Source organism: Haemaphysalis longicornis, unplaced genomic scaffold (assembly GCF_048455015.1).
Source record: "Haemaphysalis longicornis isolate Haplotype H1 unplaced genomic scaffold, Haemaphysalis longicornis Haplotype H1 scaffold_2, whole genome shotgun sequence".
Lineage (NCBI taxonomy): Eukaryota > Metazoa > Arthropoda > Arachnida > Ixodida > Ixodidae > Haemaphysalis > Haemaphysalis longicornis.
In genome coordinates this window covers 242,220,706-242,364,884 of record NW_027526295.1, presented here as the reverse complement: position 1 = coordinate 242,364,884, position 144,179 = coordinate 242,220,706, and the positions used below count along the sequence as shown (strand labels likewise).

Below are 144,179 nucleotides of genomic sequence, written 5' to 3'. Positions count from 1 at the left end.
CCTCTACTGCGCGCGCTAAGGCAGAGGCGAAGCGTCAGCGTCGATGGGCCGATTCCGAGTGTCGAGAACGAGATGCCCCCGCCAGTCGTCAGCGGCGAGCGGCGGACCCCGCGTTACGAGAACGAGATGCCGCGGTCGGCCTTGTTGACGTAGTCCACGACGTACGCCGCGCACGCGTAGTGGTCGAGGATGATCTGCAGGTCCGTGTTGGAGTCGAGAACCCTTCCGATCCACGCGTTGAACGCGTTCACGCGCTTTTCGGCGGGGGTCCTCGCGTGAAGCACGCACGGACGCGACGCGCCAGCCCGCAGAATCTCCGAGTACTCCTCCTCGGACCGCACGTCGAAGGCGCGCAGGAACTCGTCCAAGCTCGCAAACTCCCCGTGCTCCAACGCCTCGTGCATTTCGTCGTACTTGGCCTTCAAGGGCCGTCGACGCACCCGTACGACAACAACTACAACTACCACCGCCAACTACCACAACCTACGCCACGTGACCACCCCAATGCTCTCCATTTACTCGTGTCCCTCGCGCGGGGGCATGCGGCGGAGGTTTTTTTTTCGACTGTAACCCCCCTTTGGAAATCTGTGTGGGGTGACGAGGGCCTTTCAGGCGCTTCCGGCAGCTTTTTTTTCTGCGTAGCCTATACTGTAAAATTTGTGCAAAAAAAGTTTTGTTTGATTGCTCAGATTTTGCTCCTTAGCTACTTCCGGCAACTTTTTTTTCTGCGTGGCCTATACTGTAAAATGTGTGCAAAATATTTTTGTTTGATTGTTCAGATTTTGCTCCTTAGCTTATTTAATATACCCGTAAACCGTAAAGATGACGTAGATAGAGAAAAGCAAGAAATTCATTTGCCGTAGAAGAAAAGTTTCAATTGAATATAAATACACACGAGGTACCCAAAGTCCCGTTACTGCCACAGACCCTCGATTCCAGAATGGCTTCCGCAATGGACTGTCAACGGTTACCTAACTTTTAGAATTAGCTCACGACATATCTCAATGCATCGATAATCAAAAACAAGTAGATCTTACGTTTCTAGACTCCTTGAAGGCTTTCGACAAGGTGTCGCATAGTAAATTAATTAGTAAACGAGTTTTATCTCGGATCTAGTCCTATTATCAACTGGATACAAAATTACCTGAGTAACCGCTCACAATTCGTTCAAGTCAACAATGACATATCCCCGCCTACTCAAGTCCCGGCTGGTGTCCCGCAGGCTGCGTTCTGGCTCCAGTCTTGTTTTTAATATTCATTAATGACCTTCCTATAAACATTAAAACCAACATCAGGTTATTTGCAGCCGACTGCAATTTTTATAGGGAGATCAGCTGAAGATCACAAAGTGTTAAATGTAGCCTTGAGCGTAGTTTCTGAATGGTGTAGGGGTGGCAGATGGGGCTAAACGTGAAAAAAAGTGGGGCATTAACTGTTAGTAAAAAGGAACAGTAGTCTACTTTTACACACACTATAAACAATACCTCCTATGCAGAGTTAAAGAGCACAAATACCCTGGCTTAATGTTTACTCACGACTTTAGGTCATCCGCCTACCGGTGGCTCATCTCCCTCAAAAGGCGCCTCGGTTCCACCCCATCCCATATTAAATTGTTAGCATGTAAAACACTCGTCCGATCAGTCCTTGAATACGCGAACGCCATCTAGTTTCCGTATACCAACCGCCTTCATACTAAAATACAACGTATGCAAAGAAAAGCAATCAGATACATTTTTAATAAATATAAGCGAACCGACTTTCCCTCGGAACTACAAAGGAATGCCGGCATACCCAGTCTTCAAAATTCAGCGCTAGCCGCTCGACTGAAACGTATGTACCAGTTGATCCAGAACTAGCTAAATATCGACACTTCTAAATATTTCCCCCTTTCAAAAACCAGAGAAACACAACACAAGCACTCATTAACTCTACTTGAAACCCCATTTCGCACCGGCTGCTTCAAATACTCATTTTTCCCTCATACTTTGAGGGAGTAGAACAGCCTTGATCCATCGATCACTAGCAGTTCATCATTACATACATTTTTAGAATTAGCAGAAACACACTTAAACTAAACTTAAACAAGTTGGATTCGTCTGTTTTTAACTGCTTCCTGAGTTTACCATAGCGAGGTTTTTGCACTTTTTACATGTTTGACACGTTTTTACGTAGTTTTTCTGAAAACTTTGTTGTTGATCTCAGGTACCTTATGAGGCATGTGTTCACGTTCGCCTGCTCTTCGCATTCTGCATGAACTGGTTCAAACAACGCAAGTGTGTTCTGTAAAAATGTTCAATTCAGTTTCTTTTGTTTGGCAAACAGGTGTATGTATTTGACTGATTTGTCCTTTTGCGATAATCCTAATTAGATCGGCAGCATGTACAAAAAATAAATGTAGAAATACAACGCATAAACACAGAGAAAACAGCAATTTGTTTTGCGCAGTGGTAATAAGGTAAACAGTGACTAGATAAAAATTATACAATAGGTGCAAAGCTTGCATTCAGATACAACACACCCGCCGCGGTGGCTCAGTGGCTAAGGCGTTGCGCTGCTGAGCACGAGGTCGCGGGTTCGATTCCCGGCCGCGGCGGCCGCTTTTCTGATGGAGGCGAAAAGCAAAAACGCCCGTGTGTACGAGATTTCGGCGCACGATAAAGATCCCCAGGTGGTCAAAATTAATCCGGAGCCCTCCACTACGGCGCGCCTCATCGCCTGCGTTGCGTCGGCGCGTTAAACCCCAAAATCAATCAATCAATCAGATACAACACGCACGCGCACACACACACACAGTCACACGCATGCGCACGCAAGCATGCACACACGCGCAGCCGCACACGCACATACTAAGCACTAACAAGTTTCCGAATACACCACAAAATGCGCAATAGCGACAGCACTTGTAAAAAAATACAAGTAATCATAGTGAAGGAATATGACAAAAAAGACTTGCAATAAGACATCTCGAGAGACACTTTTAGGCAGTGCTCAATGCCACTGTAAAGTACAATTCTAGTTCTGTAAAAGAAAATCTCTGATCGCTTTAATAAATTTAAATAATGACAATCCAGATTTTAGGTGCAGAGGCACCTAAAGATGGTGTTTCCATGTCACCGCGCAGATTTCTGTGAAGTGAACGGTGAAACCCCCGGGTGCCCTCTTGTATAGAGCTGTTCTGCGTAGTTTCCGGAGTATTGAGAACTACGCAAACAACGAGTAAACATCTACACTCAAAGGATGGGACTGACCAGCACGCAAGCGTATGATGCGTGGCGCTCAAGGCGGAGGCAGATTACGGGTGTAAATACGTGCGTTTCCTTTGCTTCCTCTAGCGTCTTAAAACAGAGCCTCGTGCCTATAGACGTTAATTTGTCTGCTTCACACAGCCAGTAACGTAAGAAGCGCTATCCAACAACATCGTAGGGCTCTTTCCTCCCTCAGTCCGACAGCAACACCGCTTTCTACCTTTTATCCTTAGTATCATAAGGAACAACAGTTGCTGCAATGAAAGTGTTACGATGGCCCGATTGGTACAAGTAACCCATTCCACTTCCTCCAACGGAACCTCCGTCGGAGTCGTATAGTCTTCCGCGTTAATTATACTTTCAACATAAAACTATATGACCGTGCCATCTGTTAACGTCCCGTGTTTGCGAACCGATCTTCGATTCTGCTAGGGCCCATTACTGAGCACGGAAGACGCAGCAGCAGCAGCAGCAGGAAGCAGCCCCGCAATCTCTCAGTGCCCCGGGAGCGCATCTCCGGACGCGGCAGCGACAGGCCATCAGCGCTGCCCCATGGGACGATCGACTCGGCGAGCATGGCGGCTATACGGAAGCAGCGGCGACGCGATAAGGGCGCTGCAGCGCCACGCCGAAGGACAGCGTGGGAATTCCCATTGACCACCTCACGAGGCTTGGCGTCCCATCTTCCTTCTTCTTCTACCGCTGACACAACCTGAACACGGAAGTGCGCTAGAAGGCTGGTTTGTTACTGCTGTGCTCGATGACCGTAGCACACAGTTTTTTCTTTCTTCTTTTTTTCCTTTCATTTTTCTCTTTCATTCTTTCTTTCTTTCTTTCTTTCTTCCTTTCTTCTTCCCGTCTTCCTTTCTCTCTTTCTTTTGTATAGACTTGCAAATACTCACATGACTTGCCAATGTAAGGGAAGAAATTGGTGTCCTGAGTACGAGCGATACTTACGAAATAGACCTACGCCTGACGACATACGCCAGCAGTTATTGGGGTCAGTATTGCACCGGATGTTTTGGTAAGTTTAGATTTCCAGACGGCAAATGTATACGAACCATGATATTCGAATCTCAACAAGCTGAGCTCGTTAAATCATGCCATTTTCGTTATTACAGACACGCAACAGTTGCTCGTTTGCAAGCGCTTCCTCAGGATTAATCGGAATAATAGGAAAGCCTTAACGTTATAGCTGCCTACGTTGTGTAGAGAAGACTAAATTTCGAGATAATTGTGCTCTCAAATGCTCGCTAAAATCTGCTTTGAGCGAAATACATGCTGCTTCCCGTGTTTCCAGCGTTACTAGTATGGTTGCTATTAGCTCATAAGTGAAAGCTCAAAATTCGAACTTCCATAATTCAAATTTATGGACAATTCGAACTGCACAAGTTGGTCCGGCCAAGTCTCCATAGAAGTTAATGTATAAAGACGCCCGTTAATTCCAACCGGATTGGGTTCCTCCTTGGATAATTCGAACTACGCGCCAAAGCGCCGTCGCCTTGGGTCCTGCCACACGGACAGGGAAACACATCCTGCGTTTATACACCAGGCTGCAAATTAGGGAATGCAAATTAGGGTAAGGCTAATTAAAATACCACATGACTGGCATTTTGGAAGACGTATTATTTGCGAACTACGTCGATGAGGACGCAGTGGTGTGTGTGGTGCGCTGACAGGTCAGCTCAGAAGCCCAGAACCTGTCGCTGCCAATGACGACAATGACGACGAGGACGAAGCGTAGGGTGGCTCTCTGCTCAGTCATGGCCGGATAGAATGCCACGCGTCTTTTCAGTTTTCAAGAAGGCGATGGTTAAGCTTTCCGGTACATTCAATTGTTAGAGCAAAAAGTGCTGACTGTCGCCTTTGGGATCAAAAGGCAGGCCGCAATCACGGGTTTTTGCAAGCATCAAAATGTTGACACGCCCTACTGCTTCCCAATTGCACTGTACTATTGTTATTGTTGCCTTTCATTGGTTCGAACTTCGATTAATTTGATCTAAGGTGGCGTCCACTTGCGGGTCGAATTAACGAGCTTTTACTCTAATCACTATCGACATCTAGCCGCTCTCCTTCGACTCTTTAGAATACTCACCTATTATCTAAGTGGTACTGGGCACCGCGTGCCCAAATGGCATCACGTCGGCATCTCAGCCTCCGCACTCAATGCAGTTGAAATTGTCTTTTACGTGCCAAGCTGTACAGTGCGCGTCAGGCTTGTCTAAGGCAAGCGAGAGCGCTGCTTCTGAGCGTGCTGGCGACACCTGCTGATAGCGGCTGGGTTAGAGATAGCTTGCCATTGCGCGTGCGCGGATTTTGGAGAGGGTCAGGCCGGTCGTCGTTTAGCATGTGCCACTCTAATATGCAGGCGCCACCACCCTCGAGGGGCGCTTATCCTCCACAGTGCCAGCCGTGATCGCTGACAGGCCAGATTATCCCCGCGGGCGGTTGCGCAATCATATAAAACGACCTGCGCTAACCTTCTGAACCTCAAGTTTTGTAAACGAAAAGCACGCAACAAATGCGCTGAAGCGTTTTCCGTCTAAGCTTTCGTGCGATTACGTAACGGCTGCGATGATAATCCACCACGTCAAATTACGCGCTTACCCCCGTGTCACCGCCTACGGCTGGCACTGCATAACAAAAGCTCCCCTTGCGGGGTGTGGCGTCCGTAGGTTTGAGTGGCCTATGCTAAAAAACGACTGGCCCGAGCCTGTTGGAGAACCACGCAAGCGCAATGGCAGGCTATCTCTAACCCAGCTGCTATCAGCAGATGTCGCCAGCCTGCTTCGAAGCCGCGCGCTCGCTTGCCCTAGACAAGCCTGACGCGCACTGTACGGTCAGGATGTAAACCGGATCCCAGTGGATAGTTTCGGGGCTAATTTAGTCTTTTTCGGGGTGTCGACGAAAATTTTGGCGCCTTCCATCATAAAAGCATACTCCATCAAAACCACGCTCCTGAACAAAAGCGTAGCAGTTAACTACGACCTGCTACCAAAACCTAAAACGTAAAAAAATCAAGGTGTCTTAATAAGTAATCACAACCTCACTAACAAACCAGACTTTATATCTGTTCGTGATTCAGAATACACTGGCATAAGCTGATCGACAGACTCTATTCGTCAAACAGCGAAAACCCGAAAAACCCCGTGCGCAGGTCAAGTTGGGAAGTTAACGTAAGCGCATATGTATAGCCTGCAACAATCCGCCTGTCCAAGGCAAGATTATTTTAACCTTCCATTTTCCTCCGCTGCCGCATACACTCATCCGTCTTTAATTGCGGAGCGCTACACAATCCTGAAAACGGTGTGCGTAAAGGTTTTTTTTTTTTTACTACGGCACATAAAGCGAGCTTCATGCACAAGGTAAAAAAGGGCCACCCACGGGCAGATGGATTCGTTGTCAGGGAGGGGCCATACAAAAGCACACCGTCGTTATCATATATCGTAAGGCTATAAGCTGTGCATCCAGTGCTACGCAACTCACATTAGAGCAGCACGCTATGGGAGGTCCGCAATTGCACTTCAGGGGTGGGGGGAGGGAGGGGGGAGGCAGCATCTATGCAAGCCCTTTCTTCCGAAGAACATATGTGCGGAAGAACGCGCCCACGAGACTTTCAGGTTGCACGCGAGGAACAGATTCTCTAGTACTCCGCGAAAGAAGCGACCCACGGCATCTACATGACGTCGGAATTCGTTTCAGCGTCCTTGGAGTGTCACGGGGCACGCAATTTTCCACTTTGTTCTTATCCTGAAACTTCAATGCTGTCCCCTTCGCCGCGTTACCTTATCAATAAGTTTTCATCCACCTAGTTGGCACTGCGTAACAATACTATGCTGCGTGTGCAGCGTATGTTACGATGGAATATTTTCTTCTTATTGGTATCTCTTGCGGTTCATTTACTTTTAAGGCGCAGCTCTTGTAGCTATACTATCAGTTCACACCTCTATAGGTGCTGTCCAGACGTCCCTCTAGGGAAGTCGTTTAATGGTACGCTAGCAATAACAACTTGTGACGTGCCTGTCAGCTTATCTTCCCTGCTTTTGAGACCAAATTTCGTCCATGCTTTTTGGGGCATGCTGCAGTAATTTCTATAATATAAAACATGTGAGCGAAAGAGATAAGAGAAAAAGTATAAGATCGATGTGCCCATTTTTCTCTCGTCACCGCAGTAACCTAAAACCGGAGAGACATTATTTACTCACCTGATGTATGGACCTCTTCAAGAGACACTCTTTAAATGGGGAAAGTTGCACCGATGAAACTGTCAGTGAAATAGGGCTACAGAAATTAGGGCACCAATGGCTTAATTGCGTACAGAGGCCGTTCCTTTTAAGAAACATTGATTGATTACTTACTATTTGGAGTGCGAGAGAAAGGTTGTCCTTAATTACCTAACCGACGTTCCCTGTCAGTATCTTTTCCTCCGGTTACTAATTGCTTCAGTGAAAAACGAACCTCGCTGATGAAGCTTCCATCTCTCCCCGAGCACCGTAATTCTAATCTTCAGGAACATTTTCTCACAATATATGCGGAGTGTGCAGTGATAGACAACGTGCTCAGTTGGTGAAAGGTTGATATGGGTTGTTTAACTAATTACACCTCGATAATTATTGCCGTCATACAGTTCCTAAGAGTGCTCGAACAATGGCCCCAATGATCATCAGCGATACTGGCCAGAAGATTATTAGAAGGACCATGGAGACCATTTTTCTCGGCTGGAAATTGTTTCCAATAAAGGAAAATTCAATTTAGAGGGACACACTAGCTCGAACCGTGTTATGACGTGCCAAAATAGACTTCTCGTGTAGCCGGCAGAGCAAGAAAAAGGACAGATAATTCGTTGTTTCACTATCCGCGAATAAATTCAGCGCTCCTTGCAGGCTACGGCAGTCGACCTGACTGCACCACGTAAAGCGAGTCACCTGTGTGATGGCGTGGCCGTAAGGTGTACAGGCTCCAGACGACGTACCCCGAGGTTAGGTTTATATATTAAGTGGCAGACTTTGGATACTCGAATTCAACTGCGTTGTCAATGTGTTGTCAACTGGGCAGACAAAATAAAAACGAACACTTGATGGAATTTTCGTAGTAATGCGTGGGACACCACTTCGTCCTCAGGGTGCATTGACAAGTACCACTAGCTTTGAGGTGCTAATGTGTCCAGTTCGCAAAATTCATTACGCTGCGAATTTGAAAAGTAAAAGTTGTAGAATAGTGTGTGCCGCGTGACGTCTGAACGTGATATCAGGGGAGTAGAACCACGATTCTATCTATAGGGACCCTGATTCTATGAGGAAGCTGTGGCGTGTTTTAGTATGCTTTCTGACGTAATTCACGCCGTAAGATGAGCAAATTAAAGAGAAGAAACTGACGCAAACATGTTATAGCATGAAATAAGCCGTCAGAAGCAATCCGTACCAAAAGACAAAGAAACGAAAGAGAGAAAAAAGGCGCAAGTAGAATGTATCAGTAAAGAAGTTAATACGTATCGCCAGGCTTTCGCCCTAAAGCACGTAAGCAGACTTGACTGCCCCGAGAAAATTTTGTATCGTAAATCGGAGGGTTTCGTTAACGTAATACGATCAGCAACTGTCTTGAATGTGGCACGCTTCCATCACCCACTTTCATTTTTTACCAGTCGACCATAGTCACGTGATTGCATTGTCTGCCACCGAGGGCAGAAACTGCTTCTCAGGAGGAAACATTTCGAAGCAAAAAGCTGATATGAACCCTTGGAATAAAAAAAAACAAATTAAGGCTGTTGTGAAACACAGATTAAAAAAGTAAAAGCGCAGTAAAATAAATTAGTTGGATTTATTTGCCCCCAGTAACCACTGGTACACTGGTGCAACAGCGGAGCGAAAGAACGCACTGAAAGATGCGCCACGCCCTCGTCTCGCATCCTTGGAGCGTGCTTTCCTGGACCGGTTACGCCCCTTCACTACTAATCAGCAAATAGCATGAACCCCATTTTTAAAGCGTTTTAACTCCTCCTCAAAATGCTATCATGAATATTATTATTACCACAGTTCTGCCCTGCCCAAGTTTCCGTCAAACTCGGGCCTTCTGGAATAGCACCACATCTTTTATGAGCTGATTTTCACCGGATGTCACCTCCATCACTACTGTGGCTGACACAAAAACAGATCTTACGCGCAGTACCGTTACTGAAGCGGAAATTTTAGGTGCGAAGCGCCTTAAGACCTCGCAATGGCCGTCCGCCGTACGGCGGTGTCTCCCCAAGTTCCCCGTTGACCGTGCGCAGTGACTACAGCGAGCTAAACGAAAGGGCGCTACGCGCCACGGCCTCCGCGATCGGCTGCCGGCGGCGATCGGCTGCCGGCAGCCGATCGCGGAGGCCGTGTACGCGCCAACACGAGTACAGCGAGCTACACGAGAGGGCGCTACGCGCAAACGCGAGATCACATTCAAAACACACAAGCCGTCGTTTCACTTCGTTTCATTTCGGGCCAATAAATCACACCATCTCCACGCCGTGAACGATGCCGAGGGTGTGAAGCAGTGGAACGCGACTTGTCTTGCGTGTGGCGTTTGCCCTTTACAGTGCACTTACTGCACCCTAAATCATTTAATAAACTTTGAGCGCATCATCACGCACGAGCGATAACACTCATCCACGCAATACACACAACTTGCGTCCCAGTGCTTCGCACCCTCGGCATCATTCACGGCGTGGAGATGGTGTGATTCTTTGTTGTGGCCAACTCGCCTACTAACACCCGGTTTGTAAATAGTAAACACAACCCGTTGGCACCTTTTGAAGGCTCCAAACAGCAGGAAACATCGAACACGAATCGATTTTCTGGCTTTGAGAAGTTCTATGAAGCTTAGCCGTGCGATTAAGGAACGCCAGGTAGCTTCGCTGTTAAAATTAGCGTTCGACACCTTAGGCCAGTGAAGCTGGCCTAATGTTTAGGGGCGAAGCCTCTTAGGGGCTGGAGCTGTTGCGACTCCTGTCGTCGTCGTGATCATTGCCTCATGTAGTCACGGTAATAAAACACCGGGAAACTCGTTTACGCCTTTCGCTAGAACGTAACGCGTACTAAATACACACCGGGACACTCGTTTACGCCTCGCGCTAGAGAGCTTCGTGCTTCAAAGACAAGAGACTTTTACAGCAAAGCTGCATACCTCTACCTCCCAACGTTTCAGTTCCATTGGCGCCAAGAATACACAAATAGACTGCATGCTTCGCGCCTCCCCAGGTTTCCCGTCAGTGGAGATGGACCGGGATTTTTACACTCATTCGGGACTGAGAGCTGAATCTGAAATCGACTTCAAAAAGCGAAGCTATAGCAATGAAAAACGAGGATCCTGCTGGAAATCACCGAAATAGGCTTCGCATAAAAAATTACTTCATCTACATCCAGAACACAGAGCAAGCATTTACTAATAAGTGAACTAATCTGTCACACTACGTCGGGGAGGTTTACCAACCACGAGCCTTTTAAATAGGCCTGTCGTGCTACGAAAGCAGTAGAAAATAGTGACGGATAGAACACCTATACCAGTATGGATCCCACTACCGTGCTCGACGTTGAGTGGCCAGCTCAGGGTTTAAGCACTGCCGGAGTTCGAAGTTCACAAAACAACGTGGCTGGAGGGAGACACGCCTGGCTCTGCAACGTCGGCGTCTAGTCCTAACGTTGAGACAAGAACCTAATATGGGGCTTACGAAACTGAAAGCGGTAATCTCACGTAGGCTAGTTGCCCGCAGCATAAGGACAGCAGGGACAACATCTTCCAACACAGGTAAAAAGAATAGCAATTTGTGTAATGAAATGCAATGGGACGACCCGTAGTGGGGTGGTCGTCGCGAGCTGCTGTGGCAAATAACAATAGTGTAGAAGTAAAATAGAAATGCAGAAGGAAAGCAGCGGCGCACACAGCAAGAAAAAATGCGGCACCATGTAACAAAGATCCCCACTACGCGCCTTCAACAATAGAATACGTAAAACTTGGTAGTAGGAGTTAGTGAGGGCGAGAGAGCTACAAAAGCAGCATGAGCGTCGCAATAAGACCTCGAGACTGTTTCGAAAGTGCGAGTTTTGCAACGCAGGTTCGTCCGTTGTGGGCCACAGGACAAAACGCTGGGCGCGAGTGAGAAGAGGTAAGTGCAAGAGCTCTATCAACCGCAACGAAAGAGAACCAAAAAGGAGAATACAAAAAACAAGCGAGAGATCTGGAGGGGGGAGGTGGGGGCCGTGCGCGGTGTTCACTATATATTGCTTTCACCATCCTGTTAGGAAGCAGTTTCTTTCCAGAAGCGGATATTGCACCTAAATGTGCGCTATGAGAAAAATGAACAATTCCGCAGGCGCTAACGTCAGAAAGGCACCATTTCAGCGGTTCAACGAGACAGGAGACGTGGTGACGAAACGGCGGCGCTGCAACTCCGACAAGCAGCAGCAGCAGTCGCCATGCCTGGCAGAACAAAAAGTGTGTGATGAGGGAGAATGCGCCAAGGACCCGAAACCCTTTGCGCATGGCCACTGTTCTTAAGATGGCCCGCAGGTAGCGTTGAATTGACGGGCACGTTTGCTGCACTGAACGGCGATTTATGCTCTTTTTAGTGGGGAAGGGGGGGAGGTAGGGCAGGAGGAAGAAGCCATTGACTCCCGGCATTGCTTTATCTTTATGGTTTCCTTCTTCGCGCCTGTAAGCCTACATGTTCGCTCTTAGCGTAAACCTGATTTGCTACTTCAGTAAATAACATGGCCAATTTACTTCCGTGGGCCTCAATAGATGTTTATGAAACACCTTTCTAAGTCGAAGGCCACAACGCATTTATGGGTCCTCATTTCGTTTCCTAAAGCCAAATCTCGGTGAAGGTGCAGGGGTCCTCGTTAAAGATACGCGTAATTTTCTCTTCTTTGCTTGCAGCTGCCAGCCATTTTAACGCGTACCGTTCAGGGCCCTGTCTCGCAGGAATTTGGTGCAAAACAAACGCCGGGTGCAGCTGAAAAGCGCCACAAGTTGCAGCAGCGGGTGGCTTGTATTTGTGCGCTGAATACTCCTGCGTTGAACCGTTTCTCCGTTTTCTTGCCAAATTGCCGCTGGAGACTTTATTCACTGTAATCTGTTTTTGGTGCCCCTGAAGTGCTCCATCTCGCTGTTGTGTCTCCGCCGTCGCGTAAACAGCTGTGAACGTTGGTTCGGTAAATAGAAAAAATGGAGTGCACAGTTTTCGTCCCGGCACCTATTCCTTTGGCTTATCCGTTAACATGCTGGCAAGCCCCGCGGTTTGCGTTTGACTCAACGAATACCCCGGACTGTCGTCTTGCAAATGCATGATAGATATTTCTTATCACTGTCCGTATATGTCTCTCTCTCTCTCTCTCTCTCTCTCTCTCTCTCTCTCTCTCTCTCTCTCTCTCTCTCTCTCTCTCTCTCTCTCTCTCTTTTGAATTCGAAAATTTGGTCTACAGCATAGAATGGTTCAGGCGGGTATGGTTAGATGTTGATTTGATGTGATTGATTATGAAGTTTATCGCGGCGACGCTGATTTGGCGATCAGGCGCGCCGTATTGGAGGGATCCGGATTAATTTTGACCACCTGGAGAACTTTGACGTGCGCCGAAATATCGAACACACAGGCGTTATTTTTTTTCTAATTGCGATAGTATGCGCTTTGGCATAAGTTCCTACAGGTACAAGTTCGCACCCCTTTCCCGGAGGAAGTCCAGAAGTTTTCGCTTTACGCCTCCATCAGAAGAGCGGCCGCTGCTGTCGAGATTCGAACCCGCGACTTCGGGCTCAGCAGCACAATGCCTTAGCCACTGAGCCACCGCGGCGGGTATATGGTTAGATGTACCGGGACAAGTCACTCTCCGCAATGAAGTTTAGGAGGCTGCGGTTATGTGGACCCTAGAGCCAGCGTTGGTAGCCCGGAGGTCGGCCTGGGTACATTCCCACAATATTTAACTGAAGATGTCGGGAGCGCAAGTCCACATAAGATGGTGGGTATCTGCGGTCGATGCCGATATGAAGCCATACGGGCACGTATTGCCAAATGATGCATACCGATCCGGTGGCCAGCTGTCGGTGACGGCTGGTGTGCTGCACCGACACGAATCCTCTGTAGCGTGTTTCTCGCATGTTTGCGCGGTCGAGCTTCCATCGGCACCTTTACGCCTCGTGGTGATGGCATCACCACTGTGTCTTAATGTTTGAACCTTTTCAATGAAGCTGTGACATTCGGCTGATGACCATCTCGGTGTTTATAAGAGCGCAATTATCGCACACGTGAGTTACACAGTTTCCGAAAAGAATTGTAGGCATGCTGTTGGGTGCACGGTTGGGAGATGCGCGTAAACCAACAACCGACAGCAACGTGAGGTTTTATCTTTTTTTTCGTGTTTCTTGTTCATTCCTTTCTATTCTGTCGCTGGTGACGTAAGTAGAATTACATTCCTGAGTTAACTTTCGCGCGCAAGCGAGCCTACGCAAACATGGAAACCATGCGCGGACAGCCGACATTGCACCATTTTTATATAAATTGAACATCAATATTTACAGCCTGAATATGATTTCATGCCTCTCAAGACCACGTCAGCTCATGCGAGGATGCAGCTTCGTTCATTTTTACTGTTTTCCTCATCGCACAACCTTATTATTTTTAAAAAGTCAGTAATCTCCCACTCTGTGAAGAAGCGTGATCAGCGAAGCTGGGCGCAGTCCAAGAAAGGCACGAAACAAAACATGTTTGGTTGTAATTTGGCGTTGAGCTTACTTCCTAGCTGATTAGGGGAATGAAACTTGGAAGGAAGTGGGAGTTAAGGGGGTGTACTCATTTTTAGAAGTACATGGCTGTGTTTACATACTGTGGTAGTGCTGACACCTCAAACACATAGTTACACTCGGGCCAGGTGTTGTATGCTTCTTGTACACACGGCGTGAGGGGGCAGTCAGGGAGGAGGCACTGCACGGATGTTGTTATACGCACCCTTTACTTTCTTCGCTGTTCCTGCTCGTGACTTTAGAGTTCTTCGCCGCGAATCGGCACAAAAGCATAGTGGATGAAAAACAACTTACTTCAATAAAATTTTCTTCCAGTTCCCTCAAAACTTAGCATGCCACCGCTACTGGTCTGGGGCGTCTCATCCTTTCTCTTCCGTTTTTTTTTTCTTTTTTTTTGTTTGCCTTGATAGTTTTCCACTGCACTGCCCGACCCAGCCATAGAGCGCTTTCGTTGAATGCTCCCGTTAGCGATTTTGCAACTCCGCCCCTCCCGGATTTTCCTCTGTGTGTCGTTCGTTTCCTACCCTCCCTTTTCTTCCAAACTCGTCCCAGCCACTGAGCTTACATTATTTGCTGCCAGCTTTGTCCAAATGTGGGAAAACAAAACTATAGCCGCTATTTCACGCGCGGATGCCCGATAATCGTAACACGGCGAGCTGCCGTCGTTCGTAATGGTCTGCACAGAAGCGGAAACTTCGAACCAACTCGCACGTGCGCCGTGCACCATCAATTTACTTGTCAGTCCGTGACATGCATTCGGTGCATCGTGCGCGAGCCGACGTGCTGGCGTTATGGTTCGCTTAAAGGTCGCGAACAATGAAACTGCAGTACTACCAGCGCGATCTGGAGAGAGGCGGGCAAATTCTTCGCAATGCAGCGCACTATTCCCTGGCTGGTCCTGCCATCTGCTGACATTCGGCGTAATTCTGTTTTATTTTCCTTAGAGCGCGCGAAGACAAAATTGGCTAAACTGTTCAGGAACGTTTTAGTGATTGTTGATTGATTGTAGGGTTTTAACGCGCCGACGCAACGCAGGCGATGAGGCACGCCGTAGTGGAGGGCTCCGGATTAATTTTGACCACCTGGGGATCTTTAACGTGCGCCGAAATCTCGTACACACGAGCGTTTTTGCTTTTCGCCTCCATCAGAAAAGCGGCCGCCGCGGCCGGGAATCGAACCCGCGACCTCGTGCTCAGCAGCGCAACGCCTTAGCCACTGAGCCACCGCGGCGGGTGGAACGTTTTAGTGAAGACGCATTAAAAGTCACCTCGGTTACAAATTTTCATATTGCAAAATTTGACAGCAACTGTTCTGTGATTACGCTACATAGTGATGCGAAGAATATGCAGGGAAAGACATACCTACAGTTACAGGCCACTCGTACGTCATCTATTAGCCGTCGTAGACAAATCTCCGCTCATGCAGCGCTGTGTTTTCATTTTTGTGTGTGGTGAACACAATTCCCTCAGTCCTTAAAAAACTCGTACACCGTGCCTACCGTGCTTTGCGTTCTAACCATATTTTGTTGTTCGCCAGTTTTGACATTTCGTTGCAGACACCTCACACTTGATCGTTTTGTTCCGCCTACTCGGCTCTGCACTCGCTGCCCACTCCATTTTGCAGCGCATACACATGGGGACAAAACACGTGAGTAAACCGGACGACCAGTGCGTCGGACGGAGAGAGGGCATGAATGCGCGCCCATGAGAGAGAGAGAGAGAGAGAGAGAGAGAGAGAGAGAGAGAGAGAGAGAGAGAGAGAGAGAGAGAGAGAGAGAGAGAGAGAGAGAGAGAGAGAGAGAGAGAGAGAGAGAGAGAGAGACATCTTTTACCATCTTCTTCTGTCTTAAGGGGGAGGTGGTCAGGTGTCTGACTGAGGGTTGGTAACTTGGTACCCGCCGGTGCTTTTTGTGCGCTTGCGGAGAGCGAGTTTGAGCTGTTTCTGAGGGTCCTCTGGGGAGTCGAGCCACTCCGCCTAAGTTCCAGGAGAAAGGCAAAGGGAGTCTGTGTATATATTCCTTGTCTGTATAATCTCTACGCAGTCCCATGTGTAGTACTGGTTGTTAGGGTACCCGTGACAGCATCGAGGGCAGCTAGGGTGACAAGGTTTATTTTCTATGTAGTGGATAACATGCGGGGTGCGTAGGACACCTGCTTGAGCTCGGCGGATGCAACTTGTCTTCGATGGCGGCCAAGAGATGAGGGGGGAGGGGGGGGGAGGCGGGTGACGCAGTGTGTGTCTTGAGCTGTGCGCAGCTCAACCAACTTTTGGTGCCTGGCTTTTCTTTCTTCGAGGCATGAAAGCGCACAATAGCAGTCGGGACCCGGTACCCGCCACCGCTAGCGTAGCGTACGCTACTCGCTGTGCTAAAACTCTCCAGTGACGAAGCGTCTGCGCGCCGCCCAGGAAGCCGGTCCCCTAGCGCAATGACGTCGCACTCAAAGCCCAGCTTTGCCGTGTCCTAGCGTTACTGCAGCATTATTGGTTGCAGTTCATGCGGTATATGTACTATACAAGTTTCAGTGAGAGTTTGTTAGAGCCATTTTCAACCATAGTCACCGGTTTTCGAATCGCAAAAATTAGACAGGGCGCTACTGCCCCTTCAAAAACTTTGGAAGTGCTGCCACTGCTATTTTGCTGATATTGTTGGGGTAGTTAATTTAAAAAATGTAGTCATGGAACTCAAAGCGCAACAAGGTGCACAAAATGCAACAAGAAAAAATCTCGCTATTTCCCCAACCGTTTTCTTTAAATTAAGCTAATAGTAATTTTGCGTGAGCAGATTATGCAGTTTCCATACAGCGGAAAAATTCGGGGAATGACGATTTATAAATAGCTTACCGGTAATCTTGGTTCCATGCTGATCCATCCTTCGAGCCAGTCGGCGGCACACAACTGGCGCAGAAAATCATTCTATAAACATCACCATTAGTCAACGCACAAGTCCCAGAGCGTGTCCTCGAAGTTGCTCCTCACCTGCAGTCTCCTTTATCACCACTGTGACTGACACAAAAACGGACCTTACGCGCACTGCAGCCCCCGATGCGGAAAATGTTTGTTTTGGCCAACTTACCAACACCATCTCGGTTGGAAATGGTACACCTAACCTGCTTTCACCTTTTGAAAGAAACAAACAGCAAGAAAGTACTTTCCATCGCAGTTTAGAGACATTGTTGAAAATTAAGCGCGAACTATAAAACACGGACAAGAAAGGAGGACAGCACTGGCGCTTCTGTTGAGAGGCCAACAATTACCGACTGAAACTGCGCAGCGGCACGGACGGATACCAGTCGTCCTTTGGGCCACAGAAAACGGCGGGAACCACTTCTCTGTCACTGCTACACATATCCGCACAACTCGCACACCCACCGAGGCAGGTATGCCCAACAATGTATAGGTGGTATTCATTAAAAAGTTTAGCTGTCAATTTCTTCGCTTGACAACACTGGAAACGGCCACGGACATGGCCGCTGCGCCACGGACATGGCGCGACTTGTGCCACTGCGCCCGCACGCCGAAGGGGTAAAAAACACTGGCGTGCGTCGTCTGCTCCGTTTCAACCCGATTCTCAACGGTGGTTTCAACAGAGGTGTTATTAATCACACTTACATTGGACTCGAGGCATCACTTTGCGTTCGGTGGGGTAGAGGTTGGAACGTCCGACACAAATCATGCGCTCAGCACGAACAACTACCGCCATCCCGCGGAGCCCGACATAAACAGTGACGGCGCATTCACATGGTTGCCTGCATGCGTGCCTCGCCAGTGAATACAAGCTATACACGACATTTCAGGCAAGAAACTACGTAAAACTGCCCGAAATCCAAGCACAGGAACGAGGGTATACTCCGTGCGTCCCAGAGGCGCTGCAACTGAAGCATCGCCTGCGATCAAAAGGAACTGGCTGTCTATAGACACACATGACAAGGCGACTTTGCACGGCGGGCGGCGCACTAGCACTGGCCACAGAGTGGCACCGGTGTCGGACAGAAAACGCCACTTCACCACGACTTGATATCGCCGGCGTTGCCGCTGGCAGCTCACGCGCGCTTGATTTCACGCATTGGAAGCCAAGCCATTACAATGACAGACCATGTCAACCAACTTCTAGTCGCGACGAAGAACAAATGGACGGCTCTTGGCCCGAGTTTGGGAAAACCCCAATTACAGTGATGGAGGACGACAGAACCAAACAAAAAAAAACGGCATCGCTGCATGCCGATGAAAGCCGTCGGGAACGATGGCTACCGAAAGGGAAGCAGCGCTAAACAGCTTCTGTGGCTCACAAATAAATAATTGAACCGTGTTAATTAGTTTTAGTGGTTAACCCGGATCAGTGAAGGAAAGTTGGACATCCACCTGAATGCAGCTATACGGCTACAAAGGAAAGCTATACAGCTTCCTCAGAAACTTCGCAGTTGAAGAAAAATTTGTCCTGGTCGTGGATGTCAAACTTTCCTTCACAGATACTTACTCCACCATTCGTCCTGGTAGATGTCAAACTTTACTTCGCAGAAACTTACTCCACCTTGAGGATTTCCCCTAAATCTGGTCGATTAATCCGGATCAGTAGCTCAGTGGCTGAGGCGTTGTGCTACTCATCTCAAGGATGCCGATTTGAACCCTGTCCCTGCGGCCGTTTTCTAATGGAGGCAAAAAACGAGAACGCCCATGTCTCGAGATTCGGCGAAATTTCGCTTTGCCGCAAAGCGTATTGTGCTGAACAATCCTACTGGCGCGCCAGTGATTGACTGAAAAAAAAAAGTAAACTGCTGAATTTGAAATCAATTACAGGGTTGTCTATTACCAATTTGGTTACACATCGTCATAAATGAACTCAATTCTGTATCAAGGATGGTTCGTCGAAACGGTTTTATTGATTCATGTTTTTTCAAGAGCTCTTTAAATTATTTTTCCTAAAGAGCGTGCCTGTGTTCCTATTATGGTAATTTACGCAAATTACTGTCGCGAATATTTTCAAACGATTCCTTGAGCAAATATTAATTAAGGATCGTTCATCGACATTCTATATTTCACTTACTTTTCTCTCAGACTTGCACTAAATATCCTTGTAAATATTCAAATGAGTAGCAGCGTTCTTTTTTCCAAAAGTATAGGATGTCAGCTTCAGTGACATCTATGAGCCATGATCAGTGTCAGCCTGTACTACTCACGAGCTGACGGTACCACGCACAAGCGCCACTCACTACTCACGAATGGTTAGTGGTGAGGGGCGCTCACACTCTGGTGTGGTGAGTGGGGCTCGCCGTGAGTGGCGCTGACACTCACTCGCACTCGCACTCGCCAGCGCGAAACGATGGTGAGGGGGTGGTAGTGACTGCACTCGGGAGTGAGCCTGCTGACCTATGCTTCCAGCCGATTAGTATGATGTCAACCTCGGTCACCCCGTCGCTCGGCATTATTCGGAGTCGCTAAAGCAACGGCCTAACTACCACACGCCTTTCACCCCTCATCCAACCTCACACGCCTGATGCCACGCTTAAACACAATAACGCCTGTAATACCAAGAGGCGTCGCAGCGAGTATCCGTACCTCATAAGCATTCGCGCATTACGGCGGACAGGATTTGTGAAATCCTGAGAGTCGAAAGCAGATTGACGGAGCTAGCTCGAACTTTTTAGTGCTGAAAATGGCTTTCAAACTAATGTTAATGTATGGGAGCTTGGTATGTTCATATGTTTTTCAAAAGTCCCAAACTTCAACCTTACTGCTACCGCATGCTGTCACCACTGTTTTGGTTTGAATTTTGACACGTGCTTCGCTTTTGTGTGTTCAATAAAATAATTCATGACATAAAATATCCATGACAAGAAGTGCTCGACCAGCTCTGGCTTCTTACTATCCGCCATGTCAAGAAGAGGCTGCAGTAAGCATGTTAATATTAGCTCAGGCAACTACGCCGCCAAGCCAGACGTTCACGTAGAACCCATCCCTTTACTGATTGGACGGCAGTTTTTGCCTTCTGGTGGATGATTATTACGATAACAACGTTACTGTTGATTATCATGATGGTTAGGATGATGAGGGTTGTGGTGCTGGTCGTGGTTCCCTCAATGACCTTGGCACGCACACACAAGGGAGAGTCACTAACACCCCACAAACGCATAGCCCATAATTTGGGCAGCGACTTTTGTACGTCGCGGAAAATTGATGCAATACGTTAAACAGCAGTGCCAGCTTTAATCAACAATTTCTAAACAAGCCAAGCTTTAATCAACCAAGTTTTACACCAGTTGTTCCACAAAAGAGACTTTACCGGGTTGTTCGCAAACAAAACACTCTGAAAATTCATGCCCTTCCCGAAAATCAGCCAAGCAGCTGAATGTTACACCCGAACGCAAGTACTAAGTAGCATTCAAGCAGAAAAACACAACTCAGTGTCAAATACTGAAACTTGAAACTTGATGCCTACTGCGTGTGGGCTGCTCAGTTCTTCTAACGGGAGTTTCGATCACCTGTCACCAGAGGCGATATGGCCCGCTGAGCAGCAAATCGATGCTGAATCCAGCAACAGTAAAACAAGCATTTGTAGAAATTTACTACCGAGCGGTAATTTGTCAGGCAGTGTGTAAGCGTCATTTCCAGGGACTTATCTATGTGCAACGTATTTTTAGGTAAACGTTTTAAAATTAAAACCAAGGTTCTTATAGTAAATGACCTTTTTAAAATAAGTTCTGTTATCATAACCCGATAGGACCTATTATTAAATCCCTAGAGGGCCCATTATTAAATTTTGTGTCATGCGTCGTGTTACTCGTTACGGACGGGTCGGCGGACAGATTATCGGAAAAAGCGCCGAATGAAGCTCATGCGCTAAAATTTATATAGAAATTCCGCAGTTGTCAAAAACGAGCCGAATTCTCATATTACGTGTAGCTTCCGATAAATGCAGTATACAAAGACAGCAACGAACACGACCGTTCGAACAACGAACACAGTGCGTTCCGCGCAGCAGTTAGGCTACAGATGTTTACAACGAAGATTTTTTATGATCGTTAACTCGGCGTTTCGCGTTCGCAATCTGCTTTCAACAAAAGCATCGTTGTCACTGTCGTCACCGTCTTGACCGACGCAAGGCGTGGATGGAAAAATAAGTTCATTAAGAGCCATCGTAATTGGTGACGCCTATTAATGCTATGCATTCTTTGCCGAGTACCCCTACAGCCAGGATCGTGTAACTCCCTGCATTTCCGCAAAAATGCCGATTTCGTGGAAGCAACACCTTTAATCGTTGCAATAGCCTAAATGGAGATAATTGGTCGGACAAAATTTTAAAGAACCAAGAAAAAAGAAATGATTAAATTTATTTTCACAAAAAATTATCTGACAAAACAAAAAATATGCAACTTATACATCTCCCCCGTATACCGAAGGCTAAGCAAAAAAGTCCGCAAAAGGACGTTTGAAATTCGAATAAAAAATACGAACAAATACGAATAATACAAAGAATACAAATAAAAAGGCGTCTTTGAAAAAAAAAAAAAGCATACTTCGAGAATTAAAAGCACTTCATCGCGATAATGGCATAAATTCACACCATTGGTGAAACGAAACAAAAGAAAACTTAGAAATGAAATAATCCAACCTCTTTTGCTACGCGTAGTCATATTTTGGGGTAAGAAATTCACACACCAAAGAAGCCGCATAAGAATGCTACGCATTAGTTGACCATTCTCTGAATGTTCGCAGATTTTTTTCCGCCCGCGCGGCCCAATAGACAGCACAATGTCTGCTAATACAAATGATGATGTACCTGCCCGTCTGTGCAATGTAGTCGATATGGCTCTTACTATCACGTGAGCCCATGTAGTTTTGAAGATTAGGGGGCCATTTCAAGTTCATTGCCATGGCACTGCAAGGGGTCCGTAATGGTTCAGGGGGCTGATTTAAATCTTCAAATATAAATGTGGCGTCACACTTGCAAGTTTCATTATCCATGCTTTTATACGCCGTGCCACTTCAAGTTCTGGTGACATCATCGCCCGTGACGCGGATGAAATGCAGTGCAGTGATGCAGCAGTGGATGCGGAACTGTTGTACAGTGCGGCCGAGGAGAGGCTGGAATGTGCACAGAACGCAACTGAACGCCAAGCGTTTGCAGCGCACCAGTCAAAGACAACACAGAGCTTGTTTTGGCCCCTAGAGTTTGGCGCGAAAATGCCCACCTTTTTATCCCCTAAACACGTTCCGGCCTAGTTTGTTTCTGAACTCTTTTTATGACCTCTCTTTCATAAGGGTGGCCAAACAACGAACTAATGTTATAGTCCCACGTGCCCGTGGACTAAGCAAATGAGCGCCATAATGATGTTCCCCATTGCATGAAGGCGTCCGACCTGGCCAGACGGATCGTAACTAGCGGATATCGTCTCTCCGTGAGGTCAGTGACGAACAGCGCAGTCAGGGTTAGTGAACGCGGCTCGATAGTGAATCCAAAGGGCCGGAGCCAGGGCCACTTCCTAAACTCTGCAATCCCATGCTCCTGCGGTGTCCCCCCTGCTATTGACACCATGGAGTTTCTTACACGAAACTCTTATGATTGATACAGACCGCAGTTCCCTGGCATCATTGACCCTCGGCAGCTCATGTCCGCCACCTCACGGCTGCGTCCGCTACTGAGACAGCGCATGGTTCGCGACTAGAACGCAGATGGTGCTGACATCGCCATTGTTCTTGTTCTTTTATTTAAAATACGCGAAGCAGCGCCGCTTCTTAGTCGGGCATGGTATCGATTGCCACTCAGTTGGAGTCACAGTCACTAGGTGCCCTCGGCATCTGAGCCTTGGCAGTAGGGCCAAGCGCCGCGCCTTTTTTCAAAGGAAGACGGACCTTGACATGAAAAAAGGAAACCTTTTATTGCGGGTGACAATATAGGCGTTACGACGGAAAAGAACCACCCTCTCTTCAGCCAAGCATACATACGTCCAGTCGCGCTCAGTATGACGCACAGCTCGTCTACCTTTCGTAGCTTTCGTAGAAAACATCTTCATCCAGTCACAAGAGAGGAATCATATGTATTCTCAGAGGAAACTCACACTAACGCGTAAGACTTCAAGGTAACGAAGCTGTACGGAACCTTCACGACCACAACGAAGGTGGTTTCCAGCCGATTGCAGCCGATTTCAGCCAATTTGCTTGTTCTTCGCTGCCGCAACTATCTTTACTCCCTGCCTGCTACTCCACCGTAGTTGTACGCAGCATGGGCTGTGTGCACCCCTGCACCTGGAACACGCAATAAGTCGTCTATGCCCGTATCGGCCTTGACATATTTTGCCCTGGAGCATATCCACACCCGTTATCCAGACCACATTCAAGTGCACACGGATGGATCTGTGACTTCGCCCTCTTCGGCAATCGGCGAACGGATTCCGTCAGCTCGATGGTTCATTAAAGAGAAACTTAGCCACAAACCATCTTCCACTATCACTGAGCTAGCAGCTGTCAGAGCAGCACTCCTTTACATAAGCGGAAATCCTGTTTAATGCTGAGTAATTCTTTCCTATTCTCGTGCAAGTTCTAAATAAGCCTGATTGCTGCAAGCAACTTGTCTGGGATTTGAAGGAGATATACACAAGTGTGGTGCGCTAATGACATGAAATTTGCCTTCAGTGGCTACCAGGCCATTCTGGTATAACGAACATCATCATCTCCAATGCGGCCGCCATACAAGCCGACGACCTAAACCACACCATTGGAATCCCGTTTTCCAACGAGGATAGCAAAGTAGCTGCATTTGACCTATAGGATGGAAACTCCAGCTGCCGGCTTGGGTGGGTCCTCTGAGAAGGTATGCGCATGTCCATGTGATAGACCCCAAGGGCGATTTCCGGCATCTTCGGGGTCTGCCCAGGCGCACTAAAGCATGCTACACCAGCTGCGACTTAAAATTGTCTACACCCGAAGCTTCTCGTTCAAGCTGGGCTGGGAAGGGCCGCCATTGTGTCCAGTGTGCTCTACTACTGGAAACATTAGGAACATTTTGTACCTCGGCCCGCGAGATGCTATTCAACGGGCAACAGCATCGAAGGCACTTATGCGACTACCCCGTGGGGTGCTCCAAAACTTTCACACTTCCTTGGACCCTGGCGAAATCATGGTAAGGCAGCGCTGGGGACAAAATCTCTGTTTACTTTCCTTACGGAAACAGGGCTGGAAGAGGTCCTGCGGACCCTCTGAACATATAGAGTTCATATATGTGTACACCTCCCTCCTTTTTTTTTCTTTTCATTCTCTCTTTCTCTTTCCCCTTTTATCTCATTGTATTCGCCCCTATCCGGAGTAGCAAGCCCTACGGTTAGTGGGGCTGACCTCTTCAGCTTTTATTTAAGGTTGACCCTCTGCCTCTCTCTGAATTACAATTTACCATGAATTGAAATGTATGTTTTCACATAAAACTAGGGTTCAAAATGTTAGATGGCTGCATTGCTTTTGCATTTTCTTTATGAATATTCAAAATATATTAAGATTAATGCAACACACTGGTGTTTGTATATGCGTCACCTAGTTCCGCTCGCGCAACGGGCCCACATGTCTGGAGCTCAGGATGACTTTTAAAGGTACCCTAACCTTCTAATATACAAATTATATACGAAATTTGGCAAGCTTTTTTCATAAATGTTTGGCGCCGATTTTTCCGGCGTAGATTTTTCGAAGCTGATTTCTACTACTGTGTACTATATAGTGGCAAAAAATATATCAGCAAATGCAGTGGCTACTAAATGCGCGTGGTGTATATGGACATACGGATCATCCTACTGAGAGGATTCGAGAAAAGGTTCAATACATGTCAATTACTTAACGCAGTTGATACCTGACACGACTTTTAAATAATACAAAAGTGTCTGCATTGTTTTAGCAGCGTTTGTTAATTAAAAAACACTTGGTACTTCAAAGGCAAAATGTAATTGCTCGGAGAAGCGAATCAAGCTGGCGGCACGAGCCAGCGGCGTCCTGAAATAAGGACCCCACCGCCAGCGACAGGGCTCCACAAGCCCGCTGTGAGAAACCGACGACGATATCTGTAATAAAGTTTATTCAGTTCAACTCTGAAAGTCGCTGCTCGCCGACTGCTCCGGAGGGGGTTTCCAAATGCATCGCGCAGGGGCCAATTAAACTAGTGATGTGGTGATCATGTTGTGCTCATGACGTTCCATTGGCGATGCTTTAAATACTTCGACAACTGCCAGGCTTCGCTGGTGAAACTATCTAAAAACGGGGGGCAGAGAAGAGCAAGGTTTAAAAAAGCCGTATATTGGCGTGTAGACGCAGGGAGGCACGTTCACACATCTTCCCAGTAATGGAAATACAACGCTTGATGGCCTTGAAGCTATAAAAAAGGTAATGCCGAATAACGTTACGAAAAAAAATTATAACTCTAGTATATAAGGGTGGTTATAAGGAGGGGGATAGAGAGACAGAGGGAGAGAGGAGAGGAGAGAGAGAGAGCTCTTTATTAGATGAGAGCAGATACGTTTCCCGGTATGTTCTCGCATACGTGCGACTCTGCGGGCACGGTGAGACGGAAACAAAGGCCCTAGAGGAAGTAGAGTGGAGGAAAGAGAAAAAACAAGCAGGGGTAAGAAAAGCTAACATGATGGAGTTGTAACACGCGTCACCACTGCTTGACGCTAGACTTCAGCAAGCGTGCAAAATTTCCTTACGTTGACTAAGTTGGAAGTCGCAGTTGGAATACGACTTTCTTTTCGCAGTTGTTACAGGACTGAGGCGTACGAGCACGGCCCCCGTCTCGTCGACGGAGCGTGACTTGCCAGCAGCTTCCAGGAGAGTTGCCTTCGTTCCGAAGACTAAGACCCAGAGGCGAAACTTGAATTGTTTAATCCATAGTCATTGGAGAAAAGTGACGGTACAGTAGCACACTGGCGTGCGAAAACACGAAAACTTAATTTGTGAGAATAACGCGCTCCGGACGAACTCGAGCGACGCAGGGCTGGTTCGTCAAGAAGCATTTTCTCCAACGCTAAAAACACGCCTCGACGAGTTTTAAAGCTGAGTCAAACACACACAAGCAAAACACTCTCATTTTTTTAGAGAATGATTCATACACGTTGCGCCACCGTATTGGTCCGGCGTGCATGCCCAGGAGGGTCCTTGGGCCGCGCCGCAATCTCGATGCCGCCTGCGTAACCGGGCGTGTACGCATATGCTGGGTTCTTTTGTTATGCGGGCTTCACACCAGGACAGAGAGCCCCCGCGAGAAAGTCCACCTTTAAGTCACGCAAGCTTTGCGGGTGCGTGTGTGTGTACGTGTGCGTGCGCGCGCACGCACACGTACACACACACACACACACGCACACACACGCACACACGCACACACGCACATGCAAAATCACACACACACACGCATACACACGCGCGCGCCCGCACACACGCACACAAATGCGCACACGCATATGAGAACACACAACCGTACACACACACACGTCCACGCACGCGCACAAACCCACACCTGCGCGCGAACACACACGCGCACACGCACACACTTACACACACTTGCACACACACGCGCACATACGCGCACGCACACACGCAAGCGCACACGCACACACACGCGCATACACACGCGCGTGCCAGCACGGGCACACACACGCTTGCGCACACACATACAAGAACACAAAAGCACACGCGCGTACGCACACACACGCATACATACACACAAACCTGCGCGCACACGCACACGCACACACGCACACGCACACTCACACTCACACGCACACACGCGCATACACGCACACACACGAGCACACGCACATGCACACGCACACACACACACGCGCGCGCGCACACAATCAATTCGTAACACAGTGAAGACTGACATTCTGTAAACTTCTTCATACAGAGCACTCGTTCTCGGTAGCCTCACTAGAAATGCGTTGCAGGTAGGTATAACATTGACTTACGGTGCGCACCTATAACAATAGAACCTAATCATTCACACACTGCAAGGATAGGTGTAACTGAGACGGGTCAGCCTTTCTGCCGCACGAAGGAATTTTTACGGGCATGTCCGAACGAGCAGGCCCGCATGCCAGCATGCTTGCACCGACGTTCTATACGCGAAATATAGTTGTGGTAGTAGTAGTAGTAGTATGTGTTGTTGGATGAGGTGGACTTAGCCTTGCATAACTGCCGGCAATTGCTCAGCCTAATCGTCCCCAATATTAAATCGACAAAGGCAATGTCATCACACCTCGCTTAATCCTGTGGGCTGCAAAAATCCCAGCAGGAGACGAGACACCTCTTTACGCACAATCCAGTGGTCCCTAGGAAAAATAATGTCCTCTAATGTACTGGTGCACTCCTAGCTTATGGAGATCACGGTAAAACTTCGTCAGCGCAAGGTTGCTTTGGAGCAGTTCATAATGTATTGATCAATGTCACCAGTCACACTGCACAAGGGGCACAAAGGGGATAAAACAATGTTCATTTTGTGTAGCCAAGCTGGTGTGCGGGCTGAGCCTGTTCTTCCTCGGTGGAGCAGACATGCTTCGGCTCTCTTCAGGCCTTTCGTCACGACTGGTTAATGGACTGGTCGCCACAGCTGCCTAAAGTGCTCGCGAACGGTCTGTTTCTGTATTCTTTAGAAATCGTATCGCGCTTGCACCATTCTTGTAGACGATAAGGCGTCCTTGGCTAGGCTGTCAGCATGTCCGTTTCCCGCTACACCGACGTGCGACGGGATCCATTGGAATTGCACGGTGAAGCCTTCATGCTTGAGCCGCTTTAGTAGAAGTAGGGATCGCTGACGGGTTTCTTCCACAGGTATACCCCGCTGTAACAGGTGAAGATCTGACTTTGCATCGCCGGATATTGCGGCTTTTTGTGCTTCAAACGATGACAGTTTGTGCAACGCAGCTTCTGTGGCAACGCCCTCACTCCCTGTAGATGAAACCAGAGGCTTCACCCTGGCAGCCCACGAAATATTAAAACCGGGTATAAAAAGACCCGTCGCGCACGCCCCTCTTTTTGTGTCAACCGATCCATCAGTGTATGTCCCCGTATTCCAGTTCCAAATGCTCCAGCACTAGTGATCGGGCTTCCGTAACAGGTATACAACGCTTCGAGCGCATATGAGGGATGGTCAGTGCACATCCCACACTCTCGTGTGACCAAGGCGGGTCCGAAATAGCTTTTTTACCTGTCCATTTGGGAGACAACACTCCAAGAGTATGTAGGGTTGCATGGGCTCGAGACTCTACCCTTGATCGCAGATGCCGCAGTAGTGCTGATCCAGCACTGGCTTCTCTTAGGCGCAGCACTTGCATAGGCAAACGCTGAGACTCCTGAAAACGGAGAGGTGTTGATTGTGCCTCATGGAGGATCTTGCTATTTCCAGCTGTGGGCGGAACGCTGAGAGAAGGCCTAGGCCCTTTCATGTGCAAAACTCAGTGGGTGGAGCAGCTGACCAGCTCCGAGCTCTCGGACCAGCGCCGACTGGTGGGCCTCTCAATGGGTGGAGGCCCTACGAACATCCTCCTGCTCACCAGTATAATAAATGTTTGTCTCTCTCTCTCTCTCGTATTGTGCCTGTGAAGGCGATATGAGAGGCAGCTGATATAGCATGCGGTTCAAGATCAAGGTTTCGTGCAACTTGGTCATAGAAGCTTGGTGATTTCCCCATGTCCCAGAGGAAATTCTCCGCAGTAGAATAAGTCTGGGCGCCACAGAGGTACCCATGGAATCGACAGCCTTTCTCCAATACAACCTGTGGTCGAAAACGATTCCTAGAAATCGCACATGAGCAGCTTGGCGGATGGCGATGCCATTCAGGTCTATCTTGAAACGTGCCGACCTCCGCCGCACATCAGAAAATGGAACAATTAAAGTACACTTCTCCGCTGATAGCGTCAACCCTACTGTTGAAAGGTACGCTTGAACAGACGAAACAAAATTTTGTGCTGTTACACGCAACCACTTTGTCTGGTATCCGGTGAGGCAGATGCAGATGTCGTCCGCGAATATTGACATGCGAGCTTTTGACGGACGATTCTTCAGCATAGAAGGTAAGGCAGCCATGGCCACGTTGAGGAGAATGGGCTACAGAACCCTGCCCCGGGGGTACGCCTCGTACTACAGTTCTTTTTGAAATAAAAACATTCTCTATCCGCACAAGCATAAAGCGGTGGGTCAAGAAAACTCGTATGAAGCGGAGTAGGTGTCCACTTTCCTCCACTTCTTGCAGATTACTCCAAATGACACTTTGCAAGACACAGTCGCATGCCTTAGCCACATCAAGAAACAGAGCAACAGTGGACAGGCCATATTCTCTATTATGTTCTGAGGTTATCTCGGTATGAAGAAACTACTGTATTAGGCGTTCAGTGGATCTCTCGAGGACCAGTAGCTCCATCGAGGACTTCTATTATTTCACGCCGCTAGACCACTTAATGCGATGCGTCCGAGCCTGCATATGGGAACACAACGACAAAAGGGCCTTCATTGAAAGGCGCCGAATTACTGCGCAAGGGTTCCTGGAAGTTCTTGAATGCCATCTGAAGGCGACGGTTATCCACTGTAGTACCAGAACGTTTGTTAAACATCGGCTCAACAAATAAATGCTCCACAAACGTTGTCCAACACTTGTTCAGCATCGGCTCCAGGGTTGCTCCGGTGCTCAGCACCACCCTTAGAAAAGGCGGACACAGGTATACAACCTTCCCTGAATGGAGTCAAAAAAGTCTTCAGGTACATTGCCAATTATCTGATGCTGACGAAAGGAAGAGTGTTCAACAAGGCCCTAGAAGAAGTCATGCTAAGGTTCAATGAGCAGGGCATGGTGTAAGGTTCACCTTTGAGTCCCCTGAAACAACCATATTCAATTTTAACAACCGAGCTGTTTAAGCTCTTGGTTACTCCGCCAATGAACAGCAACAAAATCTCGGGCCATCTCCCCTAACGTGAAACCTGGAGAGGGGCGAAGCATGCTGTGTAAGTTCATTCTTGGCTCTTTGGCGTTTTTTCCAACGGAAATGAAACCGTTGGGGGTAGAGGAATACAGCTTTGCTGGAAAAGTCTCGCGTCTTTGAAGCACGAAGTGTTTTAGCGTGAGGGGTAAACTAATGTCCCTGTGTTCTTTTAGTACGCGTTACGAAGCGTTCCAGCGAGAGGCCTAAACGAGTGTCCCGGTGTTTTTTTAGTGCGCGTTACGTTCAAACACGAGGCGGAAACGAGTTTCCCAGTGTTTTAGTACCGTGACTACATGAGACGAAGGTTACGATGATGACATAAGATGCTGACAGCCCGAGCCCCGAAGGGGCTTCGCTCCTAAAATACCAAGAAAATGCCGAGCTCCCGGACACGTGCGTCTCGTGAAGTTCCTTGTAACATGGACGCACCCACGTGGGGGATCTGTCAGGAATAGTGAGTAAGAAGGTCTAATGCGCCCGCTACACAAAACTGTGAATTAGAAACTTAAACATTTGAATGAAGAAACAGCATATAGCCACAAGCGAGAAGTGGTGACGCCGTCAATGAACGGAAACGCGGGCGCCAACTATCGCCTGCTCCGGACATCACATTCCACACTAATAATGGCGAGTCTGCGCTAGTTGGTACCGCCGTCAAATAGATCTCCCTTCAAAACGCGAGCGGCACGGCTGGCTTAGCTGTGTGAACTTCCTCGTCGTTCTGGTTCTTCTACGTACAAACTAGCTGATCTCGCTGTCAAAGCTCCCGTTCAATCCACCATACCTAATCTGACTCTTTTTGCATCTTCAAGATTAAGAAGACATTGGCATCTAAACACTACTCGTTCAGGTGCACTCTTATCAAGGGAAGAGTACAAACATTTACAGTTCAGTTGCAATGCTCACCTTTGTGGTTCGCGGCAGTGCGAAGTGAACTTAGCCGAGCTGCTATGTGTGTGGTACCAGGTCCCGGAAACAATCGAACATATCTATTTTTCATGTCGCCACTTCTCGGCAGCCAGACAACTGCTTTTGAAGGAGTCAATTGAGCGGGGGGGGGGGGGGGGGGTTGACCCTATCAGTTTTACTTATATTATATAATGGGGCAACACGATTGCGGCATGCAAAAAGGGATCTATATAGTTGTATTTAAGCTTGCATTTCTGCTTCAGGCCGCTTGAATTGCTGAAGTATACGTAACTAATAATAATTCGGGTTTTAATCACAGCGAACTTTCATTTCACGGCCTTCTTTTTCAGGAATAAGTTAGTATTTTAAAGCTCTATCGAATTACAATACGTGATGTAGCCCTGGCGAATCACCCCTTGTGGGTACGTTCCAAACATTATGGGCCTCATAGTTATTATTAATATCATCACATCATCATTATCATCAGCAGCAGAAGCAGCTCCCCTTTTAAAGAAGCTCCTTCAACAAGAAAACACCTCTTTATTGGGTCATTTGGCGGTGGCAGAACTTCCTCCGACGCTTTCCTTCGCATATGGGGGATGGATCAACCAAAGAAGATACGGACACTCGATGAAGAGGCGACTTATCAGGAAGCGCGCCGCGCTGCGTGGCGGCGATGTAATCGGCGACGACGAGCCCAGGGCCCCAAACCGTGCGTGCAAGTCCCGACTGGTTTAAAAATAGCTACCTGCTGATCGCAGCCGGCGACAACGGGAAGCAGCGTCCCAAAAAAATGCCGTGTAGGGACGGCGCGTGCCGTCAGGTGGGGCTGAGTTTAATCCCCAAACTCGCTAGCTTGGCTTCGCTCGCGGTGGGGCCTGCGATTGCTCGCATAAGGGGTAGCGGTCGTACCAATCAATGCCGAATGTACAGATAGCTACCTATAATACCATGGCCAGCAACGAGAATCCACGTTTAAGTCTAGAACAGTTTCCTAGCTACGCAAACGCCAACGTACACAAATAAATCACACTGCTGCCATATCTTCCTGCTCGATTAGCAATACTTACTTTCGAGCATTTTCGTCCATTTAAGCTTGTGGAAACATTGTGAACTTTTGTTTTATCTTGATAAGCTTTCTTTAGAAATGAAGCTCTTATATGCTCGTGCGAAAGTTCACAGGGAAGGCGCGAATTTGTATAAACACCCCAACAGGGCCATTCCGTACGTGTAAGCGCCGTCATTCTTGCAGGAAGCAATGTTTTTCCAGCGAAGGAAGCAGTAATCGATGGCAACCTTTCCAGTGGCTGCAGCGTTTTGACCATAACAGGTGCAGCACGTTTTCAGGAGCTCCGTCTGACTGTCTTACAAGCCCAATAAATGGCAAAGTTGGGTATGGCAGCTATCCTCTGGCAATGGTTGTGGTGAGAACCACGTACCGAAGCGATCGGAACCCGGCGGAAACAAATTGTCTTTACCGTGCGCCTGCAGGGCTTGCTCAGCTGAACGCAACAAATACCATCTCGTACGATAGGTTCACTGAAAATACGATGCAAAAATATTGCAGGATCTGTCAGCATATTCTTTTGCAAAGCGTTTATTTTGGCTTGGCTTGTCGCCGAGCGTCCTGGCTAAGTCGAATATAACCTACAATCTCGACAACAGGCTCACTGCAGCGAATTTTTTCACGAATCACTATTCATGGTGCTGCAACACTGTTTCCACATAAACTGAAAGCCAATGAAGACTGCAGGGGAAATTTCAGGGGTGTGCTCCTTCTTTCTTCTTCTTCTATTATTTTTTTTTGTACTCGAGCTGTTCGTCGTAAGCGCGTGGAATTGACCGCGCACCGAGTGTCTCTTCCTGTCTTTCCTTTTTCTTTTGACGTACTATATGAAACTGTGCGCGCAAAGTGCTTCTTCGTGATCATTTTTTCTGTTGCACTTCCCCGAGTGTGAAGGCACCATGAAGTGCACTACCCCAAGGTGTGCACGTCCCCTTCAGCGGCGAGGGAGCACCGGGCGAGGACGTATACGAAGACTGATGAGGGCACTGTACAAATAAAGTAGGTATATACTTTACATTGCGTTTGATTTTTCTTCTGCCGCATAGTGCCATATATATATATATATATATATATATATATATATATATATATATATATATATATATATATATATATATATATATATATATATATATATATATATATATATATATATATATATATATATATATATATATATATATATATATATATCGATACATTGTGGGCATTGGGGGTGTACTGTTGTGATATTTATGCGTGGAAGCGACATGACCATTGTTATATCCAGTGTGGAACACGGCGGGTCAATCCCTCTGTTCCTCCTACCCATCCAAACCCATCGCCACTGTCATCTGTGTATAACCATCATCATCCCCGGACAGTTCCGTCTTTCGGTGGCGTGCGCTCGGGAGCCTAATTAAAAGTGGTCCTTCAGCATCTCGGAGCTATGTCTCACAATATATATATATATATATATATATATATATATATATATATATAAGACAGAAATAAGAATTGGCAGTCAAGAAAACCTCGGAAAGCAAAGGGGAGGATGTAGTTGGTCAAGATAAAGAATTTGGAAAATAAGAAAGTGGAGAAAAAATGCCCGCCAGGTGGGATCCGAACCCATGACCTCCAGAATACCGGTCTGGTGCGATAACCACTACGCTACCGGCGGGGCTACTTTAGCCTCCACTTTCTGGGGTATTTATTTTCAGGTGTTTTTGTTTCTTGGGCTTGGGGGTGGTAGCCAGCGCCACTTGGACTACTCGGGGTGAAGGGGACCTTCTTTTTAACCCCCGGGCCGTGACTCGAGTGTCTACGACATGTCGAGAGTGGTCGACCAGCGTTGAACCCTCTTAAGCTCCCTATGGCACCAAGACTGCCAGAACAGAGGAGGCCCTCGCTATGCATGTAGCGAATCAGAATAGGAAATGAGGGGCTCGTTGAAAATAAGATATGTATATATATATATATATATATATATATATATATATATATATATATATATATATATATATATATATATATATATATATATATATATATATATTGAAATGGGGTTTATTGGCAAGGGTTGCTGTGTAGGCGAAAGACAAGGAGAGCACAGTCCGAGCACAGTCGACGCTTGGAGGAAGCAGAGCGAGAGAGAACCCCGTCGCTCCAGGCGATGGCGGTGCGGCTTCCATATTCGGCTTCTGCTACCGACGACGATAAAGTGGCGCACATCTCCCGCAGGGGATTGGTGACGGTCTTGATTCTTCCGGTGAACGTTGCCAATCTTCTGCATTACAATCACCGCCGGGCGAAAAGGGGTAGCCATCCTGGCGACTCAAGGCGCTGGCGAAACAAGTGGATCGTAATAGGGTTTTAGACGTTCAACATGCACTGTTTCCCGACCACGGCGTCGGAGATCCTGGGAAGGTGTTAAGGGCTCGACAACATAATTGACTGGGGAAGTCTGTTCAATGACGCGGTAAGGGCCTTGATAGTTTGAGAGGAATTTCGAGGAGAGACCAGGAGTCCGAGTGGGTACCCAGAGCCATACACGAGAATCAGGAACGAAGCTCGGCACGGGCTTGCCATCAGTGTGAGATTTTTGGCGGCCCTGTTCTTCCGTGGTAAAAGAACGAGCAAGTTGCCGGCATTCTTCTGCACGCTTGGCGGCCTCCGAGACCGGAGCACACTCAGATGGATCGGGACGATACGGCAGAATGGTGTCCAACATACACGATGGCTCACGCCCGTATAAAAGGAAAAATGGAGAGAACCCAGTCGTGGCTTGAGTGGCGGTGTTATAGGCGTACGTCACGTATGGAAGCACCAGGTCCCAATTTCTATGATCGGACGCCACGTACTCAGACAACATATCTCCAAGGGTGCGGTTAAAGCGCTCTGTTAGACCGTTTGTCTGCGGGTGGTAAGCTGTGGTCATGCGATGGATGACATGGCATTCTTTAAGAAGCGCCGAAATGACGTCAGACAGGAAGACACGTCCCCGGTCACTGAGCAGTTCTTTAGGGGCACCGTGACGAAGTATAAATCGATGCAAGAGAAACGAGGCAACGTCACGTGCCGTGGCAGTTGGCAGAGCAGCGGTCTCTGCATACCGTGTTAAGTGGTCAATGGCCACTATAGCCCAGCGGTTTCCGGCGGCTGTGCAAGGTAATGGGCCATACAAGTCAATGCCAACACGGTCAAAAGGCTTGGCCGGGCAAGGTAGCGGTTGCAAAGGACCGCTCAGATGGGGCACCGGCGCCTTTCGTCGTTGGCAGTCTTGGCAGGACCGAACGTATTTGAGCACAAAGCTGTACATCCCACGCCAAAAGTAACGAATGCGCAAACGTTGATAGGTTTTGAGCAGGCCGGCATGACCGCACGTGGGATCGGAATGAAAAGAGGCGCACACATCGGATCGCAAATGTTGAGGGATGACAAGTAACCATTTGCGGCCGTCGGCGTAGTAGTTGCGGCGATAAAGCAGCCCATCGCGTACCGCAAAGTGTGATGCTTGCCTACGCAGAGCCCGAGTCGTAGCGGCCCTGGAAGGATCGGATAGGCAGCTGATGAGGGAAGCGATCCAGGGATCCTTCCGTTGCTCGGCTGCCATATCAGTCACCGAAAGGGCCAGCAGGTCACCAGACGGCTTCGCAAGGTCAGAAGAAACTGGTGAACGTGACAGAGCGTCGGCATCAGAATGCTTCTGACCGGACCTGTATATGACGCGGATGTCGTATTCTTGTAGGCGAAGCGCCCATCGCCCAAGACGACCTGCCGGATCCTTTAACGACGCCAACCAGCAAAGCGCGTGGTGGTCAGTGACCACATCAAATGGGCGGCCGTACAGATATGGTCGAAACTTAGCAAGCGCCCAGATGATGGCCAAGCACTCCTTTTCGGTTACCGAATAATTCGCTTCAGCTTTCGTCAACGTGCGGCTCGCATAGGCAACGACATATTCGTCAACACCAGGTCTTCGTTGGCAAAGCACGGCCCCAAGGTCAACTCCACTGGCGTCAGTGTGAACTTCAGTAGGCGCTGTAGGATCGAAGTGGCGGAGTACAGGTGGAGAGGTCAATAGACAACGCAGAGTCTCAAACGCGTGGTCGCAAGCTGGGGACCAGTCAGATAAGTCGCTGGCACCACCAAGGAGTTTCGTCAATGGCGCAATGATGGAGGCAAAGTTGCGGATGAAACGTCGGAAGTATGAGCAAAGGCCTATGAAGCTCCGAAGAGATTTTATATTAGTGGGCTTCGGGAACTCGGCCACTGCACGGAGCTTCGCTGGGTCGGGTAGAACGCCGTCCTTGGTGACGACGTGGCCCAAGATGGTTAGCTTCCTCGCGGCGAAGTGGCACTTTTTTAGGTTCAGTTGGAGTCCAGCTCGAGAAAGACAGGTTAAAACCTGTTCTAGGCGCTGAAGGTGCGTCGGAAAATCGGCAGAAAAAATGACAATGTCGTCTAAGTAGCACAAGCAAATTTTCCACTTGAGTCCCCTCAGAATATTGTCCATCATGCGTTCGAATGTTGCCGGGGCGTTACACAGCCCGAACGGCATAACATTGAATTCATATAATCCATCAGGGGTGACAAATGCCGTCTTCGAGCGATCTGCGTCGGCCATAGGTACCTGCCAATATCCGGATCGCAAGTCAAGAGACGAGAAAAACTCTGCCCCCTGCAAGCTGTCCAGAGCGTCATCAATGCGTGGAAGCGGATAGACGTCTTTGCGCGTGATATTGTTGAGGCGACGGTAGTCCACGCAGAAGCGAATGGATCCATTTTTTTTTTACGAGCACGACAGGAGATGCCCACGGGCTGCTTGAGGGTCGAACAACTCCACGCTGAAGCATGTCGTCCACATGCTGCTCGATGGTGCGGCGCTCAGCTGGGGAAACGCGATAAGGCCGCTGCCGGAGGGGGGCATGGGTACCAATGTCGATGGAGTGCTCGACTGTAGATGTGCGGCCAAGTTCGCTTTGGGCCAAGTCGAATGACGATTGAAATCGTTGAAGCAGCGCCAAAAGTTGGACTTGCTGGATAGGGTCTAGACCGTCGTCAACAGAGGCAAGAAAAACATCGGTCGAAGGCTCCGCCCCAGGAGGACATGGGTCAAGTCCGGCAACCTGAACCTGAGAAGTGCGGTCCGGAATGGTTATCACACGACCAGGATCTATGTATTCCAAGCTGCCAAGTGTTTCACCCTCCAGAAGGGCGCACGGCGCCGAAGACACGTTAGTGACAAACATGTTGCCCGTTCCGGCGCTGAGAGTAAGGAGGGCAGACGGCAGGGGAAAACATTTGCGGCGGAGAAAAACGTCAGAGGGCGTAAACAGCGCCGTGGCGTCAGTCGTGGATGCGCAGCGCACGGGCACACAAACAGAAGAATAGGGCGGGACGTCTGTGTCGGCTGCCATGACAAGTTTGGTTGCGGCGGCACTTTTGCTGTCATCAAATAGTGCGTCACAGAGAGCAAACTCAACTTCTGCGCGCGCACAGTCGATCACTGCGTTATGACGCGAAAGGAAGTCCCACCCTAATATGACGTCGTGGGAACACGCCGGTAGCACAATGAGTTCAATGAAGTACAGCACGTCCTGAATAACGACTCTAGCCGTGCAAACGGCCATTGGTTCAATGTTGTGCGCGCTTGCGGTTCGGAGCGACAGTCCTTGAAGAGGCGTCGTGACTTTGTGCAATAAACGGCATACATCGGCTTTGATGACGGAAACAGCAGCTCCCGTGTCTACGAGGGCGACAGTGCGAAAACCTTCTATGGTAACGTCGATAACATTAGTAGGGGACGAAGGAGGGTGAGGCCTTGTACTTTTCGACGTCAGCGCAGTTCTTGCCTCGGGAACTGCGGCGACTAGTTTTCCGTGTCTTCGTTACCAGGACGACGTCGCATCGGAGAAAGCGAGCGACGGCGCGGGGAAGATGGACGACGGTCAGTAAATGTGGTGCGATCCGAAGAGCGAGGTTCAGTCGGGGAGCGAAGTGGCACCTGGGCTTGAGCCGACGGCGGAAAACCGGCATTTGTAGCGTCCCTAAATGACGGCGGACGGCGGCGGCAGTAGCGTGCGACGTGCCCAGGTACTCCACAAGCAAAGCAAATAGGACGATTATCCGGAGTACGCCACGGACCACCGGCCTGGGAATTAAACCGTGGAGGCGGAGGCACAGTTGGGACAGCTCGAGGTTGCACCGGAAACGTCGGCTGGTACGTCAGGGTTGCCTGCGGCAATGGTCTTGCGGTGATGTTGGCGTATGTGACTGGCGCGGCAATCGGCACGTATTGCGGACCAGGCGGAAGTGCTTCGGCAACTTGATCTCGGATCACATGCTCGAGAGAAGGTCCTAGCGTCGACACAGGCTTTGCCGCGGCAGGTAGAAGAGACAACTGACGGGCCACCTCCTCCCGCACGAAGTCTTTGATTTGCGAAAGCAACGAAGGGTCTGCGTGCATCGTTGACAAACTTGACACACAGTCATTCTGTACAAGAGATCGTCGAGTGAGGGCCCGTTGCCTCCGTAACTCATCGAAGCTTCGGCACATGTTAATGACTTCGGTCACGGTGCGTAAGTCCCTCGACAAAAGCATTTGGAAGGCGTCGTCATCTATTCCTTTCAAGATGTGCTTGATCTTTTCAGCTTCTTGCATAGAGGGGTCGACGCGCCGACACAAGTCGAGGACGTCTTCAATGTAACTCGTGAAGTTTTCACCGACCTGCTGGGCTCGTAAGCGCAAGCGCTGCTCTGCTTGAAGCTTGCGCACAGCTGGACGGCCGAAAACCGCAAGGAATTCGTCCTTAAACTCAGCCCATGTCTTAAGGCGGCTCTTGTTATTCTTGAACCACACCTCAGCGACGCCGGTCAGGGGGAAGCTCACGTAAGTGAGTTTGAAAACATCGTCCCACCGGTTGTACGCGCTCACCCGCTCAAAGGTTTCGAGCCAATCTTCCGCGTCGTTTTCGTCAGTACCGTTGAAGTCTGGCGGGTCTCGCTCACGCACAGCAACAGAGCACATCACAGGCCGAGGCGAGGGCGTAGCGGTTTGGTTGGCTTCGCTGGTCATCCTTTCGGGCAGCTTTCGGCTCCGGAGTTCCAGGACTGGATCGTGACCCCGGCACCTCCACCACTTGAAATGGGGTTTATTGGCAAGGGTTGCTGTGTAGGCGAAAGACAAGGAGAGCACAGGACGAGCACAGTCCGAGCACAGTCGACGCTTGGAGGAAGCAGAGCGAGAGAGAACCCCGTCGCTCCAGGCGATGGCGGTGCGGCTTCCATATTCGGCTTCTGCTACCGACGACGATAAAGTGGCGCACATCTCCCGCAGGGGATTGGTGACGGTCTTGATTCTTCCGGTGAACGTTGCCAATCTTCTGCATTAAAATAATTAAATTAATATATATATATATATATATATATATATATATATATATAGCAATGGTCTGTTGCTGCTGGAAGCGCGAGCGTAGTGCAAGCTGACCACACGAAATGTCATTCTCGGCAGCTTGCAGGGGATATAAAATGACTTTGCCCTTCCCTACCTGCGACTTTATTGGAGCAATCAGGCTGCAGGAGTGCTCCACTGTGCAACAGCGAAAGCCCACACCCTATGTGTGCAAACGTTTGCATTTCATGATTTGTTTAAAAGGTCCGACACCTGCAAATTGTTAATATTTGACAAGTGTGATAGATAGATATCAGGGTGTGGAACCGGAACTGAACCAAAATAAGAAATAACGGTTACCTGTTCATGCCGAAAGTTCCTCTGTTGTTAATATTGCACAGTCAATGCAATTCAGGCCTTTTTTTTCTTTCACGTACCATCAACTTCGTACCCGCTCGCGCACTATCCCCTCCAGACAATTGAACACTATGACGCTTTATGTAAAAACAGGGGAAATTAATTAGCACCAATGTAGCAATGGTCTGTTGCTGCTGGAAGCGCGAGCGTAGTGCAAGCTGACCACACGAAATGTCATTCTCGGCAGCTTGCAGGGGATATAAAATGACTTTGCCCTTCCCTACCTGCGACTTTATTGGAGCAATCAGGCTGCAGGAGTGCTCCACTGTGCAACAGCGAAAGCCCACACCCTATGTGTGCAAACGTTTGCATTTCATGATTTGTTTAAAAGGTCCGACACCTGCAAATTGTTAATATTTGACAAGTGTGACCGCAGGAGCTGCTCAGTGGCTGAGCCCTTTGCTGCTGACCACAAGTGGCCTCGATCTCCCTTTCCCACGACCGTTTTTCTGAAGTAGATGGAAATTGAGAACGTACGTGTACCGAGATTTTGATCCACGTTGTGGGGATCCTGGCGTCCGAGCCATTGCGGGAGCACTCGTTTAGTGCCGTCAGCGTGGCGCTTCCCCCCCCCCCTTCCCCCCCTTTCTTCCCGAAGGGCCAGCTGGCCCCGGCGCCACTGCGTTGGGCGGAGCCAAAGCTTCAAATTCTTGACGAGGTGAAGGCGCCGGTGGCCGTTGCGCGATAAAACACTGTCAGCTCCACGGCCGCCCCGCCCTGCACTGACACAAAATTTTGAAGGCGAGATAACTTCGGAGATAGATTGGTGGGAACACATATACATCATCTGCAAAATATCAGCGGCGAATACAGCCTAGAACATATTTAAAATCAATTTTGAAGTGTGCGAAACGCAACCGAGCAGCCAGCAGAGGACCACGCGCAATTGTAAATAAACAACATCCAAACACGTCACGAGTTTGTGTTTGCCGCTTCCGCACTACCGGCGTTTTTTGCCGGCTCGCTCGGCTCGCCGCTCCAATCGGAGGGCCGGAGGGCGGAGCTTCTGCTCTCGAGAACGAACGACCCGATCGTTGGCGGCGGAGGCGCCGTGATTTCGTCAGCTAATCGGGCAGCTGGCCGCGACCAAAGTTCTACAGCGATTCCAGGCACTCTGTTTCTATTACTGTTTATTACCATTGGATGCGAAAACGCGCCGGAGGCACGAAAAGCTCACTGAGCTAGCCGCACGGTCGCTGTGCAGGCGGCGGCCACGGCCGCGAAGTGGCCCAGGTAGCTCGAGTGATAGCTTGTTACCGCTGCACGAAATTGTCCCCAAGTCCCGACCATGGTGGCTTACATGAGAAAGGAGTTAATGATGCGACGGCGGGTTGCATTAAAAATTGTCATCTGCACCGCTTACGATAGCGGCACTCGAATATCCGCCGCAGTGCTGAGCCGAACACATCTGTAGGCGGACCTGTAGGCAGACCGGCCGGCTGCTCCCAGCGCGCGTCTTGCCACCCACCGTCTCGAGCGTCGCGCGTCGTTCTTTAGCCGCGGTAGCATTTGCACTCGCAGCGCCTGCGTCACATCCACGGTCGCTTTTTAATTAAGCGCCTCACGAGATCAGTACGTGGGGGCATTCGCAGAAACTGCCGTCGATGCGGATTCGACAGTGCTACGGCGGCTCTGCTCTGTGATATCCCTCCGACGGTCACGTGGTCAGCTTTGTTCACACAAAATCCACAAAATCCATCGTTTCGCGGCACTCGCTGAAACCGAAACTGCGACTGGCCGCATTGAAAATGCCTCTAATTAAACAACCGTCGCACGCTGAAGCAAATGAGGTTTCTACAGGTTATAAGTAGGTCACTAGCTACTTATCGCAACAAAAAAAACAAGATGCAAAATTTTTGTGTCAGTGCCCCTTTAACCTCATTTCATTGGGTTGTTTGAACGGCTCCCGAAGTCCCCTTCGCCGGGACGCGGGACGCGCGCCCTGCGCGGGGGTCCGTTCGGGGAGACGCTGAGCAGGACAGCCTAAGGTGCGTAACGATTTCCCTCACTGCCCGGTTGCAGCTCTTTTGCGCTGTCTCTAAGCCCACAAGCCCTTTTGGCTGCCGGCCCGTGCCTTGGGTTGATCCTTAGTCCCTTCGCTCACATATTAGCCGTACCTGACACTCGACGATCACGCCGTGCGGTACGTGCCTGGGAACGGACGGACAGCGTCTTTTCTCTTGCGGGCCCATCGGCCAGCATTCCAAATTTTGCCCTTACTGCTGAGCCCACTGGTTCAGCGCGCCGATGACGCGCACACTTGCCCGTGGCGCCAGATCACCCATCGCTCCTTTCCAACCACGGGGATTTTGAAGTGTAACCGAAGGGGTTGGAGCAAATAAACTCCTTCTTTTGACGTACACTGGGCATATTCCTTTGTCGCCCCTACTCCATCTGCCCAACAGAGGCGGTGTCGAGCTGGCGACGGCGTTTCAGTATCGTGAGCGTGCTCAAATAGCTTGAACCCGCGGTGGTTCCTCGCAGTGTGCATGAGTGCATGCCTAGTGCAATGCTAGGGCTCTGCATATTGTGAGGTGAAGAGACCACAACGTTTAACACCACCAGCTTTTTAAAATACGTCTACCGGCCTGCAACATAAGCTGCGCCTCGGAGCAGAGATATAGCACGGGGCATCAAATGCGCCAGTTTTTTTTTTTATGTGTTTACACGGAAAACAACAAAAAAGAAAAGGCGAATCACGTTTTTTTTTATATATATTACGCGAAAAGTAAGTAAAACCTAATAAGTAAAAAAAGCGCCGCAACGTGGATATTGTTCTATACTTTTCTTTGCCCTGCCTTTCACAATTAAACGTGTCATCAATGCGAAGAAGGTGACTACTGTGGTCAGTTGTTGAGAACAGTACAGTGAACAAGTTCCGTTTTTCACAGGTACAAATAACAACAGATATGTCAAGGAAAACTGTTAAGGTGCAGCCCTCGACCTTGTCTTGGAAGCAGAAACAGTAATAAAGTAGATGACACATGCAGAAAGTCAGGCCGGTACCTCACACTGTCCTATTCACCCAGCGATCATCTTTGCTTGTTCTGCAGTTTTATCTCTTTCAGATCTGCTTTTTTTCGAAGGTGCACTTGTACTGACCGCCCAACTCGCTACTTTACTTCTACTGCTACTCGTTCCGGAGGGGAGTACTGCTGTGGACGAATTAAAGAGCGTCTACCCAAAAAAGTCCCATCTCATACTGCGCGCGTCAAATTTTCCTTTCATTTTGTAACAGCATAATCTGTTATAAGATTCCGCAATGTAGCATACAAAACGATGGCCGGGGGTCAGGCGGTACGATGACATACTGATTGTAATGCACACATCCGGTATATCTATTGCAAAAGGAATTGCAGTGGTCCGAGCAATAATGCAGTAACTGAGCGTTAACTAAAGCTTACATTTAACAAAAGTGGGGCTAACATATTCGATAAGGTGACAGCTAACAAATTATTCAGGGCGACCAAATAATCTAATTCATCAGTAGTATTTATTTGCCTGTTGTAGGATTTTTCTGTTTTGTTACAAATATAAAAAAAAAATGTGCTCCATTGGTATTAATCGCTGTTATTTGAACGCGCCAGTACGCAGGCCTAAATGTAAGGTTTCAAGATTAGCGTGATGGGCGATTCCATAGCGACGATTGCGATTTCAACAAAAAAGGAAAGGGCAGAAAATATATCCCACCGTCATATCTCTTGGCGGTGCTTTATGAATAGTCGCTAGGACAACGTAAAGTCTGGGCGAGAAAGTAGGTGGTAAATTTAAGGTGATTGATTTGACTGCCGTTTTGAACTACTAAATGTTCTAATTTCAATGATAATTCCATTCATCGAACCGGTTGGCGAAACGGTTCAAGCTCCCGAACCGGAACTGAACTGGAACGAAATGATTTCGCCTGAACCAGAACCATAACCAACCCGGTATTTTTTTCGGTTCGACACACTCATATATATATATATATATATATATATATATATATATATATATATATATATATATATATATATATATATATATATATATATATATATATATATATATATATATATATATATATATATATATATATATATATATATATATATATATATATATACAAATAGTGAGTGTAAATAGTTCTCAGGGACTTATATGACGCTCGTCAAGTTTAGGTTAGTGAGAAGAACACGGCTCTGCTGTGACATCAGGCTTGCATGTGAAAGCGGGCTGAGCTTTTCTTTTTTCTTTTTTTTTGCTTCTGGAGATTTAATTTCACCAGGGACATGTTTGCTGGAAGTACAATCAAGAGACCAGAAAACAGCTCTTCAACTACCAGTCTGCACACTCGAAAACTCTGAAGAATGACATCACCCCGCAGTTCGTGCGTTAGGGCGGCGCTGACGAAACCTTACGTGCGTGCTATACGAAAGAGTGCTTCCGGGCAGAAGAAAGAAAGACGGGGTGAAAGACGAAGCACGCAGAGATGACCGTCATAAACTATATTAATGGCCTTTCTCACCGGCTAAAGAAGGCAGGAAGCGGCACAAAAACATGGTGATTTTCTCGGCGAAAAACAGGCTCAGCGCAGTCTGTTCAGCCGTCCAAAAGCGGCTACAAGGGCAAGGCGACCGCGCACGGTCAACGTGCTTGTTCAAACACGTGGAGGGGTTCGGGAGTTGCGAACACGGGGTCGTGTACGAGAGTCCTCTGACATGTGGACAAACGTACATTGGACACACCGGGCAGTGTTGACGAAAGGCTGAGCGAACACCAATATAATCGTAAAGGAGTCGCTCTCAGCTCTTATTTGGGGGCGCACTGCGAACACTGCGGGGGCTGCGATGCAGCTCCTTTTCGATCAAGCAACCGTGTTGTTTAGACACAAAGATACGTTGCCTGGGGCTACTCTGGAACCATTCCGTATGAATAAAAACCACGACACGTGTCCACGAGGTCCGTCATTCGCCCTCCACGAGAGCAATGAATGAATGAATAAATGAATGAATGAAATAATTTATTGTATTGAAGCATGAAAGGAAAGGCCCCCAGCAGGCGTAATTTGCAGCACCTAGGAGTGCACACCGGAACGCCTGTTGGTGGGGGTGGTGGAAGAGGGGGATGACAGGCAGAGAAAGAGGAAATATAAAGGAGAGAGAGAGAGAGATGGAAAAAATAGCATAAACAAGGAAAAAGATGTCAAAACACACACATGCATAGTTTTAAAAAAAGGAGAGCAAAAATAACTCTTCTTGATTTTGGATAAGCGGAAAAGGAGATCCTCACATGTCGAAGAATAGCGTTGTCGTTTGCCTAACAAGTTTTTTTTTCTTTTGCTTTTTATTTTTAATTATTTATATTCCTAGTGTACGATGCGCTTGTTAGGCGAATGCGCGAAGAGTTGTCCTTGCTTATAAACAACTTGCTCCTTCACTAAGAAGTTCTGTGTCCTGTGTTGCAAGTGCTTTTTCCCTACGGTTCGTTGTGCCGCGCTGTAGCAGAGTAAACCAGTTAAAACTACGACAAGGTACCAGCACAAAAAGGACGACGAAGGACGAGACGGCTTCTTTTTGCGCTAACACCATGTCAAACTTAAGCAAACACCAACTAGCCCAACAGTGCCGAACAGCCCAGTTTACAGTATACCCACTCGAAGGAGCACCTGGCGTTGTTAGATCGTGCATTATTGCTTTCCAACTCGCAACTCCCGAATTGTGCTTTTGTGTCGTGAAAGAAACGTCGCCTCGGCCTACCTCGGTTCCTCTGGACACGGGATTTGTACTTAGCGACACATATTTCGGAGCTCATGGTCAAGTTTGTACTGCCACGGCCACTCGATGAAAAATAAAACTTTCCTTCGCATGGCCAAGGCCCTTTCCGACGATTCCAAGCCCGCATTTTCGGGCACTCGCTTTTTATGTTCGTGTTTCACTTTGGCCGAAGGAGATTTTACGCCAAGGGCCAATCGTGCAGAAATGCCTCTGTCATAGCTTGAATAAAGTGACTTCACTGTCAATAATTGAGCAAAAGGCAATGTTTTTCACTCAATTTTTGCTTCCTACTGCCGCAAAACACACCTCCCTTACCCCCCCCCCCTCCCCCACTCGTGGCCTATAGCAGGTTTGGGCAACCTTTTGCAGGCGCGGCCAAGGTCAACTTGATCCCTCAATAGCAGTACAATATGTAAGCCAATATAATAACTGAGCAGGCGATCCCGCTATGTTCCTCATACTTTTATACGAAATAAAATTTTGATGAACCAAAAAAACAAGAAGGAATAGCGCAAGTACGAGACATCCAACCTCTGCGCAACAAAACTGACCAATCGTGAAGGCTGTACATACTGACATGTGGCGCGGCTGACCGCTAGTAAATTGCCTCTGTTAATATCCGTGCAATGTTTACATAAGGCCGTTGGTGTTTTTGTACGTATAGTAGTTTTGTTCTCACCAAGCACGCGGCGACTCAATCTAAATCGACAATACACGTAACCCATTTTCTCTGCCAAGCTTTATGTGCGTTGTATTGCCGCCTGTTTGCAGCGTAAATAGACAGACGGGTTATGTCATCAACTAGAACATATACGGATGCCAGCTCTCGCTTCTGTACCATCGCATCACTTTCTGTCGCTTCTTTTCGGCCCGTTTCCGCGCTTTTACGGCTAAAGGAAAGGGCCCGAAGGCAGCAATTTTCGACGGTCCATCCGTTCCAGATAGCAATTGTGTGACGAAATGTGCTCTGTCGCTCCTTTTCGCCAACTAAACTCCCAAGGAGTCTAGAGACAAACGCCAGTAAAAAGGAGTCGTCACGGCGAACGTGCGGTGGGGACGGAAGCGGAAAATCCCCGCCACCCTGTGTCATCAGCCCTCGCCCGATCGAATTTGTGGAAACCGCATTGTCTCGACTGCTTCGCTCGAACGTCGAGATAAGAGACGGCGGCCTTCTGTCGTCGTTCCATTGATTGTCTCTGGTAGCAGAGCGGACAGAGTCCAGAAATGTAGCCACCTTCGTTCTCTCTCTCTCTTGAAATAAAATCTGAAAACGCCAACGAACGCGCGGTACAGCGGCACTGAAGACTGCCTCCGCGGCATAGAATAAAGCAGCACCTAAAAGCTAAGTTAGGTGCCGTGAGGGCAAGATTGCAGAGCTCTGGCGCGGGCGAAGTTCGTCCCTGCTGACTCTTATAGTAGCTTAAAAGGTTCTAGAACCGGGCCAGTTGATATACATTCGTAATGACAGAACAGCGCTAGCTTGACGGGACAAAGAGAAGAACACAACACGAGCGCTTGTGTCCTCGTGTTGTGTTCTTTTCTTCGTCCCTTTCGAGACCGCGCTCTTCTTTCATCATATAGTAGCAACCCCCTGCACTCCGTCGAACACTCCCTAGGTGAGTGTCTGTAAATTTGGATGATTTCTCACACTTCAATAATAACGGCATCGCACATTGTCACAGCGCGTCATACGACACGATCAGAAGAACCTTAACCTTTCGCGAACGCGCCAGTGTTGCATAAGCTGAATTTAATAAGCCAGAGCAAACCAAAAAGGAGATCAGCCAGCCCGCCCTCGCAGCAGGTGCAGTAGTAACGTGGTGTCGAGTAAAGAAACCACGGCAGCAGTAACAACGCACATGAACTTTTGGAAGAATTCTGCTTGCATATCTGCTCACGGGATCTTCTAGACCCCTGTGCAGCATGTGCGGAGAGGCCCTATCCGTAGTCCACATACTCATTCAATGCAAGGCACGTGACACAACACGACACAAACACTTTCCCGAACTCTACAGACACCACATTCCACTAAACCTATCGTTGTTTTTGGGCGATGATGCCATGGTCCCTGTCAAATGCGTTTTAAAGTATTTGTCAGATGTCAAGTTTTAAACCTCATTTCCTATCATCTGTAATCAAAAGTCCTACCATCATCACCATCATCATCAATTCTGCTTGCACTATACCGCCGCTTCCAGATAGATGATCGTGACGACGAGGCCTCACACCCCCACCTCTATGCTTTCGCACGACGAGGACCAGCCTGGAGGCACGACGCGGGTACGAGAAAAACGGAGAATGTTTAAGCTACTCTATGAAGGGGCTATTTCAGATGGCGGTATCATCGACTGCGCCGTTAAGTCAGTCTGGTTGTTACACTTGTCTGACAGAGGAAGTCATTCGCGTTTCGAAGGGTCGCGCAAGTCGGCTCCCTGGCAGAGCGATGCGAGCTTTTCGGGATATCACCGGATCGGCGAGCCAACCATTTACGAACGCGCTCTGGTTACAGCCTCTAAACTGGAATAGGCACTACAAGCGTCGTGACAGCCTTCATCCTCCTGGTTTTTGTTAGTATCAAAGACTTTTGCCACCTTGCTCTGGGGGTCAATTGTAAAAAAATCTTACATTTTTCTTGTTAGTTGTAAACAGTGTAAAAATATTTCCTATTTTATAATAATAGTTGTACACTTGGTCGCTTAGACTTCATTATTATCTTTGTTTTAATTGCTAAATAATGTAGTCTAAGTACACATTAGAAGTATTTGAGTTCCACTCCAGTTATTTTGCCCAGGCGCATTATGGAGACTGTTTTGTTCCACAGTTCGGGGCTGCTACCGGAAAGAGCTGGTAATGAGCGGACAATATTTTTTTCTCAAGCGGCCGGGAAACCATCTGTGAAAGATGCAACCACCTCAAGGGATACAATCTGTTTCAATGTTACCTCGCTGCACAATTTGGAGCTACCCGCCGCGGTGGCTCCAAACCAAATTTTTACGGCTGAATTTAGCGAAAAGTGAGGACACGTAAAAATCTAAGGCATTTGCTTTATTTTTCAGATTAATCACTCTCAATTCTAGGCTAAACTCATCACTAGGCAGTTGGCCCTACTAAATTTAGCGAATAGTGAGCACACGTAAAAATCTAAGCCATTTTCTTTACTTTTGAGTATAAGTACGCTCAAGTCTACGCTAAACTGTTCACTAGGCATACGACCCTGTACTACGACGGAGAGCTCCATTACGAACTCTATATGCTCCGTTACGTCTCTGTCGCGGTTTTTTGACGTGACGGTGCCGTGACAGAGAAGGTGACGGCTGTGTGAATGAGGGCTAACAGTTCCCTAAGGTTCGCGATGGTTCAACACACTTCCTAAAGAATTTGCGATGAAAGGTGGTATAGCAACGCAACGGACAGCTTTTAACGCAGTAGGTCCCAGGAAATCAGGCCGCACAACAGTTGCCACCGTGCTTGGATTACCAAAACAGGCTTCTGCGGTTCTATACATTGTGTTCTAAAATGTTTAGGCAGGTTAAAAGGAAGATATCGAGGGTTTCAAAGGCTTCAGTGATGTAGCCAGGTGGACTTCGTTTATGTTGACATTAGCGGGAAGTGAATCCTGGTTGCTTTGCACATTCCGTTCACTCTGCATCCGGAAGACAGAATTTACCGTGATAGGTTGATGCCACATTTGCGGCCCACATGGTTCTCTGAAAATATCTTCCGAAATAATGTCATTATCGAAGATTGTAGGGTCTATTGCATAGAGTTAATACTACTGACTCTAGAGCAAAAGCTGCCCGGCCAGCCCGTGCATTGAAACCGTGCTACACCCGGGCGCTGACATGATGCCACCCTCACAGCGTTGCCCGCTGCCTTTTTGCCTACTAGAGTTGGCGGCAGTAGTCGGTATTCACCTAGTAACCAACGCATTCCATCATGGCAGCCACCCCTGCTGTGAGTACGCCGTGAAAACTTTGATGTGCAGCAACGTTGTGTGAAGTTTTTCCTGTGGTAGGTAGCGAACTTTTGTGCCATGCTGCCGCGTTAGATGCAGTTTTGCATTCTCCGCAACTGAAAAGGGTAGCGCGTAGATTAGCGGGTACTTCGTACGCTCGGAGAGGTAGCTTTTGCGGGTGCGTCAGGGGAGTTCGGTCGTCGCTTCGGAGTTGAGCGGACGTGTTTTTTCGTGCTCCTGTGCTTCGGAGGGGCTTCATTTCGGCGGCCCGTTGCAAGCGCGGGCCGTTGGACGTCGCCCAGCTTTCGCTCTGCTGGTGTGGGTGGTCGAGTGCCAGATACCCCCCCCCCCCCCCCCCCCAGTACCCGTCTCCAAAGCGGTCGGGACCGCCGCAGACTTCGCTCTTCGTCGCACCATGCTCGCCTCCGCGCTTCACTGTTCCCTTCGAAGTTTCTCGTCTCCCGGGACGCAGCATTACGCCAGCCAACAGTGTTCGTGGTGTGTTGTGTGCGACGGAATCGACCACAGCGGAACTACTCTTCTCTACTCTTTCCTCACCTTTCTAATCTTTACTTTTCTTTCTCCTATCCTATGTCCCCAACTATTCCCGCTTCCGGACTGTGTTAAATGCAGCTGAGCTCCCATGAGAGCTTAATAATATCCCCAGTCCATTTATTTTCCTGCTTCCCTTAAAAAGAAATCACTTCCCCCTGATTGCTTTTTTCCCCTGATTTTTTTCCTGGTGGCTTCCCGTGTATTCGCATATGCGCTGTTTCTGTATATATCATTTTGTGTGTGCTAAAGGAGTTCAGTTGATATGCAGCGCTAGTCCTGTGTAGTCTTTTCTTTGTTGTCCCGTCTGTACAGCGCTATTTTAACATGTTTCACACGCCTCCCCCCCCCCCCCTTGTATGCGTCAGCTGATTGTTTTCGCAATCTATTGAGGTGCTCTTTACAACTACTTGCTGTTCTAGCGAATGGAAGTTTAAACTGGACAACGCTTCCAAGAAATGCATCTAAATGGAAATCGTATTTGTGACTGCACTTTATGCTAAACAAACATGCTTTCTGTGCCTGTTCCTGTGCCTGTCTACGAGGCTCCTGCAGCACGTGTGTCAACTTTTTTCTCCAGTTGAAATGCTTTTAGATAGTGGCCCTTGCATTAGCTTAGATTCAATAACCGTGAAATACCCAAGCCTAATATTACTAAGTTATGTGCATCAAGAAACTCTCTCAAGAGATTTTCCGTTTTTCTAGGTACGCTTAGAAGATTTGTCATTGATTGTATGCTTGGGGACGTCACACAAGGTACATGATTAATGTTGTCAGGTTACATTAGGTCGCAATAATTCTATTTAATAGCAGCTTAAACAAAATCTCGGCAAAAGTAAACCAGAGACTAGAAGATATCATGTTGAACGCGCATTTCCATTCTGGGTTTATGGAACTATAGCTTTCAGTACTTCCAACTACAAAGAAAGTAGTGCAAGTGTTCATTAGTCGCCCGCCGCGGTGGCTCAGTGGCTAAGGCGTTGTGCTGCTGAGCACGAGGTCGCGGGTTCGATTCCCGGCCGCGGCGGCCGCTTTTCTGATGGAGGCGAAAAGCAAAAACGCCCGTGTGTACGAGATTTCGGCGCACATTAAAGATCCCCAGGTGGTCAAAATTAATCCGCAGCCCTCCACTACGGCGTGCCTCATCGCCTGCGTTGCGTCGGCGCGTTAAAACCCTACAATCAATCAGTGTTCATTAATCGCTGCAGGGCTGTTTACCTTTTAAAATTTCATGCCCCCTCTCCCAGAATAAAGAGAGATGAAAATTGTATAAGGAACTAACTATTTCCAGCAAAGCTATGGCAGGTTTAAAGCCAATAAACAGACAGGGTTAAGAGCCAAAAAACCTTTTTGAATAAAAAACAATTTCATGATAAAAAACCTAAGCACTGGAGAAGAGAAGAACGAAATAAACAAATACAAGCAGAGGCAGCATAAAAGAGCAAAAAATGAACAAAGAAAATGCAATTCTACGAGGCAGTTAGTCCCGAAAGCTTCCACGAAGCAGCAGACACTTCAGGAGAAATTTTTTAAAATTAGAAATTATGTACCCTATTTACATTATGTACACAGAAGATCAGACATATTTCAGTGGTTTTAGACAAGATGGAGCTGAAGTAGCCAAATCAATTCTTGCCTTGAAGTAGCAGATTGCAGTGATTAAGAGAGAAAAACAGTCACAGGTGCTGTAGGGGTGTTACCAGCATGCAGCATCCTTCGTTTGCCCATTTTGTCATTTTGCCTGCTTCTTTTATGCCTACCTTTTTTTCGCCCATATGGTGCTGTCTTTGTACTGGCCATTTCCACACCATGTTTTTTTTTCTCCCGAATTTTTTATCCTTTATTTTATGCCAGTCCTTTCCTTTCCTTTCAAGTTTCCTGTTCCCATTTCCACATGTAGCACAGCCAGCTGGACAGTTCTTCTTCTTCTTTCCTTGGTTAACCTCCCTAGCTTTCTTCTACAGTTTATTCCTTTCTTTGAAGTCGCACATTAGGTCATCTTAGCCTTGCTCTTACCATCACAAACTTCCCTAGAGGTCTGGTGGTATTACTGGTGGTGAAATAAAATTTGTTGGATAAGAATTGCTTGTACATATGACCCTCTTGCTTTTTCTGTGTTTATTTTTGCTTCTGATACACGGACTGATGGCATTGCGAGGGCTCATTATTTGTGATGAAAATAACAATGCTGATGACCACAATCTGACCACAACTTTCATAATCAGCTACAGCATTACTGGAACCCAGCTTCGGTAATGCAACTTCGTCATCATCCTTGTTGCTGTGAGCACGCTGGAATGGAAGCGTGGAAATTCTACAAGGTCTGGTGTGGCACCTTTGTGGCCACCGGTTTGATGTTGGCATAAATGAGAAGGCTGTGCTACACATATCGAATTCCTTCGTTCTATCGCGTATCGCATTCCTTTCTTTTATCTAGTGTATACAGCTGAAGAACGTCTCCAGATGGCCCTGGGTGAACCGATACGTGCAGATTGCAAATAATAAAATTGAGAGTTCAATTTATTGTCGGCTTTCTTAATGACTGCCATATGCAATGCACATTAAGTGTCTGAATACTCTATATTAGCGATTGATAGTCTCATGCCAGGCAGTCTGATTCACCTGCTATAGTTATGTTTGGCAGCTGTTTCAAAATTAACCACTATGATTGAACTAATGAGCGGCAATAACAATTTATAGGTGCACTCAAATTAATTTACTTTTCAAGGGAGACGTATATCCTTCGTCGACTTCGCCTTGCACAAAATACATGACGGTCCCATCGCGACCCAAGAAAGCGCATATGTGTGTTACCTCAACATGCTTCCTAGGCGGTTTCTGTTGACAGACAGATTTCCGGCCGAACCCGCAGGCATTTCAGGCAAAACCGCCTGCAGGCGGGGTGGTCCTGATAATTGGGCGTGAACAGAAGTGGCCGTTTCCGTTCATTGGCGAAGGCACCCAGGGAAGGACAGAATAATTTTTCTTAACGCCCCACCACACGGGTGCCCATCTCACATGAACGAAGTTTACTCCTCCCCCACCTCCTCTGTGCAGGTATATACATGGACCATATGAGAGCAGAGGTGCAAGTATACGTAATTAAACAACGTCGCTGATCCGCCGAATTTAAGAAATGTGGCATGCAAAGCATCAAATATATTCTCGAAAATTTCAGATTGCGTGTTTCAGCGATCGATGGTGGTGGTGGTGGTAAACTTTATTCACAAAGGTAGAAGAGGAGGGGGTGGAGTCAAGGGTGGAATCCTATTTCCAGGACTCCAGTGGCGAAAGCCCCTAGCTTGGCTCTTTCGAGCAGTTCTCGCTGACTGGAGAGGTCCGAGCTAGACAGTGCCGCTTCCCAGGACTCTATTGATGTCTTGTAGTTGTTCTGTTGCCATATGGTCGGGCAGTTCCATATAGTGTGGAAGAGGTCTGCCTTCTGATGGCATTTCTGGCATTCTTCGTTATACTTATCCGGAAACATGAGTGCTAATCTAGACTTATGTGGGAAGGTATTTGTCTGAATTTTCCTAAGATTTCTGGCCTCCTCTGCGTCTAGTAGAAGATGGGGTGTCGGCATTATTTTTCTGGTTAGTCGGCATAACCGGAGTCGGTCGGCAGCCGCACTGTATGGAGGAAGGGCGTATGAATGCTCAGACTCCCCGCGGTCCATGATTTGCCTCGCGAGGGAGTCCGCTTTTTCATTTCCTTCCAGTCCCTGATGGGCCGGGGTCCATATTATTTTGTGTTTGCCTTTCGGTGTCAGGGGCATTATATTCTTTGCTGTTTTAGGAATTATTCCGCAAATTAGGTTTCTAATTGCTCTCGTGGAGTCAGTAATTATGATGAAGGAGCATGCACCAATCGCACACACCCATACAGGAGATTTCTGCACATACATTCGGGATTACCTTTCGGCTTCGCCTTGTCCTCCTCTAGAAAACCACCTTATCGTGCAAATAAAGTTACCATTATTATTATTAGTTGGCGGTTGTTTTATCTCTGACTCAAGTAAAACACCGTTCAGTGAAAGTATAACAGCACCCGTAAACAAGAGCCTAGTTACACGCTAGGCATGGTAAAATGGTTCGTACAGTTGTTTGTTTTTAATTTACGAATCATATACGATTAAAAGGAGCCGATCTGCCCAGACATGTTTCGCGTAACATGATATGACCGGCTGACGGCGAGTTCAAATCGGCAGCAGCCACTACGGACATGTAGAGAAGGTGTCCTTGAAGATAGGCGGCGGCGGCTTTATTCCGTATCGTCGGCAGTCTTCGCAAGCTTGTCTTCGCAAGCAACGAAGTGACACAGCAGACACTAAGGCGTGTTAGAGTGAACCTTTGTAAATTAGCCCCACACGACTGACGCTCCTCACAATATACCGAAACTGAATTTGGCGCCTCATCCCGACGTCTTCTTTTTTCTTATAATTTCATTATTTTTGTTCGTCAAGCATGAATACTTCAATAAAACTAATAAAAAGCATACAAACTTGTAAAGAAACTCAGTTATTGCCTTAAAAGTTGCCTAATTTTAGCTTAGGGCCCTAAATTTGTGCCTCATTTTCAAGAAAAATTGTTAGCCATATCTTCAACTACTGATCTGGCAACTACAGCGTGGCATCATGGCGGCATTCGTGTTTAGACACATTTTTGAGCCAGCTTTACCCGCCTGGTCTATTGCACAATGGTTTAAGGGAACTCGGCGACCATTACCCAACGCTGCTTGTTGTTCAGGAATCGAAAAAGGCGACGGCGATAATTACGAAGATTTATATCTGCCTTCTGGGCAAATCTTCTACGTCGACGAAGATGGCGGATGTCACAATGACGATGGTCATTTTGGCATTATCGTGAAATTTCTTGAGACAAGCACAGTCTAACACTATATGCACCCCGGCTAGACGATATCTTTTCTGTAAAGGAAGGACAGGAGAACCCCCATCCTGCAAACACCGTGGTGCATATCCCAATCAGCAGCATGTCCTATGGGAATGTCCTTGCACTATCCCCAGAATTCCTGACTTACGCACACCGGCGCAGCTGCCCCATTGACCCAACGTGGCTGACTCTCGCCTCAAAAAACGCACTTGAGCTTAGTTCGGCATTCACTGTAGACTAGCTGTAATTGGGTTGTCCGAACCGCCTTCGGTTCTAAATACAGTCTCTCTCTCTCTCTCTCTCTCTCTCTCTCTCTCTCTCTCTCTCTCTCTCTCTCTCTCTCTCTCTCTCTCTCTCTCTCTCTCTCTCTCTCTCTCTCTCTCTCTCTCTCTCTCTCTCTCTCTCTCTCTCTCTCTCTCTCTCTCTCTCTCTCTCTCTCTCTCTCTCTCTCTCTCTCTCTCTCTCTTTCGAAAGGAAAATTGTCAACTTACCAGTTTTTGCCACGATACAGTCACCCCACAAGGCCACAACAAGGGCGTGCAAGACAGGAGTCGACACACAGTTCAACAGGAACCCTGATATTTCTTTATTAGACATATCGTGAGATAGACGTATGTATATGTATATATATTATGTATATAATATAGATATAGGCATATTGTATAAGCTTTTTCCTCCGTGAGGAAATGAAGCGGGCAGGGGTTGAATCCAGTTCCTCGTTGAACTGGCCTCCGGAGTAATTTACTCCACGCGCAGCACCCATCGTAGACAGCGTCGGGTTTAACTTCCCAAGTTTCTCTCTCTCTCTCTTCCCTCCCTTTCACACATTCCTGCTTGAAGGGACCCTGCAACACTTTCGATAAACGCTTTCGCTTTTTCCTCAGCGTCTGGAACCACTGCGAAAGCTGCAGTTGTCACCAGCACGGAGCGGCACTGCGTGATTTGCTCGTCGCATTAGATACGCCTTCTGTTCCTGCTTTGTTTTTGAGGCTTTATTTTTTAAGTAGCTATCTAAAAACGTTCATTGCTGCATCTGAAGGAAAACTGTCCAACAGGCGCTACATGGCCTCAGTGACGTAATTCGGCCCGTCGAAGACGGTCAAGACCGGTAAAGAGAAAAATCTTTTGAGCGAGTTTCCAAGTTATCTGATGGGCATAGAGCAGTAATTTTGGCTGAGATACATTGCGACCCCCTAATCTAAGTACAGGGTGTGTTGGGTGACTACGTTCTGCAAGCATTTAAGATTTCAAAAAAAAGTTGAAAGAAGTGTTGCGGGGTCCCTTTAACCGGAAATGACGACACGGCGTGTGTTCCACCTAAACAGCGACGCACAGACGAGTGCCCCGTCGGCCAGTCACACCTGTTCCAAACGGAATCGAGATTAGCAGGAACGTTCCGACCACGCGCTCCTTACAAGCAAAACAGTAAGCCCGAAAAGTTCAAGTACTCATCTATATATCGTACGGGGACATCCGCTTTATCACAGGCACGATTTCGCCAAGCACCAAATACCCGTTTGCGTGGAGCCCCGTACAGCCGTCAGGGCAACGGACGCGCAATTTAAGGTACCCGGAACCTTGGCGTCGGAATGTACCAAGGTAAACTCCCCGTTAGAGCTAATATAGCATTGCGGTCAATACGAATCTCACAGCATAGGCGCAAATTTTCTGCTTAATCTACGTTCATTTTCACCTCAAAGTTGTTTCTCCTTCTCTACCACGTAAACAAAGGTCGTTCGAAGGACTCTGCTCGTTAAAGATTGTGGGTGGCCGGTAATATCAGGAAATTGAGGTCGACGCTGCGTCACCGATCCGTCCGATTGAACTTCCTCTCAAATTTTACCTCCCGAAGACGAGCAGAGACGTCGAACAGAGGCATCATGATGAATGCCGAAGAAACGATTATTGCGTCTCGCATTACGTGGAACTTCTAATTATTGGTTGTGGCGATGCTAAGCTGTACCTAGATACGCTGTGCCTATTCAGTGAAATTATATAAATGGTGAACGCCGTTTATCATGCCTCAAATGGTGTTTAATGTCGACTATAGTTTTGTTTTGCCTCACACGAGACTTAATATTTAATTATATTGCTATTCGGGTCGCTTCGGTTATATTTTTTGCAGTAAATGTCGTCTGTTTTCGTGCTGTGATTACCTTGACGGAATGCTTTAGCAGTGCTCTATAAATAGTGCGAACTGAATTGCCGCTGGTTAGCCACACGTATACAAGTCAACACTTCTGTGTTATACGTTGAACGCGCTCGCATGTGCGAAAAAAGAAGCAAAGAAGAGCGGAGTGGATTTACCCTGACGTGTTAGCTCACAAAAGCGGCCTTTGGCGATGACACTGGCAGCATAAAACCGTCTTATACATGAAGAAAAACGTACCTTTCCCTTCCGCCTCTTTTTTGAGCAGAAGAGAAACAACAATTTATTTTAAATGTCTCATAATTTTCAAATTCTTAACTCACTTTCGGAGATACCAAGTGTTTTTCCAATGGGTTCATTCTCGATCAAGGGTTAACACCGGACGCCGATGAATTAGGAACATGCTTTTATTTTACTGAATGGTTGAAAATGTACCCGCACAACTGCAATACCAAGAGCAGCATTCTCTCCCCGTACTAACCCCCATTTGAAGTTCATACCACAGGTCTTTATCTCCAAGCCTCTTTCACCGCGCCGTTACGCTAGCTGTCCGTTCACACAGTAAGCTCTCCTTCTGAACTATTTCCTACATCGGAGGTAAGTTTTGCCTGGCGCATCAGGAAACAAAATTCCTCAGTCATTAAACGAGGCTGCCGCTGACAGTGTTCAACAAACCCAGGACCACCCCTGTCTTGTCGTCGGTGCCCAAGCATCACCTCCTTGCGGTAGCCCCGGCTGCTGTACAAACTCCTAACTTGTTTCGTTAGAAAAACGAGTGAGTATCGACACACCTTATCGGTTCCTACCGGCGATGATTCCCTGCTACGAGCCCTACCGCGTACATACGCTCTAAGCGCTCTACCTCTTACACAAGGCTCCTTCCTCCGTCGTACAGTGTCTACTACGAGTCTTTGTAGAGTAACGGGAGTGCGCTATGCGTGTATAATATTTGTCGTGAATACGTGTAAATATATGCGTGATGTGACTAAGTAAGCGTGGCTTCTGGACATTGGTAGCCGCATTCAAAACGTGGTCAGAATCTTCCCGACGTTAACCGCGTACGCGCGTCGTACGCATCAGGCTCGGCGGTCGGTATAGGTACACCTTACTGAGGAATTCGTGCGAGATAAGCGAGAAAGTGCGGTGTCAAGCTGCCTGCGCGCGGTTGACCGAGAGTATAAAACAAGTGCCGCTTGTACAACTGCAAAGCGTTTACTGTAAGGACGTGCGTAGAAGCCTGGCGGAACTCGAAATAGTGTACGGTGGTTACAGGCATGCATTAGGAGAGAATGCGCTCATTACCCTGCTACTTCTACGCGCGTCTTATGTTCCCTGCGGATATCGAAGTCTCGTACGTAGCTGACCGAGTACTGTTAGCGTAGAAAAAGATGGACGTCGTATATATGTTACAGCGGATGTTCAGAAGCAGCTTTGCAACCCTGAGAAAAAGGAACTGAATTACTACAGCTCTTGGTGACGTTTCATACCTCTCCCCTACTTGGGCGGGTTGAGCCATAGGTTGGCTTTCATCATATAACAGCGTTAGATCATACGTTTATTCCTAATGACGCTATATGCGGAGACGATACAGCGGTAGCGATTCTTTTCCCTCGCGATGAATTTTCCTTCCAAGTCTTCGGCCTGACAAAGAACGTCTCCGTTCAAGTCCTCCGCGTTTTGCCCAGCTGCCGCAATTAAAATAACAAAATGCACTATTTCATTCGGTGAAAGTGAACGTAAGATGGCAAAAAAAATGAACTCTACATTAACCACATGAACAGGAGCGGCCGAAGAGCGGTTACCTATTATCTGTGGCTATTATGAAGTTTGCTAGAGCAAATTTCTTTTCGTTCATCTCTCATTCCGAAAACTGAAGTTCCTGCGGCAGGTTTAATAAAATTCGCGCTGTTTTTGCAGCTTCCCGCGCATTTGGAGCCACAGGGAAGAAGCGCACGCCACGTGGAAACCAGTTGCCGCCTCTTTGCAACGCATTTAGGCGAAGCCTGAATCGCCGAAAATCGGCGCGTTTTAGGGTGCTTCCAAGGCGCGAAACGACTGTGTAATTTGGCTGGCTGCGTCTTCGGTCTAAGTGCGTTAATTTGTACAATGGGCTACGCGGAGCCTCTGAGAGCTGTCGCCGTTTTCCGAGAACGAATGGGAGGCAATTTTCACAAATGTTCCGGGCCGTTTCGATCCGGTACAAAAAAAGAAAAAAGAGCAATTGGACACGTGTGACGAGGTGTTGGCAGCGAATAGCTTTCCGATTATTCGAAGCACCGTCATCCGTAAAATAGCTTTTTGTAGTAACTCACGCGGAAAATTATTTTCGCGGGTAAAAACGCGCTGCTAGGTGCGGAGGAGCTATTTACGCGGTAAAAATAATAATAACGGCCCCTAATTGGCTGGCGAGGTAGCCTGGCGACAAGCTTCCACTGCTCTGATTGGTCCGTTGAGGGCTTGGTAATGTTCTCCCCAATACAGAGCGGGTCTCGAGAATACAAACTGCCCTGCAAATTTGGCCCACGTTTTTTATACGCATCCTTGAAGGAAACCGCAAGAAATTTTGCACTGCGGCTCATTCCGGTAGCAAGCTAAGAAACATTTCACCTCGTAACAGTAACAGATACCATCACGTCCGCTGTAACAAGCCTCACAGCCGCCCTGCTTCGGTTAGCGCGCTGAAGTGGCCGCCTTCGTTAAAGGGACCAATAACAAGACACACCACGCAAATCTCTGTAACGTAACAGGAGGTCTTCAGCGCTAAACATGTTTTTTTTTTTTTTTTAGGTATTGCATCGCATGAAGCACGCCTGAAAGACTCTGTAAGGTACTTGGTTTTGGTACAGGATGTGTAGACTATTGGCCCGTGATACTAGGCGGATATATTAAGCTGCTCAGCGTTCTTGTTCATATAACTCCGTTTGTGATTCTGCGCCATTCTGCGCATGCGCGCTTACGTTCTCGCGAGGCTCATCAAGCTTACCGCAACTTGAAGGGTACGCCGGTATCCTCGTTAGGATTCGGTGTAACGTTTGCCTCCATGATGAGTACGCTATACAACTACGGCTATCGAATGACGCAAGTCAGCCGTGCGATTGCGTGCGTAATACTGTCGGGCGCACTACGTAAAAAAACGTCAACTATCTGCGCTGGAATCGCAGCTCAGGAGTGAACAGCCCTGTCTTTTGCGGCCATGATGTAAATATTTTTCTCTTCAGCCAGAGGTCACGTGGTCATGTGATTGAGGGAAGACATGGGTTTCCGTTCCACGTCACTGACGCTATAGGGTGGCGCGCTTCGCGAATTTAATATCAGTAACCGCTTACACACGCGCGCGGATCGAAGAGGCGAGGGGGGGGGGGGGTGATGTATAGACTATCGCCCCCCCCCCCCCCCTTCTATTCCCGTATATAAGCACCTTCCGAACTAGCAGTGTTAAGCATGTAGTGCATTTCACCGTTTCTCCCCGCTCAATTCCTTCCGATTCCCCCAATTCACTCTGGATTTGCAACACATTACACATTAATTATTACTTCGGGTTCTTTGCTGCCATAACATATCATAAACGCGTACCAAATAATGGTAAACTTATCGCGAGTATTTGCCTGGCGCCCTTTACAACGCTCGAAAAGAAAGCGGAGTGAGGTTTACAAACTTAAAATTGACACCAGAAAAAGAAATCAAGCATGACTTCCATTGCACTAATCGCATTAAACTTCTTTGCTTTTTGAATAAAACCACTCCACCGATAACTAGGTAGAGTAATAAAAAACAAATTATTTCATATAACCACGTCGGCGGCCGCATTTCTGATGGAGGCGAAAAGCAAAAACACCCGTGTGTACGAGATTTCGGCGCACGTAAAAGATCCCCAGGTGGTCGAAATTAATCCGCAACCCTCCACTACGGCACGCCTAATCACCTGCGTTGCGTCGGTGCGTTGAACCCCACATTCAATCAATCAATCAATCAATCAATCAATCAATCAATCAATCAATCAATCAATCGTATACCCACGTCGTGCAATTTGGCACACACGCGTGCTTAATCATCATGTATCCAAACATCGTCGCCTAACTACCATTTCGTATCCAGAATTTTACAAACCTCGGCAGGGGCGACGGCAATGCGCAAAGGCGCCATGAATTTTCCAACTTTTTGCGCAACTTCGGGTACAATGTTGGGGAACGCGACTAGTGCGCAGCGTTTTCAGGCGTTCTTGTTTTGCATTGTATCATCTGACACGACCCGAGTTGACCTTGGGCGAGGTTGTAGTGAAGTCGAGCAATGCATTCCACACGTTATATACGTTAGCATATATTCAACGCGGACAAAAATTTCTCACAAAAGAAAAAGGGATCGCCTTTCGTTTCCCTTCTTTGAAAGGTCAAAATGTTTTTCTAGGTGTTTCCGCTGAGCTTACCTTCGAAATTTTCGCGATTCCTTCCTCGGAACCGTTAAAACTAGCAAGGAATACATAAATGCAGCTTTGAGAAAAAAAAAAAAGTTTCATTGTTCGCGATATTTTTTCAGGGTGCACCCGTTAATAAAACTGGGCGCCTTTCCGATGTGTAATAATTTATGCGAAATAAATTAATAGATAGCTTACTACTGACTACGAAATAGTGTGCAAGGTTAATAAATTACGATATAAATTATTAAGTACGCATTTTTTTCTTTCCTCTCGGGACGAAGCCATGTACGTAAGCATGCATTAACTTTTACGAGACTTGATTTACACCGCCACAGCATAACACAATGAGATCCCGTCAGTTGGAGCTTCAAATAGTCAAATATCCTGTTCCAAAAACGTGAGTATTTGGACCAAATCGGAACTGTCTAAATCTGCATGACATTTGCGGGCTCAAATCATAGACCAGAAAATTCAAAATTCACGAGGTAGAATTAAATTAGTTCAAAGTGTAGCGAAATGGAGAGTGGAGCCAGTTGGCGAGCATCCATGGATGAAACTCAAGTTTGAAATTGGCGCTAAAGTTTCACTCATGGCCGTTCACCAACTAGCTCGCCTCACCAATTTGCACTAAGCGTTGGTGTCGCTTCCCTTTTTTGTCACTGCATCAATTCGCGCTTAGTTTCACTCGTATATAAGACAGTTCGAATGACTGCAATGCCACTATTCGGACGAGAACCTCGTATAAAGCGGACGTGAGATCAGTGCACGCACCACGTGAAGGTAGCTTTGGCCGGGGAAAATGGGGGGCACCTCCCAACGACACGCATCACAAAGCGGAGGAGGCATCGTCTGGGCCGCGTGTACACCTCGTTAGGCGTGCAGGGCGCTCGGTGAAAGCCACGTGGACGTCGCTCAAAAAGGCTCGCTAATGCGCGGTAGTCTTCGCGTGAAAAGCCGTCCGTCCCTCTGCGGAGTGGTCGACGGCCGCTGTCGCTCCCGTGGGTGACGGCACCGTGGTTGGAAGGGCAGACGCCGTCTTCTCAGTTACGCCAACTCTTGCTAGCTGAAAGAAAGAAGGGGGAAAATGAAGAGCAGTTAGGAGCGACAGAAAAAAAGCAGCGTGAAAGCGGGTGGGGGGAGGGGGTTTGGGAGGAGCGGTAAAAAAAAGGGCAGATTGGTTTACCGATATCGAATGCGCGCAATGAAATATTCCAGACAGGTCGGGTTTCAATATTACGTTTTTTTAACCAGCATTCCGTTTTAGTAAAATTTATGATTTGTGATTGTGATTGCTTGATAACAGCGTCAAGTCCTTGCTACCACAATACTCTGCCCCAAAATGTTCTCATGTGTTCTCATGAAATTGACATAAGCATCACAAAAACAACTAGAAAAACAAACATTGCTAGTATGACAACCGATGTGCTACAAACTACATCTCTTTGAGGGTCCAATGATGGATGGCGTCGTAATTTGTTTTGGTACGTGCTTTGCCAACTTGAAGACCAATACGATAGGTGACAGCCGCTAGAAGTGCTTTTTTCAACATCTCCAAATATAACCGGTCGGTTCTAAACAATCACTGTTTACGACTCGGCAATGTGGACACGATCTTTAAGCTCTGCGAACGAAAGATTACCCAGGAAGCCTTGGCGAGTCTTTTTCAGAAGGCTGCTTCCTTGAACCACTTCCGCACTATGCCAGACAAAGCAATCGTTTGTGCTGAGCTCCCTTGTACCATAAGAAATCATTGTGCTAAAAAATGGATATTTCATGCGCCGCACGAAATAAGTGACGTCGACAGCTAAACTCCTAGCCACGACCGAAAGGAGTCACCGCAGAAAGTATATATTTTCCCAACTTCCTTCCGGTGACACGCGCGCTCTTTTGTTATCCGGATCTGGCTTTGCAAGCACAGACTTCCCCAATAAGTGCTTGCCCGAACAATTTAGTTCGTAAACCTGACTTCTCACCTTCAATTCGCGAAGCCTTCGTCATGCTCGCGCAGTGAGGGCGACATGGTGTCGTAAACTAAAAGATGGAGCAGACTGCATTTTTTTCTGGCAGGGAAACTGTAAAACGATTACTTTTGTGTGAAGGCGCTACTAGCTTAGCAAGCTGGATTCCTCCTTCGTCTGTGTGAAGCTTTTTCTGGGCCAGTTTAGATAAAGAAACTCTGCTGAGGTCGGCGTCGCAACCGAGTCCTCCATTGCGAAGCCGATGGCTTACTGACTATGCTTAGCCTGCTGGCTGCTGCTTATGAGCAAAGCGTTGGACGTGATGTCTCAGCGCGTGTTGCTACAGTAGCTGCTGCCTCGCCTTCTGCGCAATGATGCCGGCTAGCGTACTTGTTAAGTAAATACCGAAAGTGAATCGGGACCGTCGGCGAAAAGCTCTCACGAAGAGATTCGTCTCGCCATAGCCATGGCCTATGACTACACACAATACACACATTCATCGGGAAGATTTACCCGCAATGCATACCCGATATCTGTAAAAAAATTACGGGGGATGCGCAGAACTTTTTAGGAACGTGAAGGAGAAGGTCTAGTTGGACATTTTGTTGATGTGCTACTGAACTTTCTGTTGAACTTTGCGGTTCGGCTGACACCACATGACCAGCCCTCTGTACAACATCCTCCGAGGGTCCGTACGATTCAGGCTGCACCTCTTGAACCAGTTCAAAGCGCTGAAATCCGGTTCGCCATCCCGCATAATCGGCGCAACGCAGAGGTGCACCTTTTTCGTCTGATTTTGCGTCTCCGTGGCAGGGAGTGCAGGCAAAGCCGTGAACTCCTTCTGCACCCGTCGGCACCACCGGTGAATCGAACGGCGCAGTGCAGGTGCCGCGAGCTGCACCACTGAAACTAACGGCGAAGTGCTGCACCGCCTGAACTGCTTCCCGTGGTGCAGGTGAAACGAGGGGACCCCGAAGCTGGCTCCGCTCACTCACCATCGCCAGGAGCCACCCGTTCGCCCCCTCGGTACCTTTACCTCTCAAGCCGGCTCGTATTGCAAGTGCGGCAGCGGCTTGCCTTCCTTTACACTGGTGCTTTCCTTTTCCGGTGCGCGCTGCGTCGCCCTTCCTCAGAGCCCTTTTTCCGATTTCCCTCGCGCACCGCTACTTCCGTTCCCCGGCGCAGCGGCCCCTTTGCTCGCGCTCGCTCCGATCATAACTCCAGCATTTCTTGTACCTCGCGTTTTTCTGTACCTCACAGCACGCGTGCTTGAAACATACATCTAAGGTTTTTCACCTTAAAACATACGTGCTTATACCCACATATGTGCCCAAGGCACGTGCTCACGCTCAAATGGCATTCCAAATGCAAAGGATATCATTATACCAACCGCTCAAGCAACGGCCTGGCAATGTCTAACTTGGTGCGAGAAAACGGCCAGTATGGTCCAACAAAATGAATTTTCACGCGATAACCAGTGATCGGCGAGGGCAAACCGTCTGTTATTAATTTCATCTTAGATTCACTATGCGTCCGTCGTCAGCAGAATTTACTTTGCGGCTAAGTAAAAGTTATTTCAGAAGCTCTGTAACTCACGCTCAATGCACATCAGTTAGGAAAAAGTCTAATAGCTTTGACGGATAAGACTGCCCCATAAATTCATGCACTTTACCAACGGTGGCGCTGTAAATATTTGAGAATTGCCGTCCGCTGTTAATGCTTGGGCGTGTGAAAGTATGCTTCCGATTCTGGCGTTTCACAACATGCATTGAGAAAAAAACGAAGTGCATTTTTCGCCAAGATTTCAAGCATTTTAATTATCACATCACGCTATACTACCAGCTGAGGATGCTGTCAGGGCCAGCCCTACAACACTTCCGCTGTTAAAATCAACTCACCACACTCATGATTACCGAAACTGAAACGCACGAGAATTATCGTCATTTTGCCGCAAAATAAGTTCAGCTTTGCGAATCGGGAACGCTTCACCTACTCAGAACAAGTGCTTGGAGATTCGCTATCACTTTTATTTATTTATTTATTTATTTATTTATTTATTTATTTATTTATTTATTTATTTATTTATTTATTTATTTATTTATTTATTTATTTATTTATTTATTTATTTATTTATTTATTTATTTATTTATTTATTTCCCGCAATTTCGGCTATACTGGAAAATAGCTGATACACTGAAGCTGTATAAGTAATGGATAGCCTATCAACATCAATACATTTAAAAAAAATCACGGTGGTATCATTTTTCTATCGTGCTAGTCCGGTGGCGCTGTATTATTTTTTCTCGTGCATCGACAACTCCCTCAGGCTTCCACGTTATTCAATAAATTTCAAAAACATTAATAACGATAGGGGAAAGTAGCCTGCAGCAATCGAGAATCTTCTCAGAAACCTTTAACAAGAACACTAAACTCGCCCGAATACAGCGGGGCAACGCTAAGCAGTCTGTCGAACGAAATATTGCAAGAAGCTGCACTTTGATGACGATCGAAGGGAAATTTTGTGAGAGGACCATCACGGCCGGCGTTTCTCAGAATACAGTTTAGGAATAAAAAGGAATAAGATACCAACCCAGGAAAGCGCGTTCATGTGCATAGATAGGGTTGCGAACATCACTCTGGATTAAATTGCCTCAGCCGCACACTGGCAGAAAATTAAGCAGCGTCTTTTTTTTTTTTTTTTCTTGCTTCCGCCTACCATTTCACCAAGCTCCACTGATGCGCGAGTCGAACTGGGTTCTTCCTTTGACTATTTACTTTACACAACTTTTACATTCTTTCTTCTTGCGAGAAGAGAGATAATGACCGTAAAATCGGCTCTATGAGCCAAGAAGGCCTGGGCGAAATCGGCTTAGCGCGAAAGTGTTCAGTTAAGCTAGCCTCTGCGACGAAGACTGTCAAGGGAGAAAAAAGCTCGCTGTCCTTTTTTTCTGCTTCCTCGTCTTCGTAGGCGTGTGGGTGTGCGGGGCTTCACCGTTTTGTAAGCCCGAGCGTAAACTGTGCTTTCTCTCCTTGGTTTTTACGAGCGCCGGTCTATGTTCCATCTCCGCAAGCATGTTTAATGTCCACAGCTATGTTTTAGGCTTGTTTTAAGCATGGCTGAAATATCATGGCAAGTATCAGCTGATGAGCCCTAATCTCTCGACGATCTAACAATTATCTTGCGGCAAGAGAGTTACCAACTACGCAAAGAACGCCCTGCTCCGCAACGACCCTCGCTTTTACGGCTGAGCCGCTGTTCTTGATCAAAGGAATACATACAAGGAGAGTGGGAAAATTGTGGCCACCGGTTTACTGGAGCGCCCGAGAAAGCTCCGAATTTACCACCCCAGCGCGCTTGGTGCTTTCGTAACCCGGCAAGAAAAACTCAGAGGAGCGTGTGCTTGAACGTAAATCGAAGCACGAGTGGGTTTGCTATAAAGAAAATTAAGTAAGTGTGCATAAACACTCTGCAGTCAAAGCTGTTTTCCCGACGTCCGGCGCAAGTTGGTGGGGCGGGCAGAAGAAGTGGCCTGTGCCAATGGACTCACGGAATGCGACTACCCTATAGATAGATGGCCATAAATATGTTCTGTTCTCTCCTCCTCCTCCTCCTCCTCCTCCTCCTCCTCCTCGTACTCCTTCTGTATGTGTGTGCAAAAACTCTACGCTGAGGGTCACGAACCATGTCTTACAAAACTTTGTAGCTCTGTAATTGCTCTCTCACCGCGCAACATTTTAACTACCTTCGTTTCTTGTCAACAAGTGTATTTGATGTCGCCACCACGCACCGTCTCCAAGCGGATGGCATTGTTGATGAGATAAACGCATTTAGTCTAATTGCCAGCGTCTAATCACCAGGCCGAAGCAGTGATGTCACAAGACCACTCTGTCTGATTACAAGCCCGTTGAAGGTTGTTTGCAAGCAACACCGTCATTTTTTTTTTTTTTGCTTCTTCGGTGAGTGTTATGACCGTACGCGCACTCGCCCGGCCGCCGAGTTTCCGTCCGCGCTTAAAAATTTACCGCTATGCTTGCCTTCGTGTAGTGCCCTGGCCGTTCTTGTACCTGTTTGTTTATTCTGTGCTAAGGTTCATTAATAAATTCCGCCCGCGTTATCTGAGCGCCCTGCGCTCAACGCACATAACTTCCTATCGACGAACTAGCGTTTCCCCGTTTGTTCCCTCCGAAATGGCGTCGCTGTGGCCAGGCGTCCATAGTTCCTTACCAGAGCGTCGAAGCGAAAGTTTCTCCCTGCAGCGATGGCGTCTCTCAGCGGTATTAATGCGAAAGTATTACATGGCTCACCGAGCATCTGAAACTGTAAAACGGCCCCTATCTGGATCCCGTGCCTCTGAACCTTTCTATGGCGCGAGGCGTTCCATTGCACGGGCTTCTATTCCGGCAATAGCGAACGGTGGCCGTCAATGCCATTACACCGTATATTAAATAAAATAAATAATATATTAAACAAGGGAGTGGAAAAACACGGCCAAGCCAGCGAACAGGCAGGCAGCGAAATCCATCTTCGTCGTCAACTCTCCCACCAACTTACGGCGGCGGGAACGAGCAGCGCGCAACGCGTAGGAGACGGATGTAAGCCAGTCTAAAGCGTGAGGCGGAGGCGGATAGCGAAGCAAGTCGTCTCAAGCGGCCTTTGGAGAACGCGGGGCGGTAGCAAAGCGTCTGAGGAATTTAATTAGGCATTAAGGCTTTCGCACTCAGAACCCGTAAGGAGCGCTTAGGTGTCTTCGGACTTTTGCTACGTCCATAAGCAAGCAATAATGGCCGCAATAAAAACCGCGACTCTCTGTGATCAGTAAGAGGCTGCTCGCTGTTTCCCGAGGAGAGCTCTGCCGTCACCTGGAGGAACTTAATGTGATGAATTAATTGGCGAAGCATGCGGGTCAATAACCTACATCACTAAAGTAACCTCGCGTCACAAAATCCGGCGGCGTCCCAAAAGGCGGAAGCTGCGTAAATCGGTGCTTGCCTGTCGACAGCGGAGGGTATACCTGGTGGCCGCTAGCTGATGTGCGAGCGGCACAGGCAGCACAGGTGGTGGCCCAGCTGCCCGTAGAGGCCTCCCTTCCGACGCCACTTGAACATGCCTTCGTCGATCAGGTTCTTGCCTGCACGCACGCCATTCGGGTGAGTACGCAGATGGACCTCCCTAAGAACGACACCTGAAGCCCGAGGGCCTATGCTTCGAATTTCCCACCGCATGCAGAGCCAGCACACTGGTATTCCAACGTGCACGAAAGTGTTCAGATGTGCCTTTCAGTATCACAAATCTGAATCAAGATGGGATAATTATCTAACTGAAGGCTTGACCTAAATCATCTCGAGGTAATAGGCATACATAGCACATTCGCAACCAACGCTCTTGCACTTGAGTACAGCCTAGTTCTCGTTGCATCGTCGAGATACACGTGCGCGCCATTAAAATAAGAAAAAATAGTGCATTAGGTGCATTGGATAGAACAGGAAAGGGGGGTTGATCCCGCCCGTTGCCTTTCTTAGCCTCCGTCGCCACGTTTTAACCATTTCCTTGAGCCATGCATCAGAGACGCAATGCATGCAGCGTTCGTCACTCGGGTGCAACAGATAGGAGTAAGAGAGCATGCGCAAGATTCACCGAAAAGGGTTGTGTACTGACAGTTGCTTTCGTGAGGCATGAACTCCTGCATCTCGGAGAGCACCGTACGAACATTCTCGGCGTCCCTGCGTGAAAGATTATCGATTAAGCGCGCTCATTTGTGATGTTTGCTAACGGAGGAAACGTTCCTATACAATAACTACCACAGAGCTCGACTCTAGTGGATACCCTGACACCTTCACAAAGCATTAAGAAGAGGGAATCGTTGCTGCCATAATACAAGGAACGGTAAAAAATAACTGAGCAATACGTGCTAGTAAGACGGCGTTTAATTGTTTGTATTGTCATTATGTACCGTCTTCCCCCTCCCCCCTCCCCCCCCCCCCCAGTGTAGACACTACGACGAATGAGGCTTCTTTTTAAATAAATCAATTTCAGCTTAAATGATTTCTTTTGGTTTCTTTTTAGCTTTAAATCTGCATTTTCTCCTCCTACACGCTTAAAGCTTTTTTCATTTTTTTTATCTTTCCAATATTTTCGTTCGCCTTTTTTTACCCCTCTGTGGTAAAATAAGTACGAGCTTGCTCTCAGTACGTAGTCAATTCTGGCAATTCATTTCCTTCCTGTACCGACACAGGCTAAAAGATCCATCTTGGTAGGGCAAAAGGTTCTTCCCCTCTGCGCGCACAGAGTTTTTAGAGGGGTGTAAACGTAGTGCTTTTTTTTTTGCTGCGCCGTGACCTGCTAACGCAAAGCTACGGTCAGCCTGATCAATAGGTGGTCGGGGCTCTTACCTATCAATAGAGCGCAGTTCTTCGAGGTGATAGTCTTTGGGCGGGGGCCTCCAGAGGACCAGTCTGTCGAGGACCGCCACTCCACCGGGCCCAACAGGCTCTGCGACATCACACCAGACAGCGGCATTAGGCAAGCTTGCTCCGGCCGCATCTTGCGTCGGCTTCCAGTCTTTGCACCAGCCGAGAGCTGTTAACTAAAGCAGTGAGCCGCAAAAAACGGTCATTGTGCCAAGATGCCCCTGGTCCCCGATAAATTATATGAAATGTAGCGTATACGATATGATGCAACCGGGGTCTTCCCCAGCGATTATTTCTGCACCCCGCCACAAGAACTGTGATGTAACGCTGACGCTCATATGCGCGCACGACGAAATATTCATTCCGTGCAAATATATAAAAGGCGGCCCAAGTTGCCCAGCTACGCCATGAATGCGGGTGGTATAATGGAGACGGATGGAAGGTGCCACATGCATCATGAAATCTCTGTTGCTTGTCCTCTCCTTCGTTGTTGCCATTCTCCTTTAAATATTTCCCGCCCTCTCCAAGCGTGAATAATTTTTTTGAAGTGCTCAGGTCCCAGAACGACACTTTAAGGGGGACAAAAAATAAAAATGGGAGCGGCACTGAGTTGAACGCCGCCTGCTCGACAGACATGCCTTTTCATTCTGAGGCCGTGATTTCACCATGTAGTTTTCTTTAGCCGGGGAGGTAATAAACCACGTAGGTGAACGTCTGCCGACTGGGCACATTGTATTTCACTAGAACCGCAAGCACTGCGGAAAACGAAATCTCAAAACGGTGTGCCTGGATTAGTTACTGTTCTAGTCTACACTATGGAATGCCCTCCGCGGGCTCTGGGAAAGCGGGCCCAGACTCCTGTTACACCAGTTCGACTGCCATGGACCATGTTTAGACGACTGAGGGGCCCGGCTTTTGTGGCGGGCACCAAGCGTCGTCAATGATGTTGTCGTCTCTGTATTTTTCCTCCATCGGCAATATACACTACACGTCAGGACCTGATCCGGTGACATCATGCTCACGCACCCGAACGGTTCGGCTAAGAGTAACCACGGGGTTTAAGCTTTATATTTCTCCTATTCCTAAGAAGAATAAATGGATAGAGCATCATCCTCTTAACTTCTTCGCTACACATTCGCTTCTTTTTTCTGATTGAGGAGCATAGCGTCAGTAGAGGAATAAAAATCTTTGCATCTCTGACACGACCGTAGTGTTGTCCTCTCTTTCTGTCCCCCTTACCCTGCTTAGGGCAGCCTACAGGTTGCGCCTGTGGCTTCTGCTCTACCTGAATTCCTTCCTGTAACCGACATGCGCTTCGGAACGCTGGGCTTTTGCCTAGTACCTACATCACTTTTGCCAACCCAGCAACCTAGCATTTGTGATGACATTGCCTTGCTTGTCTCTAAGTGCACACGTCTGATTTTTCCACATGTCTAAACGCCTCTTCACCGATTTCAGGCTGCCTCCGTTCTTTACAGCCTGCTCAATCCTCTCCATATTATACTTCCGTATGTCAGCTGCCTTACTCTTATTAACTTCGAAAGCTCCGCTAGTTCTATTCTGTCAGCTGGGGTGGAGATTGTCATGCTTTGCCGTTTCCTAATTAAATATTTTGTCTCCTTGGAAAGTTTATCAGTATCCTGTCTAGCGATCTTACATCTGACTTCTATTGCACACTCCGTGATAATGCGTGTTAAGATTGTCGCTGACTTCCTGTGACGTAAGCTCTGCTTCCTCGGTTAAAGCTGAACATCGCTTCTGCAGCGCGATCCTGAATTCATCAACTGTTAGCTCATTGATCGGCTTCTTTCGTACTAGCCTGTTACGGTTCCTCCTCAAATCTAGCCTAATTTGAGATGTTGCTATCCTGTAATCACTACACCTCACCTTTCCGAGCCCTTCCACATCTTGCACGACGCCAGGGTCATCGCTTAGTAAGAAGTCCATTTCATTTTTATGCTCCCATTCGGGCTCCTCCACGTCCACTTCCGGCTCTCCCGTGTGCGGAAGAAGGTATTCATGATGCGCAGATTATTCCGTTCTGCGAACTCTACTAATAAGCGCCCTCCGTTATTCCTACAACTGAGACCATAGTTCCCAACTGCCCTGCCTCCAACCTGCTTCTTGCCTACTTTGGCATTGAAGCCTCCCATAACTACGGTATACTGTGTCTACTTTAGCCATCGCCGATTTCACATCTTCATAGGAGCGTTCAACTAGCTGGTCGACAAGGCTGGATGTAGGCGCGTAGCCCTGTACCACCTTGAAGTTTTACCTCTTATTAAGCCTAATTACAAGACCGGATACCATTTAGTTAATGCTATAGTATTCGTTATGTTGCCAGCTGTGCTTTTATTGACTAGAAATCCCGCTCCCAGTTCTCTTCTGTCCACTAGATAGTGGTAACGTAAGACGTGTCTATTTTTCAGCACTGTAACGGCTTCACCTGTCCTCCTAACCTCACTAAGCCCTATTACATCCCAATTAATGCCCTTTAATTCGTTTAGCAACACCTCTAGACTCGCCTCGCTATATAAAGTTCTCTGTTTAAATGTTTCCAGGGTCAGATTCCAATGGCGGCCTGTCCGGGTCCAGGGATTCTTAGCACCCTCTGCTGCGTCACAGGTCTGACCGCCGCCCTGGTTGGTTGCTTCGCAATCGCTGGGGACTGAGGTCCGAGCGCCAACATCCACCAGCACAACTTACGCGGGCAATCATCAAATAACGCACGCCATCAAATAATGCGCACGAATTATCTAACTAAAAAACAACCATGATAAGGAAGGAGATCGAACTGAGGACAAGCAAATAGCTTGACCGCGACCCAGGCCGCTGAAACGCGGAACAACGTGTTCTGGGTGCATTAAATATTCATAGTAACAGCGCTAACGACACGAGACAAAAAGAAGACGGCACAAACACGGCGCTGCCGTGTTTGTGTCCTCTTTTCTTTGTCTTGTGTCGTTAGCGCTGTTACTATGAACATGTACCAACTCGCCCAATCTTCCGTTTTAGCTTTAAATATTCTCTAAAAAGTGCCAAAAGGGGAAAGCGTGCGTATTGGCGGCGAGCACAGGCCGCAGCTGCGCTCAGGGCCCGTTCAATTCCCATTTACCTAATGTGTCCAATAGCTCGTGCATTAGAAATAAAACACCAAGAAAAGCGCGTGCATAACAAATAAATCTCAGAGAGATGGGCAGCTCCAATTGGCAGCGATACGTTCCATAGCGCGTGAATCAGAAATAAAACACAAAACGTTGCCAACGACGGAACATCTACAAAGAGAGCATTTGACACTGCCTTCTAGCTTATTCGCCAGACGTGCTCGAAATCTGGCGAGTTGTTACATGATTCTTGATAAATTTTGGCTTGAACGTAAAACCAAAGATACCCAAGAAGATTACGCCGGTGATATATAGGACAGCGCTTTGTCCTGTGTATTCTTGTCAACCATCCTTCGTTCTTTTACGCTCAAGCTGAAACTTACCACAGATTGACTAGACAGCTGAAGCTGGCCTAATGCGCGTAGTTTGAACCCGAAGTATCAAAGCTCGTCGCATGATAGGAGTAAATGTTGGTTGTAAGGAGTCTTTATCGAGCGAAGTTCAATCCCTCACCTGCCTTCACGTTCTCATCTCATAAGAACATGCTTAAGGATCATCGGCAACTACTTAAATTTTCAATACCAAAAAACACAAATAAACTAAATTTCAAATACCCTCTTTGAATTATTCCCCCTGAAAGAAAACCGGCAACACATTTCAAGAGCACATCGTGTCTTGTTGTTGGAAGTAAATATCCCCTAGCGGAAGTGAAACCCCTGAAGCGTCAGTACTTGCTACATGACACTCTTGTTTATGCCCTGCGGGTGTTTGCCCAATTAGCATCCAGTGCAAGTGTCACTGCACGACTTTCGTATCTCTTGAAAGAAATTCAAAAGACCGCTGTCGAACCCCTCGGTGAAGTAAAAACTTGCCACAAAATCTTTTCGCGGCCCGGAAAAACAACTCAGCGCGAAGCGAAAACCTCTCTAGCGTGAGAGTCAAGGCGCTTACATTAAAGGAGCCTCTCGTTAAAGGAGCCTGAAAGAAATGAAACTAATATAAGGCAGAAAAAATGTCTGCTGGATGGACATACACGAGGGAGCGGGTGCACTCTTGAGCTTTAAAACTGAAAGACAAGCCTCCCCCTTGAACGCAATTTATTTTGTTCCTCTTCGTCTGTTATGCTTCAAGGCAAGTGTTTTTGAGCCCTCTTGGAAGAAAACCCTGAGGCTCTCGATGATGTTCCTTCTCCATTCTGTTACCATCTACGTGTTCGATTTTTCTCCGAAAGACATAAACATCGACTCCATCGTAAGTGAATTTACTAAGATTAGCTTCACCATATAAACAGATATCATTCCTTTTCTTGCCCTTAGGAAGGACGGGACGAAAAAAATCCCGGGCCATCTGCACTAACGTGAAACCTGAGGAGGGGCGAAGCGTGCAGTATATAACTATTTTCGGCCCCATGGCGTTTTTGCCCACGGAGATTAAACCGTGGGGGTAGAAGCATACAGCTTTGCTGTAAGTCGCGTGTCTTTGAAGCGCGAAGCGCGAAGCGTTCTAGCGCGAGGCGTTGGAAAACGAGGGTCCAGGTGTGTTCTTTTAGTACGCGTTTTATGCAGAAATGCATTATAGTCGGGGGTTGTCGTGCGTCCCTTGGCCGGCGTCCGCAGCGCGTCTGATGATGATTGCGGCATGATGCCCCTAGGGATTGGTCAACCAAACAATCCATCACGAGATAGCTTCGCGTTTAACCACCATCGTCATCTTCCCGTAGGGGAACCGCTGAAGAAGAAGGAGGAGAAGAAGACAAAGCTGCGAAGAGGAGGGCTGCGTGAGTTTTGGCTACCGTTATCCTCCTCGGCCGGCGCATCTTCCCGATCTGAACCCGGTCGAAGAGCGGCTCATCGCGTTTCGACTCCCCTTCATGAGCATCAGGCGGCTGACTCGAGGCAACGGGCAGTTTAGAATCAAGGGACAGGCGGTGAACGTGCCCATCGACGTATCGAAGGTTGTGCGGTGCCTTCCTCGCATGGTACCCGAGGACGTTGCGTTCGACGTTCGCATTTCTGCATCCTCACAATCCCCCTCGGAGAGGTGCGGGGGAATTTTTTCCCACTGAGATGAAACGTTCTAGCGCGAGGCGTTGGAAAACGAGTGTCCCGGTGTGTTCTTTTAATACGACTTTTCCCCATTGAGATGAAACGTTCTCGTGCGAGGAGTTAGAAAACCAATGTCCCGGTGTGTTTTTTAGTACGCGTTTTTCCCACTGAGATGAAACGTTCTAGCGCGAGGCGTTGGAAAACGAGTGTCCAGGTGTGTTCTTTTAATACGCCTTTTCCCCACTGAGATGAAACTTGAAACTTTCTAGTGCGAGGAGTTAGAAAACCAATGTCCCGGTGTGTTTTTTAGTACGCGTTTTTCCCACTGAGATGAAACGTTCTAGCGCGAGGCGTTGGAAAATGAGTGTCCCGGTGTGTTCTTTTAGTACGCGTTTTTCCCACTGAGATGAAACGTTCTAGCGCGAGGCGTTGGAAAACGAGTGTCCCGGTGTGTTCTTTTAATACGCCTTTTCCCCACTGAGATGAAAAGTTCTAGTGCGAGGAGTTAGAAAACCAATGTCCCGGTGTGTTTTTTAGTACGAGTTTTTCCCACTGAGATGAAACGTTCTAGGGCGAGGCGTTGGAAAATGAGTGTCCTGGTGTGTTCTTTTAATACGCCTTTTCCCCACTGAGATGAAACGTTCTAGTGCGAGGAGTTAGAAAACCAATGTCCCGGTGTGTTTTTTAGTACGCGTTTTTCCCACTGAGATGAAACGTTCTAGCGCGAGGAGTTAGAAAACCAATGTCCCGGTGTGTTTTTTAGTACGCGTTTTTCCCACTGAGATGAAACGTTCTAGCGCGAGGAGTTAAAAAACCAATGTCCCGGTGTGTTTTTAGTACGCGTTTTTCCCACTGAGATGAAACGTTCTAGCGCGAGGCGTTGGAAAATGAGTGTCCCGGTGTGTTCTTTTAGTACGCGTTTTTCCCACTGAGATGAAACGTTCTAGCGCGAGGCGTTGGAAAACGAGTGTCCCAGTGTGTTCTTTTAATACGCCTTTTCCCCACTGAGATGAAACGTTCTAGTGCGAGGAGTTAGAAAACCAATGCCCTGGTGTGTTTTTTAGTACGCGTTTTTCCCACTGAGATGAAACGTTCTAGGGCGAGGCGCTGTAAAATGAGTGTCCCGGTGTGTTCTTTTAAACGCCTTTTCCCCACTGAGATGAAACGTTCTAGTGCGAGGAGTTAGAAAACCAATGTCCCGGTGTGTTTTTAGTACGCGTTTTTCCCACTGAGATGAAACGTTCTAGCGCGAGGAGTTAGAAAACCAATGTCCCGGTGTGTTTTTTAGTACGCGTTTTTCCCACTGAGATGAAACGTTCTAGCGCAAAGAGTTAAAAAACCAATGTCCCGGTGTGTTTTTAGTACGCGTTTTTCCCACTGAGATGAAACGTTCTAGCGCGAGGAGTTAGAAAACCAATGTCCCGGTGTGTTTTTTAGTACGCGTTTTTCCCACTGAGATGAAACGTTCTAGCGCGAGGCGTTGGAAAACGAGTGTCCCGGTGTGTTCTTTTAATACGCCTTTTCCCCACTGAGATGAAACGTTCTAGTGCGAGGAGTTACAAAACCAATGTCCCGGTGTGTTTTTTAGTACGCGTTTTTCCCACTGAGATGAAACGTTCTAGCGCGAGGAGTTAGAAAACCAATGACCCGGTGTGTTTTTAGTACGCGTTTTTCCCACTGAGATGAAACGTTCTAGTGCGAGGAGTTACAAAACCAATGTCCCGGTGTGTTTTTTAGTACGCGTTTTTCCCACTGAGATGAAACGTTCTAGCCCGAGGCGTTGGAAAACGAGTGTCCCGGTGTGTTCTTTTAATACGCCTTTTCCCCACTGAGATGAAACGTTCTAGTGCGAGGAGTTAGAAAACCAATGTCCCGGTGTGTTTTTTAGTACGCGTTTTTCCCACTGAGATGAGACGTTCTAGCGCGAGGCGTTGGAAAACGAGTGTCCCGGTGTGTTCTTTTAGTACGCGTTTTTCCCACTGAGATGAAACGTTCTAGCGCGAGGCGTTGGAAAACGAGTGTCCCGGTGTGTTCTTTTAAAACGCCTTTTCCCCACTGAGATGAAACGTTCTAGTGCGAGGAGTTAGAAAACCAATGTCCCGGTGTGTTTTTTAGTACGCGTTTTTCCCACTGAGATGAAACGTTCTAGCGCGAGGCGTTGGAAAACGAGTGTCCCGGTGTGTTCTTTTAATACGCCTTTTCCCCACTGAGATGAAACGTTCTAGTGCGAGGAGTTAGAAAACCAATGTCCCGGTGTGTTTTTTAGTACGCGTTTTTCCCACTGAGATGAAACGTTCTAGCGCGAGGCGTTGGAAAATGAGTGTCCCGGTGTGTTCTTTTAGTAAACGTTTTTCCAACTGAGATGAAACGTTCTAGCGCGAGGCGTTGGAAAACGAGTGTCCCGGTGTGTTCTTTTAATACGCCTTTTCCCCACTTAGATGAAATGTTCTAGTGCGAGGAGTTAGAAAACCAATGTCCCGGTGTGTTTTTAGTACGCGTTTTTCCCACTGAGATGAAACGTTCTAGCGCGAGGCGTTGGAAAATGAGTGTCCCGGTGTGTTCTTTTAGTACGCGTTTTTCCCACTGAGATGAAACGTTCTGGCGCGAGGCGTTGGAAAACGAGTGTCCCGGTGTGTTCTTTTAATACGCCTTTTCCCCACTGAGATGAAACGTTCTAGTGCGAGGAGTTAGAAAACCAATGTCCCGGTGTGTTTTTTAGTACGCATTTTTCCCACTGAAATGAAACGTTCTAGCGCGAGGCGTTGGAAAATGAGTGTCCCGGTGTGTTCTTTTAGTACGCGTTTTTCCCACTTAGATGAAACGTTCTGGCGCGAGGCGTTGGAAAACGAGTGTCCCGGTGTGTTCTTTTAATACGCCTTATTCCCACTGAGATGAAACGTTCTAGCGCGAGGCGTTGGAAAATGAGTGTCCCGGTGTGTTCTTTAGTACGCGTTTTTCCCACTGAGATGAAACGTTCTAGCGCGAGGCGTTGGAAAACGAGTGTCCCGGTGTGTTCTTTTAATACGCCTTTTCCCCACTGAGATGAAACGTTCTAGTGCGAGGAGTTAGAAAACCAATGTCCCGGTTTGCTTTTTAGTACGCGTTTTTTCCACTGAGATGAAACGTTCTAGCGCGAGGCGTTGGAAAACGAGTGTCGCGGTGTGTTCTTTTAGTACGCCTTTTCCCCAACTGAGATGAAACGTTCTAGTGCGAGGAGTTAGAAAACAAATGTCCCGGTGTGTTTTTTAGTACGCGTTTTTCCCACTGAGATGAAACGTTTTAGCGCGAGGCGTTGAAAAATGAGTGTCCCGGTATGTTCTTTTATACGCGTTTTCCGCACTGAGATGAAACGTTCTAGTGCGAGGAGTTAGAAAACCAGTGTCCCGGCGTGTTTTTTAGTACGCGTTTTTCCCACTGAGATGAAACGTTCTAGGGCGAGGCGTTGGAAAATGAGTGTCCCGGTGTGTTCTTTTAGTACGCGTTACGTTCTAGCGCGAGACGTTGGAAAACGAAAGTTTCGGTGTTTTAGTAACGTAACTACATGACACTATGACGACATGAGACGACGAGGACACGAGACAGCCGACCGCCCGAGCCTCTAAGGGGCTTCACCCATAAATACGGTGTAAAGCTGGGGTTTGTTTTCACGCTGGAAGCGTTACTACGTTAGTTGCTAAACAAATTTTAATGCATCTGTCTGTCTGCGCATCCGTGAATTTTTGTCCACGTTGAGAAGTGATTTAGGCATCCTCCTCTCCCTCCGTTCAGGCCCACATTACAATACGTGATGTAGAACACGCGCTGCCACGAGAAAAGCGAACGGCGCGGATTTTTTTGTTTTCATAGTAATCACGAAAGCGTCCTTTAGCTCTCGCCAAACTGAGACGCTTAATTGTCGGGAGGTCCTCATTCTACAAATGTATCATTCAGCACTAGGGATGTTTCTAGAGGTTTGGGAAGGTTTTCGCAACTCCTTTTCGTACACATTTTGCTGACGCTTGTTCACGTGTGTTGGGGGCACAAAATGCAATTACTGTGCGAACTTAGCGACGACGTGGTTGGCGCTGTTGCCCGATGTGCGTTGCGAAAGTTTGGGCGGCGCAGAGTTCACCCTGGTATGCTGCAATTAATGGCGGTTCCGGTCTGCAAAAGCCAATACTGCGAAAACGTTCCTGAAAAACGCAGGAACTTTTTCTTTTTTTTTCTTACACTGCTCAGTTGGCTGTTCATATCGCTTGATGTTACAGAAAGCGTGTTTACAGCAAGCAAGGAATTTTCGGCAGCATGAAAGCATTACGGTTTCCGGTCTCTAGACACAAGTGCTGTCATCATGTATAGTTACACCATTTCTTGCGTGGCGATATTTAAAATTGCCGTATCACCATCCGTACCCAAATACAGTAAAAGTTCGTTAATTCGAAGTCGGTTAATTCGAACTTACCGTTAATTCAAACTGACGCCCTGGTCCCGGCACCGCCCTGTGTATTTCAATGGGGCAAAACTCCCGATAATTCGAACGGGTCGGTATCCAGAACGGTTAATTCGAACTGGGATCCCCTGGTTTCCATCGTTCCTCGCAGAAGAAGTCGGCACAGAGTGATTACAATGTGGTGCTAATCCAGACTAAACCAAATTTACGATTGATTCAAAACAATGAAACCTCAAAGCAATAGCACAGCGGGCGCGCTACGCTGCTACGACAGCTTATTTCGTTTTTGTAGCGGTGCAGCGCCGATGGCGCCATTGCTCCGTCGCATACCGTTGCAGGTTCTATTGGTGTCGCGGTCGCTGGTCTGGGCCTGCGATTGTGTGGCGTGCGCAAAAAACGTTAGTAGCGCCTAATTCGCGATACCGAGTCAAGGGGTGGCTTCTTAGTGCTCTGCCCGCGCAGTGTGGTGCGATGTCCATTGGTTCTAGCCAGTGCGTCGAACCGAAAACAAATGCCGGTTCGGCTACGGTTCTCCTTCAGGAGAAATAATTTCGTTCCGGTTAAGTTCCGGTTCGACAAAATCACGTACCGAACCTGTTTGCGAACCGTTTTGGGAGCTTGAACCGGTTCGCGAACCGGTTCGAAGGGTTGAATTATTACTGAAGTTAGAAAAAAACATTTAGTAGTTTAAAACGACAGTCAAATCAAAATACAAACAAAAATTCAAAATGCTGCTGTTCCCCAAGGGCAGTGGCGCAATTGCAAAGCAAACTTTAAACAATTACGAGATATTAGAAAAACAGATGAAGTGGCGACGATTTACCACCTACTTTCTCGCCCAGACTTTATGTTGTCCTAGCGACTATTCATAAAGCCACCGCCAAGAGATATGACGGTGGGATATATTTCCTTCCCTTTTCTTTTTTGTTGAAATCGCAATCGTCGCTATGGAATCGCCTATCACGCTAACCTTGAAGCCTTAAATTTAGGCCTGCGTATTGGCGCGTTCAAATACCAGCGCCTAATACCAATGGCGCACATTTTTTTATATTTGTAACAAAACAGAAAACTCCTACAACAGGCACATAAATACTACCAACGGATTAGATTATTTGGTCACCCTGAATAATTTCTCCATGGCTTTACCGATGCGCAAACAAACGAGGACGAAGAAGGAACCAACACGGACAAGCGCAACCAACACGGAGTGCGCTTGTCCGTGTTGGTTCCTTCTTCGTCCTCGTTTGTTTGCGCATCGGTAAAGCCATGGATAGATTCCAACTAGGCCGACTCACGGTGTTACTGAATAATTTGTTAGCTGTCACCTTATCAAATGTGTTAGCCACACTTTTGTTAAAAGTAAGCTTTAGTTACCTCTCAGTCACTGCATTATTGCTCTGACCACTGAAGTTCCTTTTGCGATAGCTGTACCGAATGTGTGCATAACAATAAGTACGTCATCGTACCGCCTGACCCCTGGCCGTCGTTCCGTAGAGCACTGCACGGGCCCGGGCCGGCCCAAAAGCCCGGGCCCGACCCGGCCCGCGGGCCGGGCCGGGCCGCCCGAAGTCGATTATCGGCGGGCCCGGGCCGGGCCCGGGCTCAGTGCCACGGGCCCGGGCTGGGCTCGGGCTCAGTGCCGCGGGCCCGGGCCGGGCTCGGGCTCGACGCCACGGGCCCGGGCCGGACTCGGGCTTGAATTCATAGGCCCGGCCGTTAATAGTTCCGACGTGAAGTGTAGAAAAGAGCATAAAATTGAATATTCTGAGTTTACTTTTACGCGCTTCTTGATGTTAGTTGTACACATTGTTTTAAAAACGTGTTTTGCTAGGGCTGATAGTCACTATACTGTAACTTCAATGATATTTCATGTACTGCGCCAAGATTTTAGATTTTGGTGTATAACATATCAAAGATACGGTTACAAGGAATGCCCCAGCGGGGAAGGAATTAATTAAGCCATCCTGGAGCTGTGTACCTATGTCTATGTACATGTGTTTTAGATGTCGAACCAATCTAAGTGCGGCTACCGTGGCTGGAAATCAAACTCGCGTGCTAGAGAAGCGCCACCGCTTAACAACCACTCCAGGGAAAATATTTCAACGCACGCACATACTCGAGGATTCAAATGGAGAGCAAGAAATTTCATTAATACCAACTTGTGACCGAAACAACCACATGAAGTTGCCAAGAGTCTGGTCATCAAATGTGATGGTGTCTCTCGCGTAAGAATACGAGCTATTATTACGCCCTTGCGGCGTGAACTGCAGACGGCTTGAGTACGTGTACTTTTAAACCCTTATTTTTTGCGTTACAATTCAGGGCGTGCTTGTACAGACTAGATGCTCCGTCTAATTTCCCGCTACGAAGACACTCGACCAAATATAATAAACAAATTTTCTTTAACGTCAAAGACCAGGCCTGTTCACACACATGCGGGCCCTCCCTAGGCTCAAAAAAAATTCACAGCATATCCACGGGGTGAATGATGATGAGTGGGCGAAGCTCCTGAGAGGAAATCATCGGTAAAACCGTGACTCTTCAGTGAAAGATCGCCCACTACAACTGTGTCCGAACGTAACGTCTAGAAAGTCTCGCTTAAACCGCGCGTCGGCACCTTGGGGCTGAGCTCGCCGGATGCGTTTTGCAGACGCCTCACGAGCTCTCACTGCATCGGGGTCTGCCTGCCGATACGCTCCCTTTCTCGCCGCTTCCCGTTCTCGGACGTTTTGGAGATCCTCTTCGCGCCGCAGCCGTGCCGCTTCGCGTACGGCAGGGTCCTCGCGCCGTTGCCGAGACGCTTGGACCTCTCGTTCTCGAACGCTGGGATCTTGGCGGCGGCGTCGCGCAGCCAGACGACACGCTTCGGCCTCCCGCTCTCGTACGGCAGGATCTTGGCGGCGGCGTCGCGCAGCTTCACGGAGCGCTTCTGCCTCGCGGGCTCGCACATCTGCAGCCTTATCCATCGGGCGACTCCGAGCGCGCGCCAACAGCGAACGGATTTTATTACAACGCTCCCCGCCATCTAGTAAACAATCCAAAAACTCAACTAGAGGTAGCCACGCCATCTAGTAAACAATCCAAGCGCATCTTTTCATCATATACAAGTACCGCCCTCTAGTAAACAATCCAATAACTAAACTAGAGGTAGCCACGCCATCTAGTAAACCATCCAACAACTAAACTAGAGGTGGCTACATACATACGTCGAGGATGGACAGACCCACGCCTTAAGGAGCTTCGCCCCTAAAAAAAAAAGACAAGACCGTGCCCGGGCTGGGCGTGGGCTTGAGACGACGGGCCCGGGCCGGACCTGGGATTGAGACGACGGGCCCGGGCCGGGCCTGGGCTTGAGACGACGGGCCTGGGTTGGGCCCGGGCTAGGCTCACTTATGAATGCCCGGGCCCGGGCCGGGCCCGGGCTCGGTGTTACGGGCCCGGGTCGGGCTCGGGCTTCACAAAGCGGGCTCGGACCGGGCTCGGGCCTTAAAATCCGGCCCGTGCAGTGCTCTAGAACTTCCGTGTGCTACATTGAGGAATCTTGTAACAGATTATGCTGTTACAAAATGAAAGGAAAATTTGACGCGCGCAGTATGAGATGGGACTTTTTTGGGTAGACGCTCTTTAATTCGTCCACAGCAGTACTCCCCTCCGGAACGAGTAGCAGTAGAAGTAAAGTAGCGAGTTGGGCGGTCAGTACAAGTGCACCTACAAAAAAAAGCAGATCGGAAAGAGACAAAACTGCAGAACATGTAGAAAAGAGGATCGCTGGGCGAATGGGACAGTGTGAGGTACCGGCCTGCCTTTCTGCACGTGTCATCTTTTTTATTACTGTTTCTGCTTCCAAGACAAGGTCGAGGGCTGCAGTTTCTTGCCAAAGGATTAAGTGCGCACCTTAGTAGTTTTCTTTGACATATCTGTTGTTATTTGTATCTGTAAAAAACCACGGAACTCACTTCCTTCGCATTGATGACACGTTTGGTTGTGAAAGGCAGGCCAAAGAAACTTACAGAGAAATATCCACTGTTCGGTGCTTTTTTTTACTTATTTGGTTTTACTTATTATTTGCGTAATATTTAAAAAAAACGTGATTCGTCTTTTCTTTTTTGTTGTTTTCCGTATAAACACATTTAAAAAACTGGCGCATTTTATGCCCTGTGCTATATCTCTGCTCCAAGACGCAGCTTATGTTGCAGGCCGGCAGACTTAGTTCAACCAGCTGGGGATATTAAACGTTGATAAAAATCTCGATACACAGACGTTCTCGATTTCCATCTACTTCAGAAAAACGGTCGTGGGGAAGGGAGACCGAGGCCACTTGTGGTCAGCAGCAAACGGCTTAGCCACTGAGCAGCTCCTGCGGTCACACTTGTCAAGTATTAACAATTTTCTGGTGTCGGACCTTTTAAAAAATATGAAATGAAAAACATTTGCACACATCTGGTGTGGGCTTTCGCTGTTACGCAGTGGAGCATTCCTGCAGCCTGATTGCTCCAATAAAGTCGCAGCCAGGGAAGGGCAAAGTCGTTTTATATCCCCTGCCAGCTGCTGAGAATGACATTTCGTTTGTTCAGCTTGCACTACGCTCGCGCACCAGCACCAACACACCATTACTACATTGGAGCTCATTCATTTCCCCTGTTGTTACGGCGAGCGTGATAGTGTTCTATTGTCTGGAGGGGAAAGCGCGCGAGCGGGTACGAAGTTGATGGTACGTGAAAAAAAAAAGGCCTGAATTGCATTGACTGTGCAATATCAACAACGGAGGGTCGAGTCATTTCGGCATGAACCGGTAACCATTATTTCTTTTTTCGGTTCAGTTCCAGTTCCGGTTCACCGTGCTCAAAAAATAACGGTTCGGGTTCGGGCTCAGTTCTGGCAAAAATACCGGTTCAGTACTGGTTTTCGGTTCGGTTCGGTTCCGGTTCGACACCCTGGTTCTAGCGCCCGCCCGCTGATTCAAACTCCGCATAATTCGAACAATTTTATGGACCCCTTCTAGTTCGAAGTAACGAGCTTTTACTTTATATATTGCCATGTTGTACTCTTGCCTTGCCCGCCCCCTCCCTCTTTCCATCCTCTTTCTCTCTCTCTCTCTCTCTCTCTCTCTCTCTCTCTCTCTCTCTCTCTCTCTCTCTCTCTCCATATCCATCCATCCATCCGTCCGTCCATCCGTCCGTCCGTCCGTCCGTCCGTCCGTCCGTCCGTCCATCCATCCATCCATCCATCCATCCATCCATCCATCCATCCATCCATCCATCCATCCATCCATCCATCCATCCATCCATCCATCCATCCATCCAATCTAATATAATCCAGTCTAATATAATTTAATTTATCTATCGCTCTTCTCTGCCTCAGTAGTGTGAAACGTCAAAATCAAATAAAAAAAGCAGAGGCTCGAACAATTCTCTGCAGTTGCGTAGATTCGGAACTAACGTTGCTATTACGAATTGGACTTGTTTGCCATATTCGGATTAATAATTTATCGTCGGTCTGACTGAACAATGTATCTGCATGTCACTTTCCTCAAGAAATTAGGAACTTATACGTTTCTCTTTTAAAGCAAAGCTTTTTACCTCTACCCCCCAAGGGTACTTTCGCGACCGTTGGTGTCACCTTTTGTATTCTTTTGGTGTATTCTTTTATTTGTTCGCTGGAGTTTTCTGGTGACACCAACGGTCGCGAAAGTACCCTTGGGGGGTAGAGGTAAAAAGCTTTGCTTTAAAAGAATTTACTAGCACCGCCGGGAATCGAACCTGGAACTAATAGACTAACAAAGCGAGAGCCCGTTGTCTTACCGATTTAGCTACGAGCCCACGCGAAGACTGGGAAGACAGGTCGTGTACTCACCAAGCACATCTACGGGTTTACCCCCTGCGTTCTCGCTGAATGCCGCGTGAAAACGTCACGCGACCACTCACGCCCGTCTAGCGGCCCTGTGCGCACCTTGCTCATGTGCTAAGAGTTACAAAAATTAAAGTAAGCTCCCACCAATGCATGGTATCTCACTTCTAGTACGCCAATGTGCTAAAGCCTGTGGCCTCCAGTGTTCACATAAACAATCACAGCTCCTTGTCGTCCGCGCTCACGCCAAACAAAGGAATACATTCAAATACTCCTTGATGGCCAGGCCACTCCAAGCCCCAGCATCAAGATCCCGGGCCTACATCTCGAGGCTAACACCAAGAGTGACGTCTCCTTGCAGCGCCTCAAAAACAGCATTAATCAAATCATACACATAATCAGGCGAGTTGCCACCAAGAAGCGAGGCCTAAAGGATTCCGGTACCTTTCGATTAATTGAAGCTTTTGTCCTCTCGAGAGTTACTTACGTCAACCCCCTGTCTTCTTCTCAACAAGGAAAACACAGAGATGCTTTATATAATGATTAGAAAGGCGGTCGAGCAGGCCATTGGTCTTCTCATGAGTGCGTCCACACAGAAGCTGCTTAGCACGGGGCTCCACAACACGGTGGAAGAGCTGATAGAAGGCCATCTTTCTAACCAGAAGGTCCGACTCAGAACTGCGATGGGTAACCGCATGCTTCACCAGATTGGCTGGGCAGTCCAGAATGTCACTCTGCTCGACGTACTCCCAGACTCTTGGCGATTAAAACTTAAGATGCTCCCTTTGCTTAGAAATATGAACCCCTCACATGACGAGGGTCACCGAAAAGCACGGGCTCAAGCGCTAAACACCACCCTCGGTGGGGATCATGCAGTTATCGACACAGACACCTCCAAACATCGAGGGCAGCAATACGCCATCATCGTGGCTACCTCCAGAACCAACCTCCTTGCGTGTACCTCGCTTAGGATTCAAGAAATGACAGCAGCAGAAGAGGCAGCCATCACCTTGGCTCTGGCTCAACCAGGGGTTTGGAGGGTAGTCATCGATTCCCAACAAGCCTACTGAAATTACCAGTAGGGTTGGGTGTCCTGACCTGCACTGGGCGTGATAAAAAAACCACTCCCCAAACGGTTCCATTCAGCTCATCTGGACACCCCCTCACGCGTCAATGGAGGGCAACAAATACGCCCACCCAACAAGCCTGGGCTTTTACTTCCCGCTCTATGGAGCTGCACGACGACAGTCACCCGCTTGTCACGTTCAGGGAGATAACCCAGCATTATAGCCTTCTGAGCCAGACCGTACCTTCGCCTTACCCTGACCTTTCCAGAGAACAACAAACTACCCTACGGCTCATACAATCCCGGCTCCTTCCCACAGCCTACGCGTCGTCACTTAATGTGTCCGAATCGCTACGACGCTGAATGTAAATTTTGCTCAGAAGTAGGAACACTCCGCCCCGTAATCCGGGTGTGCGACTTTAGCCCTGAGCACCCTCCTCTCTTTCCCTCAACTACCCAACAAGAGCAATGGGAGATGCTGCTGTCCAGGCCCTCTCTACTTACCCAGCTTCAGCGGGTGGACAGAACACAGGCCGCGCGGACTGCACATTGGCCCCACAGAAGAACGAATCACTCCCCAGGGCTGCACTCTGGGCCGTTCAGAAATCTGAACAGAAGTATTTCTTCCTCCTCCTCCTTCTCTGCCGAAAATCTCGTCGCCTCCGTCCGCGGCGCAGAGACGGAGACGATAGATTGTCTAACACCGGCTTGGAGCTTACTTTAATTTTATAAAAAAAGTTTCCACTCTTGTGCTACACCAATACAACTCAACCAAACACCGTTCATGCTTCATGCATTGATTTCATCTTAACAAGAAAATTTCTTTGAAGTAATAAATGGTGTTGTTAAGTGCATTTCACTTCTCTCTGGTTTCGCTATTTGTAGAGCGATGTGAGTGAATTGAAGTGACGTCGCATGGGTAATCGTTATGGGTGCCGTTTACAGCTTTGCTTTCCAACCACATTCACGGGGTGGATTGGCGCGAATTTTTTTTTTTTTTTGTTTCCTTCCTTCTATTTATCCATCCGTCCGTCAGTCGGCCCGTGTGTCTGTCTGTATCTTCCTTTCTCTCTATCTCTCTCTTCCTTCCTTTCTTTCTTCCTTTCTCTCTTTCTTTCTTTTCTCTTTCTTTCTAGATTTTTTTTCTTTGTTTCTTTCTTTTCTTCTTTCTTTTCAATGTTTATTTACTTTTCTCTTTTTCTCTTTCTCTTTTCCGTCAGAAGTAAGCTCGTAGATGGAAACAAGTGCAGGTCTTTCTGCGTGCTAGTCAAACTTCGGCTCTTTGCAGTTATACATTTCTTTTATTTTAAAAACTCTGAGAACAAAAGGAGACGGCTAAGAATAACCGACCTGACGCAACAGCCTCTAAGGAACGACGAGATGCGATATTTGTGACCTGTTGCGCAAACGCAACCTATAAAAACCATTCGTTTCTTTCGCGATAAATTTCATCTAAGCCGGCGACAGACGGGATTTTACCGGACACTGTCGTTCATGCGCGTGCGCGGCGTGGTCTTAAGTTTCTCTTGACTGGTATACTTTCTTTTTGTATGCGTGCCGTGCAACCGTCTTGCTTCCTTCACGGCGAAGCTGTTTACGTAACCGCCTTGTTTCTCAACCGTTTCTCTTGCCGCACGTGAATGCCTCGCTGCTGGTGAGAAGATTTCTTCAGCAAATCTTCTTCTTATCGCCCGCTCTTTAATTTTTACGGTGTAGGTCTTTCTCCGCTCAGCGGGAGGGACATGAGCTATACCTTCTAAATATGGAAAGAGGCAGGCACCGTCAGCTCGATTGAGGAAGAGAAAAGCCGAGCTCGGCTTAAGCTTTAACGTGGTGCAAAAGAGCCCGACCCACCGACTTGGCAGAAGCTCCCGTCGTTTCCTGAAAGGACCGGATACCATCAATCAACTCTCATTGTGCGCCCGTGTCGCGGCTCTACATTCGTGAAAACGACAGAGCCAGCTCGCCCCACTGCCCCATTTTTACCGCGCTACACACGAAGATATCAAAGGCCGGCCTAAAACGAAAGGAACGCGTTTTTTTTCTTCTTCTTTATCGCAGTTTTCGTAAACGAATCTGGCGAGATCGCAGACAGCTCGGTTTTCGGTGGCACTCTGTGTGTTTATGAATTCCGATGCCTCTTTCTGAAATCGAAACACGCTCCTGGAGAATTTTAGCCTTGGCCTTGTGAGGGATATTTTGAACAAAGAAATTTTATCGTCATTTAAGGCTAGAAAGATTAAGCAAGCACGTATTTCGATGCGTCGTCGGGATTCCAGCGCATAGAGCGAGAAAGAAGGAGTATCGGAAATAAGACTGGGCGCGAGAAATTTGCCTTTCTGGCAACTTGTAAGTAGGTGATCAACGGCCGGTTACAAAGAGTTTTTTTTTTTTTTTTTTGAAGCCTCGTTATTCTTTCTTTACTTTCACTCAGAAGAGACGAGCCGGGCCAATTCGTACACTGGAATTCGAAAGGGGAAAACCGAACGAGACGTTATCGCGTTAGTCTTTCTGAAAGAACATGGAGCCGAAGTGCTTCTAAGCGAAGAAATAAGAACCGTAGGCGGGCAAACAAACAAACCCGGAGTAGAAGCCTTGAAAGCGACTGCTGCAGTGGAGAAACCGGCTAGATCCCGCAGGTCTCCGCTTTTCAGTCCTAGCGGGAATAGAATAGGAGCGCAGCCTTGATCTCTTTTTTCCCATGTCCAATAGCCCTTTTCGAGGTTGTCTGCAAACAAAATAGAATCGGTGCACTACCGAAGTGGTGGTGGTTCTTCTATTTCTTCCTTCTCCTTGGACTAACTTTTCTGATACCGCAATTTCTTGCTGCTCAAAATGCTCTGGCCGAGACGCCCGAATAGCGGGATCCGTGTACCGCGCGCCAAAATGGTTGCTTCTGCCTTTCGTGGGCGTCATCATTTTTGTATCAGCTTCTTCCGAGTTCAGGAACACGAACCCAATTTCTACACAAGAAATAGCCTCGACAGCTCGGTTTTGGAGTGGACCGCAGTGACCCTGTATGCCTGCTGTTCGTTTTCTTCTTTCCGGAGAGGCAGATTTCAAAATAGCTCGGTATGCGACCCCCCCCCCCCCCCCCCATCCCCTCACAGAAAAAGGAATGATGACGTCACTTTAAAACATTCAGCACTCCTAGAGAAACGTAAAGCAGACTCCATTTTTTTATCATCGAAAGGCCACGGTTCCAATCTCAGCACGGACAAAATGAACCCTGCACATAAACGAACCCAAGGCGCAGCAGTATTATGCAGGTTTCCGTCTCCCGGTGTAGTATCTGTCCCGTCTCCGAGCGACCTTTCCTTTTCATGTATGGCGAAGCAAATCTCTTACAGAAAATCGGGTATTCCTCTCTCTCTCTCTCTCTCTCTCTATATATATATATATATATATGGTTAGGAAATGAGGGGCTCGTTAGGAAATACAGAAAGAAATGCGGGCAGTCTACAACGCCAAAGAAGGCATAGGGGAATGGTTGGACTATATATATATTTTTTTACCGTTAGTGAAATTACTTTTTTTTTCATATTAATAGAAGCGAGAAAGAAAGAAAGAAAGAAAAACACGCGCCCAGAGTGGGGACCGAACCCACGCCTTTCGATTAGATCTCGAATGCCTCACCCACTCTCGAATGCCTTACCCATCGAATGCCTTACCCATCGAATGCCTTACCCACACGCGCCCACTCTGGGCGCGTGTTTTTCTTTCTTTCTTTCTTTCTCGCTTCTATTAATATGAAAAAAAAAGTAATTTCACTAACGGTAAAAAAAAATATATATAGTCCAACCATTCCCCTATGCCTTCTTTGGCGTTGTAGACTGCCCGCATTTCTTTCTGTATATATATATATATATATATATATATATATATATATATATATATATATATATATATATATATATATATATATATATATATATATATATATCTGTCTGTCTATCTATCTATCTATCTCAATCTCAATCTCTCTCTATCTGTCTCTCTCTTGGAGCAGCGTCAAAACGAGTTTGCACCGAAACACTTCCTGCGCCGACCTTAATCATAGCGTCGAGTATTATCAGGTTCGAATCAATCTGAGACGGAGTGAGGACGCCAGATTTCACTCTTCCATTTCCTTCATCGCAACCACCGAAGTTGTCACTTTTTCGACTTTGGATTCCATCGAGCGACAGCAGCTGGAGACCAACGCAAGGCGCGTATGTCTCTCCGGTCGCTTTTGCTTTTTAATTTTGCTTTTTTTTATTTTTCAACGAGGACAAGATGACTCAGGCCGTGTTTTTCCAATTATCTTCCTTCGGTGGAAGAACATTAAGCTTCCGCGAGTGGAAACAAAAGACGATTCGTTTCCGCGAACTTTCTCGGAAGGAAAAAAGGAAAAAGAAGTATAACCGGAGCCCGCTGACACCGAATTCTATGCACGTTTGGGAGTAAAGATTCCGAACAAACGGCCCGTTAATGAGCTCAACTCGGCTTAAGCTTTGTCCGCTAGAAACATTCCACCCAATTATTCCGGCAGACTGTTTCCCGTGCGTTTGCACTTCACGGATTTCTTGCTCTTTCGTCCGCTCGTGCAGATTTGCGTCTGGCAGCTCGCAGGATTAAATCGCCGGAGAAGAAAAGACGCGTAAAAAATATAATCCCCCCCCACCCAACCCCACCCCCACATACACACACACAGAATAAAAACGAGATTCATTATTCCCAACTTTGAACCTTGAAGAAAAAAGAAAGCGAAAATGAAGAGACCTGGGTGGGTAGCGAAGACGGGAATGGAACTCTGGGAGAATTGCTGGCTACAACTGTGGGGGTGGAATCGAACCTCTGGTTTCTGGCTGCACGCCTCGAAAGTAAAATAAAAAAAAGGGGGGGGGGGGGGCAGAGAAGAAAGGCGGTCGTTCTTTTGTGCACTTCCCCCGGGTCGATCCCGTCCCGGGTCTCGTTTTCTCCTTTTGGTTCCCGAGCCATCGCCACCACCGCGCAGGCGACGTAATTTCATTTTCTTGCCGCTCCACGCTTACTATCCCACAAACAGTCGCACGAACGCACGCGAAAATTCAGAGAGCAGCGTGTAAAATTGGTAGGAAAGCATTGCCGGCAGACCGACCGCGTTCCATCGATCCCCACAATGCTGCTCTTTCGCGGAACACACGACTCACTCCACGCACACACACAAACGCACGGTGACGCCCCAAAAAACTAACACCGGCGCCATTATGTCGCGTCCTGTGAGAGCTCTTCACCACCTCGCTCATGCGTTATGCATGGCCAGCCGACCCTGCGCGCTGCTTCGTATTAGCCTTCCCTCCCAACACACACACACCGCACACAGAGGCACGGCCGGCTTGCGGCGACCACTCAGAGATGTACCTATTCGGTCCCTTGTTTCTATCTTGTTTCCGTTTGCGGGTCACGTCGCGTTGTAAGGAAGGGAATAAAACGCGCTGGGACTTCCGCGATTTGGTCCGTTGCCGAACGCATGCGTCCAAATATAAGGCTGTTTCGCCGCACCATACATCGCCAGCCGGGACAAAAAGCTGGCAAAACGCGCAAAACGCTCCTCCCTCTCGCCTTCTTCTCATCCGATGCTGCGATTGCGATGGACGCAGAAACACCCAGGGAACTGCTTTCGGAGCGGCGGAGCCGCTCGGTAAGAGACTGCGTGCCTTGGGACCATTAGGAACCGATTCTGAGTCCCATTCCGTACGCCCGACTTCCGGAAGCAAGCGGCGCTGAATGCCTTCGTTTTTGCGTCGCTGCCCCTCTCCTCAATCTGCAACCTGCAGAACGCGTAGCTGTTTACTTTTTAACACAAAAGTGTTTCATCCCCGGATACACGAATATTTCGCTGACGTCATATCCATCACGGAAGTTACGCCTGTACAACGAAGCAAGCGGTCTGTAAAGGGTGCACCCCTGCACAAAGGGTCTTCTTGCCGGAAAGCAACTTTTAGAACCAAAGAGAACGTTATACTTAAGGTTGTTCGTTTTCGGGTGTTATATTTTAACACGAAAGTGTTTTATGCAGCGATACCCCAAGATTTCACTGACGTAATATCCGTCACTGAAATCTGGACAGTACATCTTTGCCGAAGCGACCCCCCAGCAGGACGTCCCTCGCTCAGCACACCAACAGGACAGCCGCCGACCCGCAAATCATGCTCAGCTGCAGATTTCGCTGCACATTTCACTTTCGTGTTTGACTGATTCCTATGACAGAGGAATCAACCACAGTTTTTTGTTGTTGTTGTTGTCGTTGCACGTGACCTGCGCCATGTTCCATGAAAGTATTGTCCAGTTTGAGCATGTCACGGGATCCTCGTCTCCATCGTCAGCATCCCTGATATCATCCGCATCACAGCACAAAACCCGAAGGAAACTCTCACCATCAAAGATTAAAGGAGATAATTCCTCTGGCTCTCCACCACATCTCGATCCCCTTAAATGTGCCAAAAATCTGGGCACGGTTGGTGCGATTGGATGTTTCTCATCAATAATAGTACAGCAGGAGCGGAAATGAGATGTGGAACGTGGAATGTAAAAAAAAGTTACACCATCTTCCCGTAAAGGAACCCTAAGTAGTATGCAAAGCAGCCATGGGGTCGATTCAAGTGCCCATTAGTTTTCAGTCCGTCGTTTCCGTTAGGTTGAGGTACGTAGCTACCGGTATATTTACAGTTTGGTTTCCATGGTAACTACCACACTTTCACTTACCGGAACTACGAAGTGGGAAATTGCGTTGAGCCCATGGCTGTTTCGCATACTACTCAGGGTTCCCCTACGGAAAGATGGTGTACTTTTATTAGATGCGACGGGGCTCTGTCCCTCCCTTGTCGTTGTGGTGCTGTTCGCACCCCCACTGCGCATGCTCGGCTTGCTGAACGCCTGGTGCTGTCTTACCCTTTAATGGCTCCTGGAGCGACAGTGTTACCGTTGTCTTCCTGGGCCGGCCCAAGATGAGCCGAGAATGCGCAGTGGGGGTGTGGACGGCGCCACAACAAGGGAGGGACATAGCCCCGACCATGAGATGCTGGAGCGACAGTGTTGCCGGTGTCTTCCTGTGCCGGCACGAGACGAGCACGCTTCCCCTTAAAGGGCTCCTGGAGCGGCACAGTTGCCGGTGTCTTCCTGGGCCGGTGGATGGACAGACGACGGACGACGGAGCCGAGAGCAAGAGATGCTTTGCGTCTAAAATGTGGTTGATGCATCTTCCACGGGAATCGGTAAAACACGAAAGTGAAATGTGCCTTCACAGGAGCACTTAAATGTTTATTGTGCATCCATGTGAACTTGCACATCACTATTTATATTACTTCGGTATGGCGCCGTTAGAAGCATCAACGTTACACACTGGATTGCACGCGCCGGAACATTGCGTAAATCTGGCTGAAAGCACAGCCCTTGAAAACCGTGCGAACGAAACGGTTCCGAAACCGAAAACGAAAGCAGTAGGTGGCGGAGGGTGCCTCAATTCACCCGCGTCCCGCGTACACGAAGCCGCTGACATCGAGGCGTCAACTGTCGGTTCTCATTAGTATCATGGTAAACTACTTCACTTCACTGCTCCTAGATGGCAGCATCTCCTAGACGGCATCTGAATGAAGAAAGTAGTAGGATATAAGGCGCGTTCGTAGGCATAATAAGGTTTGAATTTGTAGTGCACTGGGCAGTGCGCTGTGTACCTCCCGTTGCGGCGAGAGAGTTCGTGGCTCGAATCCGGGCGCAGCCACGTCAATGAAACATTTTCTGGCGACGTCATTTCCGTGACGGATATGACGCCGGTCAGATCTTTGCGTACCCGGGCATGAAACACTTTCGTGTTAAAAAACAATTACCGGATTCTCGCCAAACAGGATGAAACCGAACAGACAGACGGACAATGCACTCGCGGACACACACACGCCGGCACACGCGTGTCAAGTTACGAGTCACGCTAATGTCGTTTCATATTTCTATTATTTTCATAGCCATAGGCCGGAATGTACGTATTCACGACAAACCTTACGGACTAAACTCCCGCAATTGAACACTTCAGCTTTGCTTTCAAGGCAAAAGAAATATTTATTTGTGACGTAACTTATGGATTCAACTTGATTAACTGACTGGCTAGGCTTTGGTATCTTTTAGAAAAATGTAGGCGAGTTTCAAAAGCTGATTCACTGTAAATTAATTACGAATTTGGTTTTCAGTAATGTTACTTTATATCCAAATACGCTGGCACGCAAGCTATTAGCAATTTCTTTTGAGTAAAAACTGACCCTGAATCAAAGCGTACGCACCCTAATGAATGGCGATGCAAAGCCAATGCAATGTTTCAAAAGCACGCAAGCCTTCCTTGTTGTTGAAGTGCAGGCGTTCAGTGAATGAAGCTGACGAACGCTTTTTAGGTAACAGCGACAACGACCATCTTCACACTGCAATGCTATCGACAGTTCCTGACTACATCATGCCCTCCAGCCCCGCTCTATGGGCGGTGAGCACGACCACGGGTGGCGCTGCGAAGGGCGTCTCCGTGTCGTCAGCTTAGCAATTCTCGCTTTTGTAGTCTGCTTCACTCGGGCTCATTCACCCTGCTGGTTTTGCGCTCGGTCGACTTTTGATGCTTATCCCCACCATAATTTGCGTGTGCGTAACTTTTTATCATAATAAAAGACTTTAAATCGCATTCACAAGCTCAAGGCATGATTTAAAGTAAAGTTTTTGATACCGCTCCGGAAGAAACGTTGTCGGCGTAGCCCATTCCTTGCGAAGCGCGAAGAGTCGGAGCTAGACGTCAGCTTCTCTATTCAGCCATTTTTTTAAAAGGGGAACAGCCCGCTGCTAATTACCAAGAACCGCGAAAACGCAAGACGAAAACAAATTCCAGGCTTTCGGTGCCGTAGACTTTGGCAGAAGGCATTACGATTGCCGGTAATCGTATGCAAGGAAATGGTAAAACAGTTTTTTAACTTTCACGAACACTGGAAAGTATTGTATTGTATCGCATCACGTACTTTACGTTGTCATGGCATGAAAGTATGCCGACATGCACTATGGGAACAAAAATATAGGTTGAGTTCCAACCTACGGTGCGTATGTGCGCGTGTTGGTTTTATACCAGGCTTCTAACCAGTATGGAAGCATATTAAGCAAAACGTTAGCAATTGGGCACGACACCAATAACGGGGTCGGTTCAAGCCCGGAAGCTGTTCTCGTATACAGGGCACGGCGCCATAACCGCTTCATCCACAAAGTAATCGTGGTTTCAACCTCGTCTGATATTTGTAGGTGTAAACCAAATCATAGAGACTGAGTAATGACGCACCCATTTTTCGTTACTGCTGTTCTTCCCTTATAAAAAGTCAGTAAGGAGTGTAAAAAGTCAGGGTGCAGAGGAACTAGTGCTAGGCGGGTTCCATCCTTTCTGCAGGTGCATCATCATAACATGTTTCCGTCATATCACTTACACGCACGCAACACACACGCACTCACACAAGCACACGCGCACTCACGCACGCACATTCGCACAAGCGCGCGCTCACGCATACTAGTCACGTGTAGGGTGAAAATACAGTAACACTACGTGTGTTTAGACCTGGAGGGATATTTACGTTACATTTCCCGCACCCATGTCTTCCCAGTATTCAGATATGCGTTATAGTAAAACTGCACTCAAGAGGAGGAGGAGGAGAAGGAGCACCTTCATTTAGCAGTAAAATCAAGCTGATCAGTGGGCGGGTTCCTCAGTCTACGACAAGATTGCAAGAGTAATTTACTTCAATTCATGGAACGCCATCCTGGGTAGGCCAGGATTTGTTCTTTAAGCCTGAATGGGTTGGAAAACAATAAAGAGCTGCTTGGACATATACATCGCTTTATATTCTTCTTATTATTTTGTTTTGCGCTCTTTGCTCTTAGTTGTCATTTCGCCATTAAACTCTAAACATCATCATCATCATCACATTCTTGTTATACTGGAAACGGGCAGGTATACTATTTATTGCTTTCGTTCGCGAGTATATCAAACCTTCAACACCGTAATCATGTCATAACCGTTCGGGTTTAAAGTCAGTTCGTTATGATAACGATGGTTACGGTAGAAATTCCTGGCACAAAATTCGCCTTCGAGTACTCTGGACAACATTGTCTGCGCCGTTTCGCAGTGGCGTAGCACAAACCTTATCGTTGTATCCGCATGTTAATAAACAACGCACGCTGCGGATATGCACCTTCTTGCACGCAGCCATAACGAAAGCCAACTTGTGAAGAACACAATGCATGCAATACAGCCTAAAGAAAATAACCACACGAACTTTGTGAGCCTCCCAAGCATCGCAAAACGTACTAATACGATGTTTGTGACGATGCAGAAAAATTAATGCGTTGGGCACATAAAAAACAATTATCTGATACAAGCCAACAACAACAAAACAAATAGAAGGCAGCCGTTTTATTTCCTGCTCTGCGATGCGTGTGAAGGGGACCGCTGCTTGGTGCGTAGCATTAGACTGTTGAGTCTTCATAAGAGTATCTCAAAAATACTTTAGGGAAGCTTACGCACTTTGAATACTTATGGAGGAGCTCTGAGCACTGAACCTCGCAAATAAGCTAGAAAGGACGAGTTACGCACGACCTTCTGACCGGTGCTCTGAAGAAACTTTTTTTCTATCTCTCCTCGTGTGTCAAACTTGTGCGGGACACAACTTTGAATTATTCACGGGGGTCAGAAGCTGGCCAGATAGCTGAAATACTGGAAATACGCTTTTTAATGCACGAAAGCATCACAGCGGGCGATTTATATAAGGGAGTGTAGCAGACGACAGCGGCACGAGTTCCCAAGATGACGTCAGGAGCGGGGGAGAGGGGGGGGGGGGTGCCACTCAGACATCTCACAGCCAATAGCTACAGATACAAGGGCGAGGCGACCAGGCGACACACAAGTGCCATTTTCACTTGCTGCGGCGGTTAGCTGAAGTTGCCGGCCTTCGGCGTTGGCCCGGCGCTGTGAACTCATTTAACTCATTTCTCTGGCTTATCTCTGGAATAAAATTTTCCGAAAATACTGAAATAGTTTCATTACGCCATGTATAATTTGATGCTCGCTGCGCCGTGACCTTTATGATCAGCGCCTGGCCAAGTGACCGAAAATTCAGGGTGAGTTCCCCTTACTGAGGTAGAAGCGCAGGATGTGATTGCAGGTGCATCCTGACACACGCAGACACGGACACACACCAGTCCCCAATACGCACCTGGCTGACGTGAGGAGCTGGTGACAGGGATCGCTCGAGAAAAACGGCCAGCTATACCACTCTATCCGAATCTATTGTCACAGCGGGACGAACGCGCGTCCATACGAACGGGAACGGGAACTGCTCCTCATTCTCCGGCCCCGCCTTACTCAGGAGCGAGTCATCCCTCAGTTAAGGAGGAGAGGGAGAAGAAGGAAGAGGCAGGGATGGTAAGTCAAACCCGGCTATAGCGAACCCGGATAGAGCGAATTATGCTATATATCGAACAAAAATATTTCAGTTACAGAAATACATGGGAAACATATTCCTTATAACGAAGTTCACATCCGATATATCGAACTCTTAATAAAATGGATTGTTGGGCGAGTTGGTTCATGGCTTCAAGAAAATTAAAAGAGCGCAAAGGACGAGGACAAAGAAACACAGTAGACGGGACGCGCGCTCCCGTCTACTGTGTTTCTTTGTCCTCGTCCTTTGCGCTCTTTTAATTTTCTTGAAGATATCGAACTCTGCGCGCCATGAATGGCCGCCGAAATGCATGGTCTTGGAGCGGCGATTGAGATGTGGATTGGCCGCGACCACGGTACAAGAACCGTGACTGGGACATTGCGCCTTGCACGGAGCGGTATGACGGCCGACACTTTCCGTAACTATTTCCGAAGCGTGGGACTTATGACGGAACCCGCCCAGTCAGTGAGTCCGGACCAAGACAGCAGCATCAGTGAGCTGTGGGAAGAGCTCGCCAACGCTGCCGATGATGTCGCGAGTGAGAGCGTCGTCCGACGCTTATAATGAAGCGCTTTCGGCAGTCGATGTGCTCCGCCAATGCTTCTTCGATTTTGGAGAACGCGGACTCGAACTGCTGCAAACAACGTTTCGTGTAGAGAATGCTATGCTAATTGTAGCCGCCAAAACGAAAGTGAAAACAAAAATCACCGCTTTTTTTGCAATGTAGGCAGTTAGGGCCAAAAGTAGCTTTATTAATTGCAATAAATGGATTATTTTGGGTGTGGTTAATGGCTACTTTACTGCGTTCGTTTCTGCATGCGGGGAGGGGGGAGTTGGGGAGGGGGTTGGGCACTTGCGCAATGCGAACTCTTTACAATAAGCTCGTTATAGGCGGGTTCGGCTATATCGAACTATTGGATATATCGAACTAATCGCGGTGCATATTGCAGTTCGCTATAAACGGGTTTGACTATAGTGACAACGGCAACGCGTTAGTACGTACATAACCAAGCACATGCTGATATTTTTTTCTCTTTCAAACCAAGCATACGCCACAATCCATGATAACATTGCCCTGCAAAAGAATTTTGGAACCTGTGACATACGTGAGACACACAGTAAATAGGGGCAAGGAATTGTGGCGGAGTGGAAGGGTTTTCCTGTTCAAGAAACCACGCACTAGCGATCAGAAAAAAAAATTGGCCGCGTATCTGCTCCTTTCGTTGCAAATGTCGACAAAAGACGATAGTTTTGATCGACTTTTGCGAAGTAAATGCCTCCCTTCACTTTCCGCTCACCTCGCATGTTGTTCCTCTTGCGTCGCGCTCCTCCCAAGGTAAAGACGGCAAAGGTTTGCTTAAATCATTTTAAATTTCCCGCGTTACACTGCTCCAAACCGGGTGTCTCGATGCCAACGCTGCCGTATGGCGAAGACGCGTGTGAATCGAGGCGCCCTACTTCAACGTTTATAGAACCGCGTTTCCTTAGTCCACGTGCGTTCCAAGCAGAACGTGGAACCTATCTAGTGGAATCTTTCGTAACTCTTGCCCCTTGATTTCTTCAAATGCCGCCAGAAGCTATATGACGCGGGCGACAGCAGGCGACGGCGGAGTGATATTTTTTTCTTCGGTTGATGAAGTATTTAATCTCGCCAAAATCAAACATGTACAATTTTTTATAAAGGAACGCTGCAAATATCACTTCTGTATTAATTTGTTGTCATATATATGCGTAATGTCTTGTTGTTCTTCAACAATATTGACAAGTATCAACAATACAGCGGACTTAGACGGGCACATTTAGCTGTGTCTATAAAAAACTATTGCGCAGGCATTGTTTTACTTTGGCCGGGTGGCTGAATCGAGTCACAGACAGACAGACGGACAGACAGACAGACAGGCAGACAGACAGACAGACGGACAGACAGACCAAAATATCTGGGGGTAAGTAGCCCAAGAAAGACTATCGTCTTTAAAAGACAGCACGGCCGTCACGCACCAAAGAAGGGGGCACGAAGTAGGATGAAGTTGCGCTGTGCGAACGCAGCCTCCCAGCCAGCCCCTTGCCCATGCGTGCTTGTACGTGCCGCTACATGGCGTCTCACCGGAGAAGTCTCGCATGTCCATCTTGTGCGCGACGAGCAGCGCCCGGCACTTGGTCAGCTCACGGAGGAGCATCTGGGTGCAGCACACCAGGTTCACCAGCTGCTGCGAGTCCACCGGGATGCCGTCGGACACCGCGCTGCGTAGCGAGTGCGTGCATGCGAGAGGAGCCAAGTGGTTTCTTGCGTCAATACACTCCCGTACAGTATACATATGCTACACGGGGAGCGAGTTTCAGAATTAGGCCAAGTAGGGGGTGTACAAGGTTGATGAAATACGAAACGAAAAGACGTTCGAGATGTCTTCGCGTAATCAAAAACGGGGAATTTGTGGTTAAACGAGTAGAAGCTGCAACACACCATAAATATGAGCGCCCTATTGTAGTGGAGGACTGAAGATTAAATTAGACCAAATGGCATTTTTAGTAGGCACCAAAACACTGGGCAAATTAAAGTTTTTTTTTAACAGCGAAGCTGTTTAGCAAATCGTAATTTTTGGTGTCCGCAGTTAAGAATACCAAGAAATTGCCCAGCAGGCGCACGTGATCGTGGGACGCGGCGACCACCCGGCAGTTGACAAAACCAAGAAAATGCCTAGCGCTCGTGCGTGCGTGCCTCGTGGCGACCACCAAGCGTCCCCGGCGCACGTTTGTCAAGCCAAACATACACGCTTTGGGAGATTGGTCAAGAGTGGCCAAAAAAAAAAAAACCTCCAGCGTTCGCCGTAATCGTGGCAACACCTGCTCGGAACGAGAAAGACACGTCACAGCGTACGCCCCTCCAAGGGGATGTCCAATTATTATCTCTTCCAAGAAAATGACAGAAGCCCACACTTATAGCAACAATGGTGGAGTAAAGGTCGTTGTGGTAGCGAAGAATAAACAAATCGGCTGCAATCATTCACTGAAATTTTCGTGACGGTCGTGAATGTTTCGTACAGCTTCGCTACCTTGAAGTCTTACGCGTTAGTGTGAGCTTACTTCACTTTTTGTATTTTACCGCGGTTGGAATTACTGCAAATGTGGCCCAGGGTGTGAGGTCATGACCTCGTGATAGTCAGCAAAATTTCAGCGTGCCATCGCATTGGCTGCAGTTAATCAGGGCTGCTTTCGCGGTTTGATTTTGGTTCAGGTGGTTACAGAGTGGGGTAGAGCTAAAAAAAGAAACTAATCCGGTGCGAACATCCGTTCTACTTATGTGTAGCCCGCACGGCACGACGCGCGAATAAAAGAATGAAGTAAAAGAAAACGCCTTCGCTCCACTTCACTCGTTTTGCCGATCGACGACGACGACACACGCGAAGGAAAATAGCGGACATTCTGTGCCGCTCGCACCAGAGTACGAGAACGCGCAACGTATACCGCTCCGTTTCCATCCCGATGCATAACAGGCTGCGGAGACGGAGTACTCATAAATATATATTGGAAACAGGCTGCATTTTTTACTACTTTCTGTTGCCGCATGTGCGGGTACGAAATTTACGTCGCCTCCGTTGCAGTCCGCAGTGTCGACGCCCTGCTTTCTTCGGCGACGCCGAAAATTGTAAAGCCTTTACGAAATCACCGTTTAGGGAGCGAGAAAGAAACGCAGATTAAGGATCGTAATCTGCTTACTGCCGCTGTCAGATGTGTGATTTACGGCTGGGGCTCTATTATTTACTCTCGCTGCTCACCGGATGCGACTGCTGTAATGCACGACAAGGATGTAAACACGCACGGGACACGGCTGTGCACTTATAAATACAAACAAGGGCTGCGGCTAAACCGATGCCTTTAGAGCCCGCTGTTGCAATTTTGCAAGACAGCGTGGTCTTAAATTCTGTCCTGGCAACTCACGGAATGGAGTTAATAACTTATGTTCCCGCGGGGTATATTTTAAACTTTCTTGTGCACGCCGGTGTCCATATGGTGCGTTGGGTGGCATGGAGTGGCTTCTCTTTTTTTTTCTTATTTATTTTTTGTTAACAGAAGGGCACCAGAAGTTTCCCTGCTTTAAGCTGGCTTCTAGCGGCTGTTGTTTCTGTTATTATCATTATTTGTAATGCTAGTATTGCACCAGCGTTGTTGTATAAACCAGGAAAAACCCCAGAAACAACAAAGAAACAAGCGTACAAGGGGCGCAGACTAGACACGTATTTATCAGCTTTTTGCGCGGAAGCCTTAGGTGCCGGATTGTGGGACAAACTTCTGTTGTTGTTGAAGTTATTGTCCAGAGTTCTTCAATATATACCAGTTGTTGTTGAAGTTATTGTCCAGAGTTCTTCAATATATACCAGTTGTGAAACTCCGCTTCAGAATCTGGGCCGCGCGTGGCCTCCTGCTCCGTGAAGCAGAGGGAAAAATGTGCTGGCGCGCACCTAGGGGGCAAAAACTAAACTTCAATAAAGTATTACTTAATAACCTTTTTTTTGTAAAATAAAGCTTGCTTTTTAAATTAGGAGACAGTAATTGCGTAAAAACTTCCTATGTTTTTATGGTTATTCTTTTTTATGACTTACAGATGCAGCCTCAAGCATTTGAGTACTAACTACTTCAACTTTCTGCCGACAGACGACAGGCTAGTCAACTTGCCCCAGCACAGGGTGTGCAACCGAAGACCGGCTTTTGATACATGGGGCCTATGGGCAGTTTCGCAACTGCTGTATATCCAGTAACTCTGCTTATTGTCCGGTGCAGAAAATAGCCGCCGCAGTAAAGAGTAAATAAACGCATATTTATGTTCGCATGAGATTCGAACCCTGCTCTCCGAAGCAGCGGCCCGCTGCATTACCCACTGCATTACCTGGGCATGTTTCCGGCGGTGAAAAAAGTTAAACCAGTGCGTGCCATGGTAAAAGCGAACGTGACGGCATGTGAGCAGAACAGGTGCACCCCAGCCGTTCAGAACTCTGACTGTGGGGAATGTGGCGTGTGTTTGTCAAAGTATTTGGCGCCAAAAGATTGAGGAACGAAAGCGAAGAAAGAGACGTACACATTGTGCGAGAGTAAAGAAGGTTCTCACAATAATTCGCGCGGAAAGGTGAAAAACGTAAGTGAAGAGAGAAATGCAAATACAATGAAACAGTAAAGATGTCGTTGATAAGTACCGGGAGACTTTCACTTTAAAGAAGGAAGGAAGGGTGTAGAAGGAAGGCAGGAAAGTTAACCTGGCTAGAGCCTAGTTTGCTATCCTGCACGTGGGAAAGGGGAAATGGGAAAAAAGAGAAAAAAAAGAACGAAGAGAAGTTGGAGTAGACACGTATGCCCAGCGCTGAAGCACTGACACTGATAGACACTGGAAGCGTTCAGTCTATTGTCTGGTGTTTAAGTTCGTCGCCCGTAGAAAGCGTAAAAAGCACGAAGTAAACCTGAGTGCCTCGCGGGGTCTTTCCTAGCCAGGCTCAACAACAATAAACAAATACTAATAATACAAACGCATCGAACGTCAAATTTCGCAAGCTGTCAAAAAATGACTGGCGCTTTTATTGTTTGGGAACAGTAGTTTCAGACGGTTCTTCCCGCATTAGGACTTCTAACTATAAACCCGCTAACCCATCGACCGGGAACTGGCCCGCTAGGCAATTGTGGGCGTCAGGCAGGGGCGAATAAGGCAAGCTTTGAGAACACTGCATGCGCGTTCTCGAAATGCTTTTGGACACTGTTTTTGTTTCTTCTTTTTATTTACTTCAGCTAAAATCAATTTCGAAGAGTCAGCCCACAGCTATTGGCTTTCTTATTTCAGGTTTTGACAAAAATGTCAACTACTACAGCAAGTACGCGCATACACAAGGTAGTTCCAGCGTTTTTGTCTCCCTTGTCAACTGTACTACCCCTGGGTTTAACAGATCGCGAGAATTCTTTTCACCTTAACGAAGACCTATAGGCACTTTGCGGTGTTGGTCTAAACTTCTCCACTGGAAAAAGCCAGAGGCCATGTCCAATCAAGGCCAGGGCCGTGATGGTTTACTTTTGCGTGTGTGAAGATATCGATTTCACGCTGAAGGCCATTCGCTTGGAGGCGTCGTATTCGCCTTCCGTCGGAGTAGGAAATATGACAAACAAACATGTCAACGGACACTTGTTTTACTCCTGACCACAGTAAAATTTCTAGAAATCAGCTTGCGTCTATTATATGGCTGGTCAGGAATTCCCAAATGCTAGGAACGTTGAGCAACCTTATTGTTCGTAATTTGGTTATACTACAAAGATACACCTTGTTGCTGCCACTCTTGCCCCACATGGCCTTTCAAAAAACAAATTACTAACATCTCATACATCTCACTGCAAGCCTTGATCGCCACAGTTTTGCTCCCGTAGTTCCCCAGTTGCAAGTCCACCGCACAACATGCCCGGCCTACCTCGATTTCTTTCATCCCATGTCAGCCAAGGTGTCTCCCCCATAGGATTTTTTTTCTTGAATTCCTGGCGCTCCTTCCCTATTTCTAAGCGTTAGTACGATCATACCTCTTCTAAGGCTCCTTATGCTGTCCTGAGTCTGTTTTTTTCTTCTCATTTCAAATTGCTAAGCACGACCCCAAGTATAAGTCTCCTAAACACCAAATATTCCTCCTGGACATATACTATATGATTCCGGAGGGATGGTGTCTACTTGACTAACGTCCTTCCTAATAGCAAACTCCTGGCTTTTCCTATAGAGGATTCTACACAAGCATTTGTAGGCCGATAGCCACTAGTTTCGAGCTTTATAAAACTTTCTTTTGGACGCATCGCGCCGCTATAATAAACCAACTACATAAACACTTCATGCCTCTTTGGCTCATCGAGCTTGGAATCCGGATTTTGGGAAGCATACTGCGAGTCGGCTCTATTTAGGCCTGCACGCGGTGACTTTAAACACGGAAAGACAGTTTTTTTCCGTTGCGACGTATCACTCTCCCTCAATAACACAGCGAGCGCTGTTGCGCGCATCCCGCGAAATCGAAGCTGCGGCAAAACACTCGGGCTGTTTCCTCGATCGATTTCCCGCGAGATCATATCTCCCGCTGCGACTCCGAGGTGCCGTCTAGCCTCATTAGCAGCGTTTGGGCGTGACGTTAAGCTGGGGTCGCCGTTACGCCCGACAGTCTCTGCCCGTATCACCTGTCCCCTTCCTTATCTCACCCCGCAGAGGCAGGCAGCCGCGCCCGTCCAAGCCCCCACCCACCCCGGCGAACCGTCGGAGCGTCAAAGGACGCAGCGTACGTGAACGCTCGCACGTGGGCGGTCCGTTTGCTCTGCTCGCTAGAGCCATCTTTTCGCGAATCACTTCCATTAGTGCCAACTGACGGCACGTCGAGGGCCGCTAATGCAGCCCATGGCTTTTCGTACCTCGCGCGGCTCCCTCCGTACAGCTACTTTCTTCTTCCAATGCTACGAGCATAACAGGCACTCCTTGGCTGCGCACCTCTTTTCTCCAGCACCCACCTCACTCTGACCGTCTTCCCACCTCTATCCGGCTCCCGTTCATAACATGCCGAACAGCTCAGGAGGCTTTTTTTCGAGAGATGCAAGTGGAAGACTCCACTTTGTTTCCCGTTCAGTTTCCCCTTTCGCGCACGCCTCGCATTCCAAAGCCGGCTTCTTCGCTGGAGTGCCGGCAGCGCGCACGCTGTCCCGAAGGGCCTCTTGAAACTTCTCGATATGAAACGGTCCTATAGCTTGTTTTTCCCCGTCCCAATTTTCTTCAGGCTTGAAGGACCATTCGGAGACGTTCACTCCACCCCCCCCCCCCCCCCCCTCCCGCGCCGTCTCGGCTCCTCCTGGTTTGTTTCCCAAGAGTTTGCCGCTTTCTGCGCTGCACGTCTTCTGGCTCGTTGGAGCGCCGCCTTTGATCTCTGCGCTATCCAACAAATACTCGCGCAAAACCTGCAGATAAATTGCCTTTCGGTTTTAATGCCGGTGACCTTTCTCGAAGCATTTGAGGGAAAAGAAAGAGTCGGGAAAAGAAAAAAAATGTAGACAGCCCTCTTCTCCCTCTCTCTTTCTCTCTCTCTGTCTCACTCTCTTCCATAGACTCTCTCTCTCTTTCTCTACCATCAATCACGCCAACTGGGAGCAAAGACACGAAGTCAAATATATGTGCTTGGGACTTGATTGATTGATTGATTGATTGATTGATTGATTGATTGATTGATTGATTGATTGATTGATTGATTGATTGATTGATTGATTGATTGATTGATTGATTGATTGATTGATTGATTGATTGATTGATTGATTCATTGATTGATTGATTGATTGATTGATTTGGATTGAATTGGATTGAATTGGATTGATTGATTCGGATAGAACTGTATTGAGTACGATTCGATTGTATTGAATATTGGATTGAATTGGATTGTATTGATCATTGGATATTCAATGCTGGATCGTATACCTGCGTATGTGCGGCAGCAGCAGGTGGGCGGCGTCGACGCAGGCCGCCACGCAGCGCTGGCGGAGCGTGCGTATCCGCTGCCGCAGCTCGGGCCCGTCCTGGGCACTACTCACGCTCAGCAGCACGTCCCGGAACAGCGCCACGCCCACGTTCAGCTCCTCGATCAACTGCGAGAACAACAGGGGCGACAAAAGGTTCGTTTCACGAAATCAATCAACGAGTTCTTAAACGAAAACCGCGACCGTCACACCGATGGATTTTCGCATCTGGGTGGTCTAAAGAACCAGGAAATTCATTACAGAGTACGTAATGCTATAGAGGTGAACTGCATGAAATACATTATCTAACTGTTTAATTACGGCTTTGGGGCACAGTTCCGAGTGGGAAAACTGAAGGCAGGTCTAAATAAAACACGCTCATTGAAAAAATAATCCCTAATCTGCATTGTGGTCACTGGTTACAGAAATACTTCTAATTTCGCCATCAAATACATTGGTGTTCTAGCTCATATTATGTCCATAGCTCTTTTATACGCGATACTATAGGCTAGAAGGTGAATGCAGTTGACGGAGATTTTCTAAACCGGCCACAAGCCACCCTATGTTTTTTTTGTTCACTAGTTTTATTTTTTCCACTATCATCCACTGTACTTATCTGAAGCAACTGGATGAACCGATAATATATTTAACTAAGTGAAAATAATTCAGAGACACAATTAAGACTATTCACGCTTGGGAACGCGAAAGCAGTACTTTTGATTTCAAACTATGCGACCCTTTATGTCAAACGGTGGGTATGCTGCGATCATGTCATCTTCTGTTGCGACCAAGCTTCGTTGTCGCAGCGAAGTATGTTCGCGGGCAGACTTCGAGTTGTAACGGTTACGGGGGTGCCGGCTGGTGATGAATTTATGCCTCTTTGCTCGTCGTGCTTCACTTTCAACAGCGAAACTGTCCTAGGGCAGTCCCTGGTGACAGTCTTTGCCGGTATCGTGCCGCGCTCTATCTGAAGCAGGTTTCTCCGCCGCGCGAAACCCGGTTCCAAGTAAACAAGAAATTCATCAGAAAAATAAAACAAGAACCTATAGGACCTTCATATTTTGATATAAGTCACCAAGACGCCTTACATTGCTCCTACAAAATGTCTTTCTGGCAAAACAATTTTGTTTGGAGGTGAAGCCGGCTTTAAGAATATCTGGGTAATCTTGGTCTTTGTAAGCTGGCTTTTCCACGTTGACTGTTGCGCCGTGAAGCATGGACATCTGGGGAGGAAGTACGATTACAGAAAACCGTTATAAGTCTTGTGTTATCGAAATTATCCGGAAACAAATTATATGACAACTGGCCGCTAACCCGACTCTAACATTACGCACCACAGCTTCGCTGACCATTCTCCTTCACGAAGTGGAAGGGCAGTGAATTTTTTTTGTGTTCGCTTGCACCTTGTGCCGAGATTAACTTCCGCGAACGGGCACGTTTCACATCATCCGCCGAGGTAAATATTTTATAATCTATTGCAATAGAGGCAGGACAGACATGCAGAAACGAATCCAGGGGTGCAATTCTGCTCTCTCCTTACCACCGTCATCATCGTTTCCCCATTACATCCTTTCTTTTTTCTCCATGTTACTACGACAGCGATTCTGGGCCATTCGCCGTTTTATCCCTGTATACGTAAACGTTATTTTATACGGATACGTAAACGTAACGTTTTTATACGTATACGTAAACGTAAGCGAGCAATGGAACGGAAGATGATAGGTGTAACATTAAGGGACAAGAAGAGAGCGGCGTGGGTCAGGGAACAAACGCGGGTTGAGAACATTTTAGTAGAAATTAAGAAGAAGAAATGGACGTGGGCAGGGCATGCAATGCGAAGGCAAGATAACCGTTGGTCATTAAGGGTAACAGTGTGGATCCCTAGGGAAGGCAAGCGTGGCAGGGGGCGGCAGAAAGTTACATGGGCAGATGAGATCAGGAAGTTTGCGGGGATAAATTGGTCGCCGTTAGCACGCGACCGGGATAATTGGAGATTAATGGGAGAGGCCTTGCCCTGCAGTGTGCGTAGATAGGCTGATGATGATGATGATGCTGATGATGATGATGACGTAAACTTTATTCTAGTCCTACATGAACGTGATACTTAAATTTATAATTAGTCTACCCAAACCTCTTCTGTAAGTATTCATCTCCCATTTCCGTCGTCGTGACCACTTTTGTGTTGCGTCTTCATCTTCTCCCTTTTTTTTTCTTCGCCCTTGTTAACCCTGCATTTACACTTTGTAATGAGCATGCTCAAATAGCCCCTCCTGTAGACCTCAGTGCACGCTTCTAATACCTGTTTTTAAGTCGAATGCCACAGGCATTCACTAGGTCCACCATTAGTTATACCGGTCGGTTCGCCATAAGTGAATAATGATCGGCCATTGCGTAAGGGATGCACGGTAGACGAGCATTCTGCAGGCCCTGTATCGAATACCGGACTCAATAGCACATGATGTATTTTTCGTTGCTTATATTTTCTCCGAGCCCAATGGAAATTTTCGAAACCGTCGCTCGCTAACTCCGACGCCGTATTTTCGTGGAATGGGAATTTTAATGCTTCTGCGAGAATAGTACACTCTCAAAAGTAATTATCCGCGCTTATAGCCTACCTGCAAAAACGGCATCCGTGATACCCTCGTAGCTTTCCGCTAATTTTTTTTTTGGTCCGACTAAAACCCTTGCAAGCCTCTTCCATACACTCTTAAAGACCCCGCATGTTCCCAATACAGTCTGTAACCTTAACTGTGTATTCGGTGGTGGAGTTTCCCCGTACATACGTGAAACAAAAATAATTATTTCATCCTCCAAGCTACGTGTAGCAAACCTGATGCTACATTGGTCTCAATAATCCACCCATGGATCACGTCAAGCTCACCCGCTGACGGAAAGCGACAAATGGCGTTGGGGCCTTGGAAAGGCATTTTCGTGCTTAGGTGAAACCAAAAGTGGAACCGCAGTGTATTTTATATTTATATAGGAGTTTATTTTTCTTTACTTGTCACTAACATTGCCTAAGCGCAGCCGCATTTTTTTGGGACGAACTTTCAAGTTTTTTTCTGCTTTCCTTTGTGTACATAAGTAGAAAAGTTTAAAATAGGAGCGTTCGCCAGTACCGGTCCGAACACGCGTCGCATGAGTTGCGACAAAGAAATCACGCCACGGCGTCTCGAAGACTTTTCCACTCTAGCATTTCTAATATACAACGAGAGAAGGGAGTGGGAAAGCCGTAACACGGAATCCCTGTGTCCTTGGCGGCCAACTTTTCATTATCGGCGTCCACACCAATGTAAAGCAGTCGGCACTGAGATCCGCGGAAAGCAGCACACGCTTTATCATTTCGTTTTCCTCCTTCTGACTTTAAAAAAGCCTGCATACCAAAGCTGTCATATATTGGCAGAATTTGAAACTAACTTTGTATGTTTACTCGGAGGGACTTTTCCGTTGCCTAAACATTCGTTCTTTTTTTTTAACGATTCTTCCTTTCTTTTCTCGAGTACCAGAGGATCGCACGTTCCCTGCTAATAATAATCTCGTTAAAATACCGGCAAGTATCACTTTGATCTTTTTCCAGCTGCGCAACGTCGCATCGAGCAGGCATGATCCACCCGGTAGACAACGCCGTCCCCGGCCTTATCTGACTGGCGAAGAGCCGACAAAAGCCAATAGAGGAAAGAGCGACCACAACCGTGTCTTGCCCGACAAGAAACGACGAGCCCTCCCATCTGCGCTTACATGGCGGGAACAATAACGTTGAGCACAACCACCGCCCCGGCTGCTGTCGTGTGGTCCACGTGCTCTTACACAACACATCGTCGTCCATCAATGCCAGCCGTGCCACTTACAAAACCGGCGTGGATCCGGGGCCGCTGTAGTGAGCAGGCGCGCGCAATCACTGCTAGATCCCCACGCCTGATCCACGTGTTCTGGGCGACAAGGGCTAGGCCGAAACCACACTCTTGTCTTCCCTCTCGGGCGCCGCGGCTCGTTGGCATCAGCCTTGACACGACCAAGTACCGCGAGTTTAATCACGCCCGAAATGAGAGCACGTGTTCTACATGCCTGCCCACCAAGCAGCGGGAAAATTAAGTCAGATATCGGAGATAGGCGCTTCCACCGGAGCTTCGGCTCGAAACCTGAACCCCTCTCCCCTTTCTTTTCCTCCTATTTTATTGCGTAGCATTCCTTGCCGAGTAATCCCACAGCCAGGACAGTGTAACCCTGCATTTCCACAAAAATGTAGATATTTCGGATGATCTACCTGTAATCGTTATAATAGCGTAAATAAAGATGATTGGTCGCACTAAATTTTGAAAAACTAAAAAATTAGAAAATTATAAAAAAACTTGCGGGAAATGGCAAACTGTAAAAGGCCCTGATTTCCACAATAAGGGAGATTTTTCGGAAGTTCCACCTGTATTCGTTATATTAGCGTAAATGGGGATGAATGGTGAAATCAGAAATTTCGATACACTAAAAAAATAAGATAAATATCAAAAATACAGGAAATGGCGAACCGTGTAACGCCCTGCATTCCCACAATAACGCAGATTTCGCGAAAGTTCCACCAGTAATCGTTATAATAGCGTAAAGGGAGACAATTGGTCGGACACAATTTAGAAAAATTGAAAAAAATTGTCTGTAAACAACTCACACTCAAAACAATCGGCATAAGAATGCTATGCATTAGCAGACAATTCTCTAAATTTTTGCTGATTTTTATCCTTGTCTCTTTCTATTCATTAAGTCATTTTTGTTAGAAGTGGCGATCTTCGAAGCAGTCTCGCGCCGGACGCAGGGAACGAACGCCACCCGTAAATAGAAGGCAGCATCTGCACGCGAGAAAGCGTTTCGCGCTGAAGTTTCTACGGTTCCGCATAGCGAGAGAGACTCATTTCCGCTTCCCTTCTGCAAAAAGTAAGCTACTGACGCTTGCTTGCTTGTATTACTTCCTGAGAAACACGCTGTGCCTAAGATCTCCTTAAGGAGAGCCTGCATTTCGCGCCCACAGGCTTAGATTGTTAGCTGTTCTTTTGCTGATTGTACTAATGGTACTCCAGGTTCTTCTTTCGGTTCATTTTAATACCGCAGAGCTGTGCTTTCTGCTAACGCAGGCGGTAGCCTCTGGACGGTATTTCTTTAGACAGCTTCTAGCAGCATTCAGTTGCATCAATGCCAAACAAAAGCAAAGAGATGTCGACCCTGAGAGCGCCCAAGTGGCAATAACGAAATGCAATAACGCCGCGAGTGCCGCGAGTTTTTGTAGCAGTTTAAGGGCTCTCAACCCTCAGGTTAGTTTTTAAATTCTTTGTTGCCGCTCGTGCTACTTTCTTCCGAGCTTCATTTATGCTTCGATTTGGCTGTGCTGAACCTTCGCTGCCACAGAACTATATTGAAGCCCAGTGTCACACCGGTATTTAATCAAAACAATATAATATAAAGGGGAGAGTGAAAGTAAGGTAGCTTGAAGTAGTTCACTCTTATATCAGACATGCCGACGAGTGGGCGTCTGTCGGTAGGGGAGGAGTTAAAAGGGGAATGTAGAAGATTACATTAAAGCTGAATTGAATGACAGCCGAGGGCACTGCGATATGAATTGCGAACAAGCTCGTGTTACTGCGTTAGTTTTAGATTGAACCCCAGGGGAAGTCTTGGCGGTGTTCAAAAGGACACCAAGTTGGGCCGCTAGGTGCATGCATGTTCTTGTGCGAGGAAATAAACAAAACTAAAGAAGACGGATGATGATAGACAGAACGCAGTAGTGTACAGTCGGTGGCACTGAACCTGTTTACGTAAGCGGGATACGCAGATGGCTCATACCGCACTAGAGCGGTCAGGTATGCCTTTATGTAATCGAGAACCACGTTACATAACCACATTCCAACGGGAAAACGGTTTGGCCCCGGTGGCCACTGAATATCGTGCGAAAGCTCACTTTCGTGGATAAGGTTAGCATTGACTAACTATATGACTAAATGACAAAATGACTAAGTTTAGTACCCAACTATATGATTCGCAACGTTGTCTCAGCGTCCCGGGAATGCGCCATATATGCCCCTGTGGCTATGGCACTAAGCCCGGTTAAGCATACCGGGTATGCCGTTTTCGGCCAATCGCCAACGGGGATATGCGTTGTGTGCGGGCTCATGGGACTGACGCGGTAAATCTCTTCTCACATTCCATACGAGGATCTTCATTCACCTTCCCTATCTATTTCACGCATACACAGGCGGACGTCGTTGCGCACAGCGAGACGGCACCGACTGTAGCAACATTGATATTCACTGCTATTTTTATTCCACTGTTCGTTATGTTTGTTATATATTCTGTGCATTTCTTACTCGGAGTCTTGGCTGGTGTTGTATACGTTATGTTTATTCTTGACCCTCTTGGACCTTGGGCCAACAACAATGACTCATCTTTAGGGACAAAAATTCTTCTGCGTTTTTTTTGCGAGATTCTGGACTAGACAAAACTTTGTAATTCTTCCATTGTGCTCATGGCTACATCTGTACGCGTCTGTGTTGTCACGTACTCTTTGACTCCTTTTTGTTTTTATGCGCTCTGCGGTTCCTGGGCTCCATTCGCTCTGTTTATTTTTTTTACTTAACTTTAGTTAGAGTTTTTTCCTTGCGTTTTATTGCTTCTTATTTTTTTTAACTTTTGTTTTCTCTATAATTGTTCCCTTCCCGATTTCTCATATCATCTTCGCTGCATTGTAATCACCCCCATCTGGCGTAGCAATTGCTCTGCCGCTAGCACAGCTGACCTCTCCAGCCCACACTAAAGAGTTATCTCTCCCTCTCTTGGGCTCTCAATCCTTCATATACAGAATAAACACATCAAATGAATAAATAAAACGCACTTTTCAACATAACACCAGCTGCCGCTGTCACTCGCAGCAGGCTTTGGTGGTCGCTTGCCATATATATTCTTTTTATTTCAACGCGCGCATATTGCGGACATATAGCACAAAAGCAATGTACTTTCTTAACAGCTATGCCCTTATTCTCTTACGTGGATCACAATATCACACCGAGATTCACCAGCTAAATGTGTCACGTCTCCTCCGCATCTCACTGAGTGCGGGGATTGTCGACCTTTTTTTTTTTCCTTTAACAGAAGGCCTTTTCCTCCCACTTTGATGGCTGTAAACGACTGGAGGGGGTCGCGTAAAATGAGCGTGTTAACAACCATTCAAAAACCCGTTCATTGCATCATTTCTCACTGCGGCTTATTACTCGCACCATTGACTCAAACTTGGCGAGGTACAGTGACCACACAATCACACAGTACAAATTTCGCATCATCGAATATTACAGGCCGGCCTTTCGGTTGTTCAAATTTGTCTACTTCAGTGGTTTCAGAATTACGCGAGAATATAACACTTCGCGTGTGGCCTATAATATATACCTTACGAACGACCATGTGCACATACGTGTTGCTCGCTAGGTTGTAAGCTCGGTGGCTGCAAGGACTGTTCATCTACTCGCTCTTCATTATTTCTATCATTGTCGTTATCGCAGTGAAAAGTCGTTAACTATGCAAAAGACGAGTGTGGATTGATGGGCTAGTTGTTACTTTGACATTCTTGAAGAACTGCGCACTACAACCGGACAGAAAGGAGGAACGCGGACGCAGCGCTGGCCACGGACACCAAATTGGGCCCGTGTCCACGTTGTGTGTCCGCGTCCCTCACTCGGTCCTGCTGTAGTGCGCAGTGCTCCAAGGATGCAAAAGCTTTGAGTGGCCCACCTAGCAGATAATCCGGCATACGGCATTTGTAGCAGCATAACGCTCATACACCTCCCTACCGACCGTGATGCCTACCGCTACCCGAACACCGAAGTCTATTGATCTACGCTTCCCCGAGTGTTTCCTAGCATTAGATCTAATGACGCTAGCAGAGGCACCCACAGGGTGACGTAGAATGAGTTTGACATTGCTTGACACGTCGTAAGGCCTAACATTGCGGCTTCCTAATGTTGAACTAAGCGCAGTACAAACCCGCCGGCGCGTATTGGCCAACGTTTGATTATACCCAGGACTAAGTGTGTCGTAAGCGAGTCCCAATACCAACACAGTGTTACGTACCCACAGAATGGAACACATATCCGCCTCACCAAGCGACTGACAGTCCTCACGGATCCAGGCCTCTCTGTGCGTACTTCAACGCTATAGGTGGTATTCATTGAAAAGTTTAGCTGTCAATTTTTTTGCTTGGCAACACTGTAAACGGCCCCGGACATGGCCGCTGCGCCACGGACATGGCGCGGCGTATGCCACTGCGTCCGCACGCCGAATAATAAAGACACACCGGCGTGCGTCATCTGCTGCGTTTCAACCCGATTCTCAACGGTGGTGTCAACAGAGGTGTTCTTAATCGCACTCACATTGGACGCGAGGCATTACTCTACATTCGGAGGGGTAGAGTTTCGAACGTCCAACACAAATCATGCGCTTAACACGGACAAGTACCGCCATCCCGCGGAACCCGACGTGACCAGTGACGGCGCACTGACATGGTTGCCTGTATGCGTACCTCGCTACTGAATACAAGCTATGGGTATGAAGCACCTACATCGTCTGAGGACGCATGCTCGGCAGTAGCGACAGCCGGCCGTCCATTCCACTACACCGCACGTACCCCGCAGCCAAACTCGAAAACATCCCTCGCAGCGAAATACTCGGAGGAGCACTCAGCGGCGCTCAATGGGACATTATTGCTTCCGCATTTACTGCCCATAAGAAAGGCTAAGATGTGCCCGGATCTTTTTTTTTTTCTTTTTTTTGTCATTTTTGTTCTTGTTCCGATATTTTCCGATACTCTTCCGAACTTTGTCCGTCCCATGTAAGCTTTATCGATTCCCTGTTCGCAACATTCTCCTCTCATCACGCTCTCGGCCTTCTTTGGCAGATTCTATTCTAGTTACTTCGTACGGTGTTAACAAAGCAATCACAAAAAGTAAGTACAGGGCAATTACAGGAGATAAAGCTCTGTCGATAACAAGTCCTTGCCGTGACGTCCCCACTAAAAATCCGCGCGCAGCTCCAGGCGGTTCCTTGCCCGTCGGCCATTCTTCGTCGTTACTTCCATTATTTGCTTGTGGCGCCGTATAAGAAACTTCCAGGGAACAATAAATTGAGGGAATCGGATGCCAGCTACGGATACGCTAGAAGGTGAAACTGAGGGAAAATCCTGTCGTCGAATACTACTTTCGGGTGAGTACACGTCATTTTTATAGCATTTAGTCGAGACATTTTGTTTCGAAATAGGTGCAAGCATAGCCCTTCAGGTGCGGTTCAGAAAGTTAACTAAATGCGCTGATATTCAGCGCCCTGCTCTTCAACCGACCTAAACGATATCAAACCACCCTTTTTACGGAAATAGTGCGTATATCTCAGCTAATGGAGAAGACTTTACAGTAAAGGAAATCGCAGGTCTCATGAAAAAAATTATCCGGCACTCAAGTCTGCTTAACTTGTTAGAAGTCGAAAGTCTAACGATTATCAAATACTTCTTTTTTGCCACGTCGTGTTTGCGCCTGTTTCTTATTTTACTTTGCCGCAGGCCTATTACCGCCGCAGGCAAGGAAAATTATCCCGCGGCACCCTCCACAACCCCGAGTAGGCCTTGTATGGACTTTGGAGCACGCTGGCCTGGAAGGGCACGAGGTCGCCCACAGTATGGCTATCCCAACCGGGGCCAGCACGTCCTCCTACAATGGGGCCGGATCCGCCAAGCACAGAATGGTCTCATACCAAGAGATAACCATGCATTAACACCTGCCCAGCAGAAAACTCCCCTGAGCCAAAGTGCCGATCACACCTGCACGGAGCGCACGTGGCGACTCCTCTAAACCGACACCTTTCCTAGCCCAGCCAAACGCACCCTCATTCACCCTTCCCTTTACCCCTCACTTGACGGCACAGCATGCGGAGCCCGCGCAACCCTTCCCCACGTGATATGGTAATGCATCCAAGGCCCTTTCCCCCATTTCCTCCAATCAGCAGTGGGAGGGGACGCTGGCGAGCTTAGACCAGGAGATCCAAACCTCCCTAGTCACCAGAGCCACCGACGTCGCTTCCCGGAAAACCGAGAGCCCAGGCAGCCTTCAAACCGCGCAAATCTCAATTAAAGTGCTCTCTCTCTCTCTCTCTCTCTCTCTCTCTCTCTCTCTCTCTCTCTCTCTCTCTCTCACACCATTTTACCCTGTCACTTCCCCTCTACTTCCCTTCCCCTGCACTGGTTTGTATGCAGGTGAGCTCCCTGCCGAGCTCAAAATATCCCTAGTGCACATCCTTTCCTTTTGCTTTCCTGCAAACCACAACCACCACCTGGCGAGAAAACACGAACGCCTCACACACCATTTTCACAGAGACATGGGAGGCGGCACTGGCCAGCTCGTCCCTTAATGATCGAGAGGGCGAACGCAAGAGCCGTTGCCCCTGAATCCCGGGACCTTGGGTTCCACCTATGAACGCTTTTTTTTTTCTTTTTTTGCCCCCTTCCCCAATACCTCTCCTCCCACTCTATAATAAACGTTTTTCCATCCATCCAGGTACCAGGCTTGTACAGTTCCGGGAACGGACTGTCACCACCAACCAACCCCAAGACAAACAAACAACCAACGGCCCTTTAAGTAGTGGTCATATGACGTGATAGTAGCACGGCGGAGTGTTTCGATTCACAAAATGCAAGTCTAACGACGTAATGACCTCAACACGCGTTTTATTTTAAATGTGGTTATCACTTATACGTCCCGCCATCCCGCTAGCATCAGTTCATAAGTGCCCTCGTAAGGGTACCCTTGGCACTTCCACAAAGTAACACGGTGTAAATGAGTCTACCCTGGATCAGAAGGCCAATCCTTGCAAATACGCGTGACGTCATAACGTCGTATCGTTCCACTTCCAGCATGGCTAATAATGACGTCCGGGTCATGCACTGCAGTGAAGCGAATGGGCTAGGAACGGTGGATACCACCGGCGAAGAGAAACTGAAAGCGCAGAAAGTGTTCATAAGCACGAGGCCGCTATATATAAAGACGTAGAAAAGGTGCTGACTGGACATCCGAGTAGACTGGGAAAATGAGACAGTCGCGGTCGCGGAGCTGCAGCTCTCCTGAAACCCCCGAAAGGAAGTAATTACGACGCGCATGTCTGGTCGACAGATTTTGGCAGGCGACGTGCGAGTTGGAAACAGCGGCGAACTAATGACTACAGATGCGAGTCGCACATTGCACCAGCGGGAAGAATCATTAATGCCACGTGTCATAACCAAATAGTATTTCTTAAGCGTCGGCGTTCTAAAAAATGTGGTTGTTTCCTCTGTCATCGGAATCGGTAAAGCACGAAAGTGAAATGTGCAGCGAAATCTGCAGCTGACCATGATTTGCGGGTCGGAGGCTGCCTTGTGGGTTTGCTTGGCGAGCGACGTCCTGCTGGCAGGTCGCTCCGGCAAAGGTGTACAGGCGTCATTTCCGTGACGGATATGACGTCAGTGAAATCTCGGTGTATCCCGGCATAAAACACTTTCGTATTAAAATATAAAACCCGAAAACGAACAACCATAAGTATAACGTACTCATTAGTCGCAAAGGTTGCTTCCTCGCAAGAAGATCCTATGCGCAGGGGTGCACCCTTTACAAGGCACTTTTCGTTGTACTGGCGTCACTTCCGCGATGGATATGACGTCACTCAAATGCTTGTGTACCCCGAAATAAATCACTTTCGTGTTAAAAAGCTAAGCAAGTTAGCTGCATCAAAAACAAGCATTAATTACATGCAATGCTAACCGTACTTTAAAAATGTCTCGAATTATCCACGTGCTTCTCGTTAACATAAATTTCAACTTTCATGACCAAGAGGCAACTTCAGACGAGGCTTGAAAACACCGACCTTGGAACAGTACGAAGCAACGGCTGTGTCGGCGAAGGAGGCAAGATATTCTCCCATTGAAAGAGTCACTCCGAGGAAACCTGCACTACAGCCTTTTTACGCGTATTTACCTTCAAGCTGCCCTGAAATCGCTTTCATCGCTTTTAAACCGAGAACAGAGAACCCCTATTGAAGAGAACCGGTGGTGCAGAATTTGAGCGAGGTGGAAAAGCGTAGTTTGAACCACACGTGCGTGGCATAAACGTGCGACTCGCTTCTTTCGGCCTTTCCGTTTCCTTATCCCAGTGTACGTGCATCAGTCTGTGTTTATCTTTTCTGTTTCCGCGCATGAAATTAAGCTGCGCACGTACGGTTTCTTCTGCGGACGAAAGTTTTAGCGAGCTTTATGGTCGTCAACAATTTTTTTCGAAACTCCAGTACAGTTGTAGACAGCAAGCATCGAGTTTACGAGCCGCGGAAACTAGTGATTGCTGCTAACTGAGGAAACGTGAGCTCGACGGAGCGCTGTATAACACCAGTCAACACATAGTGAACGACTCGTAACTGGAGCTTTGCGAGCTCGTTCGAGGGTGTGTGTCGCCAAACGCGCCGGCGTAAAATCGACGGTGCACGCATGTTTTCTCGGCCTCTTCCGCGCTTCCATGTCGGCGGCGCTTCCGTTCCGTCGGCCTGTTGTTGATCCGCCGATTTAGTGGCGTGCGTCTCCGGCGGATTTCCGAAGCAAGACGGGCTTAGTTCGCGCGCTCAACTTCTCGGCGCGGTGCAAGTTACGACTCGTAGACGCCATTCAGCGGTCGGATGTTCTAGAAGGATGTTTTCAGATCCCTTTGTCGTTTGATGGGAGACAAACGGCTGTGCGTGTACTGCTCAGATGCAAGGCGTGCGGGTTAATAAACGTACAGTAGGCACTGATGGCAAGTCGCGCCGATCGCAAGGATCAGTTGTAACTAGTCCGTTCAGTGTTTTGAGCAGTATTTTTTAAGCGCGCCACGGGATTTGAGTTCGGGTTGGTCGCCTTACCCCTCTTTTTAATGGCTGTCAGCCTCGTAAGCCGGCAGTAATGATGGCGATAACGAAAAATTACCAGGACTCTCAAGCGTTACTTGAGATGTAGTGAACAGGAACAAGCAAGCACAAAAAAATCTCGGGAAGCTTGCACTCATGCACAAGACTTGAATCGCGAAGCCGTTGTAGGTGAGCATTCACGGTCACATAGTTTCAGTAGCACGCCCTGCCTTTCGGTTCGCGGCCTCTTCCTCGGCCATGCGAACTATTTGCGGCGTGGCCATGCCGAGGTCTCTTGTACGATACTGAGTGCTTGCACGCGACGATGCGAGGTCCCGCGCGAAGGGCTCTCCTACGATACTGAGCGCATGCGCACGCTCCTCTCGAGTGTTGCGGCGGTCACTATCCCGTGTCTTTACGTTGTAGAGTGGGTAATGCGACAGCTGCGCGACGCCTACGCGATAACGTTCACCGCGAGGAGTTTTCGGCGCGCACGAACACCTAACTTACGGCCAGTAACAACAGCTCCGCTGGTAAAAAAGCTGAACAAATTCCCGAGTGGGAATCGCGATAGCGCGTACGCATTCTTTCCATGGGCTCATCTGCGCAAACTCAACTCTACGCTTGACCTGGAGGCCATAGGCATAGGATATTTTATTAAAGGGGCCCTGAAAGGCATTTTGAGCACGCTAAATGAACTAGCGCAATCGCTAGATTGGGTCGCCAACGTCACCTGTGCCAAGTATTACTCTTTTACGCGCAGCGGAAAGCTCACACTTTTGTTGCAAAGTTTGTCGCTTTTTTCTCACCCTTTCCTTCGTGTTTTTGGACGCCGCCATCTTCACATGTCTACATCATCGATTCCCAGATGTTCGTCATGAGCTAGACATCCTGCTATTGGGCGGCTTTTTCACGCACTTCCGCCAAAGAGATGAGTCGTCTGCTCAGCGTCGGCTCGCCGGCTGATCTGCCAGCGGAGTGCCGGAGTGCTTTGACATTTTACGACAAACGAAACAAGTGTAAACAAACGCTTAACCGTTTGTATTGAATGCAACACGGCCATAAAACGACGTGGATTTTATCTTACGCGAGTACGTACCATAAAGAAAGTCGCGTGGCACTTCTTTGGTGCAATCGCAGAGAACGCCCTGAGCCGAATGCCCGGGTTTGACGCGTACATTTTATTCAACTTCAAAACAATCCAGAGATGCGTTTCGAACGAACGCAACGTCACAACATGCGTTGCAAGTCTGAACCGCGATTGACAGACGATGAGTTGCCTCCTCCTGCCCGTCGTAAATACGGCACTCACCTCACACCCGGTTTGCGGGGACGAGCAGCAAGTCACAACTCTGGCGCGCAAGCGAGAAGGCTTTTAGCCAGGCACACTGCACATACCCCATGCGAGGTTGAGTGGTACGTCGTTCGAGAAAGATAATCCAGACCATGGGAAGCACTATCCACCCGCAGAAGTACAATGTCGCATTTCATCGCGAAACGAACGCGTCCACAACACACAGAAGGCGATGCACACACACACACACAGCTTCGGTCGCTGCATTGGCTTAGCTGCAACCTTCGTTCGGACAATCAGCGATGCTACGACGATACAGAGCTGCGTGAGGACGACGTGCTAACCACTTCACGTATTTAAAAACACAGGGTCAAAGAACTAGGTTCATCGGAAGCAAAAAATCTTTCCTCCATTATAGTGCCTGAAATATACTGGCTAGTGTGCCGAGGGCGGGCTCCAGGTGGGCGCCGGGAGCGATGTACGCGGCCGTCTGCCGCTTGGGGCGCTGCCGTGCAGGAGTGTGCGCGTTCATCCGGCCCGAGCAGATCGCGCGGTTACCTCCGAGCTGCGTAGCAGACGGCAGCGGCAGAACTTTCCATTCCCGCTTGCGACGAAAGCGAGCGAAAGCGACGGGAATTCTGTCGCGCAACCAAAATTTGTCCCGACCATTCGAGAAAAACGATCGTCGCGCGACAAAGCGACGGAATTCCTGCCGCTCTCACTCGCTTTCGTCGCAAGTGCGAACGGGCCTTTATGCGCAATCTCCGCCCCACATAAAACAAGCTCTTGCTTGTCGCCTGAGCATACGGTTGATATCTGACTACGTTACACTGTGCTTGCCAGTGTATTTAAACGATGTCACTAGGTTTGAAACGTACGCGCTCGGCGTGCAGCTTTGTAAACGCAAGCGGTTTCACATACGCAGGCTATTTTGCTGCTAATAGAGTTTTAGTACAGCGTTTGTGGCCTTTGCATACGCTAAACGCTAAATTTTTGCGTCCCGCTACGTGACACCGCGATGGGAGTTTTAGTAGAGCGTCTCATCAGTTTTGCGTAGCGACACACTAATGCATACGGCGCCATCTGTCAAATGTTTTCCGAAATGTCTCGCCGGCTGATCTGCTAGCGGAGTGCCGGAGTGTTTGGACATTTTACGACTATCCAAACAAGTGCAAACAAACGCTTTCCCGTCAGTGTTGAATGCAACACATGGGTGCAGCTTGTCAGAACACGGGTTCTCGCTGATCGAGTGCAGCGTTGGTTTGCTCTTCGCCTTCACGTTCATCGCCGCTGATAAAGCGATCCGATCCGGCGCGTTTTGTGCACGGGTTCTGTGTCGGTTGAAAATGTCTTTTTTCACATGCCGCCGGTAGTAGAAATTACAACCACCGCAAAATAACACCCGGCACCAGCGGGGCCACATCTGAGACCGCGCTTTTTGGATAAACAGTGCGCGGTGCACCAAAGGGAACGAGCGCACGATTCTCCCCACGCGGCTGCGAGTTCGCCGCCGATACCAACTGCAGCCCTGCAGCTACGTACACCGCGAAAGGGCAAGGCCAGGCCGCACACATGCGGCCAGGTCATTCGTTCGCTTTTCCAGCCTGTGTCCATGGTGTCTACAGAGATGAAAAAGCCGAAAGAGCTGGCCCGTAGCAGACGGCAGTCTGTGGGAGCGCAATAGCGGAAGTACGTCACCGCTGAGGAGCGGAGCATCATGGGAGGGGAGGCCAACAGCGAAGAAACAGTTGAAAGGAGGAGGAAATACGGCGCGACGATAATTCGCGGTTTTTGATTTACGATTTCTCAGCTAATACTCATCGCTTTAACAAAATTCTTGCAGGAGGAGATTGCTAATACATTGCTTTATTTGGTTACATGTACATCCATGCATCGGCGGAAGGCATTTCAGGACCCCTTTAAGTAAAAGGGCTTTTTTTATTTATAAAAGGCCATGGGGCCTCTCGCGTCAGGCGTTACGTGTCACGCATTATGGACGGACAGATGTTTGAAGAGAGCCACCTAAGAATGCTTACGCATTAAAAAAATGAGCTCACAAGAGCTTTAGGACACCTCTCGTACGGTGAATGATATCCCGAATTTATATTTCACGGTAGAGGCGTAAAACGGGGATGGTCGCGAGGGGGGGGGGGGGGGGAGATCGGCTTGAGCCCGTGCTGAGAGGTATTAAGCAAACATGGGCGGAGAGTCAAACATTTACACGTGCATATTATAAAACATTTGCAGTTTCGTTACTCCCCTCCCCTTAACCCCGTACTAACGTCCGGGAAAACAGTTCTGGGGTCGCTGGCAGCTGATACATATCGCGTGTCAAGTGATCACGGTGCAGCTCGCTCGCTCACTCACCTACACGGTACGCGCAAAACAATGATGATGGTAATAATTTTACTTTTTTGCACGATCATCACAATCTACTTCTTCATTTTATTCGAAACCTGGACAGTTATCAGCCAAATCTCCCCCGTAAATACCATGGGAGATTGGACAATAAGCTCGATATAATCACTCATATTGCCGTCAACGATTATCGTCACCCTTGTCATCGTTTTCACCGACGCTGGGGATAGGCCGAGCCGCCAAACGTCAGCCATCATATTTCGCGCCATCCCCTTCGTTTTCCCAGGGCTAGCTGAAGCAGTCATCTTTACTGCGGAGATTTTCCACGAACTACTATACAAACTGCGACCGTCGACTTCGTGTGCGGCATTTAGCCTGAAGTCATGACGTACGTATGCAGCCCTGCTCAGTAATGTTCAATACCTGATTTTAAAATAGGTCGAAACAACCAGAAGCTGCCACCTATATTTATTGATCGCCTTACCAATTTTTCTGTCGCAACATGCTTTAAAAGAAGCATGATATCGCAACCGTAGACGTAACACTCGAGCATCGGCTTGTGGCTGTCGTCTGCACGCGGATTCGTTTCACCCTCTCCTAACCCATTTCAATAAAAAGTCCTGCTGCGTTGTTTCCCGCCCTCCAAACTGTAAAATTGTTTCGTTAGCGTTCAACGGTTTCATCATAACCCGCAATTTCTACTGCATTTTAACAACAAACAGAAAACACACGCGCCGCGTGATTGAATTGAGTCCCACCTTCACGTGAACACGTTTTACTTGATGTAATAAGCACTCATGAGCGCGTATCAGCACTCTTAGCGACCCATTCGTTAACGGGCTTTAAAAAACACCCCGAGCAGCGAAATAGAAGGCTGCAGACCCAATTACACAGGCCCCCATTGCAACAGGGCTATTTAACGTACGGCTGCCGGGAACCCATTATTTTCGAAAACCCGCAAATTGCGCAGAAATTTATTGGGCGCCTCCAAGCGCAATATTTAAGTGGCTGCACCTCGCCGCGATCGCCTCGGCCGAGGTAAAGCAGCCACGCAAGAAATTTATGGCGCACGCCGAGTCATGAATATTGTATGCACCGCGTTGCGATATTGTCCCGTTGCGTTTAAAACTGCCATTTTCGACAAACCGCCGGGAGCGGAAGTATAACACCGGGTTCGCCTTCGGTAAGTAATATGCACTTCGACCCCTAAATATTGAAGAAGGGCTCGTCGAAAGTGACACTTTGTTCTTAACGTCTACGAGCACTCCGCCGTTGTTAAGACTGAAAAGGCCATCTCTTTGAACTGACCTCAGTTTAAACAATAACGAACAGAAAAAATGAATGACGGCTCCACGAAAGCAAAACGATGGTCCCGGCACTTGGTACTCTTTGCTCCGATTTCCGCATAAGCTTTAAGAACTACGTCCTAGACGGTGTGCGCGCATCGGTGCATTTTTCATAATCATACTCTCCGGCAGCTATTAAAAGGAGCAGCGAAAAAAGGTGACAGTACGAAAACGTCCTCGTCGAATCAAGTGCATGGGTTAGAAGCGAGCGCCCTGCATTCGGCATTCACGTACCACTCCCCTTCACCCCTGCCTCGTTATTCCGACTTAGTCATTTCCGCCTTGCTTATTTAAAACAGGCGCGCTCAAGCGGCTGCTTTACGGCCTGCCGGCTCCCTTTGCGCCCTCGTCCGTCCGCGCAATGCGCAGCCAGCCGAGTCGTGCAGTCTGCAAGGCACGGCGAGAGATCGATAGGGAAACACTTTGCAGCGCCGTTCACGTGTGCGTCGAAGCCAAATTGGACCATTTATTTTAGAAGCCACGTCGGTCGGAAGCGGCTCCCTCCCCCTTCCACCCGTACCTCTCCCTCCCGTTCCTGACCGACGACTGAACTGTTTCTCGACCTCCCTTCGTTTGCCTTCCCTTCTCTTCCCCAATCTCTCTTTCCCTTTTCCTTTCCTCTTAGGGATCGCAAAAAACTACAAGGCGCGGTGGTCCGTGCGGCGGAAGATCCATACATACTCCGCCGTAATCAACTTTCAGAAAAATGAGCGCCCGCAGGGGCCACCACGCGCACCCGCGAGTGAAGGGGTGAACTCGTCGTTCTTCCTCGAAAAGAAGCCGGTCGCATGAGAAAGTGTGACGCGAGAATGGCGCCGGTAATGAATGGTGTCTCGCGGCGCGGTACACACCGTCCGCGTCGCAGCACGAATAGAAACTCTCCGGAGCCCGTCTCGGGGAATGGCCGTCCTGGGGTTAAGCGCACGTGTTTCCCTGGAACCTCTGACGCGAAGTATGTATAGATTCACAACACTGCCGAGGGAGACAGAAGCGTGTAGCATTTAGTATCAGTGGAGGAGTGAGGGTTCTGTAATAGGAAATAGCTAACCTTGACATAGCCGCTTCACTAAGTTGCTTTCATGCGCACGTTCCTCCTTTCGTCAAGACCCACTGTAGACCACAGAGATACTTAAAAATCCCTGGCTTAGCTCCATTGACGTGAAACGTGGGGAGGGGCGAAGCACGCAGTGTATAAGTGTATTCTTGGCGCCTTTGCGCTTTTGCCCACGGAGCTGAAGCCATTGGGGGTAGAAGCATACAGCTTTGCTGTAAGCCTTGTTTCTTTGAAGCACGAGGCTTTCTAGTGCGCGGCGTGGGAAAACGAGTGTCCCGTTGGGTTCATTTAGTACGCGTTACGTTCTAGCGCGAGGCATTAGAAAACGAGTGATCCGGTGCTTTAGTACCGTGACTACATGATACTACGACGGCATGAGACGACGGCGACATGAGACGCCGACAGCCCGAGCCTTTAAGGGGCTTTTAAAACCTAGGGATCATTCTGCCGTTAGTGTCTGCTAGAATCTGCGAAACGCTCGGTGAGACCGTGTGAATCACGCAAGTATGCTGTTCCGCATTAGCATGGCCGGCGCCGCTCTTGCGGGTACCCATTTAAGACTTTTGCTCTCTTGTTTGCAAAAACTTGACGAAAAGTCGCGTGGCTGAAAGAAACAGAATTCACTAGGGCAAACGAACCCTTCTCGAAGCATGAAATCAATTAAGACTTTCGAAATAAAGAAAAAAACAGCCGCCTTCGCGTCTGCCGAATATAGCAGCCAGATGTTCAGCTAAAATGGGACACAGAACAAAACTCAATAATACGTCAAACGGTCTGTTGTGTCGTTCGTTTAATTCCTTGACAAAAATTATTCGAACTGTATTTAATGTCTTTACGCACCTACAATTCGTCGGACACCTACAAGGCCGCTTCGTGTACGCATGCGAAACCGTCACAGTTTCGTAGGTGAAATTAGTTCGAGGAATGTTTCTACATTTATAACCACACAGGAAGCTCCGCGGCTGTGAATGTGGTGTCGCGGGTATTCCCCGTGTTCTAACGCGAGCACTTAGCAAGCGGCGCATAGCACTGCGGCGCAAAATTAGTTCTATCCCCGACGACAACCTAACCTTATCAAACTGCTTTGACCGCGGGCGTCATTGGTAAGAAGGCGGTAGCCCAACGCGTTCTTTCGCTCAGCAAGCGAGCCCGGCCGGGAGGCCAAAGAGCTTGCTCGCCAACAGGCCCGCGTTCTAACCATCCGGGCCCTGGAGAGTACCGCATAGAGCTTACCCCACTCACTATATTTCAAGAGATTACTCAGTACTGTAGGCTTAGTAGGAGACCATTCCCACTCCCACTTCCAAACCAAGCTTACAAAATATCAGGAAACGACCCTACGACTTCTGCAATCAAACCCTCATCCCACCCGACTTAACCTAATGTACCCAAGCCAATATTCAGCTGGATGTTAATTCTGCCAGCAGCCAGGAACACTCGGGCACATTATTGGAGAATGTGAAGTTACCCCAGGATTTCCACCACTACTATTCCCCCCCCCTCCCCCCCCCCCCCCCCACTCAAGAGCAATGGGAGACACTGCTGTCTAGCCCCCCCCCCTCCCGGACTAGCTCAGAAGATGGGTACAATACGCCCTTCCACGTGGCTGTGCGCATGCCCAAACTTTGCGTAACAATGGAGGCACGTGCTCTTTTTGTGTCTTTTAGGGGCGAATCCCCTTGAATGCTGGGGCTTTCGGCGTCTCCTGTGGTCGCCGTCGTTTCATGTAGTCACGGTACTAAAGCACCGGGACACTGGTTTTCTAACGCCTCGCGCTAGTACGCAACGCGTACTAAAAGAACACACCGGGACACTCGTTTTACAACGCCTCGCGCTAGAACGCTTCATGCTTCAAAGACACGAGACTTTTACAGCAAAGCTACATACCTCTACCCCCAACTGTTTCATCTCCGTGGGCAGTACCTCCTTACACGTAGGAGGTACTACGTGTTAGGAGTGCGGTATCCGCTAGCATGTCGTACTCGTCATCTGCTGCTACTGCTAAAATCCTGGCTTGCTAAGATATTGGCTTCACAGTGAGGGCGAACGTGATGCAGCATTTGATAAATCGGCACTTGCTGGCTAGGCTGAAGGTCTTCGAAAGCGTTATAACTCCTTCTGACCTGTCGATATATCGTGTCAGACTATGATACCTTGTGTTAGAGTATGATATCTTGCGTTTTTGCAGCCGCCCCTTTTCCATAGGGGCGATTTCCCGTGCAAGCCGGGTGAACTTCCCAAGCGTTGTAGTCCCACACAAGGGCCGAGCGCCAGGCCGGCGAGTCGCTTGTACCTATTTTACCGGTAGGTGCCCGGCGCCACCAAGGAACACGAATTCACATGGTGCCTTCCACAGCCACGATGGACGCTCAACTCGCAACCGCCTGTGGCAGACTATGATATCTTGTGTCTCGTGTCGATATCTTGTGTCAGAAAAAAAAAAAAAAAACCTTAACCTGCCATAGCGTTGCTGGAGCCGGTGTTGTTCCCCAGCTTATTCTTTTTGTTTTTGGGAGGGAGGCAACATGAAAAAAGAATTGTAATAGGAAGAGTAGATGGTCCGCCAGCCGGTTGGATAAGTCTACTCCCTGCCGGAACTCAGCCACTACATTGAGCGCTGTGACGTCCTCTCTGTTCCCGCGGGAACTACGCATATCTTTGATCACAAGCAGGTCTTAGCGACTCCAAACCTTAGTTGCTGGATGCTCCGTCACCAGATGTGACGGATGGATGAGAGTTTGATGATAGATTAGGTCAGTGTAGCCGCGTTAATAGATGCGCTACGTCCGCCGCGTCGCGACTCGTCAAACTCACTACCGTAGGATGAGTTAAAGTCTTGCTGGCGCGAGGTGTTAGTCCGGCAGGGGCTAGCGCGTGAGGGCCGCATCACGGCTGTGCTGAACGATACACTGTGGAGGCTTCGGATCGTTAAAAGGGGTGGCGCTAAGCTTCCCCATGTGCGACTATGTAAATGTATTGAGGTCGCGATATGAACACCTGTTACGGCAGTCCTCTAGAGCTGCTAGTTGTGCCCAGTTTTCCCGCCGGCCGATGACAGACTCATCCGTGGGACGGTACGTAAAAGCACGACCGCTTTGCGGACCAGGATTTGGCATGTGCTAGAGGTTCTGTTGCCGGAAGGCTCAAAAAGCGCCAAGGCCGACGGTCCGAGGTATTCACGGCAGATTTCGCTCGCATCCTCACATCACGGAACACGCTGAGGGATGAGAGGAACGCCTAGTGAAGTTTTGTGTATGTGTGTGTGTGGGGGGGGGGGGGGGGGGGGGGAGAGGGGGGGGGGGGCTGCCTCAGGTACCTGATGACAAAGCGAGCAGAATATGCGCACCAGCCCGGGGCTGCAATGTTTTATAAGACATTCTTTTTCCGTTGTTGGGTGCGCGCTTCTCGCCATGGTGAACGGCTTTCTTCTTCACGGAGAGCGGCCGCAATCCTTTCGCGGGGGCCGCGCCGCCCTGATTGCGAAGCCGGGGGGGAACCCTTCGGACTCAGGTGCGTACAGATCAATCACGCTCCTCAACGCAGATTATAAGACTGTCACGTCCATTATAGCCCGCCCAATGAGCCACGTACTCTTATGCACCATAAGCATCGCGCAAACGTACAGCGTGCCGGGGCGGTGAATTTTTTCATCCTTAGTCCTGACCCGTGACCTATTTGACTTCACGTCGCGAACCGGCATTTATGGTTGCCTTATATCGGTCGATCAGGTTGCCTTATATCGGTCGATCGGCCTTGGATAGAGTGGAGCACCGGTACATGCTCGCTGTTTTAAGTCTCTACAGTTTCCCGTCAGGGTATTTAGCTTCCCTTAGACTGGCTTACTCGAACGGGATTTCTCGGCTACTTGTTAATGGCGGCCTCAGTGAGCGCCTCACAGTTGCGCGCGGGGTCAGGCAGGGTTGTCCCTGGTCCCCCTCTCCTGGACACCCCTATGCGTTGCGTGGAAGCGTGCCCTTCCATTCGCGGCTTCATGCGGTCCAATCATGGCCAGATCAAGGTTTCTGTATGCGGATTATGTGCCCCTTTTTCTCCCGGATGAGGACAGCAACCGAGCGTTTATGCAGCTTTTTATCAAAATACGGTAAGCTGTCTGGGTCCCGGCTGAACAAGGGCAAAAGCAGAGCGCTACACTTTGGGGCGCTTGTTGCTGACTCGGCTAGAGACTTAATGTGGGTGTGCAGAGTCCGGGTGCTAGGTGTAGTTTTCTTTGCCTCTGGAGACGTTGCCCCGGATACGTGGAAGAGCCTGCTAGACACGGCCGACAAACGCATTGACATAGCGTCAACTTTTAGACTGTCTCTCTCTGAAAGGAGCTATTAAGTCGTGCGTTTCATCGGTGCTCTTTTACGTGGTGAGGGTGGCTTGGCCTCCTCGGGACATTACCCGCGGGCTGGCCACAAAATTCGGATCCTTTTTCTGGGCTGGCAAGACCAAGTCAGTGGCGCGCGCGCGCGCTCTGCTATCTCTGCCCCGTAGCATGGGGGGCTTTAGTTTGCCATGCCTGAACACTATGTCAAGTATTCTAGCGCTGCGCGGTGTGTGCGAACAGGTAGATGACGATGAGTGTTCGCGGCAGTCTCTGCTTCGCTACTTCATGGGTACTGCTCGCTCGTTGTTTATGACGAGCCTACTGTCGGACCTACAGCCGTGCAGCCACCGCTATCTATAGGTATGTTGCTAAAACACTTAGAGGTTTGCAGTCGAGCAATGCAGATTTGGATATTAGAACAACATATGCAACTCAGATATGCGAGAAATAGGCTGTTGTACAGTTGGATGACCGACAAGAAGAGAAGTATCGCGGGGCCGGCTGGCAACAGTTGTCAGCGGTGCTTCCTGCAGACGTTCGTGCTTTCGGGTGGCTGCGTGGATGGAGAGCCGTGCCGACGCGTAACGGCCTTGCACCATTCAGTGTGGTTCGCTCTGCCTGGTGCCCGCAATGCGGACGCACTGAGACTCTAGAGCATGCTCTTTTTGAGTGTCGTGTGGCCGCCACATTCTTGGTCTTACTCAGCAGAACGTTTGAGCTTAGGCTGGCAGCCCACACGAAATCGGGAGATCCGTTCGTCAGCCATGGGTGCATTTGTTGTTAGGCGCTGGCCAGGTGTAGCGGCCTTGCAAGCCCAACCACAGCCCGCGATGTTTTGGCGGGTTCGTAAAATGGCAATAAAGCGCTTGTAGCATGAGCTGGTTGCGCTGGGCAAAAAGCTTTTCTCCTGCGTTGGTCGACTCGTCTCATAACGGTCCCCAATAGCACCGTGCAATGGTGTGTAGTCCATTATAAAGATGTAACACCTTTGGGTTTCCCAGGGAGGGGACTAGTATGTTCAGCGGCCACGGCACAGCCTATGCAGCCTCGCTGAACATGCCTCGATGTGTAGACCTAGATGTAAACTGTTGTGTCGGAACTATTGGGACTGTTATGTTGACTTCCACGCGTGAATACCGGTAAACTGAACCTTGTGCAGTGGACATCAGTGTGAAGAGCCTTTGATGAGGTCGGCTTTGTTTTAATTGCAGATCACTTTATGGCGTCGCCTTGTCATCGTAGTTCGCTAACGGTCGATGTCAAGCGACTGCCGGAATAAGGCAGCGCAGCGAGACGACGGACCCAAGTGGAACATGGTGTACCATCGTCAGGCTGTCACGCTGAGGCTTCGAAAACTACGTGGTTTAAATAGTCATAACCGTTCGAACCTCGTGAACCGCTGGCGCTTGCCATACATCTATCTCCCCGTTGTTTAGCGCAAAGAAAACTGCAGGTACATTTCAGGCAAAATCTGTATATATAACGGGCAGCATTGAGTGGAACGGCTTTGATTTTTTCGTGAAGTTGGGTGCTGTTATCCTTCTTCAGTAGCCCTGTGTCATGTCGACCCATGTAGTAGCTAACTACAGCGGGTCATAGCTGTTACAAGATTTAATAAATTATCTGTCTTTTCAAAGCCTCTGTTTGGACGTGTGACGCCGCGGGACACTGTTGGGTGCGTAACGCCGCGTGATAGCGCTGGCTAAATTGCGTGACCGCGGACGAGCTACGATGACAAGCATGGCCCCTAAAGTGCTCTGCACTTAAAAAAGGCACGCTTCGCGAAGTTTGTATCGGGGTTTTGCGAGCAGATTCCGAACCTGAGTTGTAAGGCGTGCCGTAGTTTAGGGCTACGCATTAACTTTAGGATCTAAAGCACGCGCCAATATACGTGGGCGTTTAAAAGATTTCCCTCCGGTATAAAAAAAGTCACCGAGGCCTGTAATCGAACTCGCGACATCGTTCTCAGCAGCAGAATGTCTTAGCCACTGAGCCACAGAAAAGAGTGATATGCTTCACATCCCTGAGCAACTTCCCGAAAGTTATTTTTACACGCAATTGTTTTATTCCCGGATACATGAAGATTTCGTTGACGTCATATCCGTCATGGAAGTGACGCCAGTACAATGAAGCAAGCGGCCTGTAAAGGGTGCACCCCTGCACAAAGTGTCTTCTTGCGGGGAAGCAACCTTTAGTACTAAAGAGTACATTATACTTAGGGTTGTTCGTTTTCAGGTTTTATATTTTAACATGATAGTGTTTTATGCCGCAATACCCCAAGATTTCACTGACAAGATATCCGTCACGGAAATGACGCCAGTACACCTTTGCCGAAGCGACCCGCCAGCAGCACGTCGCTCGCCAAACACACCCACAAGACAGCCACCGACCCGCAAATCATGCTCAGCTGCAGATTTTGCTGCACATTTCAGTTTGGTGTTGTACTGATTCCTATGATGGGAATAAACCACAGTTTTTTGCTTAAAGGGCACCCTAGGCTGCCCCCCCCCCCCCCTCTTCTTTTTGTTGTTGTTTTTTTGTTTTTGTTGTCGTTGTTGCTGCTGTTGTGCCTAGATAAACAGGACCCCAAATTCAACCACAAACTCAAAACAAACGTGTAGTTCTGCTGCTTCAGAAGGGCTTGGGATTAATATTCTTTCTAACCTTCTCCTTGAAGATGGAGATTTCTTGGTCCTTTCTAGTAACCGTCTACCTGTAGCTGTCAGTGAGAGCTCTTCTTTTGTAACCACCGCATCTTTGCAACCAACGTGCCTCGGAGGGCGCGAATTGATGCTTTACTCCAGTGTGATTACCGCCTATTCACTCGCCATCCCAAATTATACAGGTGGGCTAACCATAATTTCGCGCTAAAGTACAAAACAGAATCATGAGTAGGTGTGCGAATATTCTGTGATAGCCCATAAGATTACATAACTAAAAAATAACCACGCAAGACGGATTCAGGGGGAAAATATTTACAGAAGCACGGTATGGGCCTGCCAAAGAAACCCAAAAGTTCGCCTAATCTCCAACCCTTCCCATGAGCAAGGGGAGAGAGTACTGGCTAGTTCCAGCAGGTAAACTCAGCTTCGGCTCGTGGAACATGCGGAGAAGGCATCAAACTCCAACGGTACCATGAAATAAGGAGTCGGAACACATTATCTTTTCTTTTTTGCAGATTTTCTCTCTCTCTCTCTCTCTCTCTCTCTCTCTCTCTCTCTCTCTCTCTCTCTCTCTCTCTCTCTCTCTCTCTCTCTCTCTCTCTCTCTCTCTCTCTCTCTCTCTCTCTCTCTCTCTCTGAGGATGACCCTAACAACTGCGTTCTGTTATCAGAGGTACGAAGCGTAAACGGACTGCAAACGTTCTACCATCAGCAAACTACAGAAGCAGCCCGCTAATGCGGCGCCATTTTTTCTAATTACGCCTCGTCCACCCCCTTTCTCTGGCTGTCTTTCTCCCGAACCCCGCCCCTGCGCTACGGGATTCAACGCTGAGCTCGGAAATGTCGCGGCTTTCTTCCACGAAGGACGGCAGCACGGCCACGCGGTGAAAGTCAACCCGGGAGTTCGCATTTGTTGCCGCGGATGCCCCAATCCGCTCGGTACGCGACGACGATGAGAGTCTAAATATAGACCTCGACGCATTAGTGAGTGCGAGAAGCAACGTTAACACACGCCCAGGTGTGACAACGAATCAGTGTTTCGTCCCCCGCAGGTTTCGCCATGTAGCGGGAAAGGCACGATACCAGCGCCGGTAGCTGGTTGCGCGGCTTCGACCGGGGGGTGTCTCTGAAGGACCAAGTGCGCACGCGAGAAAAAAATTTGCCCAGAGTGGCCTTTCGACAATGGTAACGAATCTTCCAGCAGATACTTCTGGCCTGCTACACCTACTCCCAAAGAAAGAAAGAAAGAAAGAAAGAAAGAAAGAAAGAAAGAAAGAAAGAAAGAGATAGATAGATAGATAGATAGATAGATAGATAGATAGATAGATAGATAGATAGATAGATAGATAGATAGATAGATAGATAGATAGATAGATAGATAGATAGATAGATAGATAGATAGATAGATAGATAGATAGATAGATAAAGTAAGAAAGAAAGAAAGAGAGAAAGAAAGATAGGAAGAAAGAAAGAAACAAACAAAGAAAGAAAGAGAGAGAGAAAGAAAAGAAAGAAAGAAAGGAAGAAAGAAAGAAGAAAAGAAAGGAGGTTCACGGGGCTGTTTTCTCTTACAAAAACAGGCTTCTGTGATTTATTCGTTATACATAATAAATGCCTCGCAGTTTCGCGCTGCTTTGGAGGCTAAGCGGTGTACCTCATGCACCGTCCATTTGCAGTAGCATAATCCTGCGCTTCCTTTATTTTCTCCTGCCCCATTTCCCACGAGTGCACCCATTTCCGAAACGAAGTCGTTTGCGAAAAAGAATGCTGGATCGCGCAGTTCTTCACGTCGTGAAGGGCGAGCAGTTTTTCTGTGCTACTTTCCAAAGTGTTCAATCATTCGCCGGCGTGATTTAATGATAGTATCCTACCCCGTTGCTACTTAGAGCCTGATTGCGTTCTCATCCAACTCACGAAGTCGTTTACTGCCACGTTATAAATGTGATGTGGTTGAAAGGTACAAGTTTCAAACTTTTCGAGAAGCATGCACATTTTTTCAATCAGCTTGGGGAAACTTCCCGTACCTTACGGAGCGAGATAGAATGCCTTAACATCATTTGCACCCTGAATTAAAATGTATTACTGACTGGAAGTGAGATTAATGGGACACAAAGACATGGAATAGGTGGGCTTATGAATTTGCGTCACACAAATCCACACTAACATGTGAGAAATTATTTGAACGTAACTACGCGCTGGTTTTTATTCACTTCTTGCGCTTTGATATAGTTTGTGGCTTGGTTTATGTTACTATCGCGTGTGCACAGCAAGCATCCAGCCTGAAATGCCCGAACAAAATACCACCGTACTATGGCTGTGGCCAGAATACAAATCCCCAAAACCAAGTTGTCGAACCGGCGCTGCCAGCACTGCCGTACGGCGGAGACGAGCCGGAATCGAGGCACCCTACTACGACGTTTATAGACCCACGTTTCCCTACTTCACCAGCGTTTCAAGCGGAACGTGGAACCTATCTAGTGAAACCTTTCGCTGCTGTTGCCGTTTGATTTCTTAAATTCCGCCAGGAGCGCGGGCAACAGCAGGCGACAGTTTTCTGCAGTTGATGTAGTATTTATTTCATTTGCTATCGCAAAAACAAAGCATCTAAATTTCTTCAAAAAACGAACGCTGCACATATCACTTATGTATTGATTTTATGCCCTATATTTGCGCAATTTCCTGTTCTTGTTCAGCAATGTTGACTAGTATGAACATTGGCGCCGCACTTAATCATTTAGATTAGATTTGGCTCTGGGTGTATAATACTATTGCGCTGCTTCTGTTTCACTTTGGCCGGGTGGGTGAATCGAGTCACAGACAGGCAGACAGATAGAGAGACATACAGACTGACCAAAATTTCTGCGTTTAAGTAGCCCAACTCTCGCTCAATTCTTTAAAAGAAGGCGAGAAGAGGCCGCAAACACAAGATTTCTGCGTTTAAGTAGCCCAACAACACTCGCTCAACTCTTTAAAAGAAGGCGAGAAGAGGCCGCAAACACAAGTTTGAAAACATGCATCACGGGACCGACTGGTAGACAGGTGCTAACGGAATATTTCGAGTGTCAATTCGAAATTCGAGAGATCGCAATCTTTATAATTGAGAGATGTGCCCTTGAGAGATGTGCACTACCCGTTAGAGTTCACTGATTGTGACTAGAGTCTTTCGTAAAGTCTCTTGTACAGGAAGAGCTGCTCTTCACAGGTGGATAGAACGTCCTGTTGTGCGTGCATGCGTGCATTCCTGTGCTTCATGTAGGAGTTTTTAGTAGATTGTATTGATACAGTGATGCAAGCAGCGTTCCCTTTGATTGACGAGGTAACAAGCTTGATACCGAAGGTGCTGCAGCCCGTGGTCCGCGATATTTCTCTGCTGCGTCTCCTTACACGCTTGGATCGGTAGGCTCTACGGACCATGAAGACAAAGCCCACCTTCCCTCATTGAAAGAACTAGCCTGTGGTAACTCGCTCAACTCCGTTATGGCCTGAAGGACGTGGTTTTCATCAGAAAATGTAAGAAACATCGAAGAGCGTTAAAATTTTTCGCTACACAGCGTCAGCAGGGATGTAATATGGAAATAATTGAAACAGAGCCAGCAGTGCGTTAACTCCTTGTGAATATCTAAATGGCACAATAATATGGAACAAGAGGCATCAACAAATCCCACAGTCATGCCTCTGGGCGGTGTCTTTAGGTGAACGACACAAGGGTCGGTCAAAAAAGTGGCGGGCACGTTTTCCTTAATATCTGGCCGAACTGATTAAACTTTACATTTAAATTGCACCACTTTTATTGAAAAAATAACAGTATTTTGAACGAGGAAATGTTGTTGCATTTGATTTTTATCGTGACTGAAGGAGGAGGAGGAGGAATAAACTTTATTTCAATATTAGTTTTTGTAGTAGTGGCAATGGGGGGTCTTCTCAGTCCAGAAGTCCCTGGGCGGTCGCTGCCAGGCGGGCCCTTTCAACCAGCCGAAGCTGGTCGCCGGGGTCCGGGCTGGTTAGCATGCCTTCCCACTGCTCATGGTTGGGGGAGGGAGTAGGGTGGAGGGATGGTGTGTGGAAGCACGCCCAAATCATATGGTAGAGTGTGCAGGGTTGGGGACAGTACTTGCAGGTGGCGGAGTAGGAGGTGGGATGAATGGCGTGGAGGAGGGTGCCGTGCGGGTAGGTGTTGGTTTGAAGGCGGCGGTACGTGGTGGCTTCTTCCTTAGTCAACTTGTCGTGGGGTGGGGGAAAGATGCGCCGTTCGAGGCGGTAATGTTCGAGGATGTCTTTGAATTTTTGAGGCACAGATAGGTGGACTTCCGACGGTGATGCTGGAGTGTTGGAGGGGAACGCCCGGTAGATATGCCGCGCGGGCGGCAGCATGAGCCGCCTCGTTCCCCTCCAGAGACTCATGTCCCGGGGTCCAGAGAATGTAGAGGTAAGGAGGGTTAGGGATGGACTGTAGGATGTGGAGGGCTAAGGGAGCTATGTGACCGGCGGCGTAATGGCGACAGGCAGCTTGCGAATCTGTGACGATGGTGATGTCTTGAGATGTAGTGGCTGCGAGGGCTATTGCGATTTCTTCTGCAGTTGTGGAGTCGTTGCCAATTGCTGTTGCGGAAGTCAGTTCAATTCCTCGGTTGTCTACTGTTGAAATAGCGAAGGCTGGTTTATCGGCATATTTGGCGGCATCAACGTAGCGGGTGTCTCGTGGCTTGACTTGAAGCATCTTGCGAAGCATTCTAATCCTGGCTTGTCGGCGGCCCTGGTTATGAAGGGGGTGCATATTCTTGGGTATTGGGGCGACGGAGATGCAATCACGTAGTTCCAGAGGGATGCGTTGGCGGGGGTGATGGGTGGCAGGTAGTTGGTAGCCGAGGCGATGGAGGAGGTGACAGCCAGTGTGTGAAAGCTTGAGCCGTTCGATCTGGTTGACATGATGTGCCTGAAACTGTAAAAATTTTTTCAACAGCGACGCTGTTGAGCAAATCGTTTGTGTATGGTGTCCGCAGTTAAAAATACCAAGAAAATGTCGAGCGCTCGCGCACGCGTGCCTCTAGCGCACGTTCGTCAAGCTAAGCATATCCATTCAGGGAGATTGGCGAATATTGGCCAGGAAAAAAAAAACCCAACGTTCGCTGTATGAGGCAGCACTTGCTCGGAACGAGAAAGACACGTCATAGCGTACGCCTCTCGTTCGTTTGTCCTCGTGTCATCGTGCGCATGCGCTCTGTTCCGTAGAAGAGCCGCGACTTGAATGTCGAAGCTGCTGTAGGTGATCGTTGACTCCACATGGGCCGCGGATAGTTCGCACGGCCGAGGAAGAGGCCGCGCTTCGAGAGGCTCGGCGTGCAAAGCATCCGCTAGAGACGATAAGTCGCGCTTGCAGAGGCGCGTGCGAAAACGGCGACCACAAAGACGAGTTCACTTTGGCCTTGCTCAGCATAAGGTCGTTGAAATGCCATACCGCCGGCGTCAACCACGACACTACAACGATACTAAAACTCGACTTTGTGTCCATCAATGACGACCTACAACAGCTTCACCATTCAAGTCTTGCGCGTGAGTGCAGCTTCCCTGAATTTGTAGGCACTTCGCTATTATTTTAGCTCTTTGAACCGGTTCGAGAACCGGTTCAGTGTGGGATGTAGTCGAACCGGCACTTAGCCGGAATGAACGAAATTTACCTGAAACCGTACCGTAAGCGAACCGATATTTTTTTCCGGGTCGACGCACTGCGGCCCAAAACACACAACCCTGCTTTCAGCGAGACAAATTTCTTCTATGCGCCGGGATAGCGAAATTTAAACATTCCCAGCTCACAAACATAATTTTTCGAATAATAATTCTTTCATACGGCTTCTGAGTTCACTAGCTGACAATTCATGCTCGGTAACTTTTCTCGCATAATTCGAATATCGTTCAATTCATATCAATCATGCAGCCCCTGAGTTTTACACAGCAAAGGTATCCCCCCTTCGCGAAAGCCAAAGTGGAGGGAAGGGGGCCGCCATTGTGGTACCATTCTTAGCCTGTTGGCTGCCCAAGTTGCTGACAAAACTGATACCTCCACCGTGAGGAAGTTAAATGACTCAAACGCCTTTACGATTGCCCCACACTGAACTCAAGAAGCGCACTGCACGTTTAGGAATAGCTCTAACAATGTGGTAAAATGCAATTAGTATTGCTGCGAGTAGCGTTACTTCCTCGTTTTAAAGCTCTTCAAAGCCTGCGACTGCATTCTATGTATTCTTCGGCATCATAGCTGTCATGATTGTTGTGTTCTGAATTTCTAGAGTGATTGCAAGTGCCGCTCTTCAGTGAATACGGTCGGCAACATTTCTAGGCACGTGATCCCGAGTCATTCTCACTCACTCTCGCATCTCGCACTGAAATACTGAAAAATTATTAACTTTCTCACCATTCCCGGGGAATATAAACCTTTGTACACGTAACATCTGTTAGCCTCTGACCGCCCCTTACATCTGCAATTTCGGAAGTCGCTGAAGCATACACCGCCTCTGTACACTTTAATTAAGTCGACAACTGGGGATAAAGCGATTGCTTCAGCTGAGCTATTTCCAGTTAAGGTCTAAAGTTTGGATGGTTGGTGTTGACTTATAACCATATATCTAGCGAAAAAGAGAGACAAAGGCCAAGAAAGAAGCAGACAGAACAATCGCTAACGATTGTCCCTGCTTCTTTGGCACAAATTAATAACTGGCGGCGACAGCGTGTGTTTACTAAACAAAAAAAGGCGTTTCGGCTCCCGTACGCATGAGCCTCCTTCACAATGAACTGAGAGGATGAATGTGATCTGGTTATGTTGGATTCAAGATGTAACGTAGGCAACGTGCGTACACGTGTATGACGTTGCACACACTCAATCGCAATGACGGCTACTTCCCACACGCGTACGCACATTGCCTACGTCACATCTTGAATCCAACATAACCAGTTCACATTCGCCCCCTCAGCTCATTGTGAATGAGGCTGACGCGTACGGGAGCCGAAACATCTTTTTTTTTTTTCGTTTTATAAACACTCGTGGTCGGCGTCAGTTTTTTAATTTGTGCCATGTGTTTCCCCGACAAGACGGGCTTCCATCCAACGCCTGATTTGTCCGCTTCTTTCTTTGTCCCTGTCTCTTTTTTCGCTGGCAATATGGTTCTAAGTGAAATACTTCCTTCTACAGTGTCACACCGACCCCGAAAACTTTCAGACTGCGTATGTTTACTGTACATAGTAAACCCAATCACTGCACTCTGTACGCATACGACGAGTTCAGCCACTTCGGCTCAAACTTTGCTGATTCCTTGGCAAGTACAGCGCACTTCAGCACACCCATCGGGCTGTCATTGGTAAGAGAAACATAATTACCGTAATTTGGGAGAAATTGATCGATTGGGAGTAAGTTTCAGATTGCCACTTTAAACTCATTATACGTCAATTAGGGTTTGCTCGATTCCACATCCTTTTTATTCTCCGCTTCAGGTACAAACTTCCTAACACAGAACTTTCTCATTCTTTCTCGACCGCGTTGCTAGCTCCACTTCCGTGTCACGGCTAATTAGAAACACGCCAGGATGGCATCTGGCTTTCGCATCAAAGGATGAAGCTGCTTTTCGGGAGACGGGACTAATTCGTGCTTTCAAAAAACGTTATTCGCTTTTTCTCTTTGCTTTGCATGGACGCATTAGGAAATTACCCGCATGGGTCTGCGGATTTAACATCGCCCGCAGAATTTGTAAACAGATGGCTGGCGGTTTGGGTTTTCAGTTTAGCGACGAGCTCAAAAAACCGTGTGTGAACACACACACACACACACACACACACACACACACACACACACACACACAATGTATATATATATATATATATATATATATATATATATATATATATATATATATATATATATATATATATATATATATATATATATATATATATATATATATATATATATATATATATATAGTTAAGAGAACAGGTTCCTGGTGTTAACTGTAAGATAGAGGAGTCACATTGAAAAACAAACGTCTAGACTATTTAAAGCAGCAAACATTCCGAAGTGAAGCTTCGAGGGCTCAACAGGTGTTTTGATTTACGCGGTTTGTGTGAGAAATTACATGACCCACTGCACGCGATATGGTAACGCAACTGAAGAAACCTTTACCTCTGCGCAGAAGCAGAGAGCAACGTCACAATGATCACCAGCGCTGTTGCCTTTCTTTTTTAATTTGATAAATGTTTGTTGGGCCCAAGTGGATAGTGCAGCGGGGAAATCATCCCTCTTGGTTTAATAAACATTTATACTACTGCTGCTACTACTGTGACTAGTTCAAAAAAGTTAAGCCTATGACGCCCTGAGAAGGTCCAAGGTATTAAAGCTCGAAAGGGAGCAGTCAACAACTGGATATCTTTCTGTTCGGCAATACTCGGGAAAAAAACAAATGTTGGGCTATCACACGATGAGCCTAGCGTGGAGACCCGAATGTCCTGAATTGCACAAAGCGCAGCCTTTGTAACTCTCGAACACGCTTACCGGGCCAGTGAGTCGACACTCCAAGGACAAAGGAATATTGGGTGCGTTCCAATTCTCCTTTAGACGGCTTCGTTTCCGTCTTCGCGGACATCCCGCCATGTAAAGACCCGTTCCAATTCGAACGAAGCAGTCAACGAAGAGTGCTTCGAGGAGACGATATCAAAGACTGCAGCGATGCAGGCCAGAGTTACCGGATATATACAGTCAAACCCGATTATAGGGTACTGCAATATGCGCAGCGATTAGTTCTGTATATCGAATAGTTCAATATAGCGAAACCCGCCCATAACGAGTTTTTTATTACGAGTTCGCAATACGCGGGACACTTCCCCCCTCCCCATCCGCGCACGCGGAAACCAACACAATTAAGTATGTCATTACCATACGAAAAACAATTCATTTATTGCAAGCAATAACGCTACTTTCTGCCTCAACTGCCTACTTCGCAAAAAGAGGTGATTCTTGTTTTCACTTTCATTTTGCAAAGTCGACAAGCACAGCATTCGAGTGCCTGTCCTTCGATATCGAAGCACTAGCCCGGCTTTCCACTCTCCTTCAGTTACGGAAAGTGTCCGGCGTCAAGTCGCTCCATGTGAGGCCCAACGTCTCAACCACGCCCAATCAACATCTCAATTACCGCAGCGAGACCATGGCCATCCGTTTCGGCGGAAATCCTAGGTTCGCCGAGTTCGATATATCCAATGTGAACTTCGTTATAAGGAATATGTATCGCGTGCATTTTCGTAACTTATTTGTTTTTTGTTCGATATATAGAATACTTCGCTCTATCCGGGTTCGTTATAATCGGGTTTTACTGTATTGAGTAACTCTGATGCAGGCTACCCTCCTGCGTTGAACTAAAGCGACGCCAGCGCCACCTTACTGCGTATTAATGTTGTACCAAAAGCTCTTGTTGTTTTATTGAAACATTTAGTATAATTTACTAGTGGTGAAGATTGATTTTTAAATCACGTAATGTTTGTACGGTAATACTATTTACGAAACTTGCGGCTTGCATTACTCAACGGGTCTGCTACGAGGCTGTCGTCTGCGTTGGTGTTGCGTTTGGGACCGCGCCACCGTTCCGATATTATTCCTTTAGACGTCTAGTTAGACTGCTTCGTAAGCTGTCTAGCAAGCTGTCCGCGGATTGGAACGCAGCCATTGTCGCCAATGAAGAGCCGATGTTGCCTTCTCTAGACGGCCGTCAAATTAATTGAAGCCAACACATTGCGGACATGCGCGCCAGTAGTATCTGAGCTCAGCAAGTGCTGCCTTTTCCTCTAACGTTAAAAGAAGAAAAGCGGTCGCCAAAAAGACAGCGATTGCTCTCGTTACCAAGATAACGGAGAGAAAGAGACAAGCAAACGCAACGCAATTCTACACCAGCGCATATTTTCTTCCCACCTGTCACGAGAGCCGCACACAAGACACTTCTCGTCTTCCCTCAGAAATAAGGTCGGCAGTTCATGCGAAAAAAGGTGAACATACACACGGAGATAAACAACCAGTTGACAAGACAATCGAAGTGAGTCGGCTATCTCTATGGCAGAAGACAATCGAATCGCCGTATAGACAGCAGTCGCAAGTTGCTTTATCCTTCTCACCTGCTCCCCACATATGCATATCGCCTGACACCCATCGCTCCTATTTCCAGCGGAATGTAACAACTGCAAAAGCCAACAATTCAGCACGTTTAACACCGCTCGACAAGCGGGCAAACAATGCGCTGTCACTGTACAAGCCTCTCTGCCAGAGAAAACAACGCGCTTACAAAGGTTCACGCCTTCTAAGGTGGCATTTCAAAAGCTATAGACGGCGCCGTGCCGTTTTCTATAACTGAAATACTAGCCGTTCAGAAGTATCGCTGGCATCGCGCAACAAACAGAAACGTTCGCTGATTTGCGCATTTCCTGCAGCGACCCTTCTCCCATCCCAAACCACAAAAGAAAACGGCGTGGGTTTTAAAAAAACTGTTAAATACAAATAAGAATAACGAGGCGCTGTATAGCTCGCGGCTCTCGGGCTCCAAACCGCGGTGACATATACGTGGCAGGCTTTACCTTGTGTTGGTCCCTGACCGAACTCGAAGCCATGAACAAGTGGAGCGTTCAGGCGCGCGTGTCGCTGCCGGAGGCGACGAAGGCGGAGAACGAACGTGACGCGTGGTCAAGCGATGTCCGGGTCCCGTTTTGCAACCTCACACCAGGTGGGGCCGCGGCTCGACACGGCGCTCACGACCCGGGTGAGGAGGAGGGCGCGAAGGAAGGGCACGGCGTCGTGTACTGGACCGGAACGTCTCGCCCCCTCTCTCCCTTTTTACTCCTCCTCTCTTCTGCTCTTCCATCATTTCTACATTCACTCTCTCCGCTGTAGGTTGTTGTCCGGCCAGTGCGGCCACTAGCGAACGTCGCCGCCTGCGGTTGTCGCGCAACGCACACGCTCGATTTCGATTCGTGTTTACGGCCTCGTCCACAGCTGTACCCATGACCCGCGCCTGCTTCAAGACTTCTTTCGATCGAGCGGGAACAAAATCCGACTTGGCACTTCTCGCCCACCTCCTTATCGCCGTTTTCTCGGTTTTCGCGAAGCCATTCTGTGGGCGGGGATACGTCCATGGCTTGTGGTTTGCCCGTTCAGAGTGCGCGCTCGGCAAATTTGATCCGCCTTGGTGAAAAGACTCGCATGTCCACAGCAACACAATGGTTGTGCGAGACGTTCAGTTTGAAGGTAAACGAGGTATCAACCTTTCCTCATTTTCTCTCATGAGGGCCCGTGACCGCACCGCCTTCCGTACTTTCTCAATCAGTGTCCCGTTCAGCTGTCAACAATTCTAATTCCTTACTGACCCCGGATAAATCTGGCGTTCCTCAATGCCCTGTCTTGGGCCCTCTGTGCTTCCTAATCTTTTGAGATTCAAATCAATAATTAATAAGGCGGAATAATTATTAAGAGAGAAAAGCAAGAGAGATCAGCCACGGTAACAGCGCAGCTTGCTGCTTCAGGTGGGGATGAACACAGTTTTGTGAAAATGCGAAAAATAAAAAGGAAAAAGACAAGGGGTGCGCAGAAACACGCCGACGCTTGCATGCAAAAGTCACATTAAATGCAAGAGTCACATGTGACTTTTAATGCAAAAGTCGCATTGAAAAACACGCGTCACGCTCAGCCACAGACTAAAAGAACTCTGTCAATTTTTTTTTTTACTTCCTCGGAATTGAATGGCGTCTCGGTGCTGTAACAATGTAGGCAACATTGGGTGCTTAACTACTGCTACTCGTTCGAATTTACCAGTCCTTTTGGTGGGCGTTTTTGACAGAAACACGTTTTTCTACGCACACAAACATATCTTAGCCTCACAAAGTAACCCTCATTAGGCTTGTTTCATTAAGCTTCTTAATTGGTAGAGGCGAAGGCAACCCGACGCTCCCTTTCTTCAGCAC

At 48.0% G+C, this 144,179-nt stretch overlaps 1 protein-coding gene across 3 annotated transcripts; it reads right to left on the bottom strand.

Annotated features, from left to right (window-relative positions):
* Positions 1 to 55,428: 55,428 nt before the first annotated feature.
* Positions 55,429 to 142,954, bottom strand: LOC144170288 (regulator of G-protein signaling 7-binding protein A-like). 3 transcript variants are annotated; one of them, XM_077699982.1, is made up of 7 exons: positions 142,800 to 142,954; positions 106,210 to 106,376; positions 99,859 to 99,995; positions 69,778 to 69,877; positions 69,023 to 69,108; positions 68,378 to 68,516; positions 55,429 to 62,492 (listed from the first exon to the last, which is right to left on the bottom strand). In XM_077699982.1, the coding sequence occupies exons 1-6, from the start codon at positions 142,830 to 142,832 to the stop codon at positions 68,410 to 68,412; spliced, it is 630 nt and encodes a 209-aa protein (XP_077556108.1). In that variant the 5' UTR covers positions 142,833 to 142,954; the 3' UTR covers positions 55,429 to 62,492; positions 68,378 to 68,409. The 3 variants fall into 3 exon arrangements, with proteins under 3 accessions (XP_077556108.1, XP_077556109.1, XP_077556110.1); XM_077699983.1 differs by having other exon boundaries at positions 68,400 to 68,516; XM_077699984.1 differs by having other exon boundaries at positions 69,044 to 69,108.
* Between the last annotated feature and the right edge of the window lie 1,225 nt (positions 142,955 to 144,179).

Coding starts and splice junctions, on each gene's coding strand:
- LOC144170288 (XM_077699982.1), bottom strand. CDS start 142,832: ATGGCTTCGAGTTCGGTCAGGGACCAACACAAG. Junction 106,377..142,799: donor CGGTCAGGGACCAACACAAG/GTAAAGCCTGCC, acceptor TTGTTCTCGCAG/TTGATCGAGGAGCTGAACGT. Junction 69,878..99,858: donor GGACATGCGAGACTTCTCCG/GTGAGACGCCAT, acceptor GTGATGTCGCAG/AGCCTGTTGGGCCCGGTGGA.